We start from the raw sequence: 126,386 nt of genomic DNA on the forward strand, positions 1-126,386 counted from the left end.
AATGCTAACCACTTAGCTCCTTTAAACACAATACCAGAGAAATTGGTCGTGGTTTGCAGGTCATTGGCCTCCAGTCTTGTTTTCTGAAGCACTTACTATTTTGGCCATGTTGGAGCCCATGTGCGTGCCTCTGAAAACCAGCTGCTGGAAGTCACAGGAGGGGAGGGGAGTGCTGCTCTTGCACCCAGGCTCATCTTAGAGGCTTCTCACAGGCATCTGGTTGGCGACTGGGGGGGGGGGGCAGGATGTTGGACTAGAAGGGGCACTGGCCTGATCCAGCAGGTTTTTTTTTCTGATGTTCTTATGGGGAATATAGGATTCCCTTAGAGGAGTGAAATAGGAGGATAGAATGTTTAAAAAATGGGACAGAGAATATTATTCTGTCAGCAGCAGAGAGAAAGGAGAGGCAAAGATGGAAAGACTTTGGGGTACTGGCCATCATTTTCAACCATTCTGATGTAGCAGGAAATGAGGTCCCTGTGGCTCCGCCTCTTCCCCCCTCCATCCCTTCAATGTTCCTAGCATCCCTTCTTCCGACTCCCAAACAAAGGCACATTTTGGAGCAGGTGAAGGAATTCACATTAATCCATTAAAGAAGAATAGTCCCCAAAATATAATTAAATCTAGAACTGAAGTTTTCCTTTGTGGTTCTGTGAAGATGCCAGGGGTCACGCCCAGTTGGCGTGCTTATATCTCCCATGATGGTGCCCACAAACGGTCTCAGTAAATATCACCTTAAAAATCCACAATATCTGAGAGACAGTTTGTTCTTGCTGCTGCTCAGCTCCTGTTTGCAGACGCTCAGCCTCTTCTGCACTGAACACATCCACAATCTGCTGGAAGACAGGACGGAGAAGAGGTGCTGAGAACGTCTCTCTGTGTGAAAGTGCTTTGGTGGCTAATGTCGGTGCTTCCCCTCCCCCTCCCCCCTCCCCCCGATGTGGAGGCATGCCTGCAACATTTTGTGGTCCTCTCCTTCTGCCCTTTTAGATGTGGCAGACATGCCCCCCCAGCAGCCATTTTGGGGCTGAAATGTTGGTGACCCCTGTTCTAGTCTGCCCACTGTGTTCCATCCCAGCACTCTATTCTGAAGCAAGGAATCCTCCTTTGAAATAAGCATTAATTCTTCAAAATAAGGGATGCTGATAACAAATTACATTAAACCAAGGGATACTAGTATACAGGTGGATGCTTTTCAAAATGCTGCGTTCTTTTACACACACACACACACACACTATAGATATAGATATATAGATATATCGTACGTATAAAAATTATGAACAGTTGTATAGAAGTGGGGTTTTGTTTGTCTTTTATTGTAACTAATATAGTTTATAGTGTTTCCCTGGTTAGCCTTGTAACTCTTGAGAAATTCGAATGAATGAATGAATGAATGGACATAAGGTATCTATTTTCTCCTAGTAGCCAGCCTGTGTAAACAATGAAATAAGGCTTGGAATCCTAGTTGTGCCTGAGGACCATATTTCCTGAGGCTTGCCTGTGCTCAGCGGAAAAGCTGGTGCCTGCTTATCCTAAGCAAATACCATTTTCTTAGTAGGGAGCTACCTTGAGTATATGCTGTGAAGTGACTGTAAAAGTGATGATATTTATAGTAATCAGTAGTGCCACATTTGTGGCACCATAAAACTAAAGATCCAGAACTTAAAGGATATCTCCACCAGGCCTTCCATGCTGTAACTAATTATCTCCCCTCTTTTTCCTGTCTCTTTCTCTGTCTCCCACATGTTGTTGTGTCTTTCTTTCTCCAAAGGGGCTGATAAGAAGCACAACTCCCAGCAGCAATTGCTTCTGTTTGGCTATATTTGGACATCACAATATAATTGTTTATTCACCTAAGGCTGAAGATTCCTCGCGGCAGGATGGCCATTGGACGCTGCTGTTGAATTAAAGGTGTTTCAGAGACACAACTGCCCACAACCAATGGTAGGCCATCTGACACCTTTGCTCTGACCAGGGGGGTCTCCTTGTGGCTTGGAAAGGTGCTTGCTGCCCTCTTCAGGCAGTGCAATGGCATCCTCTGCCACCCTATGGATTCTGCTGGTCTATCCTGTTGTGTGCCACACCAGCATTCATAGCCAGAGCCCTGGATACAGTGTGGCAGCCAAGAAGGAGATCAGCTTGGAAGGCGACCTGGTTATTGGGGGCCTGTTCCCAGTCCACGAGAAAGGAAATCCTACAGAGGAGTGTGGCAAGATCAATGAACATCGTGGCATCCAGCGCCTTGAAGCTATGCTCTTTGCCCTAGATGAGATCAACAAGAACCAGCAGCTTCTGCCAGGCATCACCCTGGGAGCTCACATCCTAGACACCTGTTCCAAGGACACCTATGCCCTAGAACAATCGCTGGATTTTGTGCGTGCCTCCCTCACCCGAGTGGATGGCTCTGAGCACATCTGCCCTGATGGGTCCTATGCCATCCATGATGATGTACCTACAGCTATCACAGGGGTTATCGGAGGTTCCTACAGTGACGTCTCCATTCAGGTACCATTTGCAAACAGGAGAGAGCTGGTGGGAATGCGGAGTGTGGTGCTTAGAATCGGGGTGATGTGTCTGGGGCCTTAAATTAGGGGTAAAAAGAATGAGTGCAGATGGAAGAAGCCACTTCTAGGAATTTGCTCATGGGATAAAAGGGCTTGGAAAATGGATGGTTACTTGAGAAGTCTATGGTTGTGGCTATAGAATACAACTGTGAAACTAGGAATCAAGTCATTAAGTGGCTTCCTTTCAGTGAATTAAGGTAGCATAGTGGTTTCCATGAGCTTAATAAGTGGCCCTAAGGCAAGCCAATATTGTTCTGCCAGTTCCAAGCCAAGCCTCGACACCTGGTATTCTTGGGCAGCTGCTGAGGCCCCTGTAGGGCTTCTCTTGGTGCTTGCTTTCGGCCTGCCACACTGAGTAGCTGGGTTTGGGAAGCTGCTGCTTAAATATTTCTGCAATGCCCTGGCATTCTGGGTCATTCTGGGAAATTTTTAAAGCTTTCCTGGGTTGGAGAAGGCATTACTGTAGAAAATGGTTCACTAGTTAGTTTGATGTAAGGATGATGAGACAATGTTTGTAAAGTGCTTCGGTCATTATCAATTTAGCTATCGCTATCTGGTTTTAATTCAGAATCAGTAGTCAGAAAATAAAAAGCAATACCATGTTGGCATCACGAGATCCCCCTTTCTACAGTGTTCTGTAATGAATGTCCTAAGAAGTGAAGGGGCTCTGCGTTCAGCAGACTAAGGGTACTACACACTTATTTGGAAGCCCCATGGAACTCAGTGTGTCAGATTGTTCTGTAGATCATGCAGTAGATACAGCAAGAGAATAAGGTGGCATCAGAAGAATTTGTTCCCATGCTGCTAAGCACAGGACAGAGCAGAAGCTTCCCATGATTACATAGGGAAGACATAGTAAGCATAGCCATGCGTTTAAGGACTTTATCTTATGTTGAAAGACTGTTGCATATTCAAGTGGATCATAGCTCTGCAAAACCAAATTGCTCTCCACATGTCAGAGTCTTCTGCTACAAAATGCCTCATATTTTGGAATGATAATAATAACAATAACAATAACAATAACAATAACAATAACAATAATAATAATAATAATAATACATTTTTATTTATACCCCGCCCTCCCCAGCCAAGGCCAGGCTCAGAGCGGCTAACACCAAATATAAAACAACTAGTTAAAATACAATTCAACAACAAGACTAAATACATTAAAATTTAAAATGCAGCCTCATACAAAAGGGGAAAAGAAAGGGGAAATGGGGGAGGGGATCAGGTTGGCTCCAGGCCAAATGCCAAGCGGAACAACTCTGTCTTACAGGCCCTGTGGAAAGAAATCAGGTCCCGCAGGGCCCTGGTCTCAGGAGACAGAGCATTCCACCAGGTCGGGGCCAGTGTTGAGAAGGCCCTGGTTCTAGTTGAGGCTAATCTGATGCTTCTCTATAAACTATCACCAGAACTGCAACTCTAGGCAATGCATTCTTACAATGGGAATCTATTGGGGCCCTATAGATTTCAAAGGCCCTCCATACTATTGTACAGAACCAAGGAAAGATGAGAAGTGGGATGAGGCTCCTGGGATGAGATGATAGGAGGTCACGTTATTCTAATATCCGATATATGCTCACCTTGGAAGTGAGAACAGAGAACAGGCGGGGTATATTTGCGAAAACATAGCTGATGGCCATTGGGGATAGTATTTTGCATACATTTTGCAGCAGGCTCAGTTATCTGAGCGAGCCTTTGTGTGCCCAGGATTTGTGGGTGTTTCCAAACACCCTGCCATTGCTTTATTGTGATGCTTCCTGAGGTGCAGTGAACGTGGTAATCACAGCCTGACTCACACACCTGTACGAGAGACAGAGCGACCTTTTTATAGCCCACCCTGACCACCACCTCTGCCTTCGGGTTCATCCCTCCCGACAAAAGCTCTGCCTGATTCTAGGCTTCCTAACGCAGGGACCGTATCCCAGAGCATCCGTGTGACAGAATAATTAGCTGCTGCTCTTGAGAAGCCCTAAGGATGTATTAATGCTATAATTAATGTAAATTAATATATCATTATCACGTACAGAGCCCATTGCCAGGAGAGAAAGAGGGAGAGAGCTAGCTATCTCATTTGCAGAGAGAGGACGAGCCTGTTGCCAGGGCTTTGCTCATAGATTTCTCTGGCCCAATTCCCCAAAAGCAGAGCAGGAAGGAAGGAATAGATGCCACTCCAAGCCAGGCTTGCAGCCTTCCGAGGGAGACTTGCCTTGCATTCAGCAAACTAGCAGTTTGAAGAGGGTCTTGCCTTGGCGATGCCAGTGCAAATTAGTTCTGTCCTTTCTCCTGTAGCTTGCAGCTCCTGCTGCTGTGCTCTGCTGCCTCATGCTATGTTTGCCTCAGTCACAGATTTGACCCCAATTCCTGTGGGTAGGAAGACCACAGGATCCCTCTGAAGACACCTGAGACCATGGCCATCTGTCACTTAATTTCAGGAGCTTCCCTACAGATATGCCAGGCCAAACTCCTCCTCCCTCCTTCCCTAGTCAAATGCCACTAAGAATGCATTGCTGGAGCTGGGCTTTTGGTGGATGGAGCCGAAGAAACACTTGCAAGAAGAGGGTTTCTATTTAGCAGGGTCAGTGGCAGCACTCTGCAACTGCCAGGGCTCCCAGAACCTTGGCACTGCTGAATCATCATCATCATCATCATCATCATCATCATATATTTATACCCCAGCCACTCTGGCATCTCGCAACAGAATATTAAAAACACGATAAAACATCAAACATTAAAAACTTCCCTAAACAGGGCTGCCTTCAGATGTCTTCTAAAAGTCAGATAATTGTTTATTTCCTTGACATGTGATGGGAGGGCATTCCCCAGGGTAGGCGCCACTTCTCACAGTGAGGGAACTGCCAGAAGGCCCTCGGAGCTGGACCTAAGTGTCCGGGCAGAACGATGGGGGTGGACACGCTCCTTCAGGTATACTGGGCCAAGGCCGTTTAGGGCTTTAAAGGTCAGCACCAACACCTTAGCTGCCAAGTATCCCGTTTTTCGCGGAAAACCCCCAGATTTTAATCCGTTTCCCGCTGTTCTCCCGAATGGAGAAAAATTCCGAAAATCCCCCGGATTTCCTACCTGCCAGGGAGCCTCCATTTTGGGTGCTGCTCTTCTCATGTGTGGGCACCGGAAATCTGGCAGAGCGGCACCGGAAGTCGCTTTTACGCATGCCCGGCAGCTGCTGATCCCGCATTTTTCAGCGGGAGACTTGGCAGGTATGACCAACACTGAAGACTGGTCTGGGCACCCCTTAATTCCCCCTCCTCTGGCCTGGCACTCTAAGCACTGCCCATTGGCTAGATCAGAGGACACTTTCCCCAGGACCCACTGACATCAGGTGTCCTGATATTTTGAGGAGGTAGCAAGTGAATTCAAAGCAAATTCTCACAGTGTTTTTTGGGGAAGTGGTTGTGCACTGGCATTCCACCATATAACTGCCCTGAAAGTCACAGAAGATCCTATGACTTGACTGCTGCTCCGGGCTATGAAGCTGGGTTGGTTTCTGAAGCTGCTGAGCTGTGGTTTGTGAACAGCGTCCGTTTAGTGTCCTTTTATGCTACATCTGCCTCCCTCCTTCCCCCTATTTTCAAGCAGAGTATCACATGACTCCTCTGCCTTCCTGCTACTTATAAGTGCCAACAGTGAGAGTTGAAGAGTGGGAGACTCAGACATGCTTCTTCCCATCCACCCCTACTCCCCATACAGTTTATTGCTCCATGCCAAATGTATTTGGCAGACTCTCTGGATCACACCCACACATGCCCATACCACCATTTCTTTTCCTTTCAAGGGAAGTCCCTTTGAACCAGGCACTTGCCAAACTGCAAAAAAAAGAGGGACAGAAATCACACACACCTTTTAAAGGAGGAGAAGGTATAACTGGAAAAAGAAAGATGTATGGGTGGGAAACAAAGAAGAGGGGTGATAAACAGTGGGGGAAATAGTATCCGCACCATACGTTTAAAGCACATTTAATGGCACACACATTTAGCACACACGGCTTCCCCCAAAGAATCATGGGAACTGTAGTTTACCCGTCAGAGGGCAACCATTCCCAACACCCTTAACAAACCACAGTTCCTAGAATTCTTTGAAAAAAGCCATGTGCGCTAAATGGACTTTAAATGTACAGTGTGTGGATGTTGCTTAAAATAAAGGAATGAAGCAAGAAAACCAGTAGGAAGTAAAAAGAAAAGAAAAAGAACGAACAATGAAAGACAGAAGAGGCTGAGCCGAGAAGCTGCAGAGAGCGGCAGTTAGATCTGATTAAGTGGAGCAGGGCATGAAGGAAATAAAAGGGGGGCATCTTTTTTTCCCTTCCTCATGGTCTGATGGTGTCGCGCTGGCCATGGGCAGACAAAGAAAGCAGGATGCAACATTCAGAAAGATAACCAGCTAAGCCGGCTAGATGGCTGTGTTTTTATTAAAGAAATCATTAGCTAAACTGACAGCCCAAAAGGTGGGTAAACAGCAAAGCAGGGCAAGGAGTTATACAAAGTGAGCGAGGGACAGTTGGTGAGATAATTAGGGAGCTTATTAAAAAGATCCACAGATAATTTGGCTACAGAACCCTCTCCACAGAGTTCTGCACTGGCGACAAGAACACAAAGATGTTTTATTAATAATTCTGGGTTCTTCTCACTGGCTGCTGTCCCCTGTGGTTTGTGTCCCCTCCAGGCTGGAGGAGACCGGAGTGCTCTCTCTGCCTCTGATTCTCTCCCTGAATCCCCCAGGACTGGCACAGAAAGCTACAGATTTGATCCAGCTGAGACACTGTGTGTCTAAAGCAGGCAGTGGATTAACACCTTCCCTGCTTCTCTCCAGCCCTCTTTGCTTCCCAAGGGTGGTTTGGGCAAAGGCTGTATGAAAGGGAAAGGCTCGCTTACGGCTGTGGAGCGCAGGCCCTCTCAGGGGTTCAAAGAGGCCTGGACCCCATCCAGCTTTTGAGACCTCAGAATAAAAATTAAAAATGGTGAGTCTGTATGCAAACAGAGTAACACACACAACTACTCAACAACCAAAAGCCGCTTCCTTCCTTGTTTCAAACCCAGTGCAAGAAATAAAATTGACCTGCAAGAGAGCACATCTGAGAACTAAATATGCAAGTTGAATGGGAGAAATTTGTACAGTGAAACCCCTCAGATTCTCCAGTATTTAGGCTGCAATCCTAACTCCACTTATTTGGGATCAAGCCCCACTGAATTGAGTGGAACTTATTTCAGAGTAGACATGGTTAAGATTGCACTAGCCATGTTGTGGGAATTGCATTTTTTTAAACATGGTTTGTGGGGTGGGACCTTTTAAAGGGAAAATTTAGGACTGCCCAGCAGTATTTAATTGATTATCATTTGCCTGCAAAGCATGCACCACTGTAACACACATTTTCCCCATGTCTGTATACATGCTTTCTTGTTCAGAGTCACATTTTATGACATTTAGAAGCCTGCATGGAGTGGGAGAAATCCTCAGGACTGGGACTTTGGCAGCACTAATGCAAAGGAGTTTATAGAAAAGCTTCACATAAGAGACGTCTTGAAACAGGGCAACAAAGCTTTATTTGGAGTGAGGGATATAAAAAACAAGAAGTTGTCCCAGAGCCACACAGTACAACAGGCCTACAAGCCTCAGCTCACAGTCTTCTTCATACACAGACTACATAAGATTCTAGAACAACCACTTTTAATGCTATTTAAAGAAATACAGTGGTACCTCGGTTTACAAACTTAATCCGTTCTGGAAGTCTGTTCTTAAACCGAAACCGTTCTTAAACCGAGGCACGCTTTCCCTAATGAGGCCTCCCGCTGCCAGTGCACCTTCAGATTCCATTCTTAGACCAAGGTAAAGTTCTCAAACCAAGACACTATTTCCAGTTTTGCGGAGTTTGCAAACCGAATCGTTCTTAAACCGGACTGTTCCTAAACCGAGGTACCACTGTAGTGGCCTAACACAAAATGACTGAACCTCTGAAAGAGCAGAAAAAGAAGAGAGAGAGGAATATAAAATTGTACAAATAATCATGTTTTCCCCCATATTATCTTTAGTAATAATAAATGATACTAATAATGATGACTATGCTTCTGCACTGTGCTTCCCTCACCCCGCAACAACTTGGGAGCAATTCCTGTACCCTGCTGTGGGGCAGACAGCAGGAAAAAGATGCCTCTGTACTTGGCTTCCACCCCAAAAGAACAACAACTTTGGAACAATTCCTGCTTTGGGGTATGCAGCAGGAACAGGGAAGAGTTGCCATATCCTCCCTTACCCTCACCCCAACATTCAGCTGAGGCCCATCTCAAGCAGTTGCTTTTCTCCCTCCCACACTCCTCTATATATATATATATATATATATATATATATATATATATATATATATATATATATATATATATAGCTGGTAGGCAGCAAAGCAAGCACAGTATTCCCCATGCTTCTTCCTCCACTCCAACTCTCTCTCTCTATCTCTCTCTCTCTCTCTCTCTCTCTCTCTCTCTCTCTCTCTCTCTCTCTCAAGCTTCATACTTGTTTGATGTAGCTGGCAGGTAGCAAAAGAAACACAATAAACACAACAACACACCTGTCAATCCCCTTGTTTTTCCCACTCTCTGTCCTGTTTTCCAGTCACTCCTCAGTGGGGAGATTAGGTGCCTATTGTTTGCTCCGCAAGACCAGCAAAGCAAATAGGAGGTGAATAAGTCCCAATACTTCTTCTCTCCCACTCACCTCCCATTATGAAAAAGCCCACCCATAGGCAGTAAACTGTTTCTGCCCTCTTTTTTCAAGGAGCCCATCCATGGACAAAGCCCTCTCAGCTCTTTTCTATCCTTCACAATCCATTTCTGTCCCTTCTTCATATTTTTTTTTAAAAAGTTTGTTGCCTCTCCTGTGTCTTAGATACTTACACTATTAGTCTACAGTTAGAATAGTTGCTTAAACAGTATCACTCTTCTCTGCTTCCAGTTTTGGCTAGAGTGGTAAGTTTTGCATTTTATCTACAGCTGTATTCTCGTTCAATCCATCCTATCCATTTATCCTTCAGAGTCTTGACTATTATAATTCCTTCACTAATTACCTAGGCAATTATACTTCCACCATTGCCGCAAGTGTGCCCAGGCGACATTATTCACTCATTGGCTTTTTACAAAAATGTTATGGTCATTTTGAACCTTAAAACAGGAAAAAACTTGGATCTACCTATCCAAAATTTGGTAGGGTTAATCGCTTGGCTGGCTATATGTACCTGGGGGAGGGGGCTCAGAATTTTACAGCTGTTCTGTTTTTCCTAATATTGTGAAGGTCTCCCAAACCAATCTGAGGTGAATGTAGCCCCAGTAAAAAGCACCAGAACGGGTTCTGAAGTCAAGTGAGGGGAGAGTTCATGTAGCTCTAGTGCTTCTCCTTGTCTGCATCCCCAAAAAGGTCTGTGCAATGAGGGAAGGGGGAAAGGAGAGCTTCCCATTCTCTTCCTCTTCAAAAGGCCTTCCAGGCAACAAAATGTGGTGAACACCATCAGTTCTTCACTGTGGTTTGTTGTTGTTGTTGTTGTTTTTGTTGTTGTTGTTGTCCCAAAAAAAGGAAAGCAAATGGCAGAAGGGCCTGCCCCTGACTCCAAGCTACCACTTTGGCTCACAGAATGATCCAGCACAAACTTCCTGCCACAGAGGAAGGTGGGATATTACTTCACAATCATAATATTAGGGGAGTAGGCCTTCTGCTGAGTCATTACCATTTAAAATTCTTTAATATAACTATATCTGTATCAGTTAAACAAAATTTTAAAAGCAATTTGCCAAATCACGTTTCTTACTTCCTTAAATGTTCTAAATTGTGAATGTTGCATTTCGGTCCATTGTGCATAAAACAAGTTGCAGAACTTAACAAATGCCGAATCTGAGGCCTCCTTTGAGCTTGATGCCCTCCTGGCCCTGCCCTGATAGTCCCTGGTGTGGTGTGCATATGTTTAAGCACACACACACACACACACACACACACACACACACACACACACACAGAGAGAGAGAGAGAGAGAGAGAGAGAGAGAGAGAGAGAGAGAGAGAGAGAGAGACTTGTGGTATCTTCTTTTGCTTGCCTCATGTCATGATAGAACTAATTAAACTAACAAACTGACCCCCAAACTACCCTTCCAGTGGGCAGCAGTTCTTCCTTTCGCATTGTCATGGTGATCCAAGTGACAGTAGTCAGCACAGCAAAAGGATTGCAATTTGGGGTCAGAGGAGGACAAGCAGCCAGCATTGTAGTAAAGTGTTGCCTCTGCGGCACAGCTTCTACCGGTATATGATTCCTAATATGGCTGCCGTGAGGAACGTCAAGCCCCCAAGATGTTGCTGGATGCCAACTCCCAACAGCTCTGGTCAACATGACCAAAGGCCAGGGATGATGGGATATGTAGTTCAATAACAGCAGGTTAGAGGGTGGGGGCACAGAGGTTCATCATCCGTGCTGTCAAAGGATGTTAGCTTGGTGGAGGGTCCATAGCTTCGTGGCAGAGCACATGTTTTCATGCAGGCTAGCCCAAATTTCAGTTCTCAGTACCTCCAGTTAAAAAGGATTGAGTAGGATGTGATGTGAGAGTCTAGAAAGCCAGTTCCCGTCTTCTGGATGAGCAAACTGGGCAATTTTTCTGACCTGGTATAAGATAGCTTCCAATGTTCCTAGATGTTTGCACGTGAAAATATAATGTCAGAATGGTTCATCCATGCAGTATTCTGAGTGACGACTACACAATGAACATCATAACGTCTCAATTCATAGATTGCCATGGGGTATGCTGCATGTGAACGACCCATTTAAACTCTTTTACACATTTTTGCCCAGAAGAAACATCCCAAAAGCTGTCCAGTGGAAGCCAAACATTACATTGGAAATGACTCCACGTACTGTATGTGAGAAGCTATTTATGCATTGTAAACTATTTTTTATTATTCTTGTAACTATGAAGTTGCAATAAAAAGAGATTCTGACTAAACATCAGGAAGAACTTTGTTGTGACAGCAAGAGCCGTTCAACACATGGGCGTAGGCAGGGGGGGGCAGGAGGGGGCAGCTGCCCCCCCTAGAAGCAAAAAAAATAATGTATTTTACAGACCATAACCAGCACTTTTCCCCTCCAAAAACTGAAGTGGAAAAGGCTTTGCTTTAGCAAGAGCAGCTAAGTCTCCGCTTGCTGGGGGGGGGGGGGCACAGCAGTAACAAAAACACATCAAATAAATAAAGCAAAGTGGCTACCAGTAGTTAAGCAGTTAAGACAATGGAGCATATATCCCCAGGCAAGATTTGATAGCTGACCATTTCACCCTATTGTTCTTAAGTGGGACTTGTTAATGAGCATTCAGGAGCATTAAGAGTTCTATTGGCGATTTAATGAGGGTGCAGACTCAGAGGATTCAATTTGACTAAGGTGGCTCTGCAAGGCTAAAAGGAAGTGAATAAGAAAGGGGGGGCTGTAGCTTTGACAGACACAGTGATGTTTATAAAAAGCATTGGTGTTCCAGTCTGCCCCTCCTCCTGCATCTGTATACTGTAAATCAGGGGTGGCCACCTCCCAAGAGACTCTGATCTACTCAGAGTTTAAAACTGGGGGTGATCTACCCCCTTTTGGGGGGTTCAGGTCAAAGCTGTTGAGTTTTTTTTAAAGGAAGGGAAGCCCTGTTTTTTGGGGTTTAGGTCAAACTTGTTGAGCTTCTTTTAGGAGGGAGGGAGGCCCATTTTTGTTTAGGGCTTCAGGTCATAGTTCAATTTTTTTGAGGGAGGAGGAAAATTTTGGGTGAGCTTTTTTTAGGGGTGCCAGTGACCTACCAGTGATCTACCACAGACATCCAGTGATCTACTGGTAGATCACAATCTACCTGTTGGACGTGCCTGCTGTAAATCAAGCAGAGAGAAAGCTGCTTACAAGGCTCCTGTACATGCAGAGTTCCAGCATCAAAGTGTCACCCAGAGGCACCCACAAATATGAGTTATCCCTCTCTCTATTTCTTCCTTCCTTCCCTCCCTCCCTCTTCCATCCTTAATAAAATACGGGGGGGGGGCAGATAAGCCCCACATAGAAAGCCCATCAACATGGGGGGATGACTCTTTCAAATACGGTATTTACCAGTAATTGGGGGGGGGAGAGGCACCTAGGCCTCTAGGAGTTGGCTGCTATGCCTAGGAGTAGGACAATTCAAGAAAGCAGAACGATGCATATGGTATGGTAATATATCAATAGAATCGTAGAATTGTAGTCGGAAGGGACCACAAGGGTCATCTAGTCCAACCCGCTGCAATGCAGGATTTTTTTCCTAAGGTGGGGCTTGAACCATGGTTGAAATATTATGCTGATATGCAGCAATGCCTCGGAGCTGTCGTAGCTGCGGCCATGCCTTGCCCCGCCCTCGCCCGCCCTTCCACCCCCTCTCGCCTGCCCGACCCTCCTGTCCTCTTGCTGCAGAGTTCCAGCATCACAGCGTCATCCAGAGACACCCACAAATATGAGTTATCTCTCTATTTCTTCCTTCCTTCCCTCCCTCTTCCATCCTTAATAAAATACAGGGGGGCAGATAAGCCCCACATAGAAAGCCCATCAACATGGGGGGATGACTCTTTCAAATACGGTATTTACCAGTAATTGGGGGGGGGGCACCTAGGCCTCTAGGAGTTGGATGCTATGCCTAGGAGTAGGACAATTCAAGAAAGCAGAATGATGCATATGTATGGTAATATATCAATAGAATCATAGAATTGTAGTCGGAAGGGACCACAAGGGTCATCTAGTCCAACCCCCTGCAATGCAGGATTTTTTTCCTAAGGTGGGGCTTGAACCATGGTTGAAATATTATGCTGATATGCAGCAACGCCTCGGAGCCGTCGTGGCTGCGGCCGTGCCTTGCCTTGCCCTCGCCCGCCCTGCCACCCCCTCTCGCCTGCCCGACCCTCCCGTCCTCTCCAGCCAAGCAGGGTAGCCGCCAACGCTACCAGCCCCAGAAGCACAAGGTGGCCGCTGCTGCCACCGCCACGATGTCATCAGGCCCGTTGGCCCTTTAGCCCCGCCCACTTTGTGGCCCCTCCCCTTCTGTGCCTTGGCCCCGCCCCTGAACGACCATGGCTTGCCCCCCCCTAGTTTTGATCCTGGCTACGCCCCTGGTTCAACAGTGGAACGGATTCCCTCAGGAGGTGGTGAACTCTCCTTCTGTGAAGGTTTTTAAGCAGAGGTTGGATGGTCATCTGTCATTGATGCTTTAGTTGAGATTCCTGCAGTGCAGAGGGGTTGGATTACATTGCCCTCAAGGTCCCTTCCAATTCTACAATTCTTTGATTCTAGGATTATTTATTAATTTCTTATACCACCCTTCGGCCAAGGATCACAAGGTTGGTTTACAATATAAAAACACAAAAATGTACACCATAGTACCATGCCCTCATGCTACCTGACGCCAGATCTCTAGAAAGAAGCACCGTGCTTCCAAGATGCTTCCAGCCTTTTAGCTCATGGCTCACTCTGTGTAGCTATCTGCTGTGCCTGTCTGTGTTTACCTGCCTCGGACTACAAACCCTGGTGATTTACTCATTCCAGAGACTCTAATAATTAATCATTTAACAATTAGGTCACATCGAGAGACACTCCTTGCCCATCCTGGACTAATAAGGAACATCAACATTCATTTTGTCAAATCCTAGAGTGTGATCAGCCTTTGCTTTCAGTCAAATCCATGGCAATCGTCCACCCACAGTAAACAGACAGCAGTCCTACAACTGTATGACAAAGCATGCGTTTATTTCACTCCCTGGGGTCTGAGTTTGAGAGCAGTCTCTTCTACCTTCTCTTTACTCAACAACAATCTCAATGTTCAAATCTATGCCATCCTGATTCAGCTTGTTAAGAGAATAGGCGTCGGAGGTTTTCCGGAAGCTGTGAAGCCGCCAGTTACTTTGGATGATCTGGGCCGCCCTTTGATACTTCTTGTACCGTGTTCTCATAAGCCACATCTTAAACATTGATTGCAAGAGGACGGAAGCCTTCTCAGACCAAATGTACGTCGATAATGCCATTAACCTTTTCTCTTCTTGTCTCTGGAAGGAAACCTTGCGCCACCATTTCTGGACCAACCATGCACAGATGATGGCGTGTTGCAGGCTACGGCGGACTAGAGTACCACGCCACCATTTCTGGATGGTAATAGCAGCCTGAAAATAGGAAACGATGATTCAGGTGTCACTACAACATAAGCAGAAAGGGGGCGAGGCACAAATCCCTTTCCCTGTTAGTTTTCTCTCACATACAAGAATCAGTCATATTGTGTCAGGCATTTAATAGTTTCCATCAGCCAAACAAGACACAAAACTGAAAAGAGGCAAGCTGGATGTTGAAAATGGCCTTTTCCCACCTGTGCCTAACAGCTAAGCCACAACCTTATAGTTCTCACTAAAAAAAAAACCTACCTAGAAGCAGGCATGATGGCAGTGCAGGAAAAGTGCTTAAGAATATAAAAAGAGCTCTGCTGGATCAAGCCAATGGCCCATTTAGTCCAGCTTCTTGTTCTCACAGTGCCCCCCCCCCCAAGATGCCTCTAGGAAGGCAAAATTTCCTGTATAGAAAGTCTGGCATGTACCTTAACTTCCTTTTTCGAAGTTTCCGGCTTCAAAGGTAGTGGTGACATTGGCGGTGGCGACGTTGATTCTTTGCGTGCCTTATGAAAAGATGGCCAGAATAAATAAAGAAATATAAGCATAGAGAAGGGTCAAAAGAGTCTGTAGGACTGTTGAGCCTTATGCTATAAGAGCATTCCATTTATGTAATTTTGCATTTCTTGGGTGCAAAAGGCCAGTGCGCTTGATTCATGAGCAAGAGGGCGGTGCAGCAACTGACTACACTACATCTTGCTTTTTAAGAAAACCAGTGCTTACTTCCTAAAAATAGATGTGCAGTTCAGGCATGTTCCAGAAGCTAACCGTTCCGTTGTTTTATCCTAATTCCAGAGATTGTGTGGGTTACTGGTGTATCTGAATGTGCCTACTTCACAGTGTGCAAAGCTCATCCTTGCCCAGGCTCCCCGCCCTCACCAGCAGAAAAGCGTCATTCGACACTGGCGTTGTTGCCGGTGCTTTGTGGGCGCTACCGCACAAAGCACATAAGGAAGGCAGGTGTGGCGTGGCACCAGCAGGGTGGTGGGGCAGCGAGTTCTGTTTCACCTCAAGTGGTTAAATGGGACAGGCCACCCCTGGTTTAACCCTCCCCTCCTCATGACTAAAACTCGGCCAACTGCCCCAGCTATTGTTTGGCTTGGGGAGGAAAGCTCCCGCAGATATAATTGGAGACATGAGGATGGCAGTGCAACAAAGGACTCAGTTTCCGATCATATTATTTTGCATAGCGTAGGACACTTTGCAAAGGAAGATTGGCACGCGGCACTCAACTTACGCAACATTTTTTGCAGAAAGCAATCATTTCTTTTAGGGAAAGCCCATGTCTCGAGGGGAAATGATGATCTGCTTCTAGCAACTGAAGCTCTCTTAGAATCGCAGCATCGAGCTGGGTTGTAAACTCTGATGTCATAATGAACACGCCGACACTCCCCTGCTCTAATTCTCACTAGTTAAGAATGAGTCTGTCAGATATGATTTGTCATTGCTTAACTGGCTGGGCTAGAGAAATGTCACTTCTGTGTGTGCATGCACCATGGAAACAGGAGGAAGTTATCCTTCTGGAGCCAGTTTTTTTTTTTTAATTGGCAGTGAAGGCAGAGCTTGGGCGAGGGATGTTCACACAAGCAAGGAACTGCACCTGCCAACTGATGGCACAACAACCATCCTTTTTCCCCTTCCTATACGGCTATGGGCGCACATGGCTCAGTTTTGTTTTCTCTTTCACACCCATGGCCAGACGCAGTTGCACTGTTAGGGTCAGAATTTGTGGCGGGCATCTGGGGTGCTGCAGTCTGGGTGGGCCCACAAACGATGCCAGTGAATGAATGTCAGCTTCTGGGGGGGGGGTGGCTGTGGTGAGCCATGGTGTGTAATGGAACAAGGCAGGGCACCCTCCAAAGCTCTGCCCACCAGGCATTTTCATTCCCTCACCATCTTTCTGGGTCCAGAGGCATTCTGGGGTAATAAATATTTTCGGCAGCTGGTTTAACACAGCACTTGGTGGGCTGACCAACTCCAGGACCAGGCAGTGAAACGACAATGCAACCGAGCGGCACCTTGGCCAGCCTGGCTTACAATGTCTTCTGGCCAGCCTGGCCAACCCTGAGGTTCTGCAAGGTGGCTAGAACCTGTCCTTCCTCTCAAGCCAACCCCATCCACACCACTGAGATATTGTGGGAAACTCCATGAAATCTCATCTCTGGCCATCCAAAACTTTTAGCAAAAAGGAAAGGAAAGGAAAGCAAAAAGGAGACTTCTGGTTGAGCGTGTGGCCGAGAGCAGTCGGAGGTCCATTCAGCGGAGCAGACCGCAGCATGTCAAAGGTGGGGGAGCCGCTCCAGTGCAGCAGACCCTCAGAAGAACCTCAAATCGAGCTTTTTGGGGGGCATAGCCATCCGGCGGGTGGCAGAAGCAAGCTCCTCCCTCCGTGGTTAGGCTCTGTTTTGAGCCCCTGACAGCGAGGGAGTGGAAGCGGCAGGCACATCGGATTAAGATCGTTCCCTTTGACTATGCGAAGCTGTGGGACTGCCTAGCTAGCGCTCAATTCTTCCAAGGAAATTACTTTTAAAAAGACTGCACCGTGAGTACTATTTTTTTGATAAATTTGAACAAAAATTTGGCCACGGGAGAGGGACCTAAAGTCACGGAAGCCGGTCTCTTCCCACTGAGTGACTGAGAAAGCAAAGACTGATATCTGAAGCCAGAAAAAAAGACATTTAAGAGTTGTTAAACATCCAAAAGAAGGTTGCTAACTTCTCCCCATATGCAGGGGAAGGAGGGGGGAATTTAATTACATTGTAAATCCCTGCGGAATATGAGGATTTGAAAGTGAAAGTGACACCCCAGGTCAGTGCTGCAGGAAATTACTGTGACATTAAAATGGAGGATACTTTTTACTTTCTCTTTTCATCTGGACACAAAGAGTGCACCCCCCCCCATTTCCTGTTAGCACCCCGCTGTGACCTTCAAGGGGAGATGGAAGTCACAACAATGGATCTTTTCTATGAGAACGTGTCAAAGTTAATTTTGGAGAGCAGACAGGAACTGAAAACTTGTATTCAAGAGGTGAGAAAATGTAGGGGCTGCTTTGAAGACTTTAAAGAACATACTGGGGGGAAATCTGGGAAAAGAGGGAAAAGAAGAACTGGAGGAGGGAAAGGAGGAACATGAACAGAAAGAAGCAGTGAAAGAACAGTGAAAGAACAAATTGGATTTGTTCTCCAGAAAGAAGAAATTCTGCAAGGGAACTGTGGAACTAGAAAGTTTCTAAGTGGATGTGACTTCCAGTGGAGTTGGGAACAAGAGGGGTGGTTGGGGAGGTGGAAGGGGGATAATTTGGGATGTGTGGTGGTGAAACATTGGAGAATGGGTGTGGGGTAAATAAACAAAGGTTTATTAGATGAAGGATAACTAAGTTAGGATGAGAAGCAAGGGTAAGATTTTAATGTTGAAAATTGGTGAAATCTGCAGCAAGGAAGGGGGTGGAAGAGAATTATGATAATTAAATATAAGGTATTGTGGATTACGATTAAATGTTGAAGTTTTTGGAGAAATTTGGAAGGGACTTATAGGTGGAAGAATAATTATAATCAAATACTGTGAAATTGAGATAGATAAATAAGTTGTAAATTAGAACAGTAAATTTTGATATTTTAGGATAATCGGGCGGCCCTACGCCCCTATGTGCTCTCCCTGTTCTGTCCCTCCTGGTGGCACGGGGTGTGTGATGGGATGAGGGGGAGTGGGGGTGGGGTGGGGCCGATTGTAAAAGGATTGTTTGTTGTCCTACCTTATTCTGGCGTCTCCTTGTGGCAGGAGGAGGTCTGGGAGGGGTAGGATTTTAAAGCAAGGAAATTAAAATGAAAGGGATTAATAAAATTGGGAGAAAGATAAATTGCTAAAGAGGAGAGTAAATTGGAAATCAGAAAGGGGGAAAGGGGGAAGTCCATAAAATAATGATTCAGAAAATTAATGGTAAAAATATAAGTGCAGTGTTTGTTGTGGTATTCTATTTTTCTTTTATGTTCTGTCTTTTATGTCTGTGTTTTATGAAAATCCAATAAAAATAAAAATAAAAATTTAGCAAAAAGGAAAGGTACCAGGGCCATCTTCATCCGGGGGTGCAAGGAGCGTGGGGCACCTGGGCACTAAATTCTGGGGGGGTGCCGCTGAAGCCACCTAAGCTCTTAACTATCTACCTGTTATGAAATAATAAATAATTTTGATCAAGCTAGAAAAACAAAATACATATATACCTAGGTATTATCGAAATGTATACCTACTGTTTCATGAAAGGACTTTCGACTTTGTGCACTCATTTACCAAAGACACGCTACGCCAGAGGCGGAGCTTGTCATTCACAATGGCACCATACACGCGAAATAAACACTTACAAAATATTGTGTTATGTATTGCATTCAGCAGCTATGGGTCAGCGGCACCTTTGACACGACTGATTTCACGTGATTCCATCACTTACAGTTCAAATTCGTTTAGAGAAATCATTTTTTAAAAATGTTTATTTTCGCTAATTGTCGGCATTTTCTTTGACTAACTGCTTAGTACTTAGGGCTCTACTACACATGCGTTTCAGCACGCGATTTTAGTTTTCCATTTCCACAAAAACGCACCTAGAGCACGCACACACTATGAATTCCGCGAGATGCATTTTTTTTCCATTTTACTTCAAATGCTAAAGTTAATTTGGGGGCTAAACTAAATTTGGGGGCACTGGGCGGATCTTCGCACCCCAGCGGCCCATATGCTAAAGAAGGCCCTGCCTTGCACTACCACCCTAGCAAGCACAAAGCTGATCACCAGCAACACAACCACTTCTGCTTGCCTGATGGAAGTGATCTGCCTTCTCCTCCCCCTGGGGGCTGTCTCCTGACCCTCCAAAGCAGATCTGAAGGGGGGCATATTGGGATGGGGGGGGGGAAGCCCCATTGTATGAGTGAAAGTCCTTGTGTGAATTTCCACTTGTGGGACTAGTTCCTTAAATCTGTCCTTACCTAAGGGAGTCCCCCCAGTATGTAGAAACCACTCCCTTATATGTTGGGTAGCTTTGTTTTGCTTCCAAATTTGTAGATACTCAAACGCCTATTGGAACTTGTGGGGATAATTATAGCCTAATGCAGTATGGAAGTGGATTTACCTGATCTGTGCTTTCCCTTGGATAATCATGGAATCCTAGAACTGTGGAGCTGGAAGGGAACACAAGGATCATCTAGTCCAACACCCTGCAATGCAGGAATCTTTTACCCAACATGGGGCACAAACTCCTGACCCTGAGATTAAGAGTCTCATGCTATGGCTCTAAGGACAAGTTGGTGATGAGAGATAAATAGTTCTCACTAAAGTCTAACTGGTAACTAGCATTACTTTTACAGATCTTTTTTTACATTTGAAGAAAAGAGCTACTTAGTCCAACCCCCCAGCTGTTACAGAGGCAATCTACCATAATTACGATCATAGCTGTTAAATAAACAACAGTCCATTAGCAAGAGAGAAATGGCTGTGTTATTGTAGAGGTCTTAAATGGCCTGGAGTTTTGCACTGAGTCTTGCAAAAGCCCCATTCTGCAAGGGGTTATGAAATTATAACATCATGCTAATAATTCTAAAATCAAGCCTGGCAGGTGTGAAAGATTGTTCCCATTCCCCACAGCGTATACAGTTAAACACGAGGCTTTAGGTCAAATGCCCTTGACACTGCCGGTGGGGAGTCCTTGAAGGGCAATTTGCCATCTCGGGTGCCTTCTTGTCGCTATGGAATGTAATTTTCTGCTTAAAATTTATTTGTGCATGTTAATTATGCAGCAAGGTTTTGACACATCCAGAGCTGTGAAGTGTGTTCTGGTTCTCAACTTCGAATAGCCTATCAGATGGCAAGGCTTTTTCCTCTAGCCTGCCTCTTTTGTAGTCTGTATTTTTAACAACCTCATTAGTGAGGATTTCTCCCCTTTGAAGATAACGAGCATTACTGCAGAGCATCTGGACCAAGTGGAGAGTTTGAGCTGCAGACTGCAGTAGCACCATCCGCAGCTCTGGGTGCACATTTTCACTGCTGGTAGATTATTTGACTTGCTCTTCAGTTTTTCCTCTTTCGGAAGGGCTCTTAGGCCAGGCACAAAGGCAGCAGATTAGCTTTCTCCCTGCACAACATCTGCTTGTACATCACTGTGATCTACATCAGTCGTAGAATTGTGTAGCCTGCCTTGCAGCTCTTACAGGAACGGATCTGCAACAACCTTATTAGCAAAGCCTCCCTTCTGCTGCTTTTACACGAGCTGCGTTATAGCATCCATAGTAACCGTAAATGTACTGCTTTGTCTGCTCTAGTTTGGCTTCAGACTGTAATAGGTGCTTGTCATTCTCCCTCCTAATAATATACTGGAAGGTTTTACCCCACGCGCAACCACTTCTGCTTAAATTCTGTGATCTTCCACACTAACATTAGACATTTCTGCAAAATTCCTTCCGGCTGTTACATTTTGCCGTTCGTATGTTAACATCATCTCACAAATTCCCTACTAATTACCTGAGTTTATTACATAACTTCACATCATGCCTGATATCTGAGTTGTGGTATATCAGGTCTAGCCTTGGTCACCCCCTTTCTCTGGTAGCCTCCTGGTGAGACGACTGCAATATTTTACATGGGGCTGTCTCTCAGGAAGTGCAGTTCAGAAACTGCAGTTAAGTTAGAACAATGGCAGGGAACTGGTTCCAGCCCGTAAGCTAGATCCTTACCTCCCTCATCTTCTATGGGCCAACTTAGACTGATGGACAGCGCCACCCACCTATCAATCACCCAACATCACAATGATCTCAGGTTTCCTTTGCCTGCATGGTTTGAGATCAAATTGCATGGCCAAAGGCACAGCACATTTCAGGCACTGATGACCAGCTAATTGTCAGTGCTTGTATTGATAGTGATTATCTGGTTGTCAGTGCTACAAACCCTTGCCCTCCACCTGACACCCTATATGACATTTGGTGTAGGCCAGGTGGGTGTGGCTTGGCAGAAACAGCCTCATGGGGGAAATGGGGAGGCGTGCCAGGTCTAACTATGTCTACAGGTTCTCCACCACTGGTTTAGACTATGGCTGCTAGACAAGAAGCTGTGCTGGGAATTAAAATATATATACAGTATACTTCACCACTGCTTTGCCGACGCCACTGGCTCTTGGTGTGGTTCTGGGCCCATTTGAAAATGCTGATCTTGACCTTTAAGGCTTGCTGACGGGGACCTGGAGGAGAGCCTGTCTCCACATGTGCCTGGCCATCGATTCTCACCAGAGATGCTTCTTCAAATTCCTCCATGGCTGTTGGGGAGAAGAGAGGCCTTTCACTGAAGGTGCCCTGGCTCTGACACGGCCCACATCCACCCCCTCACTGAGTGGTGAGGCAAGAGCGGGGCATTACAAGCATGAAGAGTTGCGGGTCATCTTCCACAGCCACGGGGCAGAGAAGACAAGTGCCAGGGCCTTGTGGAATGCCCCCTCTCCCCCCAAATTTGGCAAGAGTGGGGGTGTTCCACCTCACGGCAGAAGTGGTAATGGCGCCATATTCCTGTTTCACCTCAGGTGGAGAAAGGGGATGGGGTGGGCTGCCCCGGCTTCCTTGATTTCATTCTTCATCAAAATCTCCACGAGTATTTTAAAGAGGGGGACGATAGCATGTCCTCAGTACTGGATTCATTTTGGTGCCCAGGATCACCAGCCACAATGATTATTGGGGTTTCTAGCTTGCTGGACTCAATGTCCTCTTTGACATCCAAAGTGGCACAGCCTCCGGTACATGCAACCCTGTGACACATGTTTTGACATATTTTGCAGGTGGGCCTCTTCTCTGTGGAGAATGTATCGGCTCAACTGCTGTCCACTGTCCACTAGCATATGACCCCTTTGGCCAACATAGCCCAAGTGGTTTGCATGGTACTCACAGCAGAGTGTTTGCCTTCTCTAAATCAAGAGCAGCCAACCTTTCAGCTGAGGTCATTGAAAAGATCTTGGACACAGTAAAGAAGGTGCAGAAGCTTGATCCTGAAAATCCAAGCCACTCTCTCATAGCTTTGAAGCTTCTCCTTTTGCAGGACCTGAATTCCAACTGTTTTTCATGACAGCGCAGTGACCTACGGCTCTGCTTTGCTGCACAGGGAGCGCTTCGTACTGTGTCGTGTTTTTGCAGAGCCAGAAGCCGCTCTCCTCCCCTCAGTGCAGCAGAGAAGGACAAGTGTCATCGCACAGCATTCCTGTGAGGCAGGGGTTGGTTTGTTTGGAGGTGGTTTCTGAAGAATAAAGGCACACCATTAATCTGTAAGATATAGTTCCATAATGGCTTGGAGAACGGCTTCAGACCACAAGGGAAATCATGACAGTGTAAAATAATGACTTAGAGTAAACTATTCCAGCCGTTGGTCATGAATGCTCTGGAGAGACTCAGGCCTCGGTCATAACAGCTTGTTTTCAGCAACCTTTCCTGCATTAGAGCTAACAGCTTTGGATTTCTTTGCACCACGTCATCAAGGAAATATAAGAAATGTCCTCAGAATTTGCAAGCTCAACAGGTGAAGATATCCATTTCTTTGAAGCTCCATGCATCACCTGTTGAGTTTCTGCCTGCCACATGCCTGAAAGATACACACACACACACACACACACACACACACACACACACGTTGCAAACTGCCTTGGGTATTTTTGGTCAAAAAGCAGAAAAAAATATTTCAAATAACTAAAGAGACAATTTAGATTTGGTGCAATTCCTTGTTATGGAATATATAGCTCTGTGTTATGTGCATAAATGCTGGGGTGTTGATTAATAATAATAATAATAATAATAAACAACCTACTACTTTACATATAAAGGAAAATTATTCCTAGGGTTTCCAGATTTTTTATAGTCCTTTTTACAGGAGCTTGATCAACAGATACTACTTTAGTAGGTGATAATGGCCCACCTGCTGATGCCTTCATATATATGCTGCTAATGCAAAAGAGTAGACCAGACATCTTCTTCTGAGTTAGTAGGCAATTCTAGTCCTTCCTTTCTGTTCAGACTCCTTAGATATGCTCATAAATTGGTCTTTGAACAACTCTTTGCTAAGATTGCCTTAGAGAGGAGGGTTCCCCCTCCCCTTTTCTTTGACCATATCCCCTAGGTACTCAACAAATCCATGCATACTATGTTACTTTCTTATACTGAGTTGCATTTTAAATATATATATATGAATTGCATATTCATATATTAGGGAACCAGGCAGAGGGCCTTCTCAGTAGAGGCACCTGCCCTGTGGAACGCCCTCTCACCAGATGTCAAAGAGAAAAACAACTACCAGACTTTTAGAAGACATCTGAAGGCAGCCCTGTTTAGGGAAGCTTTTAATGTTTAATAGATTATTGTATTTTGGTGTTATGTTGAAAGCCGCCCAGAGTGGCTGGGAAACCCAGCCAGATGGGTGGGGTATAAAAAAATTGTTGTTGTTGTTGTTGTTGCATATGGTCTGGGGAGGGGGCATTAATTTTTGTGTCTGTTTAATACTGTCCCATAGACCAGATGCAGCATTTTTGGTTCCACGAGGGTGGTAGAGGAATAAGATACTCAGAAATGTTCAAAGGCCTCTTCCTGGATGTATTGCAAAAAGTAGTGTATTTTGAGAGTGCTTGATGTGGGTTGTTTCATAGTAATCAGATAGATATGTGGTATTGAATATAGGGGAAGCAGGCTGCCCCTCCACATCGTAAATTGCAACACTTCCATAGTAAAAATTCAAAATGATTTCAGAATTGGCATTCCAAGTTGGTCATCCTTGAGCAAGCTCTCATATTAAGAGGCAGGCTTCTATTAGCGTTTATCTTCTTGCAAAGTACTGTCTTTGAGCAATATCCTGCAAATGTGATGGACATTTGTACCAATTACGCATGCAGAGAGCTAGGGAGGCTGTCAATAGGATGCCTTATGCATACATTTGTTATGGCTGCATGTGCAGTCATGGTTAGAAGTGCTCCTGCGTGTGTGACAATCAATGCCATGCCTCTTCCACATGCCAGGAAAGAAGGATTTTACAAACCAAAACAAGATGCTGACAATCTAGAGAGGCTTGTTATTTTGCTGTCTCCAATTATAAAGAGTCTGTAACTTGAAACTAATGGGAAGAGCGGCTCATTGAGTACGGCACATAACAGAACCTGCTTTATTTTTCTACTGTGGTAGCTCGGTGTGATTTAGCCTAGTTCCTTATAAAGGGCTAACCATGCAGCTACCGGTAGTCATATGTAGGTCAGAACATATGGTAGGAAACATGTATCAGATTTTTTTTATGAAGCTGCTACCTAATTCACCATCATCTTATCTTGCCACTTGCAATCCACCTCCCACTGAGGCCAGTGGCAAATGGCTATTGATTTGATCGAGATTAAACCCCAGGGTTTTAGCTATTGCAGCTCCAGAGAAAATGTGCCCAAAATGCCATCCATGTATTTATGAGTTCACATCTGTCTGTAAGAAGCTGCAAGAAGCTCGCAATGAAAGTCCCCATCAAATGCCCCATTCATCTCAGCGAGGGGTTAATTTCAATGGTCCAGGAAGATGATTTAGGCCATTTCAACACCGCAAGACATCACAATTGTTGTATTCTGTGTGGCTCAGACATAAGGTGCCCACCAAACATGTGTCACTCTGTGTCATTTTTTCTTTGTGCGCTCCAACATCCTGTAGACGTTTGTACAAAGATTTTCACTGCATACGAAACAGTTCAAATGCATAGTAAAGAAACATCAGCATAGCATTGATGTGTCCTAAACGATTAGCTCAGACAAGGCAAATAAGGTCAGCAATGTTAACCGCTGTTAACCTAATGCCTTGGAAGAAATGGGTTGCAATATTAAGGATATGCTTTCAACAGCAAATATGTTTTAATCTGTGGTGGCTGGTGCAACTAGTAGAGTGGGAGGCAGGGAGCCCAGAAGTAGGTGGAGCCAGCCAGAGTCAATGGCAGGCAGAACCAGCTAATTCTAGTTGTGCTCCTATTCTCCTTCCTTCTGAGTTTTACAAGGGGAAACACAAAGACTGAAGAAAAGGAAGATGACAGGGAGTGCTCTGAGCTGGATGTAAGCAAGAAGGCAGGCAGGCAGGTGAGGGCTGGCTGAGGGCAGGTTGAAGCCGGTGCGGCAGCATCCCAATTGCCCTAATGGACCAACCTTCACTGGTTTAAATATTAGACCAGTGTTTCTCAACCAGTGTGCCTCCAGATGTTTTGGGACTACAACTCCCATCATTCCTGACCACTGGTCTTGCTAGCTAGGGATGATGGGAGTTGTAGTCCCAAAACATCTGGAGGCACACTGGTTGAGAAACACTGTATTAGACCATCAGTATGTCCCTCTATTTGCACAGATACATCTCGGTGTGGTACAGAGCATATCGTTTATTCTGAACGTGAGCTCTGATTTTTAGAGAACAATTTCCTAGTCCTCATATTCATACCAAAAACTTTGGAAGTGTGTATGCATTGCCTGCTGAAGATTCAGGTGCCAGCTTATGCAATGCCATCTGGGTACCTGTGCCTTGTAGTTCTTCCATTCTCTTCCTCATCTCATTAAACCAGATATACTGACAGACTATGACCAATTTTGTTCTAAACACCAAACCATGGTTTGCATTGACTACAGTTTAGAATTTGAACCACGGTATGAGAATCATATAGAAGGCAAACCATGCTTTAATTTAGAGCTTCTCTGGACTCAGCTTCTTAAGTGCATGTTGCTCATTTCCTTCACATGGTGAAGCAGCACCTGAAGGCAGAGGGATGTCTATAGCTATTGCTATGGCATGTTAAGTCAGATATCATGCCAAACCACTGGGAGCAGAAACCATAGTTTCTTCTTCAAGCAGTGGTTTCCGGTTTGTTGGTTGACTGCAAATGCTTGTTTTGTCCGTTCAGGCCCCAAACTAAACCATGGTTAAATTTCCTTAACCATGGTTTGGTCTGATGTCTAAATTGAATTTTCAGGGTAGAGTTTCTCAAATTAGGATCTGAGGAACATGAGGTTTATGAACTGCCTCCTTTTTCAAAGGCCAACAAGAGAGTCTTCTATTTAAATTATCACATTTTCATCTACAGAGCAGGTAGAGTATTCTTCGTCACCACTGCTGCTTCATAACTATGCCATTTCTCCTGTTGCCACTTATGTGTTGCTCATCAAATTGTTTCCTTCCTTCCTCTCTTCCCCTTCAGGTGGCTAACCTACTGCGACTATTCCAGATTCCCCAGATCAGCTATGCCTCCACCAGTGCCAAGCTCAGTGACAAGACTCGCTACGATTACTTCGCTCGCACTGTCCCACCAGACTTCTACCAGGCGAAGGCTATGTCTGAGATCCTGCGTTTCTTCAACTGGACCTACGTCTCCACGGTGGCCTCAGAAGGCGACTATGGAGAAACAGGCATCGAAGCCTTTGAGCAACAAGCCCGGGCTCGTAACATCTGCATTGCCACCTCTGAGAAAGTGGGCCGTTCCATGAACAAGAAGACCTTTGACGGGGTGATCAAGGCCCTGCTGCAGAAGCCCAGCGCAAGGGTGGTGGTGCTATTCACCCGGAGCGAAGATGCCCGAGAGCTTTTGGCAGCCGCTCAGAGGATCAATGTGTCCTTCACGTGGGTGGCCAGTGATGGCTGGGGTGCTCTCGAGAGTGTGGTGTCTGGCAGTGAGCCAATAGCTGAGGGAGCTATCACCATTGAATTGGCTTCCTACCCGGTGCAGGAATTCGCAGTGTACTTCCGGAACCTTGACCCCTACAACAACAGCCGAAACCCTTGGTTCCGGGAGTTCTGGGAACACAAGTTCCAGTGCAGCTTCCACAGCCAGAACTGTAGCCGCTTCTCCCTGAAGACAGGCAAGTTTGAGCAGGAATCCAAGATCATGTTTGTAATCAATGCGGTCTACGCAATGGCGCACGCCCTGCACAACATGTACCAAGCGCTGTGCCCCAACGCCACCAAGCTCTGCGACCCCATGAAGCCTGTGAACGGCAAGCGGTTCTACAAGGAATTCATGCTCAATGTGACATTTGATGGTAAGCGAGGCTGTGCTTTGGGGTGTGGGAAAATAAAGGCTTGGGGTGTGATGGGAGAAGAAGGGTGCAGCTTCAGCCTAAGGTGGTCAGTCTCCCGTTTTTCACGGGAAACCCCCATATTTTAAACCATTTCCCGCTGGCAGCCCAGATTGCAAAAAATCCCATAAATCCCCTGGATTTCCTACCTGCCAGGGAGGCTCCATTTTGGGTCCTGGCGCCGCCCGATTTCCGGTGCCCATAGATGGGTAGCACAGCACCGGAAGTCGCTTCTACGCATGTCTGGACATGCGTAGAAGTGACATCCGGTGCCGCTCCGCCCATGCCTGGGCACCGGAAATTGGGCAGAACGGCACAGGAAGTTGCTTATACGCATGTCCAGACATGCGTAGAAGCGACTTCCGGTGCTGCGCCACTGCTGATCCCACATTTTTCAGCGGGAGACTTGGCAGCTATGATTTCTGCTCCATCTTTTGACCAGCAAGCACTCATGGTTATGAGAAGCCTTATAGCACACGACCTGATAAGGAGGAGGAGGAAATGGGGAAAGTCCTCACAACATTGCATCTTGCCTAGACACGATATTAGTCATCTAACTAGCCCTTTCTTGCCTGTTTTCTCTCTCTAAAGAACAGCCCTGAAGAGCCCTAATCTAGATTGAGATAGCAAAGTTGGTGGAGGAAGGCTTTAACCCTTTGGCTCCTCTGAGGCCCTTGTCTAGATCAGGGGGCTTGTGGCTGCTGTTTAATAAAGGAAAAACAAGCACGTGAAACCAGTCTTGTGACTACAGTGGTACCTTGGTTTACGAACTTAATCCGTTCCAGAAGTCCGTTCTTAAACCAAAGCGTTCTTAAACCAAGGCCTGCTTTCCCATAGCAGCGGGGGACTCTATTTACAACTGGAACACACTCAACAGGGAGCGGGACATGTTCTGCTTCCAAGGCAAAGTTCACAAACCAAAACACCTACTTCCGGGTTTGCAGCATTCTTAATCCAAGTTGTTCATAAACTAAGCTGTTTTTAAACCAAAGTACCGCTGTACTGTCACGCCTAGGTTGGTCCTTAGGGCTATTCCACCCACAGGTTTGCTGAGCCTATACAAACAAGTACAGTAGGGCCAACAGACATATGTCTCTAGCATCCCTCCACAATGCCTGGGAACATGAACTTATGGGTTGAAATAACAAAAATGAAAAGAAAAACAGCAGAACAGAAAATGTGAGCACATTTAGCATGCTCAGACACATGATCATGGCACTTGCAACTGAAACTGTGAGGTCAAAAAGGACAACGCACCCTATTAGGCTTTGGTTCATTTCTAACATGTTGTCCTGAATATCCATTTTGATTTTTGTAATTAAAAATAACCAAAAACAGGTGTCTATACATTGCATTCTAATGAATAGGATTTTCTGCACAAATGTGTTTTTTTATTATTTTCTTAGTGAAACATTTTCCTGTCAATCCCATTAGCCAGAAGTAGATTTATTTCAAAGTATGATAACACTTTGTAGTTAATCCTCTGTAGACATGCCCTGGAAAGGCAAGTGACAGGTACGTGTGGAGCTAGATTCAATTATATGTGGACATTTGATTTTCTAATCATTTAGCTTTCCCATCATTTAAATGAGTCTTTGCTCTTCTGCTCCACAGCTCCCTTTCGACCATCATTAGACACCAAAAGCACAGTTCGATTTGACCACTGTGGGGATGGGATTGGCCGCTATAATATATTCAACTACCACAGAGCCAACGGGAGGTATCGCTATCAGAAAGTGGGCTTTTGGGCAGAAGGACTCATCCTGAACACAAGCCTCATCCCCTGGGTGAAGACCTCCATCCCTGTTTCCCAGTGCAGTGATCCCTGCAAGAAGAATGAAATGAAGAGCATGCAGCCAGGAGACATGTGCTGTTGGATATGCATCCCGTGCCAGCCTTACGAATATCTGCTGGATGAATTCACTTGCAGCGATTGTGGACTTGGCTACTGGCCCAACGCGATGCTGAACGCATGCTATGAGCTACCCCAAGAGTACATTCGCTGGAAGGACGTCTGGGCTATTGGACCAGTCAGCATTTCCTGCCTTGGTTTCATCTCCACCCTGTTTGTTTTTGGCGTCTTCGTGAAGAACAACGACACTCCCATCGTCAAGGCCTCCGGACGCGAACTGTGCTACATCCTGCTCACCGGGGTTTTGATGTGCTACAGCATGACGTTCATATTCATCGCCAAGCCCTCTACGGCGGTCTGCACCCTGCGGCGGCTGGGGCTGGGGACCTCCTTCGCCGTCTGCTACTCGGCCCTCTTGACCAAGACCAACCGCATCGCTCGGATCTTCAGCGGGGTGAAGGAGGGCGTGCAGCGCCCAAGGTTCATTAGCCCCACCTCCCAAGTGGTCATCTGCATGGCTCTGATTTCTTGCCAGCTCATTATCATCGTCATCTGGCTCCTGGTGGAGACTCCTGGCACGCGGAAGGAGACTGAGCCCGACAAAAGGTACATTGTCATTCTCAAGTGCAACAACCAAGACTCCAGTATGCTCATTTCACTCACCTACAATGTGCTCTTGATAGTCTTGTGTACAGTCTATGCCTTCAAGACCAGGAAATGCCCTGAGAATTTCAATGAGGCCAAGTTCATTGGGTTCACCATGTATACCACGTGCATCATCTGGCTGGCCTTCCTGCCCATCTTCTACGTCACCTCTAGCGATTACAGGGTAAGTCATCTCTTGCTGCGAATGAGGGTGGAAAGTAGCCTATCCTTATTCTGTTGGATGGGGAGAAAATAAGGGGGAGGGGTTGAGCAGATTCACGCCGGCTGCATTCACATGGCAGTTTGTTCCATTTTCACGACATTTTGCTAAGTTCCACATTGCATTTGAGCTTTCACATGACATAAAAGCCACTTCCAGAACTATAGTGGACTATTTGACTTCCTGTCAGCTTGCCCTTTCAGTCTCCACACTATTAGCAGAAGCATACCTGAGGGATGGCGGAACCGTCCACTGTCCCTCAGACCTTGTGGGGGGCCGAACTATATTTTTTTTTGGGGGGGGGAATATGAATGAATTCCTATGCCCCACAAATAACCCAGAAATGCATTTTAAATAAAAGGACACAATGACTTGTTGGGTGAATCTCAATCCCAGAACCCTCTGAAGCAGAATTTTGTGGAGCAACAGGGAGAAGGAGGAATCTGTGAAAATTGCTACCCCTGCTTCATTTTTGGGGAAAGTCCCTTGGACAGATCAAGAGCCAAAACAGAAGCAAAACCCTGAAGGAAGATATTTTGATAAGGCACAACAAATGAGCATTTCTTCATTTCTTAGGTTGTAGACTGATAAACTGGAAAGCACTTTAGAGAGAATCAGTTCACATAATAATTCTTCAGTGAGGGATAGCTGACATTTTCAGTGATCTGGTTGCGCTGAATTTCTGAGTATTCCATTTCATATCCTGATCCCAGCTCATAGCTCTGAAAAAAACTTGATCAGAAAAGATTGGAGGCAATTGCAATCTGGACACACGTTGGAGAATTGCCAGAGATTTGGCCAATGCACTTAGAGGTGACTTGTGTTGAAAATTATTGAATGTTTGTAAGCATGCTACTGTTGTAAAGAAGACACAGCAATTCAGCTATTTTGTGGGACTGTGGGGCCCTTTCCACCCCCGCAAATGTAAAGTTGCTTAAAGAAAACCCGACAGATTGTGTCAAAAATAGCAAGTTGCATAATTTTTCAAGAATCGTAGAAGAATGTGCATTGCTAGCAATGAACATCAATGGTTATCTGCAACTGGGTAATTAGGGACGGGGAAATAATTACTTTCTGGACCTTAAGGTAATTTTTAAAATGAGTACAATATTTCCAACCCTCCATTCCTGCTGCATCAGTCTCTCTGGGCCTTACTGCTACCCTGCCTTTGGTGTTTGTTTTGCTAGAGAAACAGCAGCCCCCAGTGGCTATCAATGTGCTATGCAGAGGTCCATTTTCAATATCTGTGAGTTCCAAAGCAGAAAACAGTTTTAATTGTTAATAATGCAATAATCGTTAATCGTAATAATAATAATAATAATAATAATAATAATTTATTATTTATACCCCGCCCATCTGGCCGGGTTCCCCCAGCCACTCTGGGCGGCTTTTTAGTTGGATAACTAATTTAATCAAACCAACATACAACTTACAGGTTTACATTTGAGCTTGAGTAAAAATGCAGCCTTTTACCATATACAAAGGCAGTGGTTTTCATAGAAACCTCAGATACATTAAAAAAATGTGAAACAAATTTGCTTTAGCTGGAACCTAGACTTAAGATATGAAAAGGAACAGAAAAGGGGTTCTCTGCCAAAATTCAAATGAATTGTTTTCAATGGTTACATACCTACAGTATTTCTGTTCAAGACAAATTTGTTCTTGAGGAGCAATACTTCTTGGACAAGCTTAATGTTCGTACTACCTTGGTTTACAGTTTAAGGTGCTTTTGCATTATAATATGGTTCTGGGTTTTTTTAATCTTCTGGATATGAAAGCTAAGCAGTCTCTGTTGTGGCCTTGGGAGACGTTATCCTTCATAAAATAGGGATTGTGGTGTTTGATCTACCTGTTGGGCAGGGAGTTAGGTTTATGCTTTCTTGCAGCTTCCCCCAACTGGATTTTTGTTAGGGCAATTTAACTGGAAAAGATGAGGTATCTGAAAAAGAGGTGCAGGAATTTGTCACTCCTTTGGACTATTGCTAATGTCATGGGTCTTGCTAGTCTGCTTGGCAGGTGGGTATTAGGAACACTAGATTAATACACCCAACATTCAAACCTCCATCATTGAAGCCCCTTCAAAGGTGTTGACCAGGCATCCCCAAACTTTGGCCCTCCAGATGTTTTGGACTACAGTTCCCATCTTCCCCGACCACTGGTCCTGTTAGCTAGGGATCATGGGAGTTGTAGGCCAAAACATCTGGAGGGCTGCAGTTTGGGGATGCTTGGTGTTGGCAGTTTAACCCAGGGATGGGCAGGCAGGCTTCTGGGATCTACTTTATTCTTTGCCTGGAGCTTCAAGGTTCACCAGCTGGAGTTGCATGCAAAATAGGGGTGCATGGTGGTGGAATTAAGTTAATTAATTCTGATCATTAAGGAACAGGATGCTCTGAGCACATGGCTCAGACCATGAATTTGTTTCCACTTTCAGTATCAGAACTGAGCTAACCCACAGATCCACCACTAGCTTGAAATGTACCTATTGCCCACTTCTGGTTTAATCCATCCTGTGGCAACATCTCAATTTAGGCTGGCTTCCATCTTCTGTAGAGATGGGTCACTGGTATAGGGATAGATACTAAGATCTGGTACTGCTAGCAGACACCTGTTCCATAAGGTCTTCGGTTAAATGCACTTGGCATTTCTGAGAGGCTTGCAGAGTCTTCAGGGAGCTTGTTAATATGATGCTGTGAGAAACTTTGGAACGATGCCTGTAAGAAACTTGGCCCAAAAGGCACCTTATTAGAGCTTTCTGATTTCTGTAAGAAGTACCTGTGTGCTATTAATGGGTCCTGAATAGCACAGCTCCATTGAAGTCACCCGGGAGCAGGGACCTTGCCTGCATGAAATGTGGGAACTTGAGTTTGTAATTTGATTAGGCTAATGGTAAAATCCTGCTATGCAGCTACCTTCTGAAGTGCTGAGTGACAGGGTCCTCTGTGCCCTCAGCTCCCAGAATTACTTTAAAAAGTACTACAAAACTATAAAAGCTGTTATAAAACATTGCTGCCATCCTCCACCTCCCCGTGCATCTCTCCCCAACTGCTTGTTAGAGCCCAGCGTAGCACCCAAGCATGCTCATGGCTGGTTCAAGACATTTTGCTGCCTGAGGCAAAGCAGCAAATGCCTCCACCCCATCAAAGTCAATGGAAGAAAGCCCAAGGCTGGCAAGTTCCTGTGGTGCCCAAGGCAGAACATCCCTGAGGCAAAAGTGCCTCCTCCCAATCCATGGCATTAAGAATGCAACAATAAATTAAATAACCATCTTCTGTGCTTTCATGACACCTCAAATCTGCCTGAGGTTGCATCTCACTCAGCCTAATGGTAGGGCTGGCCCAGTAAAAGCTTGGATGTGTATCTAAGACTGCCATTAGCTGTCCCACTTTGGACACCTCTCTTGTGCTGCACATTTGACCATCTCTAAATAATGTAGGACCCCTGTTTCATCAACACTTTGCACAATATGACATGTATGTTGTCCCAATATCCATCCCAAATTCTGAAACTAGAATAACTCAAGGAGAAGTTTCTAAACACAAAGGTGTTTAATATGGCAAGGCAGCAATTAAAAAAAAACAATTTACAGTATGTTCACCCCATCTTTTCTCCAAAGAACTCACTGCATAGTTCTCATCCTCACAACAACCTTGTGAGGTAGACTCATCTGGGAGAAAGACATGGGTCATTCAGTGCATATAATTGCAAGTCAAAAGGCAAATTGGGGTGGAGGGGTAAGAGACTTCTGTATCACATACTCATCAACAAATAAGCTCACAGGAGAAATTAGGTGTGCAACAACTGTTTGCAAGGTTTGAGCCTGAACTTGAATGTTGTACTTTTGCAGCCCAGGAAGCTTGTTGTAAAGTTTTAACCCTACTAGTCCAGCAAACTGCTAAAACCTAGTAGTGGCAAGAGACCCACTGTCTTGATACTACATTGCAGGGTCTCCACTTCCTGAGCTTGGGGTGGTGATAGAGGAAAACAGCATTTCTCTCATCTTCCCATGTGGGATCAGACTAAAGGACTTCCCTAGGCAGGAAATTAGAATGACATTTTCACTAAGCCTGCCAAATACCTGGTCTCAGAAGGCTCCAAAGCAAGAGGAAATGTTTCATCAGAGTTTTGCTAGAGGGTCAGATCAATGACATTTCAAGCCTTCTTTCATAGAAACTTGTAAGAGTGGTTTAATAGCAACTGTACAATTAAAACTACCCCTGGACTTGTGGAGGGATTAAGGGCTGCTTCTTACTTTGCATCTTGTATTAAGTTACCAGATAGTCAAATGCATAGAAGTATTTGCTTTGCACAAGTTGGGAATGGCAAATATGCATTTAAATTAGTACAATGCTGTTTTCCTAAACCAGAATTAATGATTTTTAAGAAAAGCAGTAATATTTATTAACTTGTAAAGCTAACATGTGCTGTGCTCTGGGGAGCTATCACTAAGAAGTATGTTTCTACTCCTTTGCCAGATAACTGAGCCAGTCTCAGCTAAGTCTTCTTCTTCTTCTTCTTCTTCTTCTTCTTCTTCTTCTTCTTCTTCTTCTTCTTCTTCTTCTTCTTCTTCTTCTTCTTCTTCTTCTTCTTCTTCTTCTTCTTCTTCTTCTTCCCCACCCATCTGGCTGGGTTGCCCCAGCCACTCTATCAATCATTTATACTCAGCAAATCTTAAAGAAACAATGTACTTACCCCGTAGCTATTTTTCTGGGGGAAACAGGGGGTACACAGAATATATGGTATGATGCTTTCTCGGTTGGCACATCCATTTGTTTTGTTAGGGAAAGGGTTCCTTTGTCTTCACTGTTCTCATTGTGGGAAACTGTAGTCAAACATAACTATGCATGAGTGCTAGTTAGTGCATGAAGGGGTTAAGATCACAGAGTTAGATTCATAGACTCAGCTAGGTTATGCCACCTTTCCTCCAATGAGGGAGGAAGTGAAGTCTTCTCTTTCTGTTTCCTCTCTCTTATTGTCTTTTTTTAAAGAATGTTATTACATTTTCAAATAAACCACATTCAACAACAACAAAACAAGTACAAGAATACTTGGCTAGTTTAGATGTATTCAAGTCTCCAGGGCCAGATGAACTACATCCAAGAATATTAAAAGAACTGGCAGAGGTGATTTCAGAACAACTGGCAATAATCTTTGAAAATTCCTGGAGAACAGGCGAAGTTCCAGCAGACTGGAAGAGGGCAAATGTTGTCCCTATTTTCAAAAAGGGGAAAAGAGAGGACCCAAACAATTACCGCCCAGTCAGCCTGACATCAATACCAGGAAAGATTCTAGAGCAGATCATTAAGCAGTCTGTGAGCACCTAGAAAGAAACTCTGTGATCACTAAAAGTCAGCATGGGTTTCTGAAAAATAGGTCATGTCAGACTAATCTGATCTCATTTTTTGACAGAATTACAAGCCTGGTAGATGAAGGGAATGCTGTGGATGTAGCCTATCTTGATTTCAGCAAGGCCTTTGACAAGGTGCCCCATGATATTCTTGTAAAGAAGCTGGTTAAATGCGGGCTAGACAATGCTACCATTCAGTGGATTTGTAACTGGCTTACTGACCGAACCCAAAGGCTGCTCATCAATGGCTCCTCCTCATCCTGGAGAGTAGTGACTAGTGGGGTGCCACAGGGTTCTGTCTTGGGCCCAGTCTTATTCAACATCTTTATCAATGACTTGGATGATGGGCTTGAGGGCATCCTGAGCAAGTTTGCAGACGACACCAAATTGGGAGCGGTGGCTAACACCCCCAGAGGACAGGAACACACTTCAAAATGACCTTAACAGATTAGACAACTGGGCCAAAGCAAACAAGATGTATTTTAACAAGGAGAAATGTAAGGTGCTACACTTGGGCAGAAAAAATGAAAGGCACAAATACAGGATGGGTGACACCTGGCTTGAGAGCAGTACATGTGAAAAGGATCTAGGAGTCTTGGTAGACCACAAACTTGACATGAGTTAGCAGTGTGATGCAGCAGCTAAAAAAGCCAATGCAATTCTGGGCTGCATCAATAGGAGTATAGCATCTAGATCAAGGGAAGTAATAATACCACTGTATTCTGCTCTGGTCAGACCTCACCTGGAGTACTGTGTCCAGTTCTGGGCACCACAGTTCAAGAAGGATACTGAAAAACTGGAACGTGTCCAGAGGAGGGCAACCAAAATGGTCAAAGGCCTGGAAACTATGCCTTATGAGGAACGGCTTAGGGAGCTGGGTATGTTTAGCCTGGAGAAGAGAAGGTTAAGGGGTGATATGATAGCCATGTTCAAATATATGAAAGGATGTCATATGGAGGAGGGAGAAAGATTGTTTTCTGCTGCTCCAGAGAAGCGGACACGGAGCAATGGATTCAAGCTACAAGAAAGAAGATTCCACCTAAACATTAGGAAGAACTTCCTGACAGTAAGAGCTGTTCGGCAGTGGAATTTGCTACCAAGGAGTGTGGTGGAGTCTCCTTCTTTGGAGGTCTTTAAACAGAGGCTTGACAGGCATATGTCAAGAATGCTTTGATGGTGTTTCCTGCTTGGCAGGGGGTTGGACTGGATGGCCCTTGTGGTCTCTTCCAACTCTATGATTCTATGATAAATAATTTTTGATCTCCTTTTACAATCTCATCTCCTATGAGTCCTAATAAAAAAGCTTCCAATTTTTTGGGAAAGGTGTATCTAAAAATCTTTTTCAGTTCATTATATATCATTTCCCAAAATCTTTTAACTTTTTCGCATGTCCACCACATATGATAAAATTCACCCTCTTTATCCTTACATTTCCAGCATACTTTACTACTCATTCTATACATCTTAGCTAATTTTACTGGTGTTAAGTACCATCTGTACATCATCTTCATTACATTTTCTTTCAAGGCAGTGCATGCAGTAAACTTCAATGTTTGATTCCATAATTTCAACCACGCAACATATTCAATATTATGCCCAAAATCCTTTGCCCATTTTATCATCACATCTTTTGTTAATTCATCTTTCGTATACCATTCTAACAACAAATCATACATTTTTGACAACAATTTCACTCTGCCTTCCAACAAATATATTTGAAATTTGGACCTTTTATCTTCAAAACCTTTTTTTTAAATCACTTGTTAAAACATCATTAACTTGGTGATATTGCAACCATCCAGTCAAAACATCTTTTATCTCATCATATGGTTTCAACTTCCATCCCTTGTCTGATTTCATCAAAATCTCCTCGTACGTGGCCCTCCTCCTCTCCATATTTATTTTTTAACCGTCAATACCGCCACTGGTGAAATCCACCATGGGGGTCTTTGTTTCTAACAGCAGTTTATTTCTTTCCCACACCTCATATAAAGACCTTCTTATCACATGATTTGTGAAACCTTTGTGAACTCTTTTTTTTTATCATACCAGAGATATCCATGCCAACCAAATCTGTTGTCATAACCTTCTAAATCTAGTAAATCCGTATTTCCCAGTGTTATCTATTCCCAATGTTATCCATTCTTTTATCCAACAGAGACAGGACGCTTCACAGTATATCCTCAAGTCTGGCATAGAGAATCCACCTCTTTCTTTTCTATCAACCAAAATTTTATATTTTATTCTTGGCTTCTTCCCCTGCCAGACAAATCTTGACAAAATTTTCTGCCATTCTTTGAATTGTCCTGTCCCTTTGATTATAGGTATCATTTGAAATAGGAATAACATCTTGGGTAATACATTAATCTTGACTGCTGCTATTCTTCCGAGGAACAACAACTTCATTCTATTCCATGTTTCTAGATCTTTCTTTATCTCCTTCCAAACTGGTTCATAATTATCATTAAATAGATAAACCAGGGTCTGCTGGTTTCTCTTTAAGGTTTCCAGACTCAAAAGAGAGCAGGGCAATTAAAGGCACAGAGGTCCTGTCCACTATTGAGTCTGGCAACCCTAGTGTTGATGTGTCTCACGAGAGGAACATAGCTGCCAAGTTTTCTCGCGAGGAAGCCTATTCAGCATAAGGGAAAATCCCTTTAAAAAAGGGATAACTTGGCAGCTATGGAGAGGAACCAACTGGTAGTTGAGATCATTAGCTTTTTTTCATTAAGACTAGCTTTCTCTTTCTACACACTCATCTTGGTAATTCCTTAATCTGTTGAAGGATTCATTTTGTTTAAGAAATATATATGTATATGTTCACGAAATCAGCTGAATCTCTTGACAGTTCCTGAGTCTTTGTGATAATAACTTTCAATTCATATTTCTCATTTGTTATATTAAATCCATTTATATGCCATGGGAGTTGTCTTCCATCAGTATGGGGAATGTACTGAGTGCAAAAACTGCAGAGGTACCAGTATATTAATTTTATCAGAAGACAGCATGCTTGTTTCTTAGCAATCCAAAGGCAGAATTTCAACTTCTTCCGCACCTTATGGAAGCCAATGAGTTAGTGTACGTAGAACTAGATTGCAACAAGGGAGATAAAGTAAAACATTTTAAAGTTGATTTAAAAAAATAAAATAAAAAAATATCCATGTAATCCAAATAACAAAATAGAACTTCATGACACAAACATAAAAATTAAATTGAGCCAAACCAAGGGCAGCATGTGAATCCTACATTCACAGGAAGAAATGATAAATCTGGTTGTCCAGATATTTGTGATAATACAGACAGATAAGAGAACAACAATAAGAAATGAGAGAGCAAAAGGTGAGGCACACATGACTTAAAATATATGCAGGGACATAAGCCTATAGCTGAAACCATCAAATATATACTAATACATGACTTCCACTTAATTAAATGAGGCTTAATTCTGAGTAGGGATCTATGGGATTGCATTCCTGAAGGATATGTTTCAGGATTTCATGGGCTACACTCCTATTACTTCAGGCTACACTGACAACTAACTAACTTGTTTAGTGTGACATAACCTTATATGGACAAGTGTGGTTTTATAACTGTACACTCCTACACATGTCTACTCAGAAGTAAGCCCCACTGAATTTCATGGGGTTTGTTCCATCATCTGGCAAGCACCTATAAGATAGCAGCTTAAATCGGTTAGTCTTAGTTAGACTGCTGACAAGGGACCCAATACATGTCCAGCCCTAGGCGGAAACAACTTTTTTCATTTGTTTTATTTTCAAGAATGTGATTGGGTTGCCCTTTTAATTTTCCCCGTGTCCTTTTTTAAAGTTAAGCGACCAGCACTGTAAATACATTGGGTTAGTAAGGTATGACTTTTGCCCACATGCCAAAGAAGCCAAACCTTGAAAGAAACCTTCAGAAATGCACATACCCTTAGGAAAACAAGAGAATGATGGTTGGTAGGAGAGACTGAAGAACTCCTCAGAGTGCATTGCATAGGTTTATACAATTTGGGAAGATTTACTGAGTGAAGATTATGCTTCTTCTAGTTTAGAATCAAATGGTACTTGCCTAATTCTCTGCCAGTTGGAAGCGTGTACAGTCATACCTTGGTTTAAGTACGCTTCGGTTTGAGTACTTTCAGTTTAAGTACTCCGCGGACCCGCCTGGAACGGGTTAATTCACTTTCCATTACTTTCAATGGGAAAGTTTGCTTCTGGTTAAGTACACTTCAGGTTAAGTACAGACTTCCGGAACCAATTGTGTACTTAAACCGAGGTACCACTGTACTTGGGTAGTTCCTATGTGCGGGGGTACATAAGTATGGACACATGTAAACACCACACTTTCTTTTTCTTTCTTTCTTTCTTTACCTTACAGATTGATGCACTGTTTTTCTCTCTTTGCCTCTGCACAGGTCCAGACCACCACCATGTGTATCTCTGTTAGCCTCAGTGGCACAGTGGTCCTTGGTTGCCTCTTTACTCCCAAGTTACATATCATCCTCTTCCAGCCCCAGAAGAATGTCGCCAGCCATCGTGTTTCCACCAACCGTTTTAGTGTGACCGCTGCAAGCTCCAGCCACTCACATGGTGAGTAACATAGGATTTCCCCCTAGGTGCTGTTCTCTGCATTCTGAATGGCTCATTGGGGCCTAATAAAATAAAATAAATCCTTCCAGTAGCACCTTAGAGACCAACTAAGTTTGTCGTTGGTATGAGCTTTTGTGTGCATCCACATTTCTTCAGATACACTGAAAGAGAAGTCACCAGACCCTTATATATAGGGGCCTAATAGCGATTGATGGATTCATGAATTTATTCAATCCTTATTTACAACATCTAAGCTACTTCCCATCACCACACAGTGGTGATGAACTTTATAAGCTATTAAAAAAATTCCTTCAGTAGCACCTTAAAGACCAACTAAGTTTTTATTTTGGTATGAGCTTTCGTGTGCATGCACACTTCTTCAGATACAGTGAAATGGAAGTTTCCAGGCACTTATGTAGAGAAGGGGTGGGGAGGGGTGGGGATGGGGAGGGGGGATCACTCAGAAGGGTGGTGGAAATGGGTGATTGACTGACTGATAGCTGTTGATTACCGCAAACGACTGCAAATGGTTTTGCATGAAAAAGCAAGGGTTGAGATGGCTGAAGATCGCTTATCATGTATAATGAGATAAAAATCCGATATCTCTGTTCAAACCAGGTCCCTCCATGGTTTTGAGCTTGGTGATAAGTTGCAATTCAGCAACTTCTCTTTCCAGTCTATTTCTGAAATTCTTTTGTAGTAAGACAGCTACTTTGAGGTCTTGTATAGAATGTCCTGGGAGATTGAAGTGTTCTCCTACTGGTTTTTCTGTCTTCTGGTTCCTGATGTCAGATTTATGTCCATTTATCCTTTGGCGTAGGGTTTGGCCTGTTTGTCCAATATAGAGAGCTGAAGGGCACTGTTGGCATTTGATGGCATACACAATGTTAGAAGATGAGCAATTAAATAGTCCTGAGATGGTATGTTGGATGTTGTTGGGGCCAGTAATGGTGTTGTCTGGGTGTATGTGGCAGCAAAGTTGGCATCTGGGTTTATTGCAGGCTCTGGTACCAGTGTCCATGTTAAGTCTGGTGGTTGTATTATTGTGGGTGAGGAGTTGTTTAAGATTGGGTGGCTGTCTGTAGGCAATGAAAGGTCTTCCTCCCAGAGCTTGAGAAAGGGAGCTGTCATTGTCCAGGAGAGGCTGTAGATCTCTGATGATGCGTTGTACTGTTTTAGCTTGGGAGCTGTATGTGATGACTAGTGGTGTTCTGTTATTTTCTTTTTTGGGTCTGTCTTGCAGCAGGTTCTCTCTAGGTATCTGTCTGGCTCTGTTGATCTGTTGTTTAACTTCATCAGGTGGATATTTTAGTTCTAAAAAGGTTTGCTGTAGATCTCTTAGGTGAGATTCTCTGTCTGTAGAGTTGGAACAGATGCGGTTGTAACGTAAGGCCTGGCTGTATACGATGGATTGTTTGGTATGTTTGGGATGGTAGCTAGAAGCATGTAGATATGTTTGTCGGTCAGTTGGTTTTCTGTATAAGGTGGTGTCTATATGTCCATCCTGTATTTTTATAGTAGTGTCCAAAAAATGTATTTCTTGCATAGATTGGTTCATTGTTAGGTTGATGGTGGGGTGAAAGTCATTGAATGTCTGGTGGAAGGTTTCCAGGGTCTGTTGTCCATGTGTCCAGATAATAAAAATATCGTCAATGTATCGCAGGTACAGGAGAGGTTTGAGTGGGTAGGAGTTAAGGAAACGTTGTTCTAAATCTGCCATGAAGATGTTGGCATACTGTGGGGCCATGCGGGTGCCCATGGCTGTGCCGCTGATCTGGAGGAACAGGTCATCACCAAATTTGAAGTGGTTGTGGGTAAGGACAAAGTGGCAGAGTTTGGTAGCAAAGTCCGCTGTGGTTATATCTGAAATGGTGTTCCTTATGGCTTGTAAACCATCATTGTGTGGGATGTTGGTATATAGAGATTCCACATCCATAGTGGCTAGTATAGTATTGTTAGGAAGATTGTTCAAATATTGTATTTTCCTCAGAAAATCTGTGGTGTCACGTACGTAGCTGGGAGCACTGATAGCATATGGTTTCAGAACAGAGTCCATATAGCCGGAAACACCCACTGTAATGGTGCCAATACCTGAGATGATGGGGCGTCCTGGGTTTCCTGGTTTGTGTATTTTGGGTAGAAGATAGAAAGTTCCTGGCCGAGGTTCCGAGGTTTTTTTATTTTTTTATTTTATTTTATTTTATTTTACTTCGATCCAGACCAACACGGCTACCTACCTGTAACCAGAACTTTATAAGCTATTATTTATTTATTTTGTTTTATTAAATTTATACACCGCCTTTCATCCAAATATCACAGGGTAGTTTACAACATAAAAACATAAAATACATAGCATAAGAATAAAAGTGAATAACACCCCCAGTTGTGTTTTGTGATGAAATACTTCATCTTGTCTGTTCCAAGTCTACCATGTTCTGCAGCTGATCCACTGTTCCTATGCAAATGCACCATTTCCCATGAGATTCTAACACAGTTATTCACCCATGAAGGTGGGTGCTTCGAGATGGGTCTTTATTGTAGGATTGGAGCTCCTCCTATGCATGCTAGTTTGTTGAATTGCCCACATGCCCGCCCCCACCCCACCCCACCATTTAATCTGGACCCACCCTTTCCAGGGATAATCTGATAAGCAAATGAACAAACCTATTCCCAACTATCCATTTGCAAATTAAGCTTCTCCCACCGTAATCTGGAAACACCTGGTGACAAACAAAATAATTTGAGGGAGTGAAACATCCAAATCTAAGGCTACTGATTTTGGCACAGGTATAAACTTGTGTGTTTATGGTAAAGTACATGGCTACAAAGACAGCTTGGTTTTGCTAATCAGCATTGTGCATGTTATACTTTGCAGTATGCAAACAGTATAGATAAGCCAAGAACGCATTTCTATTAATGACACAGAGCATTTATTCCCTGTTCCCCTGTGAAGGTACACTTGGGTAGAAATGCCATGGGGCCTGCAGTTCAGCCATTACAACTCGGTTTCAAAAGCAGGAAACCAGTTTGGCTTGGGCTTGTTTTCCTGGTTCAGATGTCATGAGGAACTCCAATTTAAAACAAGCCAAAACCTCCACACCAAGGTTGGCATGCGAGAGGGGAAGAGGACTTGATCCTGGCACCCATTGTTGGCTTCCTAAGGCAATGGTTTCCAGAGGCCTAGAATGATAGTCCAAAACAGGCCATGGAGTGTGGCGAATCTTCTACTCTCCTAATAATACCGTAATTTTTCTTAGCTGTGTCCAAGTTCTAACAAAAGGGTGTGTTATTGCTAGATCTGCTACTTCTCAGTGGCAATATATGCTACAAGAAAATGTGGTGACAAACAGCATATTGCATTCCCTTGCTACTTGTGTCCATTTGCACAGAGACAACATGTGATCAGGATTTTCATATAAGCAGCGCTTTGCTGTATCAGATCTGAGGGAAACTCCCATTATCCCTGACCATTGGACGACTCCCTCACTCCAACCAATCAGTGCCCCGAGAAGCCCACAGGCAGTGTGTGCGCTCTGGCTTACATCACGGTGTTCTATTGCACCAGAAGTGGTTTAGTCATGCTGGTCACATAACCCAGAAAGCTGTCTGCGGACGAATGCCAGCTCCCTTGGCCTGAAAAGTGAGATGAGCGCCGCACCCCTTAGTCGCCTTTGATTGGGCTTAACCATGCAGGGGTCCTTTACCTATCTTATGATGAAGACAGAGCTGTGCATATTGCATGGTATATAAATAAAAGCTCTGAACAAGTCAACTCAGTGTTGACTTGTTCATCAGTGATGAACCTCAATGAAATGTATTGATGCAGTATGATTGTGTTAGAGCTGATGTGCTAGAATTTGAGATGGCTGAAAATAGGGGGTGATTGGCAGCTCAGCTATGATGCATGGGGACTCAGCATCACCAGGTGAGATGGAGTGGTGGTTTGCAGATCGTAGTGTTTGGGTAAGTGCAGGATTGTTAAAAACTGCTATGCATTGAAACCTCCTTCTGTTCTCTGCTCCACAGGGTCATCTTCTCAATTTGTGCCAACAGTGTGTAATGGCCGTGAAGTGGTGGACTCCACAACATCATCCTTGTGAATGCCTCTGTGTTCTCTGTTAGTTACCGTATGTTGCCTCTGTGCTCACTCCCTATGAACACATGCCTTCTTCTTTCCCACTGGGCCTCGTTTGCTAAAAAGAGAGAGAAAAACCCTGTTCCCCATGCCTATTCATCGAACAAGTTTTTCCAAGGAAAAAGCAAGAGAACAGAGATTGCCCCCAAAGTCCAGCACCAGTCTAGAGATGCAAGGAAACTTTGGCACAGCTGAGAATGTATCTGTGAAGAGGCCCATGATGTTGCTCATATGATATGGATACAAGACTGATTCCCTATCAGATTACTGGGGTGAAAATGAAGAATCCACATATATTCCTTTCTCTTGTCTACACTTGAAAAGGAACGGTGAAGCTGCTGGTGGTTGTTGTGGTTGTTGTTTATAACAAACTGCATTCCCTCAAACTTTTCCTCAATGTATACAATACTTTGCTGTTAAGAGGGAGGATCAATATTACAACTCTGAAAAAATACCAAGGAATCCATGGTGCTATGGATTGAAAAGATGGGATAGAATCTCCTCACGTTTTAAAAACCTAGTGGCACACACTGATACTTGCAATGACTCCAAACAAACATATATTTGTAACATGTCTACCAGCTGTTTGCAAGCATAATCTCTGTGAGAAGCTTCCTGAAATGAATTGACAAAATGCTCCTGTGATGATATCTGAGAAGAGAAATAGAACCACACACCTGGTTTTTAACAAAATAGTGAGTTATATCTTATATGCCGCTCTGCAGAACAAAACAAGATGAGGCAAAGAAAACACACATCCCAGATGAGTCCAGTATTATTCCTCGGTTGGCATCCATCTGCCTCAGGAGACAATGGAGGAATGCACCTTTGTGGGTGAAGTCACGGTTAGAAGGTTACAGCAGCTGCTGTGGCTGTAGAGACCAATATGGGAGAGACATGTTTTGTTGCAGCTGGGGCAGGTGAAGGTGTCTGGCTGTGCTGCTACAGGTGCAACATGGAATTTCTTTTCTCTGCTCTCCTCCCAGCAGTCATTCCTCCTCTGGTCACTGCTATGGATACACATCCCAACTGTCTCCAGACACTGCGGTCGTCTGCAAGGGATTCCCATATGGTGGGTTTAATGTTGCCAGCCTTTATGTCACATTTGCAGAGATTTTTGTAAAGCAGAGTTGGTCTGCCAACAGGCCTGGTGCCTAGAGCCACCTTCCATTCTGCAGACATGGCTAAGCCAGCAGAGATGTCATGAAAGACAGGAGTGCAAACCTACTGGGAATGTGGGCTTGGAAGGGCACATCTTTGTTTGATGCCCCAAATCTTCCTGATACAGCACATGTGGAAGGCATTGAGGAGCTGCTCCTGGCGGTTGTAAGTTGCCCATGACTCCCTTGCAATGAGAATTCATGAAAAAACAGCAAGTGATAAGACCATGGAAAGTGTAGGAAGGTGATTTATTTATATCAGGGATGGCCAACTCCCAATAGACTGTGATCTACTCACAGTATTAAAAAAAACTGGCAGTGATCTACCCCTTGTCGTAAAAAGACTGGCAGTGATCTACCCAGAGCTGTGGAGCTTTTTTTTTTAGAAAGCCAAAGTTGTGGAGCTTTTTTTAGGAAGCCAAAGTTGGTGGGGTTTTTTTGGCTTTTTTGTAAGGAGATTGCTGAGGTTGCCAGAGGTCAACCAGGATCTACCAGGAACACCCCACGATCTACCAGTAGATCACCTGTTGCACAAGCCTGATTTAGAGACCATTTTGCCAGCATGTCTCCAGAGTCAAGTTTCTCCATATTTTTTCCAGGTTACTTGGAGAATATTAGGGCCTTGGTTGAGAGCAGCCTTTCTGAACCGAGTACCTTTCAGATGTTCTGGACTCCAATGTTCATCATTCACAACCACCTGGCAAATGACCAGGAAAGTCCAAAACTTGGAGGGTACCAAGTTGGTTGGAGGGTACCAAGGCTGCTCTTGACCTAGAAAGAGAAATGCCTCTGAATACCTGTTGATGAGAGTTGCAGGTGGGCAGAGGAATGTGGCATTCATGTGCTGCTTGTGGGCTTTACATAGGCATCTGGTTGACTATTATGAGAGCAGGATGCTGGGCTATATGGGCCATCGGCCTCATCTAGCAGGCTCTTCTTATCATCTTAGTTATATCCTTCAAGCCTAGACCACTCGAGTAGCAAAACTGCTCAGTGTTATAAGGAGTATGATGGACAGATTGCTAGCACTCTTGAATAGACTGGAAGGAAGATTCCCTTTGTCAATACCAGTCATACAGCTCTTGAAAGTAGCTCATAATTACCTAGACTCTTGCTTTATATAAATAGCACTGGAGGATTCCAATGGAAAACACTTCAGGCCAAAGTATATATGGTGCTGAATATTTTGGTGCAAACTCACATTGTCAGTTATTAGCTACGCTAACAGTAACCTGTTATAAGCAGTCATAGTAAATTGTACAGTTGATATACAGATTTCACAGTATAACCAGGGCACCAGACTATTTAGTGTGGTTCCAGAAACCTTTCCGAACCTCATTGCCATCAACAGAGAGATCTTCTACTTATTCTAAACGATGCTGTTTTGAAGTGAAAATCCCCTAGCAGACTATCACAGGGGAAACAGCAAGTTGTTGGCAAAAATGTGACCTTGAGTCAAAAACGAAGACAGACATATCTTAGATGATTTCCTACAAGAAGCACATCCCCACAGTGAAAAGGGGGAAAATTGACTGTCCCCTGCAAATATGGACTTCTTTTTTCTATGTACGGTACTCTGTAGTTGCAGTGTAAACTCTCCTCTCCTCTAAAATGTTAGCATGAAGAAAGTGCTACATGCATGACCAAAAGGAAAGGAAAGGGAGAGGGGAGATTCACCTGAAGGCTGACTCCAGCTTTTGAAGGACCTTTGACCTAGGAGGACTCCCTAAGGCTGTCAGGATGAAACTAGAGGCACGGTGAACAAGGGGGGCATGATGTAAGAATCCTTTGCACCACTGCCAAAGGGGCCTGCCAGCCCTCTTTTGTTTGTGAAAGGAGACAGCTTGCCATCTCTGAGCTAGCCAGGGCTTCTTCTCAATGAAAACCAAGATAGTAGCACTGAATCCTAAGCTTCTGGTGGTGGTCCATAAAGGGTCAGAGACCCCCACATCTGGCAGCAACTTTGGCACTCATCTTTCACTTCTTTACAACAAACATGCCTGGTTTTGAGTACCCCGGGGTTTACTCTACGTTAAAACATTGAGTCCTGAGTCCCATCCATTTTTGTTAGCAAATAAGGCAAATGATACTTCCGTTTTGCTATTAGGTTTCTCAAGTTTTTCAGAATATAACAAACAGTAACCCTCCCTCCATTTCTTGAATGTCAATTCACACAGTGGACCTGGTTTGTAGATTGACATCGATTGAGACATACATGAGGAGTCTTAATGAAGGACCACTAAAATGGAAAATAGCAATTTACAAAAAGGTTCCCAACTCTGCACTGAACTCATCAACGCAACATTAATTACTTCGACTCCTTTACATTTAATTCCGTACACAAATCCAGAAACGCCTACTATATACTGCGGAATGTAACCTCTTCCTGGAAGCATAAAAAACACCCCATATGTATGCTTAGGACCAGTAGGTCTCATATCCAAAGCTCAATACTGGTCTAAGCCTTCCAGCTTTGCAAAATGATGCGCTTAGCCACTAGCCGAGCTCTGCCAAACCGTCGCCTCTCCTCACCTGCCAGTTCTCACTTATGGGTAAAGTTGTCTATCAAGCAGTACCAAACTTTGTGAAGTCTTTCTTATACACCTCTGTTTATCTATGATGCTCGACAATCACTTGGGCTGAAGTTTCTCTTTGTGAGCCGATTGAATTCCTAGCAGCTGAGGAAAATGAAATCACCCATGTAATTCTCTCTTAAGATGAGATACAATGCATTTGCTATGGCAGATCTTTGCTTCCCCCTCCCCTGGACAAATTTTATAGCTTAGGAAATGGATGGCATAAGGGGAACACTTCAAGGCCTTAGTTGTTCATAATAAAGGGAAGCTAAAATAAAACAAGTCAGAAGCACAATTTTACTTCTCTAAAGCAATTCCGTTCGTAACAAAACTATACAGAATCATTCTATACAGTTTCAAGAAGCTTGGAGGACAATGTCGTCGCCGTCCCCCGTCCCCGTCCCCGCCGTACAGGCTGCAGGCCTCTCTTGCCTCTGGAATGAACAATTATCCCTACAGCATTGGGGGAAGGTGGAGCTACCTCACAATCCCAGGAAGATCAACATTTCAAATGATAGTATTCTTTTTTTAAAAAATATACTGTTTGGAGTCCCAGTTCATACCGGTAGTTGCGAAACGGACTCAAAGGCAGTGCTAAAAATCGCTCTATTACTTTACCATTGTGAACTCATGCTGGAAACCATCAGTAGAATGGCACCTACATTATTCAAACTTGTGAAGACGCTGAAAACAGGGAATTGGGTGTTTATGAGGTTTTTGCCAATTGCAGTATTTCCTATATATTAATGTAAATGTTTGAACCAGGCAATGTATTCTAATGAGTCGCAGTAGAAGTGTTTTGTTTTTTTATAGGCAAGACGTAATTAATAGAATACCATTTAAAATGTTGTGTCAGTGCCACTATTTTTTTTTAAAAAAAATAAAGCAGTAGACCTATGGCATGTCTATACTAGATTTCTTCCGCAAGTGATGATTTGAGGCACCTACACTATACCGTGGACCTGCCTCGCCTGTGCCATCCATATTGACAACAGGTGTGAAATGGTGTAAGGTGCCACATGTCATAGCCCTGTTTGTTGCAGCAAGATGAAGAAAGATATTTCCTCATCCCCTCCTAAAAAAAAAAGGATTTTGCATGAATATATCTTTAATCGATCAGGTCTGCTTTTTAACATCTCATTGTAGTAACTTTCTGGGGCTGAATCTGTGTGCAAAATTCTGAACCAGAAAATGAACAGGCTAGATATTATTCTAAACCAGGCATCCCCAAACTTCGGCCCTCCAGATGTTTTGGACTACAATTCCCATCATCCCTGACCACTGGTCCTCTTAGCTAGGGATCATGGGAGTTGTAGGCCATAACATCTGGAGGGCCGCAGTTTGGGGATGCCTGTTCTAAACCAATAGGAACATAGGAAGTTGCCCTATACTAAATCAGACCATTGGTTCAGCTAGCTCAGCATTGCCTATGTTGAGTGGTAGTGGTTTTTAGTGTTGTTCCCAGTCCCTACCTAGAACCTGAGACCTACAGCAAATGCTGAGTGGATATTCTACCGATTAGTATGCAAGGAAAATCTTTCCCTGCATTTTTGGACATGAGACTGCGGTTTATGAGACTCAATAGAGGCCTATAAAAAGAAACACCTCGCCACTAAAGAATGTGTAAGCCCCTGCTCAAATACTTGAAACTACCCTTCCAAATGTTGCTGGACTCATCAGCACCCATCAGGCCCAACCAGAATGGCCAATGTTCAGGGGGTGATAGGAGGTGGAGTCCAACATCATCTGGGGGAGCACATTGTGAAACACTGCTCTATACTTGTACTTGGCAGAGGCAATCTGGCCTTAGCAGGGAACATTTGTCTCAAGTACCAAAGTATAAATGCCCAACCGCAGGTGGGAGGAACAACTGTGGCTGCTAACACCCCTTAGCAGACCAGCGCCATCCAGTTAAATGGGATCACAAGAAAAAGCATGCAGCTCCTATCCCATTTAGTCTGCTGCTTTAACAAAGAAAACAGCTGTAATTGTGTATAGAAGTTCCTACATTGCTTGAAGATTCCAGAATATACCCATAGGGTTCTTCTATTGATTCCTCTCTTCTAATGCTTTCTGCTGTTGTTATTTAAGCAGCGAGTCTTACATCTGAAATTCACAGAAGTCTATTGCTGGAAGCCACTTTGGATAAAGGGGGAAGACATGCCAAAATCGGATCTGGTCTACTCTCCACAGTGGTCTGTGCGTTGTAAGATTTTCAAACTGTATTATTAATGTATATGTAAGAATGCACTTTGTGGCAAAGAACAATAGAAGAAGAAAGGAAGGGTCGTGCAGAAAGCATTCCTGGAGAACCACAAGCTGTTTTCAGGCAGACTGCTACACTTGCTTCTTTATTGTATTATTATCCCATTTCCCCCCCTAAGCATTGCTAGGAGGTACACATGGACTTCCTTCTCCCCAATTTTTATCCTTGCAATCGGCCTGTGAGGTAGAAGTTAGGTAAAAAAACATTGGCTGGTCCAGGATCGCCTAGAGAGCTCCATGGCTGAGTGAGGATATGAACCTGGTTCTCCCTGCTATTTGTTTCAGTACTATCCAGAAAGCAAGCAAAAGGAGAGTACAAGCAGGTGGCAATCAAATTCCCAGATAGACTAAGCTCTTTAACTGCCCACATTATCGTTCTTCCTGTAATAATTACAGCCACCATTCGGAACTACTTCTCTTATTTGTTGCATACTATTTTGACACCTCAGGAAGAAAACATTAGATGAAAGGGAAACATTTTCACCAAAATGATAGAAAGGTTCATCTTTTAGGGTTATCATTTTATTTTTTACCACAGGAATCGCCAGCATGATGAAGCTTTCCCCAGCACACAAAGGGTCCGCTTCCTTTGTTGAAATTAAGCTTGTAAGTAGCAGTCTGTGAAGAGATTACTGTGTATACTGTGCTCAGTAGTTTCTATCAGTTTGCAAACAGGCCCATAAGAGGCTGGGGATCCCTTTCGTGTCGGAAACTGTGAAAGGTGAAGGCTCTTAGGGGAGGAAGACAGGGCTGTTGCAACAACAAAATGTTTGATGTGGGATGGGGTAAGGAGAATGTGAATTTTATCTAAAGATGCAAGTGTTATTGTGATACATACCGTTTAAAAAAATGGAAAAGTTTAAAGTAGTTTTTTTGTGTGGGAAAGTTTGTGACCTTTTGTAATTTATGTAAATAAAGTGCTTTTTTTATTACTGAAGCCTTGTGTGACAAGAGCACCTTGTTTGTAGTTGGGATAGCAGAGGTTGCTAAAACAAGTAGGCAAGCTTTGACTGAGCCCACCATAGAAGCTTCAACTACTTACTTGCCCTCAGATTCAAGCTAAGTGACTGCATCACGTCAGTGGCAAGTCAGTCTTGTCATCTGCAAATGTTGGACTTGATTGGAATTATGAGCACGGTGTAATTTCACTCTGTCCAGACAGGTGGGCTCTGCTCACCCACACACAAAACTGCTAGCTTGTGAATGCCTAACCCAGGGGTCAGCAACCTAAGGCCCATGGGCCACAAGCGGCCCACAGAGGTCATTTCACGAGCTGCCCCCAAACTGAGCCACCTGCTTGGCGAGACCCCCCCCCCGCACTGCAGTACCGGCGCAGCACAGCATGGGGATTCACTTCCGCTGCACCAGAAATTGCGTCTGCGCATATGCTGAAAATCACATCTACACAGATGCCGAAAATTGCATCTGCGCAGACGCAGATGTCGGAAATCATGTCTACGTAGACACAGATAATCACACACACACAAAATCCAGCCCACGGAGGGATCTCTGCTGGAGTGAATCAGCTCAGGCAAGGTAAACTTTGCAGACCCCTGGCCTAACCCAACACAGAAAGAAGCATACTTGCAGCACAAAAGCAGCCAATTCACCCTGATTAGGCTCTCACAACTGAAGCTCCAGGGGCAGAATGGAGCAAAAGGTTTGTGAAGCTGCTAGTGTTGGGCAACTTATCTGCCTCAAAGCAGCATGCTGTCTAATCCGCTTTCACTCAGGCAACCCTTATCACAACTTCAAGGACCTTTGCAAATGCATCTCTCTCCCATTGCCTCCCCTGCCAGAGAGAAAACATGCTTAAGGGCCATTATTCATAACAAAAGAACTAATTAGCACTCAAGATTCTGAATGAGAACTTTACAGAAGTCATGCAATGCCAAAATCTGAAATTAGACAAAATTCTTAGCTAGAAGCGCAGAAGCTTCTTGAAGCAGAATGAAAGAACAAGAAAACACATACCCTTCGCAAATGTAAGTTGCTAGGTTTAGGCTGCAATTGTATTTCCAGGGAGGGGTGTGTGTGTAACACTCAGTTGGGCTTCCTTCTGAGCAAACATGCATTGGATTGCACTGTCAATCTCTGATTAAAAAGCTGTGGGCAGGTCTTGCTACCTAATATCTTGGGAGAGTTGTTTCCAGTCTAAATGGACAGTAGTCGACTATATAATCTGACTCCTGGTTTCCTGAATAAAGGCCAGAGTAAAATATCCAAAATTAGGGAAGAATTCAACAGTGTGTTGTGGCAAGCATTATGTCACAAAAACACCATCCTGGATTATCTCTGCAGTATGGGAACTGAAGAGAGGCAATGGAGGGCAAAGTGAGGTTACTACAGCACCTGCTATGATGGTTTTTTTTTTCTTAACCACTGTTAAAAAAAGGGGGGGATTGCATTATGTTGCCTCTTTTATGCTGGTGCCTCCTCTCCCAAAAGATAACTATATTAGTAGGAAAAACATGTTGCCCCACGGCACCTTTAACAGCAGCAAATGGATGGCTCTTAAGACAAGAGAATAGACAACCATGACATCAGAAGTGGCAGCATTCAGAAACCAGAGAACTTCAGTAAACTTACACACACTACTGTCAATTGCAAAGTCATCACATTTCAAAGGGATGCTCCAGAAATGAAATTACTAGAGTCATCTGCATTCAGTTGAAACTGAGAGTGGGACTTGCATTTGTGGAAAAGGTTACCAGTTGACTTTTTACAGCAGGAAAAAGCATGCCTGGTGTTGGGAATGGGTCACTCCAGTCTGTACCCATGCTGGCTCCCAAACAAATTATCTCCCTTCACTGAACCAAAGGTTGCAGTCCTGTGCATGCTCACCTGGGTGAAAGCCACACTTGAACTGAGATTTACTTCCAAGTAAAGATGAATTAGGCCGCACTGCTAATTCCCAAGTAGACATGAATGAGGAAATACAAGGCAGCGTGTCCCAAGTTTACCCACGATTCAAATATTGCACACAGACATCTTACCAGAGCTATTCAAGGTTGAGAAATCAAGCTCTATACTGCAGCCTTTCCCAACCAGGTGCGCTCCAGATCCTCTTCGACTACAACTCCAAAATCCTTGCTAGTGGCCATGCTGGCTAGATCTCATGTGAGTTGGAGTCCATAACATCTGGAAGACAACGGGTTGGGAAGGGAACAGCTGGCTCTTGGGCTTTTCCCTGGTTGGGATGTAGGAGACAATAGGTTTAATTCTCCTCTCCCAACAGACACCCCAAGGAATGGCAGAGACGCATGACTCAAGAGTAAAAAAGCCAGCTTCTCACGCCCTTCCCTGCCTTACCTAGAACAGGGCATGCCTTCAGCCTTCTATGTTCTCAGTTCCGAAGTTATGTACCGTATGATTAATGGAGATTACTATGTTTTGCTGCAGAATAGAATTATTGCCCCCGATTTCGCCCAAATAGTGGCCTTAAGCTATTCAGCTATTTTTGAAGATCTGGGTCTGGCTAGTACCAGCCTCGGAATGTCACATACTTTCCAGATTCTTCAAGAAAAAGGTAGAACACAATTGTTTTAAAGAGGCCTGCAGACCACAACAGATGATTGCTCTTTTATTTCAGAAACAACCCCCTTGCTTCTGAAAACCTCTTCCACAATTCCTGTGAGGAAAATAGCGAAACTATAATTAAAAAGGTAAAGGACCCCTGACAGTTAAGTCCAGTCACAGACAACTCTGGGGTTGTGGCACTCATCTCACTTTACAGGCCGAAGAAGCCAGCGTTTGTCTGCAGACAGTTTTTTCCAGGTCATGTGGCCAGCATGACTAAGCAGCTTATGGCACAATGGAACACTGAAATCAGAGCAGCACACAGAAATGCCGTTTACTTTCCCGCCGGAGTGGTACCTATTTATCTACTTGCACTTTTTGGGTGCTTTCGAACTGCTAGGTTGGCAGGAGCTGGGAACAAGCAATAGGAGCTCACCCTGTCGTGGGGATTCGAACCGCCAACCTTCTGATCAGCAAGTCCAAGAGGCTGAGTGGTTTAGATCACAGCACCACCCGCGTCCCTGAAACTATAATTAAAAGATGGCCATTACCATTTTACAAACACAAAATATGGCTTTAATAAACAGGTTATATAATATTAGGAGCCTTCATCTGGTATCTGTGAGTTTCCTGCTGTAGTCTTCTTGAGCGGAATAATGCAGATGCTGTTCTTGGCCTCTTTGATCCTCCACCAGCGACCCAATCTGCAATAAAACCCAGGTAAAATAAATTTATCTGCTACTAATACACTCATTTTAGGTGCTGTGATACAGTATATCTGAATTTAAACAATCAAGTAAACATTACACAACCCATATATGGTGCAAGAAGCCATCATCAGAAAAAGAAAAAGACAGACATATATTGATTTGCAACAGGATACATCAGGAGATGCTGCCAAGGTTAGAACTGGTCCACTAGGACTTGGGACCGTCTTCTTGTTCACAAGCAATCCCCAGCATGCTTTCTGTCTTACACAAACAGAAGACTGAACACTCAGCCTCAAACCTTCATGCTTATTCTTAAAGAGGGTGTTCCCTTTCACATTCCTGGCCTTAAAAACAGATGAACCTAGATTTAACTAAAGTTTACACTAAAACAATAATAATTGCAAAGACACTAAGAGACATCTCCCATGAGAGTGCTAAGCAAGGCATATTTTTTCATGGAAAATGAAACAAATCTCTTTAGGGGCACCGAAGTGCTAAAAAGTTATGACTGTTAAATTTTCAGGAATTCTACCAAACTCCATGAGAGATTTTAGAATTCTGCAAGGCAGTTCTAATCTCATCTTGAAACTGAGATCCTCAAGATAGCTTGTATGTGACAGTTTAAAGCTACAGTCGTACCTCGGGTTACGAACACCTCGGTTTGCGAACAGTTCGGGTTACGAACTGCGCAAACCCGGAAGTGGCGCTTCGGGTTGCGTTCCGGATCGCAGTTCGTAACCCGAGGTATTACTGTATTTACATCTATTTTAAAGATGATGGAGAATGCAATTCAGAATCATGCACACATTGTAATAAAACAGGAATGGAGTATGGGATACCTGTGTTCTTGTCCAATTCCGGCAACTAGGAAGTTTCCAGAATTTGAGAACTTCAAGCTATTAACAAAACCAACCTAAGAGAGAAACACACCCAGAGATATAAACTTCAGATTCCAGGCTACATGAATCTTATTTACTGATATAACAAAGTGATATGATTGGTCTAGAAGCCTCCCTTTGATATGCTGACATGGCAGACAGTTTCCATTTCACCTCCATCGAAAGTGTGCAAATGAGCCACCAGCACACCAGAATTATGGAAAGTCTGAGATGTTTTGAAAGTGCTCTGTATATTCCGAGCTGGCATAGGGTCATGATCATTCTATCACAGTCCTACTGCCATTTTATTTTATTTTTCACTCATGATTTCCTGGACGTCCCAACCTTCTTGCCCCCTTTCTGTAGTTTAAGCCAGTATTTTACTATTCCTTATGGCCAAACAAGTTTCCCATACAGTAGCAAACATGGCAACTGCTTCAAAGGTTTCCTTAACTCTTAAGTTCTGAGCTAGCAGCTCTCCTTCTGAAGCCTCTGTGCCAGAACATTATCAGCAGAAATGGAATACTGTTTTGGAAACTTTGAAGAGGTCATTCTGCTATACACAGTGCTGTTCAGAGGTGCTGGAAACTTACAAGTAGGCGTGTTTTCTCTATCAAAGTAAGCTCACATGACTACTCAGCAGGATATACTGCAGCCTACTGAACACAATGGTTAGTTTATCTACCACACAACTGCCCACAATTAATAAGCATTTATTAGCTTGTAGCCTTCAAAGCGTTTAATACACATGGTCTTCATCATCCCTGCAGCAACAGGTCCAGGGACATTAGAATAGTTATCTGCATATTGCAAGGGGAGGAGCTAAGAGAAAGGCTGGGGCCATGATCAGAATTCATGGTCAAGGTGAGCTCTGTGCAAAGAAGTCCCCTGGTTCACTTTCAGCCTATCATCAGCACTGTGTGCTGTGATTTACAATGGAACGCTACTGATGAAAAGAACACCATCCTCCTTCCTGCCCCCAATTTCCTCACCAGGGGAATCTCAAAGAGTGGCTCCAGCCTCCGGAATCCCTCTCCACACTTCCACAACTTCACACTGGCGCTGTGCGAACCTGCCAAAAACAAAAGCGTGTCAGGGCTTGTTGTCACATTCAGGGACTAGAATGAAGTTTTCCACACACACGCGGCCATGTCTTCCAACATCACAGGCCAGAGTATTGACATCCTTGCTAAATGGAACCCAGAAGATATGTGTAAATTAAAATCTCACCCCAACACCAAAAAACCCCAAACAGATTGTTTATTGCCTTTAGGACACTCGCACGGCAGCAGACAGAAGATGAGGGAGGTTTATTAACATGTAGTTCTTCTGAATAATAAATAGTAATACAGTCATACCTCGGTTTAAGTATGCTTCGGTTTGAGTACTTTCAGTTTAAGTACTCCGCGGACCCGCCTGGAATGGATTAATCCACTTTCCATTACTTTCAATGGGAAAGTTCGCTTCAGGTTAAGTACGCTTCAGGTTAAGTATGGACTTCCAGAACCAATTACACTCATACTTAGGATTAAGTACGCTTCAGGTCGAGAACTCCGCGGACCCATCTGGAACGGATTAATCCACTTTCCATTACGGTACTTTCAATGGGAAAGTTCGCTTCAGGTTAAGTACGCTTCAGGTTAAGTACAGACTTCCAGAACCAATTGTGTACTTAAACAGAGGTACCACTGTAGTAATTTTATTATTTATACCCCGCCCATCTGACTGGGTCTCCCCAGCCACTCTGGGCCATTTACACCTGACAAGGATCTGGAAATGCATCATGAAATAGTATCTGAGCCCACACCTGTTAGGCAGGTTTTGACCAAAGCAGAAGATGGCTTTATTCAATGTTCGAAATAGAGGCAGGCTTCCCATTGAGCAGAGTATACAAGTGCAACCAAAAATCTACTCAGCATTGAATCCCGCTGAGTTCAATAAGCCCTGCTTCTAAGTACAGAAATGCAGCCTAAAACACAGTTAGCTTTTAATACAGCAGGCCTTAAAAAAAAATCACCTCCCTCCTTTTAGCTACAGCACAATAGAAAAAGCAAGGCAAGGGTTTCAGATGTTGGGTTCACACATCACTTTGAACCACTGTTCTTCAACTAGTGGGTGGCGACCCACTAGCGGGTCTCTGCCTGAAGCAATGTGGGTCACAACAAGAGCTCTAACACCATACAAGTATATGGTAAAAGATTAAGAAATGGGTGCCCAAATGTTTGGGTTAAAAGTGGTCCTGCATCTGAAACAATTGAAGATATCTGCTTTAAAGGATACCTTGGTTTAAAGATGGATGCACAGCATGGTGATTCATGGAATAAAATTTGCAGGCAATTTACTCCTGGGTTCAGATGTAACTGTAGACCAAACCATGGGCTTGGCTCCAGAAACACAGCAGGAGCGAGGCAGAAACAAAGCACCTTCCATTTTAACTTTCCGCACCAGCACACTGCACCTTCACTTTTAAAGCACAGTGAAGCTTAACTACGGTTTACAGTAATGTGCAAATGAAACCAAAGTATGAAGTACCTGTGGCTACAAGGTCACTGTTCAGCAAAGCAGCAACTGAAGAGATCCAGTATGGTTGTTCCAGGCCCTCTGTGCCATGGAGACTGTGGGCTTTCTTCACTGTGGTTAGTGGTTTCTTTTTCGAGAGACCCCAGAGGCACACTGACCTTCAGGAAATATCAAACAATTATATGACATGTGTGCAAGAAGAGGCTATGGGGTGAAAGTGCTAATTCACAACAATGTTAAGGCTTGAGGAAGTACTCACCCATCGTCTGCACCAGACACCATATGCTCCTCATTGATCAGCTGAATACAGTCAATGGAGCCCCTAATCCAAAACAGGAAGCCATTATTCTTTTTAAGATGGCATGCTGCAGTATTTATAAAACCACATTTTAGGACCAAGCCCTCCCAAGATGTGTGTCCACAGCCATCCTTTACACATAATGAATGAATGAATGAATGAATGAATGACAGCAAGGAACAACAACCATTAACCCACAGATCCTATTTCTTGAAAAAAACAAAAATGTAGAACAGCATCGCAGATTCAACAGCCCAATTAAAAGCCTTAGCATGAGAATGCCACAGCATACAGATCTGTTTTGAGGACCCACTTAAAGGTCTGCGTTGATAGAGACCAATGAACTGCCATTTCTACAGGTGTGGGGCCACTGTCAAAAAAGGGGTGGGGATGCTCATTTTGATGTAGGAAAGAATCTCTGCTATCTTCTCCTGCAGTAGCAGTTTCATGTATGTTGGGTGCCTCAAACAATGTCCATATTAAAAACCTTCGCTTTAACAGCCCCCTTTTTAAATAGTCCTGCATTTAGGCCCATAACCACTGTGAAGGAACCAGCACATACAACACGGTTTTCCAGCCTTTAGCGTTCCTGTCCCATTTTTATATACATTGGGCACTGGGGAAGGACCATAGCTCAGTGGTAGAATAGCTGCTTTGCATGCAGAAGGTCCCACACTCAATGCCTAGCATCTCTAGGAAGGGTTGGGCTAAGTATCCCACCTGAAATCCAGGAGAACTACTGTCAGCTAGTGTCGACACTGACCAATAGTCTGACTCAGTGTAGGTCAGCTTACAACAAAAATCACAGGGTGGCTTGTTGGATGTGTGACACGCTGCATGTAGTCCACCAACCCGTCTTCCCCCCACCAATTTTATTTAAGTACTTACTGGTGCCCATAAAACACCAGCTGGGCTTCATCAGGGATCTTCCAGATTCTGACAGTGCCGTCCCTCCCTCCTGACGTCACACAGCACTCCCGGCTCAAGCTGTCCAGCCCTGTGATCATGTCTTGATGGCCAAACCTGAGAGGAAAGCAGGTGTGGGAATAGCAAAGCAGATGAGATTCAGCTGTGGGGCGTGCATTTATTTCTGTAATCCCATAAGCACACCAAGAAGAATGGGGGAAAGGCAAGCTCCTTACAGAGTTTCCACGTAAGCATTTTCAGCCACGTTCCACACTTTGACTGAACGATCATGCGAAGCGCTGTACAGCTGGTGGGTCCCCTTCCGGAAAGACAGGCCCTGCATTTGGAGAACAGGGAGAGTAAGGAGAAGGGGGGCAGTGGTGCAGAAGAGGAGGCAAGATTGGCAGGGATTTTTATTTTATTTATCCGGTCTAGTCGAAGTCATCGCAAAAGAAAAAATACATAAAAACATAAAAAATGAAAATAGGCAGGGATTGGATTGGTGGTCACAATCATGGCAGAGTTGAATCTCACTGCCAGACCTAATTTGCGTCATCTCCAGAGCAGATTTCAAACTATGGAACAAGCAACTGGCACAAGCTACAGGGGGGATAAGAGCTTAAACTCAAGTGACATGGCACTTGACCCAAAAAATAAAGGAGGGCTGAGATATATTTTCTGCTGCACAATGTAGGACACCACCTATTTTGCAACATGCCCTCAGGGAAAAAGTCTCAAATTCCTTTTAAAAGGCACATCCTTGCATTTATCTATATCTACCAGTAATTTCTTTGTATTTAAAATATTTCCCCCCACCTTTCCTATAAGATATAGCTGAACATAGACCACATTTTAAAAAAACAAATCCAGAAAAGCCCACACCCAAATCCTGTGCCTGCCTAAGCTATAGCATCACTACAACCAAGGTAATGAACTTACTCACCGAAACGGCGTCACGGTGACCTGTGAACTTATACAGGTGGCTGCAGGTTGCAGCTTCCCAGATCAAAACAAGTTTGTTCCTATCTCCTGTAGCCTAAGAGAGAAAAGGCAAGGCAAGATGCTTATCAGTACCCACAACCCTTTACTGTTTACTGGTATTAGCAGTAGTAAGACAACCTTTAGATCAAGCTTCTAGAGAAGCCCGGGGCATACTATAATCCAAGCCAATAGCTTCTCCACTTGGTGTTAAGTGCTCTGCATGCAAAAGGTACTGCGTTCAGTCCCTAGGATCTCCAAATAGAGCTGGGAAAGACTTCCAGCCAAAAGCCCAGACACTGCCCATCAGTGTAGATCACGGGTGTCAAACACAAGGCCCGGGGGCCAAATCCAGCCCGCCAGACCTCGTCATGTGGCCCACCGAGCGCCCCAGCCAGCGGGACCCAGCAGTGGGACCTTGCTGCTGAAGCACCGCGCCAACAAAGCGCCGACAAACAGCTGGGGCCGGGGAAATGCTTTTTGCCCCTGGGTCCCTTCGCGCTCTTTTCTGGCGCTGAATCAAGGCGGCGACCCCCCCTCCCTTTCTTTCTTCCTCTCTCTCTCGTTCTTATTCTTTCTTTCCCTCTCCTTCCTTCCTTCTTTATCTCTGTCTTCTCTCCCTCTTTCTTTTTCTTTCCTTCTTTATTCCTTCTTTCCTACTCTTCTTTCTCTCACCTCTTTCCTTCCTCTCTCCCTCCTGCTCCCTCTTTTCTTTCTTTCTTCCTTCCTTCCCAACTTTCTTCCTCTCCCTCATTCTTATTCTTTCTTTTCCTCTACTTCCTTCCTTCTTTCTCCCTTTCCGTCTTCTCTCCCTCTTTCTTTTTCTTTCCTTCTTTATTCTCTTCCTTATTTCCTACTATTCTTTCTCTCCCCTCTTTCCTTCCTTCCTTCCTCTCTCCCTCCCACTCCCTCCTTCCTTCCTTCCTTCCTTCCTCACTCCCTCCCCTCCCTCTCCTCAGAAACATAGGATTCTGCTTTATACTTCTGGCCCTTAAACCCTGGAACCAGGAGAGCAGCTCCAGTGAGTCAACCTCAGCCAGTCCCTTTGGTGAAGGGTGGTGGCTCACTGGCAGAACATCTGTCCTGCATGCAGAAGGACCCCAGCATCTCCAGGTACTAGTAGCTCTGCAAAGGTCCTGCATGAAACCCTAGCGAGCCTCCACCACCCAGTGCAGTTACTAAAAATCATTTTTCAATAAATTGTACAATAATTGTACATTTGAATATCTACTTGCTATTATTCTGACTATGTTTCTGCTTTCAGAGCTAGTTATTACTTACATTATTACAAAAAACAGTAATAATTGAATGCAGTGACAATAATTTATGATAATAAAGAGTGGACACATAGTCCTACAGATACAACCGGCCCTTTGAGGGTGACCAAACTGCTGATGCGGCCCCCGATGAATTTGAGTTTGACAATATTGATATTCCTGAGCTGGATGGATCAAGGGTCTGGGCTTGGTATAAGGCAGGCTTTTACCATCCTATTAGCAGCTGGCAACAGAAGTACCTAACTTTATCCATTCCTGTGAAAGAACAGATATACAGTGCAGGGATGCCTGAGCACCACATGTCCACCCACTTGCTGGCATGACCAATAACACAAGAATTCGATTAGCAACCACCTGCCAAAGGGACATCATGCTAGCCAAAAGCCCATCCAAGTGGATTAAGAGGACCAACAAGAACAATTGGAGGAGGGGTTGTCTGGGTTTCCCTCTTCAAAGCGAAATCTGAGCTGCAAAGATTGAGAACTCAAATAGTCCTCCATCTCTGGAGGGAAAGGTGTCAGTTTCTCTTACCAGGTATTTACCATCCGATGAGATAGCCATGGAGAGGATGTGTGCTGTGTGGCCAACGTGATTGTCCTTTGTCCCCTTCTTTCCTTTGCGGATCACATGCACCTTCTTCCCACTCTCAACATCCCCTAAGATACAACAAGGGCTAAAATGAGTTGGACAAAGAAGGCAAATACCACACAGTCATTTTCAAGGACTTGAATCGTCCACTGAGAATCTTTCTCCACCTTAGTTGTCTGGAGCATTGCAAAGTTGAGTTACTGCAGTAGAATCCATGGTTGAGGAGGCAAAAACTTGGCAGATTTCCTTTTGAAATAAGATGCCTTCTAACAGTAATTAAGGAGGAATAAGCAGTGATCACACAGGGAGGAGATGGTGAAATTTAAAACAACAGCACAGGGCTGTATACTGCTAAGTTCAACTCAACACTCAGTCTTAACACTATGTCATTTTGTACAGAATAAGACTCACATTTGATGATTGAACAGTCTTTCGCTGCAGAGAAGATGTATTTATCATCTGGTGTGATGACCAAACAGGTGATGGGGAGCTGGTGACCTCGCAGTACCCTGATTTCAGATGCGTCTGGAGGCTGCAACTGTTCAAAGAGTACCAGTAGGAGCAATATTTGAGGCTGCATCACTATTTCATGCCCTGTGATAAAACCTTAACTGCTTTGCAGTACGCAAAGGAAACATTCCATTCCACTGACTCTGCAAACTGAGGCACTTTATGTCTCCTATTTCCATACTAGATAAATAGAATAGTAGCACTAAATGCTTTTATCCAATACCAAGCCAGATTTGTTAAATAAAACTAGAGCATCGAGCCACCAAAATAACCAACTTCTTTGAAAACTAACTTGAAACGATCAGAATTTGGCAACTGCAGTTTCTGGTAGAACTATTCCGTGAACATTACAATGGCCAAGGAGAAGAGAACAATTTTCATTTAAAAATCAATGACTAAATCTCCAAGTAATCTCAAGTAGAAGAAAGAGTGTCATGTGTAATCTGGCAAATTAATACGCCACCTCTCCTTCCAGTAACAGAGCTACAGCTGCTCTGAAATCCTGCAGCAAAAAGGCTCAAGGGATACTGTATCTACTTACGATTTTGGCAATTTGTCGCTGCAATTTTCCTTTCTGTTCGAGCTATGGGAGAAGAGGAAAATAAAATTAGATGGAATAGAATCCTCTCTCCCCCTTCCCAAAACCCAAGTAGTTTTAACAACATGCAAGCAACACTGCTCAAAATTAACAGAACTGATAGGTCTTATCTTTTATTTTAAAAAAATCTTGTGTTTCCAGCTCTCATGAGTGTGGAGATAAGTATTAGAGGACTGTAGTTACAAATATGCTTTAAGATAGGGGTGGGAAAGTGCATGTGTATGTGTGTAAACACACACACGCCAAGAACAGTCCTTGCTGTCCATTTTCACTTGCTGTTTGAAAGGCAGGCATGGGTAGGCAGAGATGGACTGCCGATTTTCCTCCTTACCAACCAGTTTCTTGCTACTATGTGGAAGAGGGCCTGTTGAAAGGGCCACGCCAGTCAGCTGCTACAACATGGAAGGATTTTTTTTTTACTCTCTAATGAAAATACCCCATTAAAGCTTTTTCATTAGGTGGGAAAATCTGCCTCTCCTCTGCCCTTCTGAAGGCCAGCACCATTTTACCAAGTATCCTACTCACCACATCTTCCTTCAGCCGGCCAGCAACCAGATCCTTCTCAAAGGCCTCTTCTTCAGCTTTTTCCTCTTCTGCTCAGGGCAAAACATACAAACAGGCCATAAGACCCAAGGCTTCAAAGAGTGAATGTCATTTAACATGTACATGTGTGTTTCTGTTCCTCACCGATTCACCCATGAAAACTATGGGAAAGAACTGCCGTGGCTGGAACACCATGCTAAATTTCATCACATAATGTGCAACAGTGGGGAATTTACAACACAACACAAAACTATTTTTTTTTCTGGAAGCAATTAGCATGGAAATGAGCACGAAACTTCCACTACATTCTGCTAGATTTCCAGATCATATAACACACAGCAATTACAAGGTAAAGAAACGTTGGGAAAATGTAATCACGTGCTGCCTGAATACAATCCACAACTCCTACCATCGGCAACCATTGACTAAACTAATTGGGGATGACAGGAGTTCAATCCAGCAACATCTAGAGACCCAAGGATTGAAGAATACTGTCCTAGAACAGCCATTTGTCAAGGTACTAGGGGTCAATTTGTACATATACCACAAATGCATGGCTGCCACTTGAAATTGCAAAAGCTGGCTTATCAGATAAAGTGGCTGTGGCAAAGAGAATCAGAGTTAGTTGTTTGCATAACCACAGGAATTGACCCCAAACACAGGCCATTCCAGACACTTTGAGGAGAACAAGTACCCCAAACCAATCTCCCTTCCCAACACACTTTTTAAAAAAATGCTTCTCTTAAGCAGATTCTAAAAGTCAAAGAGTTGAGATATGTCAACAACCTAATCTAATCTGTCTCAGTAAATTTCTGCAATCGTTTCCTCTACATCATCAATAATAATAAAAAGACCATGAGCTTCTCATAGCTTTCACTCTTAATTCCAGATTCTTTCTAAAACTATCTTGGTTGATGTTTTGCAATATTTCACAGAGTTTGCAACCGTGTTATATCACAACATATCCAACATCTCACCTTGCTGTCGAAGCTGCTCTAGATATAACTTTGCTAATCTTAGTTTCTTTTCTTGTGCTGTCTCTTCAATTTCATCTGCTGCTTCACTGTTCTTTTTCCTTGCTGGGCTACAGGTGGGAAAGATACAATCCATAAGGCTTTCTCTCTTACAATCATCCATTACCTAGAAATAACATTCTCACAATCTCTGAGGAGACTTCTGTTCTCCCACACTTCTCCCACAGAAAGGGTTGTGTTCTAAGAATCCCTGGGAGCTGCACTGCAAAGTATTACACAAATGTCTACACCTATGCAAGAACATAACATCCTGCTTTGTGGCAAGGAGAACACAATTTTCTCGCCCAACTCTTTTATTACCTTACCCCCCTTAGGGAGGGGATTCATACCAAGTCTGGCTCTGAATTCATTTTTCTAAGAACTTGCATCTTTATTCAAGATCATGCCTCTTTCCTTCTAAGCTACAGAGGGAGACCAATGCATATCCTTACGTGTCTGGTTCAGAATCACTGGAAATCTCCTCATTCAGCTTAGAGCCAGCTTTCTGCCACGCTTTCTCCTCGGCAACAGGGAGCTAGGAAGTAAAACAATCATTTCAGAAAACAACTGCAAGACTACCGGTACTAGGATAAAGCATTGCTATATTAAGGAACAGGCGTTTTAAGTGGTAACTGTGGCCAATCACTAGTAACTGGAGAACTAATTGTGCAACCAAAACCCATTCTACATGCAAAATTGTCTCTCTGGATGAGAGAATAACTACCAAAGTACGGGTATGACGTATACAAAACTAATGGCAAGTTCTCAAACGTCAGAATTATGACCCCCCTTCTGCTTATTTAACAAGCAATTTAAGCCTGCGAGGCACCCTCAAGTACCGCTTAAGGCCGCTAGCGAAAAGAGCAACATGCGCGACTGAAACCGGTGGACTTCCTCGCGAGTAAACTTGCTAAGGCTCACTGCACAGTTGCCGGTGCTCATCCCACCCTATTCCTTACTGTTTTGGAAACGAGCACGTGGCGCTACCCCCCCCCCTACTACCCTCCTCACCCTTGGTCTCTGCCCCAGTGAGAATAACTTGCTTAGGGCAGTGGAGGGGGCCCCCTTAAACTAGCCCGATGACCGGAAGGGGAGCGCGTGTCGCCAAGCAATTCAGCCACGCGGCGCCCCGCTGTGGGGGGGGGCTCGGCCGCTCTCCCTCCACCCCCCCCCAATTACCGCACTCCCCACTGACCTTGCGCTTCTTGCGCGCTGCGCCCCCCGCCGTTGAGCCCGAACCAGAAGCTCCGCGCTGCCTCTGCTGCTTTCTCTTCATCCCCGCCGCCATGCCGCTTTCCCGGAGCTACTGCTGCTTCACCGCAGAGCACTTCCTGCACGCGGCTCGCCGAACCAACCCCCTCGGCGCTTTCCTATTGGGCGGAAACGCCTCCAGCCCTTTCTCATTGGCTGAGATTTCTCCCGAGACCCCGGAGGGAGCGAAGCTGAGACTGGTGGGTTGGCAGCGTCACGCCTCCTTCTGCCGGGTTCGCTTTCATTGGTCCGTAGAGTCAGCTACCTACCTTCTTTAATGGTCCGCTAAGCCGCTCGTCTTGCTGTAGAAGCGGGTGACTGGGCAAGCGCGGTGCGCTCCCTTTGCTCGGTAGGCGGGGAACGCACAGGCAGGGCGCGCGCAGCTTCTGCATTGTGCTTCGCGCACCAGTTGGGGGCGGGCTTGGAGTGGCAGCAGCGGCGTCGCGGGGGAGCAATTCCCGCGGGGAACGGTGTGCTTGCACCTTTGCATACCCGGACTTTTGGGAGGCTTATGGCAGAAGAGGGGAGGCGAGGGGTGGGAAGGCGGCGGCGGTGCTGGGAGGCACAAGAGGCCAGCTGGCGAAGTGGGTGGGGACGTGGGTTAGCCCGCGAAATGAGCAGGGCGGGTGAACCACAGAGCTATGCAAAGCCGGGGGCGCGAAGAGGCCGCAGATTTCTCGTGCAGCTTTCTAATTTGCACGAGATGACGTGAATCAAAAGTTTCCCCTTCTGGATGCCCTTGTTTTCAGGGACATGCCCAACCCTCAATCCCTGGTGCTCTCATCTCTGTTCATTCATGCATGGGAGATGGGGTTTTTTTAAAAAAAAATAAAACATAATTTTAATTTAGTGCCCAAACAGTGAGTGGATGCAGAAGAAATTGCTTGGTCTCTGCGCCCCCTCTGCTGGTCCGGCTTTTCTAGCACGCGCTTGACGGTCTGCTCGGCGTGCAACCGGGCGCTGCTGCTCAGCCCCTTCCTTGCCTCTGAGCTGGGCTGGCTCCTTCCCCGGGAGGCGTGTTGCTGCAGCCGCTGATCGAAGGCTGAGGTCACCAGGCGGGAGGAGGGGACGGCAAGCGAGGAAGAGGGAAAGCCCAAGCGGCAGATCTCGCCCTCCGACTTGCCCAAACTTGCCCTGCCACTTTGCCTGGCTTCTTTTTGCCGGCCTCTTGACCCTCCGCGTCTAGGAGGACCACCGAGCTACGAAGAGCCGTTGCACCCACCCACACCGCGGTGAGTTCTGCTACTCTGGGCAGGCGGGAGGTGGGGTTGGGAGTAAATAAATACAGGTAGCTGGATGGCGGTGACTGGCCTTTTATCTTGATTGTCTCTGGTTCGTTCCCAAAGCGACAGTCGGGGAACGTGGACAGAATCCGTAGCTGCCTATACCGGATCTGTTTTCTTCAAATTAGAGAAAGGTGCAGGAGACGTCCTCAAGCAACGTACAGCCTCTGTATCTTGATAACGGGATACTGCGGGTTCCTTTTAATCCGGGCTGGAACCTCTGGGGTAGTTGCGCCCTCGCTGGCGCTGATCCTAAGCGAGTACTTGACAGGGCTGTGCGCTTTTTGCTTTGACCCTCCTCCGCAAGTTAATGGGTCGCTGCCCACTTTTTAAAGGGCAAATCCCCACACAGCATTCTTTGAGTGCAAACGCCTATCTGCCACCTTAGTCTTCAGAAAGAAGAGCAGGATAGAAATACAGTAAATAAATTATTTCCCCTTACTCCCCCACACACATTATGTTCCACAATATTAATACATCTGTATTGGTGGGCAGGTGGGCCAGCAAAAATTCTTCATAGCTTGAAACCTTTGGCGAAATTATTTGCAATTCTTCCAAAAGTTGTGCAGTTCAGAGACTACCTGTGAAAGCAGCCAGTGGGCTGCCCATCCGTAGGTAGTATGATGCCAATACTGTATTGGCTCTTAATTGCCCCACCCCATGCCCACCAAAAGACCATTTGCGCTTTTCATTTGTGCATCAAGAGTGCATACTTGCCATCATCAGGGTATGTACGCTATACATTTTGCATACAGCAGGCTATGGATGATTGCTGACATGACTCAGGTTTTTTTTCTTTCTGATAAGATTTGATTGCTTTTTGTTTTTTAAATCTTTGCTTTGTGTGGTTTGGCTTGCTTGTTTGAGTATGCTGTTTATTCAGCAAGCTCCTTTCTGGACCAAATCTGTTGAGCTTGCTGTATACTGTCACCAGAGTGGGGTACCCCAGCCAGATGGGTGGGGTATAAATAATAAAAATTATTATTATTGCGCAGACTGGTTTTTACGGAGTCGGGAGGTGCAGATAACAAAACAACCCTTTTATGAGGCAGCTATTTCTCTCAATTTTAAGATGTTAAATAATACTAAAGAACAGGATTTTCTACTAGATTTGCACTAAATTCCTCAATTCAAGGTGCAAATCACTTTCTTAATTTGAGCAGGAGGATACAGTACTAGCATGAAGGCAAAGGAAGTTGCTTCTGCCTCTTCATTAATATAGGTAGCAAAGCATAGAGGCAAGTCCAGTGATCCTGAAAGATAAGAACATTTGCATAATATTGATCTGTCTACTTCTGTTATTTGATATCTATATTGGTTTTGTAGTGAAACTAGTGAATGTACACATGGTTGAGTCCTAGCATACCGTCTCCCAGAACACGGTATGTAGATAGGGTGGACCCAGGAGCACTGGCAGACTTTGAGCAGTTTATTACTCAAATAATTTTGTTCTGAGTTCAAAGAGCACTGGTGCATCTCGAGGACTGCTTGCTGGATACCATACATTCATCTGTTGTTAGCTGGTCTTACATTTCTGCCTCCAACCCTGCTACATAGCAATGATGTTACATTTCAAAACCTTGCATCACTGTACCTGGCTTTGAGAAAACTTGTTTGTTTATTCCTCATCTTGTGGCTAAGCTCCCCACACACCAATTGATGAGGGTCTGGGCAGACCATTCATGTTTTTCCTAACTGTTGTAGCAATTGTGATGCGCTGTGTTAGACGCTGTATGGCTGTTTTTATTAATATTGCATTTTATTGTATTACAATTAGAATTCAAATTGTACCACAATAAAACATAAGAAATAAAAAGCTGCCAAAACACAGTTAAAAATCAATGTGAATATTTAGTGAGGTAGATGTGTTGTTTCTCATCATTAGCCACCAATTCATAGATGCTCCATGGACCACCAGACTGAAGCTCATGGACCATAGTTTGGGAATTGCTCGCCTGGTCCCTGTGCATGCTTTCTTGATGCCATCTGATCCCATCCACCATCTCACCTGCTATTCTCTCTCACCTCCACCAGATAATCAGTCTCTGTTTCTCTGACTCCTTCCTCTACTGTGTTCAAGCATGCAATTATCTCACCTGTTCTCAAACAGCATCCGTTGGTTCACCTTTCCTCTCCAAGTCTTACCTTCTGGCTATAATGCTTGTAAAATCCGTTATATTATATGCAAGTATACTGTTTCTAAAGCCTAGAAAAGACTGTTCCCTCTTGTGCAATAAAGCTGTGACTTGTTAGTGAAAGCTGTGCACTGTTACTGAAATAGCATGAACATAACCGTGCACTTACAGTTGTGACTCATTAGGAAAATATTCTGCTGCCATTGACTGTCAGTCAGCTTTATGCAAGTTAAAAGTTGGTTCCTTGCCTGTTCCTGGCATTGGATTAGCAAATCAGAATGTAAAACGCTTGGAGTAGCTGACAAACCTACAGGTGATGAGAAGCATAATAAGGTCCAGCCGAAGGTTCCAAATTTCCCGAGGCTGATTTGTTAACAGATTGATACAGTTAAAACCCAAAAAGGAAGATCTGCTGTCCAAGTAATAAAGGTCTGAACTAACGGGGTGATTAGGAAGGAGAGGGCTTGTGCTGTTTGTGACATGGCAGCAGAACTGTGAGTCATCTATGAAACCGGCATTTGGCTCTGATAGTTGTCGTATGGCTGTTTGCCTAGGGTGTGGGCTTTGGGGCCTAGGACTAAAGACAACATGTTCATCTCTGTGGCACAAAGGTGTGCACTTCCCTCCACTGTGTTAGATTAGAGTGCTGCTGTTGTTTCATACATAATCAATTTGCTTGTTGAGCTTGTACATTTACATAATATTCTATGGCTGCGCACACACCATACATTTGAAGCACGCACACACCCCGCACAGGGAATCCTGGGAACTGTAGTTTATCCCTCACAGAGCTACAATTCCCAGAGCTATGGTTCCCAGGATTTTTTAGGCAAAGGTATGTGCTTTAAATATGCTTTCCCTGTATGGTATGTACACAGCCGCCCTATAGCTATATGCAGCATTTGCTAGATCTGAGCAGAGTGCACAGCCACACTCAGAATTCTCATATGTGGGAATGTCATCCAAATCGGAGCTACATTATGCAAATCGGAGCTACATTATGCTAGCAGGAGCACACACCTTGGGGTCTTGGCTGTTGTAATACCCAGCAGTGTACTGTTGCCGCTAAGTCAGTCTTTCTGAAACTCTGTGTTTTGCCAGAGTTTTATTGAAGAGTCTGATCAGTAGGCAAAAAGGAAGTACTCCAGTATTCCTTTAAAATTTAAAATTCCTTTAAAATTTATTTAATGGTAACGCTTGAAGTAGACAAGTCCTCTCCCTGTTCTCACTTAAACAAAATCACAGAGAAGGTCAGTTTGGGCTATTTAGGGACTGGTACTTCTAGTACGTTCTAGTGGGACGCAGGTGGCGCTGTGGGTTAAACCACAGAGCCTAGGGCTTGCCAATCAGAAGGTTGGCGGTTCGAATCCCCGCGATGGGGTGAGCTCCCGTTGCTTGGTCCCAGCTCCTGCCAACCTAGCAGTTCGAAGCACGTCAGTGTGCAAGTAGATAAATAGGTACCACGCCAAGCGGGAAGATAAACTGCGTTTCCGTGTGCTGCTCTGGTTCACCAGAAGCGGCTTTGTCATGCTGGCCACATGACCTGGAAGCTGTACGCCGGCTCCCTCAGCCAATAACGCAAGATGAGCGCCGCAACCCCAGAGTCGGTCATGACTGGACCTAATTGTCAGGGGTCCCTTTACCTTTACTTCTAGTGACCTCCTGAGTCCCTTAAGTCTGTCTGTGCAAAGAATTAACTTGCCTCCATTTATTTATCTTTGCAGTTGAATAAGAGCAGCAGCCTGACTCCTTTGGGAAACAGGGTAAGGCTCTGGAGGGAACGATGCCGCCAAAGCGCAAGGCCCCTGCCCAAACCAGGGCAGCAGTCAAGGGCAAGAAAGTGAAACAGGAGCCGGAGCTAAAGGCTGAACCTGAAGAAGACAGTTTCCGCTCCACCGTGGAGGCACTGAAGGCAGCTCCCAAAGAGAAGCTCAAGGCCAAAATTGACTCTGCCTGTCAGCTGAGCGACGTTAATAGCGCCAAGGTGAGAGCAAAGCTCTGGCTGAAGTGTTCCCTGAGCCCAGCATCCATTGGGGGTGGGGAATGGGTCATAGTGTAGCATAATGGGAGTCCTCCTGTCTCTTGTGGGCACCTGTGGTGGGGCAGTGAAGGTCAAAGTACACACTGAATCTTGAAGCTTCTCTCTTTTCCTGAAGCTTTTCTTTGCCTTCCTTTAGCAGGGCAGCCAGGGCTGCATGTCCCAAGTCAGGCATAGGCAAACTTGGCCCTCCAGATGTTTTGGGACTTCAATTCCCATCATCCCTGACCATTGGTCCTGCTAGCTAGGGATTATGGGAGTTGAAGGCCAAAAACATCTGGAGGGCTGAGTTTGCCTATGCCTGTCCCAACTAGAGGCGGGGGGGAATTAATGGAACCAAAAATTGTCCCGTCCCCCCACCAGAGCCTTATTAGAATTAGACAGTGTTCAGGACCCTTTCTGCCCATTTGTCTTCTGCATAGATCTTTTAGCAAAAGCTACTAATCAAGGCTTTTTTACTAATTAGGGATGCGGGTGGCGCTGTGGCTTAAACCACAGAGCCTAGAGCTTGCCGATCAGAAGGTCGGCAGTTCGAATCCCCGCGACAGGGTGATCTCCCATTGCTCGGTCCCAGCTCCTGCCAACCTAGCAGTTTGAAAGCACCTCAGAGTGCAAGTAGATAAATAGGTACCGCTACAGCGGGAAGGTAAACGGCGTTTCTGTGTGCTGCTCTGGTTCGCCAGAAGTGGCTTTGTCATGCTGGCCACATGACCTGGAAGCTGTACGCCGGCTCCCTCGGCCAATAACATGAGATGAGCGCCGCAACCCCAGAGTTGGTCATGACTGGACCTAATGGTCAGGGGTCCCTTTACCTTTACTGATCAAGGTGGGGATGCCATTGGGAGACTCCAGCCAGACTAGGAATTTATCCTCTTGGATTCCGGCCTAGACTATTATAGCACTTGGTATTGTACTCTTTAAGTGCTGGGTTCTGGTTGTACTCCCGTTTTGCCAGATGTCAATCACAGGCTGGAATTTAGCCATGCAGAGGTTGCTGTGGGTGTCTTAGGGGCGTTCATGTTGCCTGTTACAATTTTAGATTCACGAGGACTACGATTGCATGCTGAACCAGACCAACATTGGCCACAATAACAACAAGTTCTACATCATCCAACTCATAGAACAGAACGGGAAGTACAGCTGTTGGAACCGCTGGGGCCGTGTGGTGAGTAGCTTGCCCTCAGGATGGGCCACTGCAGTTGTTCTTTTCTCAAAAATCTGTGTGGGTGGGTGGTCTTCATCTCTCTAAGACGGACACAATTATATACAGCTGTGGCTAGTGATGCCTAGCACTGGAATAAAGGGGGAAGGATAGCCCAAACCTTAGCCAATTTAAAGTAAAGCTTTAACTCTTCCAGCAATGTTTCCTGAATGACAGTTTGCAGAGCCATAACACGTCCAGACCCTGTGCTTGCTATTAGTGTTCCTAGCCATATTTATTGCTTAATATTCCCCAGGTTGGTTAAAAGATGCGAGATGCGGGAGAGAGTGAGTCGAGAAAGTCGAATGAGCAGGAGTTGGAACTAAGGAAAGGAATGGTTTCACATACGTGACACCTAAGTGTTAGGGCCTCTGGGCTCCATTTAAGTGGTACAAGATTCCCTGGGGTTAAGTGGCTATGGAGCTGAGATCATCCAGTTCTTATGCTGAAGCAAGCTGACTACTGCTGCTGCCATAAAACTATTTACAAGGTTGTAAACACCTTTAGCCTGGTAATGTGAATTCTCGCTTCGCTTAGCCTAGAGCTGTTGGTGTATCAGGCACAGTGTTTCAGCGGACTTGCCACAGATAATGGTTTCACAAAATAATGGTCTAATTCAGGTATGCTCTTGTAAAATGACTCCCTGTTAACTCTTGAGCCTGGAGTAGCCAAACAGGCTGCCCTCCAGGTGCTGTTAGACTACAACTCCCATCAGCCCCAGCAAGTGTGGCCCAAAGGTCAGAGATCATGGAAGAAGTAGTGTAGCAGCATCTTGAGGACACCATGCTTTGGGCACTGCCACACATTTCTCCCTTTTATTTGCCCTGCTTTCTTAATATTGCAAAAGCCTGGTTTATGTTTGGGGGGGCGGCAGAACTGAGCTACCTGCATTGTGATTGGTCAGTGAAGTGTTAGATTAGAGTGCTGCTGCTGTTTCATACATAATCAGTTTGCATGCTGAGCTTGTACATTTACATAATATTCTATGGCTGCACACACACCATACATTTGAAGCAAGCACACACCCCACACAGAGAACCCTGGGAACTGTAGTTTATCCCTACAGAGCTGCAATTTCCAGAGCTATGGCTCCCACTCTACACTGACTGCCACATAGAGACACACACACACCGCATCACTTCTTTGGAGACCAAGGTAAGGAGCTGAAGTTATTAGCTAGCTTTCTCTTATTCCAGAGGCTAATGGCTCTGATAGGCCCGTTGCAGTTCTTCAGAGAACGCAAATACATGTTTATGTATTCCAGAGTGGCCCCTCTATGTGCTAGCTGGAAAATAATGGGAAAAGATGTTAGGTAAAATCTCTATAAGTTATTGTGAGAGGTTTAATGTGAAATCAAGCTAGTTTAAGCTTCTTGGTGTCTCTGGTATCTTCTCTTACATCGTGGATGTGGGCTTATATTATGGATGCACATTCTGTACTATTTTATTAATACTTTTGCTACAAGTTTGTCATGGTCTTTGGTGAAAACAATAAACATACAAACTAGAATGCCTGTGGATGGAGCGAGTTTCATTGCCAATTTCTTCTCTTTTTGCCTCTCATTCAGCACCCCTCCCAAGCTGGATTTGGTCCAGGTACCTCCAGTTTCTGACCCCTTCTTTATACACTCAGAAAGACTGATGTGGGAATTGTCTGAGCAACCCAAGGGATGGTTACAGTTCATCAGGAGTGTGGGCGCACCTTTACATTTGTATTATACAATGCCCAGTGCAGTTGTCCCTAGCCCACTGTTCTATCCACATGAGATGCTCCTTTAAAACAAAAACCATCACCCAACCCTAAGCTGACACACGGCTAGGTTTGGACCTGCCAATATATCCTGGTTATATTTTGTGCAATTTCATATACGTGCCACGGTTGCCCTTTCCTATATTTCTATAGCTCATACATAATACCCCTCCCACCTTCCCGTATCAGCTCAGCATGAGTGGCAGCTTATTCTGGGCTATCCTCAAGTGGGAAGTGCTTGTCTGTCACCTTCCTAAATCGGCTTTTCACAGCAATAACCCCAAAAAGCTCTCTTACTTGATTTGACATGTCATCTTTTACTAGAGCAGCTGCAAATCTGTGCAGCAGCATTTCTGGAAACACTTTAAAAAAAACACCATTCATCATGGATGAAGCTTACTTGGCTAAATGCCTCCCCGCTTTTGAACCAGGCAAACTGAGGGTGAAAAACAGCAGAAGGGCTGGATGTGAGGACAAGGCTGAGTCTACCTGCATATGACAAACTGGAGTTAATCCAAGGTTTCAATCTACATTCATTTAATTAGGTGGTTAAAACAGGTATTAGATAGTGTAATTGACACAGGTTACTGGTGGGATTGGGCTTTCTGCATCATGAGAGTTGAAAGTCTAACCATAGGCCAGACTAATCTCAAGAAATGGGCTTGTTTGCCCTCCAAATTGGTCTTGGATTAAAGGACTTTAATCTCAATTGGAAGGCTGGGAGAGGATTGCAGCATCCATATTGGCAATAGAAGGGGAACCTATGGTCACAGCCACAAAGCACATTTAAAGCAGTCAAGGTGGTGGGAATTGTAGCTCTGTGACATGTGAACTACAGTTCCCAGGAGTCTTTGGGAGAAGCCAAAGTGGTATAAATATGCTTTAAATATATGGTGTGGATGTGACCTAAATAAGCAGCTCTTATCTGATGAGTATACATACAGCCTCTGAAACCATGACCAAGCAGGATGGACCTCTGAGCTAAAAGGAGGCCCCTTTTAAATTGATGCTAGGAAGAAATCTCATGGCTGCTGTCAAGGAGCATCTAAGCCAAAATAAACCCCTTCTGAATAATTTGGCATAAATAGAGATTGCAAACAGAAACTAACCATAGCTTTAACTTTCCGTACTCGCTGTAGCTGGCGTTATAGTAGCATGGCTGCAACCGTCTCCTTGAGGAGCAGATGAACAAACCAGCTAATTTAGCCGCTCCTGTGGTTTTAGCGGTTGCCGATAAGAGCAATTAGATGCATTTTCTCCCCATGCTATTTTTATAGTCTACCTACGTAAGTCTTATACAAACTGCTTCCCTGCTTTAGCTTAAGGCCAAAGCAATAAAGGAATTCCTTTTGCTCCACCCATTCATTGGCAGTGCCCCAGTCCACCTCAGTGCTTTCAGCTCTACGTCTTTTGTCCCTGGAATCTGGATTCTCTACAACTGTGACTTTTTCTGTTTCCTAGCTCTCCCGTCTCTCTCTGCTTGTTGTATGATTCATCATTCCAGCCTCCTAGCCAATCAGAAGGACAGTAGAAGCTAACTCCAGACACAGGCACACTGTAAATTTAGGTTTGCGCAATGAAAGTGGATTCAAGTGCTCAAGTGCAACAAAACCACTTTTAAAACAATATAGATACAGATATATAGATGTCTTTTGCAGTTAGGAAAGTGACAGGGAAATGCACTATAAAGTATTGGATAACAACAGATGGACAGGCAGGCACATGACTTCCCCACAAACAGATAAGGATGAATGTTCATTGTCATATAATCTTCCTGCAAACAAATGAGAAGGATTTGTTTGCAAGCAAATTGGGATGAATGCTCAATAAACAGGTTGTCTGGAGGAGTCCACAGTTTTGCTAAGTTACTTTCCCCCCCCCCCCCGCTCTCACACATGGACATGGTAACTAAGCTTCATTCCACCCCCAGGTTAGTTTCCTGGGCTGACCTATTACACCTTCTACGACCTTTTGAGTCCCCTGGCCAGAACTGCCTCCATAAACAGATGACAAACATTCTATAAAAACTAATACAAAATTTCCTTTACAGTAGGGGGGGAAATGCATATAAAATATTTAAAGAGGAACAATATGTACAGCTGTTTACATACCCATGCTAAAAACCTGAAAGCCAAGTTGATTTAGAGGACCTGGTGCAAGAAAAATATACAGTATGGCTCTAGGACAGGGGTAGGCAACCTAAGGCCCGGGGGCCAAATGCAGCCCAATCGCCTTCTCAATCCGGCCTGTGGACTTTCCGGGAATCAGAATGTTTTTTTACATGAGTAGAATGTGTCCTTTTATTTAAAATGCATCTCTGGGTTATTTGTGGGGCCTGCCTGGTGTTTTTACATGAGTCGAATGTGTGCTTTTATTAAAAACATATCTCTGGGTTATTTGTGGGGCATAGGAATTCCTTCATTTTTTTTTTCAAAATACAATATAGTCCGGCCACCACATGGTCTGAGGGACGATGGACTGGCCCATGGCTGGAAAAGGTTGCTGACCCATGCTCTAGGAGGTTCATCCCAAACCTTGTTTTTGTTGTTTAGTCGTTTAGTCATGTCCGACTCTTCATCACCCATGGACCAGAGCACGCCGGGTACTCCTGTCTTCCACTGCCTCCCGCAGTTTGGTCAGACTCATGTTGGTAGCTTCGAGAACACTGTCCAACCATCTCATCCTCTGTCGTCCCCTTCTCCTTGTGCCCTCCATCTTTCCCAACATCAGGATCTTTTCCAGGGAGTCTTCTCTTCTCATGAGGTGGCCAAAGTATTGGAGCCTCAGCTTCAGGATCTGTCCTTCCAGTGAGCACTCAGGGCTGATTTCCTTCAGAATGGATAGGTTTGATCTTCTTGCAGTCCATGGGACTCTCAAGAGTCTCATCCAGCACCATAATTCAAAAGCATCAATTCTTCGGCGATCAGCCTTCTTTATGGTCCAGCTCTCACTTCCATACATCACTACTGGGAAACCCATAGCTTTAACTATACGGACCTTTGTCAGCAAGGTGATGTCTCTGCTTTTTAAGATGCTGTCTAGGTTTGTCATTGCTTTTCTCCCAAGAAGCAGGCGTCTTTTAATTTTGTGACTGCTGTCACCATCTGCAGTGATCAAGGAGCCCAAGAAAGTAAAATCTCTCACTGCCTCCATTTCTTCCCCTTTTATTTGCCAGGAGATGATGGGACCAGTGGCCATGATCTTGGTTTTTTTGATGTTGAGCTTCAGACCATATTTTGCTCTCCCCTCTTTCTCTCTCATAAAGATGTTATTTAATTCCTCCTCATTTTCTGCCATAATTTTATCTTCATATGCCTTTGCTTTTGTTGGAGAGAGATTCCAATATTTAAGAACCTTAAAACAAATGCTGATCTGAGAAGATTCCAGGCAAAATGAAAAAGGGAGACGGAGTGGGGAGAGAAAAAAGAAATATAGAATTAGGCACATGTTATTAGCTACTTCACTAAAACTTTTATGAGAATCTTGAGGTGCTGTAAGAAATAGAGGTAACAGCAAAAATAGAGAATGATTTCATCTATCCTGCAAGTCTCTTGCAGTGCACCAGGGTAATCATAAACGACGTCTACTCAGGAATAAGTCCCAATGAGTTCAATAGGGCTTGCACCTAGAAGATGGCAGCCTCAAATGCTAAAATGGCTCTTGGGCAGTATTTTTCTCTCTTTCTTTTTGCAAAAGCATCTCTGAGACACCCAGGTGATAAATCTGTGTGCCTCCAGACTCCAGCTGCTAATGACCTAAATTGAGTTTCCACTCTGGAGGCACTTTATATTTATTACAATTCATCGTTGCTCAGACATCGAGAGAAGTCACTCCTGGGTTATTTTCACCTTTCTAAAATATGCTGCGCTTGCAGAAGGTGGGGGAGGGGGAGGATTAAACACGCTAAGACTGGGAGCAAAGAATGCAAATGGGACTAAGTGGGCAGGGAAATCTACCTCCGCTTCAAAGTGGAGATTAAGGACTTCAGGGAACTGTTGCGTACAACAGAGAAGCCTGTACCAGAGACTCACTGTGTGTGCAATTGGCAGGCTAACTGTTTCCTCTGGGAAGGGCTGTAGCTTGGTGGAAGAACATGGATCAAAGACTGGATTGGTGGGTTGTGCTTTCTACAAAGAGGTTGTGGTCCCTTCAGAACCTACATACGCCAGCAGACAAGATGATGCAGGATGCCCTTCTAAAGCAGGCATCCCCAAACTGCGGCCCTCCAGATGTTTTGGCCTACAACTCCCATGGTCCCTAGCTAACAGGACCAGCGGTCGGGGAAGATGGGAATTGTAGTACAAAACACCTGGAGGGCCGAAGTTTGGGGGTGCCTGTTCTAAAGTGTACAATTGCATGCAAGGACATGTCCCCCTCTATAGGTTACCCTGCTTTGTGGAAGGTATGAGTGTTTCTGCCTGTGAGGATGGCTGTGTCCTTGCTCATCCTTTCCTGCCCTTCTTTCATTGCAGGACTAGGAAAGGAAGCACAAGATGCATGGGAGAAGACGCAGGAGTTTCTGTCTCTTGCTGATGTGCATTCCCTTTCCTCTTGTTGCTTGCAGGGAGAGGTAGGGCAGTCAAAACTCAACGCCTTTCCATCATTGGAGGAGGCCAAGAAGGATTTTGAGAAGAAATTTCGGGATAAGACCAAGAACAGCTGGGCTGACCGGGAGAACTTTGTGGCTCACAATGGCAAGTACACCTTGATTGAGGTGCAACATGCAGATGATGAAGAGGAGCAGGAGGTGACGGTGAAGGTACTGAGCCAAGGAATCCACCGGGAGCAGGCTGGCACACTAGGGAGAGGCATCATAAGTCAGTGCAAAACAGCAGAAACAAACAAAGCCTAATTGCAAACAGTCTAGACTAATACATTTACAATTAGGTTAGTTGATTTGCTGGCAGTGCAATCTGACTTGAAAGTGAGTCCTATTGAATTGACTTTCTCCTCTGTAAGCATGCCTAAGATTGCACGGTAAATCACTATGGTAAAATAAGTAACAGATTAATCAAACTAAAAAATAGTGGTCCAGTGCTTATCGGTCGTCCCAATACTTTGGCACACAGTGTCTAGAACACTCTAAGCCCAGGAGTGGGTTTACTTCTTATTTATTACTGTCCATATGGTTTTTTGGTGGTTTCAGAACATACGGGGTTGTGGACTTTTTGAAATGAAAGCACAAAGTTCAGGGAAGAGACCTGGGATGTGTCTGGGAGAATCTGGTCCCTGTCCTTGCATACCCATACACACACCATAGCTTTGGCCCAGGGACCAGTGGCAGGCCTCATTTGGAGAGCCAGATGGCTGATCCCTGGGCATTATAGCATCAGGCACCTCCTGTGGGCCGACCAGTGACCAAGGGAGTTCAGCATAGCATTAAGCTTCTCTGCTTGCCTGATTGAATTATCTGCCCTTTCCTCTCTCACCCACTGTTCCAGGGGTTCTCCTGATGCCCACCAGACCCAAGGGGTGAAGGGGGAGGGAAGGAGGGGGAAAGCCCCAATGCGCTAGCGGAAGTACTTGGGTGGGCTTCAACTGGCGGGACTATTTAGCTGAATCTGGCGCTGAGAGTGCCAGGTGAGTTCTGCTGGTGTGCCTGCACACCCCCAACCGAGTCGCCATTCTGCCTCTGCCCCACACCATTAGTAAGAGGCAGCAATACTGTCAGGAGAGGGGCAGAGCAGCAGCACCTGGTTAAGGCTCCTGGTTGAGGCTGTGTGTGATCTTCGATCACCCATCCAGTCCTCAAAAAGTTATCCTAGCAGCCTAATCACAGTCTGTCTCTCCCAGTTATTAATGATTTAGAGGACTCCTGCAGGTTTTCAAGGTCTGTGTGAGTTAAAGAACATGGATAAGCTCTTATAGTGAACTGTGTCAGGGTTGGTGGAGTTAATGGAAGTTAGTTAGCGTTTCCGTGCACAGGTCCATGTGCTCAAGGGTGCTTGCATAAGTCCTGTTGTTTTGAAAGGTGTTCACTGCCAGGTAAAAGCTTGTGTGTCCTGCTGTGAATCTAAGGATGAAGTCCAGCCCCACTAGAAGGAGCTGAATTGTGTGTACATCCAGACCCAGGTTGGTTCTTTCCTGTTTCCAAGGTGGACAGTGTAGATGGAGTGAAGCTGTCCAAGCAAAGGATACGGCCCTGCACCTTGGACAAGCCTACTCAGGAGCTGGTCTCGCTCATCTTCAGCAACGACATGTTTAACGACGCCATGCAGACCATGAATTTAGGTAAAGGGTCAAGGGATCTTTTGGTGGTGGGTTGGTTTGTTGTTGTTGTTGTTTGCTTTGCAGCAGGTTGCTGTTTGCTTTTCTGCTGCTCCAGAGAAGCGGACACGGAGCAATGGATTCAAACTACAAGAAAGAAGATTCCACCTAAACATTAGGAAGAACTTCCTGACAGTAAAAGCTGTTTGACAGTGGAATTTGCTGCCAAGGAGTATGGTGGAGTCTCCTTCTTTGGAGGTGTTTAAGCAGAGGCTTGACAGGCATATGTCAAGAATGCTTTGATGGTGTTTCCTGCTTGGCAGGGGGTTGGACTGGATGGCCCTTGTGGTCTCTTCCAACTCTATGATTCTATTATTCTAGGTGGGAGAAGCACCCAATGGCTTCAAGTTACAAGAAAGGAAAGTCCGACTAAACATTTGAAAAACTTTCTGACAGTAAGAGCTGTTCGGCAGTGGAACAGACTCCCATGAGAGGTGGTGGACTCTCCTTCCTTGGAGGTTTTTAAACAGAGGTTGGATACTTTAGCGGAGATTCCTGCATTGCAGGGTCTAGATGACCCTGGAGTCTATAATAATAATAATAATAATAATAATAATAATAATAATAATAATAATAATAATAATACCCCGCCCATCTGGCTGAGTTTCCCCAGCCACTCTGGGCGGCTTCCAACAGAACAGAACATTAAAATGCAATAATCTATTAAACATTAAAGCTTCCCTAAACAGCTTCCCCAGCTCTATGATATCTCCATCTTGCATGCGCTTGGCATCAAACATACATTATCTGATTACTGTGGTTTGGCTAATAGAGAAAGCTGGTATATATAGTTGTAACAGCATCAAGCTAAACCAATTAGTGAGAGAAAACTCTGTTATGGGGAGGAGGGAGAGGGAGAGAAGCTCAGGTCACCTGGACTGGTGAGATTTGATTCTATGGTCCTTGGCCACAAATGAAGACCAACCTGGGAAGAGCAGAAAATGGTTCAGTTACAGAGTGAAAAGGGGCATGAATAGAACTAAGTCGTGACGTTCTGATCCGGGTGGTTTCAGCTACTGATTTGTAGGATTCTTGGAAGTCCACAGAGTTGTTACACTGATCTCTGCCAAACTTCCTCGTGTCACCCTTTTTAATCCCCTTTCCCAGATGTGAAGAAGATGCCCCTGGGGAAGCTGAGCAAGCAGCAAATTGCCAAAGGCTTTGAAGCTCTGGAGGCCATTGAGGGAGCCCTGCAGAAGCAGCCGCCTTCGCAGAAGCAGCTGGAGGAGCTCTCCTCTCGCTTCTACACCATCATCCCCCACAACTTTGGGCGGGCTCGGCCTCCATCCATCAGCACTCAGGAGGTTGTCCAAGCCAAGAAGGACATGCTGCTGGTAAGGAGCTCTGAGAACTGGGGCAATCCCACCATCAGAGCAAGAGACATCTCTGTGCTGTGGAAGGCTCCGTCAAGAGTCTTGCATGCTCAATCTGCGAGACCAAGGCCTTGCCTACGCAGCAATGAAGTATCCTCGCTGCCTCAAGAATTCTGTACTGCTACGCTTCATTATCTGCTCTGACAGCCACAGGTTCTGTCTGGGGCCCAAAGCTGCCCAATGACCCTGTCAAACGAGGAAAATGGTGTGTTGGTAATTGGCCAGAAATGTGTTTTAAATGTTTGAGAGGGAATTCCAGTGGCCATAGGTTCTGCTATGCTGTGTCTACTGCACAGTCGTTTTCTACCTGTGCTAAAAGATAGCAGACTAAACATTTTAATATTAAACATAATAATGGAAGCCTTTGTAGCAGTTCAATTTACAGTGTTTAGTAAAGGTAAAACGGTAAAGCACCCCTGTTGCTCTGCCCCAGCTTCTGCAGTGTTTAGTACTATAGGAATGGGAGATGATACCACTACAAAAAGAAAGGAACATAGGATTCTGCCTTATACTGAGTCAGACCATGAGTCCATCTAGTAGCTGAGTACTGCTGACTCCCCAGGGTTTCAGATGGGAACATTCCCAACCCTACCTGGAGATCGAACCAGGGACCTTCTGCATGGAAAGCAGATGTTCCACCACTAAGCCGTAGCCTTGCCTGCAAACAATGGAAACACAGAAGCTGCCTTAGGCCAAGTCAGACCTTTTTTCCATGTAGCTCCATGTTGTCTACACTGATTGGCAGCAGCTCCCTGTGATGGACCATCTGCATGCAGCTGTTCTGCCAACAAGCTGCAGCCTTTCAAGGCTGAAGGGTATAATCTTGACAACCATGCCATTACTCAGACTAACAAAACAAAAAGGCCAATAACTCTGGTCCAGTTATGATTTTGCACTATAAGCCCTCAGTACCTAAAATGGCTGCTTAGTGTGTGCAGCCCTCAGGGTTAATAATCCCTTCTGCTATTGAGTTCAAGAGTCTCTCTTTCTTCATTTCATTTCATTTTGCTTGTTACATTTCTATGTGGCTTTTCACTCGCACAAATGACAAAGCAGCTCACAAGCTATAAACAGCAATAACATAATAGAACATCGCAATTAAAACATAAATCATATAAAATAAATAACAAATCATCAGTAAAGCAATTAGAAAATCATCTGTAAAACAGCCACCTTCTATAAAACACTGTTAACAAAGCAACTCAAACAAAGCCAAACAGCACAACCACAAGTCGTATGATAAGATTCACAAAGCACTACAGCGGTCATAATCTACAAAACAATATTAGCATTAGCAAACTAACAACCAAAAACAAAGACACACTGTTCAATTCACACACACCACCCCCAATAGCAATATTGAAAACATACGAAAAACCTTAACCTCCCCCCTTTTGCTTTCAAGCTAGAGCACCAATGAGATTTCCCTAGCTAAAAGGGCTACCAATACACAGCCCTAGGCATGTTTACTTGAAAGTGAGGTTCACATAGGATGGCAGTGTAAGTGTCAAATGGTTCCCCACCACCACCAGTGTTCGTGAAGATTGGTTCCCTTTCCTGATAGGTACTGGCAGATATTGAACTGGCCCAGAGTATGCAGGCCCAGAAGAAGAAGGAAGAGGAAGAAGAGGAGGAAATGAAGGTGGAAGAGGTCCCACACCCAGTGGACAAGGACTATGGGCTCTTAAAGTGCGAACTCACCCTGGTAGACCCATCATCGGAGGATTATAAGGTAGGGTGGCCCTGCAGGAAGCTTCCCAGTCTGGTTGCTGTGGTACTGTCAGGTACTATGCACACCCCTGTGTTAGACGCACAGGACCTCTGAAAAGTGGGGGCAGCATGCAGGGGGGAAATGTTGATTCTCTGCACTTTCCATTTTCCTCTGTCTGCCTCAGTGCTTTAATGATCACTTTCTTCCTCTGCTTCTCTCCTGCTCCCTGCAATTAGCTGATTGTAAACTACGTAGAGAAGACAGGCTGCACTTATCGGAAGCTTCAAGTCCTGAACATCTGGAAGGTGAACAGAGAGGGTGAGGTAAGGTCAACCGGCAGGGCCCCTTCCCTTCTGTTAACTGACTGTGTACTTCTGCCAGTTGCCTGAAATTGGCTTCTGTCTTTGAGCAAAGCCACCCAGAGCATCTCACTTTGCAGCTGCCTCTGGCACCAGACAGAATAGACCTAGGAGCATAGCAACAAGGAAAGGCCCTGAATGGCAGTTCCTGGCTTATTCCCCTTTGGTTCCAGCAGTGCCAGGATCCCTTGTGGAACATAGGGAGCTGTCTGAAATGGAGCCCTTCAAGCTCAGAATTCCAGCACTGGCTGGCAGTGTCTCTCCCGGGGTTTTAGGCAGGGGTCTCTATGGGACCTTTTACATGCAAAGCATGGCCTCTCCTGCTGAGCCTCAGCCCTTCCCCCATTGTGCTGGTCAACAGCCCTTGGGCATCTGTCAGTCTGTATAGCAGCAGGGCCCATAATGAACCTAGCAGGTGCTTTTGTGTAAAGAGCTACGACCCTCTGTTAGTGGCTAGGTATCGCCCACAGCACTGCGGGTGCCAGCCAAAGCAGACCGATGCTGTCTAGAGAACTTGTATGTTGTGGGGCAGTGCCCAAATGTCAGTGGTGCTGGAAGTGCTCTTTGGATGTAGTTGAGAAAAGGCAGCTTTAGATTCCCAAGACCCAGAGTGGCTATATGGGGGCAGAAGAGACCAGAGGTCCTCTAGTCCAGCTACAACCCCAAAGGAGGACTCTTTGCCTCTTAACACACCGTTGTCACTGTGGATCAGGGATGGGGGAACTCAGGTCAGGGAGAAGCAGGGGGATGTGGCGCTCCATGCCTCTCTATCTGACCCCAATTTATGCGAGTGAAAATACAATCAGCATCTGAAGGAGAAAGCTTCTTCCCCACTTCCTTTTTCGGTAAAGGTGTCTCTGGTAGGCGGTAGGTTGGTGTTGGGAGGGAGTGGAGAAGAGGACATGTTCTCACCAGTTCATGTTCCATAGGCACCCTGCTACATGTGGCTGACTTCAGCTTTGCGGTGTGTGCAAGCCATGCTCAGTGCAACAGAAGGCTTGTCTTGCTGCCCAGGAGCATAAAATTGCACCCTTCACATGGAGGGAGAGCTCTGCTTGCTGAACCTTTCTCTATTCCCACCCCGTTCTGCTAACAGGGCAACCGTTTCAAGGCTCACGGCCACCTGGAGAACAGGCGACTGCTTTGGCACGGCACCAACGTGGCTGTCATTGCGGCCATCCTGAAGAGTGGTCTGCGCATCATGCCACACTCCGGCGGGCGGGTGGGCAAGGGCCTCTACTTTGCATCGGAGAACAGTAAATCGGCAGGATACGGTGAGGCAACCAACACTCTGTGCTCCCTTTGGGTTGCAAGGGCTGTCTCCCCTCTTGTTCTTTCCACCGTTTTCTCAGTGGTTTGCTGCCTTGCTCTGCTGCTGCTTCTCTGGTCTTAATAGTGGCAGGACAGAAGGCAGATCCATACAGATACCCCTGGTCCATGTTGACCTGCTTTTAAAAGCTGCCACTGCTACTTTTCGCATATATAGATATAGATAAGAGAAAGGGAGGTAAAACTGAAAAGTGTGTATTTATATATCTGTATTTAACTGTTTCCATCAAGTGATCCTGGCTGTGTCCCTTCTGGCGCTTTCCACAAGCACTTAGGTCTTTTGTAACCTTGTAAACTGGAAATGAACCTTAGAGGCTTCTAGCACCAATTGGGTGACAACCTCTTCCAGATTGGAGAATGTACACCATGGTGGTATTTGGCTTTGCTCTAGCGGAAAGCACATCCTCTTCCAGAAGAAGAAGAGTTTGGATTTGATATCCCGCTTTATCACTACCCGAAGGAGTCCCAAAGCGGCTAACATTCTCCTTTCCCTTCCTCCCCCACAACAAACACTCTGCAAGGTGGGTAGGGCTGAGAGACTTCAGAGAAGTGTGACTAGGCCAAGGTCACCCAGCAGCTGCATGTGGAGGAGCGGAGACGCGAACCCGGTCCCCCAGATTACGAGTTTACCGCTCTTAACCACTACACCACACTGGCATCCCATTTTTTTGCCAATCCATTCTACTTTGATAAGACCACCCCAACCCCACTGAAAAAAAGGGCTTCTGGCAGTTATGAGGCAGTCCAGAACATTACAGGATGTGGCGCAGCAGGCTGCTAGCAACTTTTAGCCTGCTGAAGATCTAGGACGTGTGCATGTCTGTTTGGACCAATACAGAGTATTAGTGCACTAGCCATTCCTTCCTCATAGAAGCTGGAAGTTGGAGACGTCCAAATTAGCAGCCCCAGTTTGGAAGAGCAACTTCTTTGCTTTCATCCTATGCCATTCAGGAGGATGCAACCTGTGGTTGCATTTTTGAAGAGGATATTGTCAGCGCCATCTGAAAATAATACTATCCATGATGTCTGTCCTGTTAAGCAGAGATTATTACTATTTTTTGAAAGCTGGAATATGTTCATGATATATTCATCCTCCTACTTTCCTAATCCCACTGGATTTGTGTGCCTATGTGAAGCAGAGCACAGGGAAGGATACGGTACGGTGTATGTGACTTGAGCAGGCTACCTGCTGTCCGTCACTTTAACCACTGGGACCTCTTTTTCCTTCCTCTCCCCCAGTTGGCACCACCTCCAATAGAGTGGGGATTATGTTCCTGAATGAGGTGGCCCTTGGCAAAGAGCATCACATCACACAGGATGATTGTTCGCTCTGCAAGCCCCCAGATGGTTATGACAGTGTCGTGGCCCGTGGCGTGACTGAGCCAGGTAAGCCTGAAGGTTGGAAAGAAACAGTTGTGATGGTTTGCAGCCAATTATTATTATTGTTGTTATTGTTATTGTTGTTATTATTATTAATAATAATAATTTGTACCCCACCCATCTGGCTGGGTTTCCCCACTCTGGGCGGCTTCCAACAAAAATTTAAAATACATTAAAATGTCACACATTAAAAACTTCCCTGAACAGGGCTGCCTTCAGATGTCTTCTAAATGTCAGGTAGTTATTTATCTCTTTGACATCTGATGGGAGGGCGTTCCACAGGGTGGGTGCCACTACCGAGAAGGCCCTCTGCCTGGTTCCCTGTAGCTTTGTTTCTCGCAGTATGTATGTTAACCTCCCTCTCACTTTCTTTGTTTCTGGCTTGCCCCAGACCCTGCGCAGGATAAAGAGATAATCTTGGATGGGAAAAAAGTGCTGGTATCCCAAGGAAAGCCTGTTCCCATGGCTAAGTACAAGAGCTCCCACTTCGCCCAGAGCGAGTACCTGATCTACCAGGAGAGCCAGTGCCGCATTCGCTACCTTATTCAGCTCCGCTTCTGAGGTGTTTCTCGAGCGGCTCGCCTGCTGGGCCCTGCCTATTCAGCAAGGAGGTCCTCGTCTGCCTAGCACTGAACAGGCATGTGACTGTGATATGGCAGTCCGCTGTCGGACTGCCTTGGCTTAGCCAGCCATGTTTGTCAGCTCTTAGTGGTTCACTCAGGAATTCTGGGGTCCCAGCTGGGCTGAGGAAAGCAGAACCACTCTCCAGGTTCATTTTAGGACTGTGTTAGGCTCCATAATGCTGTACAGATGAAAGTCTGACAAGGTGAAGGCAACCAAATGTTGACAAGTGGCATCTCCTCCTCTCAGAGCACTTTAAGGCCTGTAAATAAAAGAATGTATGTTAAGCCCACCTAATGTCTTTTCTTCCCTGTTACTGTCTACCTGGGCACATAGCTAATATCCCCGTATACGGCCCACCCACTGTAGAAGTCAAGGTACACAGGGAAGCTAAATAAAGAAAAGGAATCTCTGAAGGCTGTGACTGGGTTCAAACGTGGCATGCTCAGACACGAACACAGTTACACACCCTAAGTGTCCTAAACCCACTATAGTCGCATCTTCCACTAAGTAATCCAGCAGAATTTGTATGATATGCTGCTGAGTCATACTGAAACGTCGTATTCCTTTGTGCATGCCCTGAGGTAAATGGGTTGTCGCACATCTGGCAAAGTGTGAATGGGCGGGGGCAATATGGGGTGGCATTTTGTTCTTCTTTCCTCCGTGCGGTCAAGGAACTGTTACTGCATTTACTTTATTTAAAATATTTAAACCCGCCTGTCGTCACAATGCAGTGCCGCACCGAGAAGCGATAATGAAAAATGTGAACAGGAAAATTAAAGGAGAGGATAAAACCCGCCACAGGAGCAGCAACAGCAACAATCGTCAAAATCCAGCCAGGCAATCAATCCCCTGTAAAAGGCCTGTTCGAATAGGTGGGTTTTCACTGTGCGCAAGGGCAATAAAAGAGAATGTTTGCACCAGAGACTCTGCACTTTCTGTTTCCATTTGTCTTCAGGCAAACTTAAGGAAGATCTTCTCCAGCTTGAATCTCTGTTGATTGAACTGAGGTGTGGTTTACTTTTTTTTTTTTAGCCTCATACATGGCATTGCTTGAGAATTCTAAGAAACAAACAAAAAATAAATCAGTTCACACATTCATCTTGATCCAAAATTTTGTCCAATGGTATATTTTCCTTACTTTGGGGTTTTTGTTTTTAATTTAAATGCAATACATTAAAAAGTGAGCTTTTTGAAATAAAAACAAAGGGTATAGGGTTTCACTATGTTAATTGTTAACAATTACAGTTTTCAAACTACTGTATTTTGTATAAATGAGATCTAAATTTCATTTTACTTGTCCATGGGAAGTCTACATGTTTCAGCAAGCAATACTTATATAGAGCCATACATTTATCTTTCTAATGCAGCAATATCAGTCTTTTAGCCATAGTAAAGGCATTTACGTTGTCCAGTTGTCAAATTCCATATAGTATGTATGTTCAAAATAGTATTGTCTTGGCAATTTTAGCTTCTTTCACCATCATATTTATATGATTCACTACTTAGCCCAGACTTAGTAAGTATAGGACATTATAAAAACGTGTTTAAAAGAAGCATCATCTTTATTACATCACCAACAAAATGCTGTCTTATACAACAGAAAATAATAATATTCGTATAGAAAAGGATTGTAATATTGGTCGTAATATAAGGTCCCCTGACACATTTGTTACACAGTAGAAGTTAAAAAATTATCCCATTGTTGAGGCAATATAGGAACCTCTCTTTATTCCATTCATTTCTTAACATCAAATTGACTTATATATAATAAATATCTATAAAAAGTAACCATAGTTTTTTTAAAATTTTAAATAATTTAACCAGTTCTAGTATTTCGGGTGTCTCAGAAGCTGAAAATGCTGCTGGTCCAAACAAAGAAGTTAACAAATGTAGCAGTAGATATTGCCATTGGGTTACATCCAATAGCTGATGTTTATTTCATAACATGGCGTATGTTAAAAATTCATCTTCATTATATATCAGTTGATCCAAAGTCAATATGCCCGCTTCAATCCAATTGTATCTGAACACAGATGAAAACCTGGTCTTTGATCTTGGGAACCATCATGAAAAAATTGGTTACAGTATTGTAAGAGGTGTGCAAATGTATACTGAACCAACATAATAAATAGTTCTATTTATATTCTTGGAGGATATGGGGATACTTACACAAATGGGTTTGGCTGTCACACAGTCCTTGAATATTTTGTACGCACAAAATGGTACACACAACAGGCATGCTAACGCTTTGTAGAAAAAGCTTGAACTTTCCTGGCAATCTCTTCTGATTTGGGAGAATTGCCATCGTATTCCTGCATACACTTTTCTCGGGGAGGAGAAAACACACTATTGGAATGGAATGCCATCATGAGGCTTTTTCTAGTAACTGTCTTATGCAGGGGAAATGGATGGCCATAGACTCCTGACCTTAGATTGAGGAGAGGAATTTGTGCCCCTCCAATCATTCCTGACAAGTGATTGGGGCTGGTGGAAGTTGGAGTCTGGCCACATCTGAAAGGTCACAGGTTCCTCGTCTCTGCCTTTAGAGGGAATGCTAGGGAAAGTATATGGCTTACTCTGAGCTCGGAAAAGTTAAGCAAGTTGTCAGGGATTCTTTAGCTGTGACTCCTGCATTTCAGGGGGTTGGACTAGATGACCCTCCGGGTCCCTTCCAACTCTACAATTGTAGAAGCTGGTGTAAGCCAAGATGAGGCTCACTGTATGCTTCTCCCAATTCTTTTTTTTTAATAAAAGGGTGAATGGTTTTTATTTTTTGCAAATGTCTGGGAGTCATAATCTCTCCTTATATATTTGTAGCTTCCATCACCATAGCATCACTGTGCCTCTCATGTATTTACAGAGGGAAATAACAATTATGGCTCTGTCTTTTTTACCCTCTGCATGCTTGAAGCCTGAAGCAGGAAAAGCTAGATTACATTATAGGGCTGCTTTTAATTTGTGTGAGTGAATTTGTCCAAGATTGCTGAATGAAATCTCAGGCTCCATTCCAATCATGCATTTAAAGGACTCTTGATACCACCTTAAGTAGTCATGGCTTCCCCCCCAAAGAATCCTGAGGGCTGTAGTTTCTTAAGGGTGATGATAGTTGTTAAGAGAACCCTAGTCCCTACCCAGAGATAACATTTTCGAGATGTTTACCAATCCCTCTTCACAGGGAACTCTGGAAAACTGTAGCTCTCTGAGGCAAATAAGGTTTCCCAACAGCTCTCAGTAGCCTTAATGAACTACGGATGCCAGGTTTCTTTGGGGGACGCCATGGCTGTTTAAAGTGGTGTCATCGTGCTTTGAATGTACCATGTGAAAGTAGCCTCAGTCTTTAAGCTGGGCTCTTAACTTCGGTTCACAAAGTCTAGTCAAAGCTCATTGGATGGAGCAGTCTGTGAACCTCTGAAGCTGCCCCATTAGGAGTCAGTCCTTTGGTCCATATAACTCAGTATTTTCTTCTTTGACTTGGCAGCTGCTCTCTAAGGTCTCGGCAAAATTTATTTCCAAGCATCAGTCAGCTGGGAACATTTTTATCTGGAGCTGCTGAAGGACTAAATCAGGCACCTTGTGCCATACCCCACAAGTGTCCCAGGAAAACTGGGACACCCTGTTTCTTCCTGCGAGAGTACAACATCAGTTTTGGGCGTCGGGATAATGTGCGATTTGGGCCCCACTCCCCAAAAAAGCACTTTTTCAGGGCCGCGATCTCACACGATGTCCCCAAACATGTTTTGGGGTGCCGTGGGAGCACACCCCTGAAAAAAACCTGCGTCTTTTGGGCTCTGTGATCTCACGCAGGAGCACACATGGGGAGGCGTGTATCCCAGTCCATCTACATTTTGTGTCTTTTATCTGTTCTTTTCAATGGGGCAGCCATTTTGTTTCCTGCCACACACCTCATGGGAGCCATTTTGCCCACAGCACATCCTCAAAAATCCAAATGCGCGCATTGACCCAAAGATATTGGCAACCTCTGCTTTGAAAGCTAAGGCTTGTAGTCAATGTAAGTCCTACTCAGAGTTGACATGGCTAACTTGGGGCATTGAATTTCGATGGGCCTACTGACTAAAGCCTAGTTGAATGCAACCCTCAACTAGCCTTAAAACCTCCAGCTTGGCCTCCTGTGCCTTCAACAACCATGCAACATGCAGAAATAAGCCACGGAGAGTGCAGGGCATGGGAACCCACATGATCCCATGCTGCTGCCACTCAGTGAACCAACTGTGGCAGGCAGAGAAGAAGAAGCCACTGAAGTTGTATCTTTTAAGAGCACAGGCCTTAGCATGTTAAACAGCATGCTAAACTGAAAGGGGTTTGGTGGTGGTGTTTTTTACTTGAATATGCACCATAGCTGGATCTGTAGAAAGGAAGGATTGCAGTCATAATCCATTGTTGTTATATAACCAAGCAGAACAAAACTCAGGATGATGCCTTGACATGGGCTAAGCACTTCAAAATGACCTTAACAGATTACACTTCAAAATGACTTTAACAGATTAGACAACTGGGCCAAAGCAAACAATATGAATTTTAACAAGGAGAAATGTAAGGTACTACACTTGGGCAGAAAAAATGAAAGGCACAAATACAGGATGGGTGACACCTGGCTTGGGAGCAGTACATGTGAAAAGGATCTAGGAGTCTTGGTAGACCACAAACATAACATGAGTCAACAGTGTGATGCAGCAGCTAAAGAAGCCAATGCAATTATGGGCTGCATCAATAGGAGTATAGCATCTAGATCAAGGGAAGTAATAGTACCACTGTATTCTGCTCTGGTCAGACCTCACCTGGAGTACTGTGTCCAGTTCTGGGCACCACAGTTCAAGAAGGATACTGACAAGCTGGAACGTGTCCAGAAGAGGGCAACCAAAATGGTCAAAGGCCTGGAAACGATGCCTTATGAGGAACGGCTTAGGGAGCTGGGTATGTTTAGCCTGGAGAAGAGAGGGTTAAGGGGTGATATGATAGCCATGTTCAAATATATAAAAGGATGTCATATAGAGGAGGGAGAAAGGTTGTTTTCTGCTGCTCCAGAGAAGTGGACACGGAGCAATGGATTCAAACTACAAGAAAGAAGATTCCACCTAAACATTGTGAAGAACTTCCTGACAGTAAGAGCTGTTCGGCAGTGGAATTTGCTACCAAGGAGTGTGGTGGAGTCTCCTTCTTTGGAGGTCTTTAAGCAGAGGCTTGACAGGCATATGTCAAGAATGCTTTGATGGTGTTTCCTGCTTGGCAGGGGGTTGGACTGGATGACCCTTATGGTCTCTTCCAACTCTGTGATTCTATTATTAAGCAGGTGACTTCCCTGAATATTGCAGTAGCTCTGTGCTTCCTTAGTTTAGAAGGCATTACAGTTTGACCAGACATAGATGTCGCAGAAGTCAGAGCTAAAACGACAGCGGAACTTCACTGAGCGTGTGTTCTACAATCCACATCAATACCATGACATAACAAAGCTGCTCTTTGTCCCTTTGCAACAACAAGTAGTGTCTGACAACAGCAAGTAGTCGCTTGCCATTAATTGTTCTGTTCCCTCAGAAACATGTCATCACTGATCAGTCAAAGCAACATTAGTGTACCAGAACAAACCCGCAGCACTCCATTAGGCCAATCTGATATATGCACCTGTCTTCTGCTACCCAATAAAATTAGGATGTACGGTTCCCAGGATAGACTGAAGGGCCGAGAGATTAAACTGTCTAATTGCAAACAACCGTTTTAAGGCAAACATGCTCCAGGAATCAAAGTTTGGGCATCAAACAAGCAGTTCTGTGTTCATATTCTAAAGCCTCACATTCACTGTGCAAAGCAATAACAATGCACCGTGGTCCTTCAATGCAAATGTTTGTTTTTGTTTTTTCAGAATTTTAAAATGCTTTGCAACAAGAGACATGAGAGTATATTCTCCAGGAAGTGTGGGTTAAGAACACACGCAGTATGCTGTGGCCCCTAGAGCATAGCTGCCAAGTCTTCAATTTTTTGCAGGAAACCCCCGTATTTAAACCTGTTTCCCGCTGTTATCCCAAATAGAGAAAAATCCCGTAAATCCCCCGGATTTCCTACCTGCCAGGGAGGCTCCTTCTGCGCATGTCTGGACATGCGCAGAACTGATTGCGGGTGCCGCTCTGCCCATGTCTGGGCACCGGAAATCGGGCAGAGCGGCACTGGAAGTCGCTTCTACGCATGCTGGACATGCGTTGAAGTGACTTCTGGTGCCACGCCGCTGCTGATCCCAGATTTTTCTTACCGGGAGTTACTCTAGAGACTAGTTTAGCTTTTGTGACAGTCCACTTTAGCAAATATATGCAGTAGATTGAGAAGGGGCGTATACACTGTTGCCTTCTCCCAGGGATTCCCAAATGGTGGGGTTGATGTTGCCAGCCTTTGTGCCTCATTTGCAGGCATCTTTGCAATGCAGAATTGGTCTGCCAATGGGCCTGATGCCTGAAGCAGTGTAGAGCAGGCATCCCCAAACTGTGGCCCTCCAGATGTTTTGGCCTACAACTCCCATGATCCCTAGCTAACAGGACCAGTGGTCGGGGAAGATGGGAATTGTAGTCCAAAACATCTGGAGGGCCAAAGTTTGGGGATGTCTGGTATAGAGCATGGCCTTGGGGATCCTGCCATCTTCCATTCTGTGGACACGACCAAATTTAATTTATATTTATGTTTACATTTAACCACATAATAAAGTTCTGAGTGGTTTGCAATATTGATAAAAAATCAAAATACAGTTATCAGGCATAAAATGTATCCCTCCTACAGTGGCAACTGCTTCAGCAAAACAGCAAACAAAATCATAGGTGAAGACTTTCTTCTTCTAACTACCTTATTTTCCCTTTTGTCGGTGGTAATAGCTACTGCAGGTTGCCATCATCTGTGGAATAACAGTAGCAATTTGAACTTTGGGTTGCATCAATGCTTTCTGAAAGAGTTGGGAGATGAGTGGTGGCTCCTGTTTCCTTGGAACATTGAAGCAGTGCTGCTCCAGAGACAGCCTGACATTTTACAGGCCCATTATGACAGCCATTGTTGTTGCTCTGCCAAGTTCTATGTTGTTGTTGTTTAGTCGTTTAGTCGTGTCCGACTCTTCGTGACCCCATGGACCATAGCACGCCAGGCACTCCTGTCTTGCACTGCCTCCCGCAGTTTGCTCAAACTCATGTCCGTAGCTTCGAGAACACTGTCCAACCATCTCGTCCTCTGTCGTCCCCTTCTCCTAGTGCCCTCCATCTTTCCCAACATCAGGGTCTTTTCCAGGGAGTCTTCTCTTCTCATGAGGTGGCCAAAGTATTGGAGCCTCAGCTTCACGATCTGTCCTTCCAGTGAGCCAAGTTCTGTAATTCATATATATTTAGAAGGGAGCCTATAAACTTTCTGGTCCAATCTGCTCCCCAGATACCTTGTACCTAAAAGCATCCAGGGCAGATGTTTATCTGGTTTTTTCTATGGTACTGTACCCATGTCAGAGAGGATGGAAACCAGTATGCAGTTGTGCAATGAGCATGCTCTAGAGTTACTGACACCTTTGACTGCACTTTTCCAATACAGTGGTACGTCGGTTTATGAACACTATTGGTTCCGGAAGTCTGTTCATAAAAGCGAACTTTCCCATTGAAAGTAATGGAAAGTGGATTAATCTGTTCTAGACGGTCCGCGGAGTACTCAACGTGAAGCGTACTTAACCCGAAGCATGGGTGTAATTGGTTCCGGAAATCTGTTCATAAACTGAAGCGTTCATAAACTGAAGCAAACTTTCCCATGGAAAGTAATGGAAAGTGAATTAATCCGTTCCAGATGGGTCCGCGGTGTTCGTAAACCGAAAATTCGTAAACCAAGGTGTTCATAAACCGAGGTTCCACTGTACACAGACCACTTTACTGAACTTAATTGTAACCATCCTCAGAGCAACTCTATGCAGACCATGAATTAATATTTCTGTTTTACTATTTGGGCATAGTCGGTATCATAGCTGTCAACTTTTTCCTTTTCTCGCGAGGAATCCTATTCGGAATAAGCGAATTTCCCTTAAAAAGGGGGGGGGGAGATGACAGCTATGGTCAGTATGTGCAACAGAGAAAGAGGCAGCTACCCAGGCAGGACAGAGCTGATCAGGCTCTAACTCATTTCTCCATATTCCAATGCCCAAAATTATCTACAAAGTCCTGATACTTAGAAATAAGACTGGCCCATCCCTTTTTTTAAAAAAATATATTTTTTATTGTTTTATATATAGAAAAAGCAAGAAAATCCAACAATCAAACAATCAGCATCATACACCGATAAAAGGAAAAAAAAGAAAAAAAGAAAAAAAGAGATATAAATCAAATTCTTAATCGTTTCTAACTTCATTTCCCTCATAGACTTCCCCGTGTCCCCTATTTGGCGGTTCATTGCATATCGACCTTACATGCAGGTTCTATTCATATTTCATATCTATAATTACTATTTCTCGACTTTCACTAAACTTTCCCTTAATCTCAACCTGCAACATACATAATTGCTTATATTTCTCTTCATAAGTCAATTTTACAATATTTTTTGTAATATATTCTAAATTTATTCCATTCTTCTTTCGTTTTCTCTTCTCCCTGGTCGCGTAGTCTTCCGGTCAGGTCAGCGAGTTCCATATAGTCCAATATTTTCATTTGCCACTCCTCTAATGTAGGAATCTTTGGTGTCTTCCAGTATTTTGCTAATAGTATCCTGGCTGCCGTTGTGGCATATAAAAACAAGTTAGTGTCTTTGGTCGGTAATTCTCTTCCCACCATGCCCAATAGAAAGGATTCTGGTTTCTTAATAAACGTGTTTTTCAACATCCTTTTCAATTCGTTATAAATCATTTCCCAAAAATCCTTTACTAACGGGCAGGTCCACCACATGTGGAAAAATGTTCCTTCCGCTTTTTTACATTTCCAGCACTTATTATCATGATTATGGTATATCTTAGCAAGTTTTACTGGTGTCAAATACCATCTATAAAACATTTTCATCATATTCTCTCTTAAAACCGTACATGCAGTAAATTTCATGTTCTTCTTCCATAATCTTTCCCAGTCATCCATCATAATATTGTGCCCCACATCTTTCGCCCAGTCTATCATAACTTTCTTTGTTGACTCATCTTTCAACTGCCACTGAAGCAGCAAATTATACATTCTTGAAAGATTCTTTGTCTTTGGTTCTAATAACTCTGTCTGCAACTTGGACTTTTCTAAAGAAAAACCATTTTTCTTATCTACTTTATACAATTCATTTATCTGGTGGTATTGGAGCCAATCATCTAAATTACTTTTTAATTGTTCATACGTCTTCAATTTTAATTGGTCTCCTTCCTCCACCAGAATATCTCTGTACTTTGGCCATCTGGTCTCCATGTTTACCCTCTTCCGGGCCTTCGCTTCTAATGGCGAAATCCACAGGGGGGTTTTCTTTTCTAATAAATCTTTATATTTATTCCATACATTTATCAATGATTTCCTAATTACATGATTTTTGAATCCCTTATGGTTCTTTGTCTTGTCATACCATAAATAAGCATGCCATCCATATACATTATTAAAGCCTTCCAAATCTAATATCTCTGTTTTCTCTAACAAACACCATTCTTTCAGCCAGCAGAAGGTAGCTGCTTCATAATAAATCCTTAAATCTGGTAGGGAAAAGCCTCCTCTTTCTTTACTATCTGTCAGAAGTTTATATTTTATCCTAGGCTTTTTCCCTTGCCAAATAAACTTTGAGAGTGTCTTCTGCCATTCTTTAAAGCATTGCGTCTTATCAATAATAGGCAATGTTTGAAACAAAAATAACATTTTTGGCAATACATTCATTTTCACAACAGAAATACGGCCTGACATAGACAATTTCAAATTCGACCATCTATCTAAATCTCTTTTGATTTCATTCCAAACTTTATCATAATTATCTTTGTACAAATTCAAATTTTTTGAAGTCAGATTAACCCCCAGGTATTTCACCTTCTTTACAAACGATAAGCCAGTGGCCTCTTCCAACCTCTTTTTCTCTTCTAATAACAAATTCTTATCCAACGCCTTGGTTTTTGTCTTATTTAATTTAAAACCGGCGACACTGCCGTAGTCCTGAATCAAGTTCAGTGCATTAACTGCACTGATTTCTGGGTCTTGCAAAGTTAAAACAAGGTCATCCGCAAAGGCTTTTAACTTATATTGGTTCCGTCCCACTCTCACACCTTCAATTTTGTCATCCTTCCTTATCATTGATAATAGTACTTCCAGCACCGATATAAACAATAAAGGTGAGAGAGGGCACCCCTGTCTCGTTCCCTTTTCAATTCTTATCTCTTCTGACACCACATTATTTACAATAATCTTAGCTTTCTGATCAGTATAAATTGCATTAATCCCATTCAGAAAACCTTGACCCACCCCCATCTTCTCCAAATTTTTCTTCATAAAATTCCAAGAAATATTGTCAAAAGCTTTTTCCGCATCGATAAAAATTAACATAGCTTTTGTATTAATTTTCTCTTGTAGCAATTCCAGGATATCAATTATATTCCTAATATTATCTTTCATATGCCTGCCGGGTAAAAAACCGGCCTGATCATGATGAATCTGTTTATCCAAAACTTTTTTTAATCTGGAAGCCAAAATGTTTGCAAAAATTTTATAATCCACATTAAGCAAGGAGATGGGCCGGTAATTCTTCAATTGCGTTCTGTCCATTTCCGGTTTGGGTATCAGGGTGATGTAAGCTTCCTTCCAGGAGTCCGGTGCTCTCCCTCCTCTTAAGATTTCATTGCACAACTCAGTCAAAGGCTGTATCATCCATTCTTTTAAAGTCTTATAATATTTGGCTGTAAGCCCGTCTGGTCCTGGTGCCTTCCCCATTTGCATTTGGTTAATTGCATTTTCTACTTCTTGCGTTGAAATTTGGTGGTTAAGTAGGTTAGTTTGGTCTTCCGGAATTTTCTGCAATCCGTTTTTATCCAAAAACTGCTCAATCTTTTCCATATTCTCTTTTTCGCTTTTATAAAGCTGTTTAAAGTATTTCTGAAAGCATTTTCTAATCTCAGCTGGGTTCTCTATATTTCTTCCTTCTTGGACCAGATTTGTTATTGTGTTCTGTTTCTGTCGCTTTCTTAATTGCCAAGCAAGTAATTTTCCACATTTATTTGCTGATTCAAAAGTCCTCTGTCTCATCCATTTTATTTTCCATTCAATTTCCTGATTAATCAATGATGCATATTGGGCCTGCAATGCTTTAATTTCTTTCTGAATTTGTATACTATTCGGTTTGGCCCTCAATTTCTTCTCTTTTTCTTTTAATTGGATCAATATTTTGTCCTTTTTATCGTTTTGGATTTTTTTCCTCATTGTATTCTGTTGAATCAGAAAACCTCTCATCACCGCCTTGCTTGCATCCCACACTATTCTCTTATCTGTTGTAGAATTCAAATTTATCTCAAAATAGTCCTTCAATGTCTTCTGTGCCTTAGTAATTATTTGTTCATTTCTCAGCAATACATCATTCATCCTCCATCTAAAAGAACCCTGCTCCGATATTTTTAAGTCCAAAAAAACAGCATTGTGATCTGAACACGTTTTTGGCCATATTTCTGCTTTATGGATTCTTGGTGTTAATTCTCTTGTTATCCATATGTAATCTAGTCTGCTCCAAGAATAATTTGATTGGGAGAAAAAAGTTTGTTCCTTTTCCATTGGATTTTTCAGCCTCCAGGTATCCATTAAGTCCAACTCGTCAATCATCTCAAAGAATGTTTTAGGTAATCTTCCCTCATTTGTAATTTTGTCTCTTTGTGATCTATCCATCAATGTGGAGACTGCTCCATTGAAATCTCCCATCAAAAACATCTTGTAATCCATATAGTCAAGAAGAACCTCATGCAATTTCTTGTAAAAATCCGCTTTTCCTTCATTTGGTGCATAAATTCCTAATATCAACAATTTCTCGCCTTGCGTTGTTATTTCCACTGCAACATATCTTCCTTCCTCGTCCTTGAACAGTCTTTTTGCCTTGTATTTCTCTTTAAGACTGGCCCATCCCACAGGGCTGTAGTAGATGTGTTGTTTCATATTCTGTAAATTGCTACGTACGTCGATAGCACTATATCTTCCTATGGACATAAAATTGTAATGCTGTCATCATGCTGCAGATCACATAGCTGCCTATTGGCGGCCACACCAACTGCAGCATGACAAATGGCAGGTGGGTGAGAAAGGAAGCAGTGTGAGTGGCAGACAGCCTTTGTGAATGGTTTAACAGCTTGAACACGCCTGCAGCAAGGTTTAGTGGAGGCAGGGAGGCATTCCATGTGCCTCTTTGGCAAGCTTCTCTGTGAAGCAGCTCCCCCTCTTTTAAAAGGGCTTGGCACTTGGGGTGAGCTGTGAGGGGAGAGGTAGATATAAAGGTAAGAGGCTTTGGTCATGGCGGTTGGCAATGCGGTAAGTAGGGTTGGTTTAGTATGCCCTATCAGACAGCAATGTAGGTGAAGCAGTGTGAGGGTGCAGGTGGTGCTGTGGTCTAAACCACTGAGCCTCTTGGGCTTGCTGATCAGAAGGTCGGCGGTTTGAATCCCTGTGACCGAGTGAGCTCCTGTTGCTCTGTCCCAGCTCCTGCCAACCTAGCAGTTCGAAAGCATACCAGTGCAAGTAGATAAATGGGTACTGCTGCGGCGGGAAGGTGTTTCCGTGCGCTCTGGTTTCCGTCACAGTGTCCCATTGCGCCAGAAGCGGTTTAATCATGCTGGCCACATGACCCGGAAAGCTGTCTGCGGACAAACTGTCTCCCTTGGCCTGAAAGTGAGATGAGCACCCCAAAGTCGCCTTTGACTGGACTTAACCATCCAGTTTTTATTTCTTAGGTGAAGCAGTATATAAACTGCTAAGTATTATTAGGCAAGTATGAAGAGCTGTTGGCTGTGGGTTGCCTGTTCATGCGACCTACAGGCCTCCCTTTCTTCTCAGGGCATGCAAGCCTCTCTTTCTTCACTGGTTCTTATCAGTGCTGTTGAGAAGGAAGCAAGGCAGGGACTGCTACCTGCTTTCTTTGAATCTTCTTTACTGAGGGCTTTGCAAACATTTAATTAATTGGACAAACAGAAAGGTCTGAGGAAACACTTTCTTACATGCAAATCAGTGATAATGGAAAACAAAAGGAAGTGAGCCACAGTAGACCAGTGACAGTTCTTATCTCTGACCCTTCTGGTAGAGAAATTGGAAGCTTTAAAAATTAACCAGAGTTCAATCAATATATGAGCAAGAATATTGCTAGCGTTTGTTACAAATGCATGCTTTTTAAGTTCATTTATTGGTTGGGGTTTTTAACCCCAGAACTGGAACCAATAATAGATGTCACTTAGCTGAGCTCTAAGTATATATACACACACACATGGAAATATTCTGTTTGTAGCTATCTGCCTGTCGATAGAAATTTCAAGTGAGTGGTCCCACCCATGTGTCAAAGCTGGCTAGTAGCCTCAAACACTTAAACACTTAACAACTCAATGATTAACGATTCATTTAAAAGATCTCATATTTAAGTGAGCATAAATTTTACTAATAGGCCATTTAACAGCTTCCAATGCTATCACATCCCAAAGTAGCTCAGAAGCAAATGACAGTACTACCTAGCAATCCTCCACACCATTTATGGGTTCCCGTTGCTCTGTCCCAGCTCCTGCCAACCTAGCAGCTCGAAAGCACGCCGGTACAAGTAGATAAATAGGTAAACGGTGTTTTCCGTGCACTCTGGCTTCTGTCATGGTATTCCGTTGTGCCAGAAGTGGTTTCGTCATGCTGGCAATGTGACCTGGAAAGCTGTCTGAGGACAAACGCCGGCTCCCTCGGCCTGAAAGCAAGATGAGCGCTGCAACCACATAGTTGCCTTTGACTGGACTTAACCGTCCAGGGGTCCTTTACCTTTACCTTTAACCTAGAACCTCAAGGCCAGAAAGCCCTCTCACAGTTTCTGATATGAAACCATTGTGTGGGTTTTTTTTTATTACAATCAAGTAGTGTATACATTTTATGAAATAAATAAAATTAAGTTTCATTTCTCCCCTCTTTTAAAAGGGCTGATCACTAATGAAGAGTAAATGCTTTCCCCTCAAACTTGGAGCCAGCAGTGCCCATCATAATCTCTTCATGAGCTGTGTACTATTTGCCCTACAGGAGTAAAGGCATCACCCCAGATACAAAAGCAAGTGTTCTTGTTGGGGTGTTGTTATATGCTAGGAGGGGGTATTGGATATTATTCTGACTTCCTCATGTGTGTGAGTTCAGCAGAGTGCCATCTCTTTTGCAGCTTAAAAGGGAAGCTTAGATTGGCTAGTTTTAGCCTTTTAGTTTAAGTAATCCAGGGTGCTTTGAGGTAGACAGGATTTCCCTTTTCTCCCCCATAAATCAATAATCACACAAACAGGGTTGTAAAAGGTAAAAATAACATTTGCAAACTCAGAATACTTCTTGAAGAGTAACAGATACAGAAGCTTTATTCAGGCAGGCTTAAAATTTTAATTTGGTTACAAAGACATGCAGGCATCTCCCCCTATCCCTTCCACACGTATGACCCTGTACACACGCGGAGCCAGGAAATCATTAAATAAATCAATTCAAACCCAGAAATGGGGAGAGAGAGAGCTGGAGAATTATCTTGGCTTGGGAGGAGACCTTCCCCAGAGCCCAAAGAAGACATCAGTGAGGGCATAGGAAGCCCCGAAGAGACTAGAAGCACAGTGAGGCTTTGTTTAGGCTGCTCAGCCTCCTCGCCTAACAGCTGATATTTTGGGGTAGCAAAGCAGAAGTCACCGTTTGCCCACACGTCCTCCAGACTCATGCCAGCAGCCCCAGAGCTTCAATTCAAGTTTCACAAGGTGCTCAAGTGGGGACCTGCACTTAAGTAGCTTTAAAATGGAGTCGGAATGGATTGCCGGAAGAAATATCAACAACCTCAGATATGCAGATGACACAACCTTGATGGCAGAAAGTGAGGAGGAATTAAAGAACCTTTTAATGAGGGTGAAAGAGGAGAGCGCAAAATATGGTCTGAAGCTCAACATCAAAAAAACCAAGATCATGGCCACTGGTCCCATCACCTCCTGGCAAATAGAAGGGGAAGAAATGGAGGCAGTGAGAGATTTTACTTTCTTGGGCTCCTTGATCACTGCAGATGGTGACAGCTGATCACTGCAGATGGTGACAGCAGTTACGAAATTAAAAGACGCCTGCATCTTGGGAGAAAAGCAATGACAAACCTAAACAGCATCTTAAAAAGCAGAGACATCACCTTGCCGACAAAGGTCCGTATAGTTAAAGCTATGGTTTTCCCAGTAGCGATGTATGGAAGTGAGAGCTGGACCATAAAGAAGGCTGATCGCCGAAGAATTGATGCTTTTGAATTATGGTGCTGGAGGAGACTCTTGAGAGTCCCATGGACTGCAAGAAGATCAAACCTATCCATTCTGAAGGAAATCAGCCCTGAGTGCTCCCTGGAAGGACAGATCGTGAAGCTGAGGCTCCAATACTTTGGCCACCTCATGAGAAGAGAAGAATCCTTGGGAAAGACCCTGATGTTGGGAAAGATTGAGGGCACTAGGAGAAGGGGACGACAGAGGACAAGATGGTTGGACAGTGTTCTCGAAGCTACGAACATGAGTTTGACCAAAATGCGGGAGGCAGTGTAAGACAGGAGTGCCTGGCGTGCTATGGTCCATGGGGTCACGAAGAGTCGGACACGACTAAACAACAAACAACAAAATGGAGTCTGAACTCAGACTTCAGGTGTTCTCACATTGAGAGTGTGTGAGAGTGGAAAAAGCAGAAAGAGGGGCAAGGAGGATATATAGCTACGCCCTCTTCCTGTCAGGCCACAATGGGAGTGTGTCTCAGAGTTCTCTCTAGCAAATTTATAGGAAAAACTCTGTGACCTTTAGCTCCTATCATGTGCCTATCTAGGAAAACAAGAATAGCTGTTTTGACTGCATTTAAATATCCCCCAGTTCTGGCCCCAGGTAGCCTGGTTAGGTGACAGCAATGGCTGTACATCACTTGAAAACATCACTGGATGATTCTCAGCTGAATGCAGAAACTGTTTGAAGGAATCTGAAGTGTTGCGGAAATTCTCTCTTTGATGACTGGGCTATGATGATGGTTTGTGTTGTTGCAGCTGTTGTGTGGGGACGGTCCATGCATGGACTCTTCCCAACTCCTTATCCCTACAGCCTTTGCTGTCCCTCTACCTGATCAGGGGGATCTAGTGAAGAGGTGCACCAGGGATTCCTTACTCTTGCAAATAGAGCTCCACACTTCCACCACTACAAGGGTGGTGTTTTTTTGGATGAAAATCCCCTTATGACAGCTGGCTATTAATCTATGAGCCAATCATGAGAATAATGTTGTCACATAGATCAAATGAAACAAAGAGCCACTGCTCATTTGCTATGGTAATTCATGGAAATGTACGCACATTTAACATTTGCCTGTCACCTGGCTCTGAGTCCGAGATAAAATGTACATGACAAGCTATACATATTGTAAAACTGGCAAGTATTATTTTAAGTAGGCTGGGAAGAAACTAGGGGTGCTTGAGGATTTTGACTTCTTTGAATTTTGAAGTGAAGTAAATGGACTAATGTGTGGATCAGGCTTCACCATTCCCAGAATTTTGCGATACAGCTCTCTACTGAAAAGTAGAGGAATAGTGGAAGGAGTTGGGTATGTTTAGCCTGGAAAAGAGGAAACTGAGAAGAGATATGAATGCCACCTTCAAATATCTAAAGGGCTTTCACATGGAAGATGGTACGGGCTTGTATACTCCTGCTCCAGAAGCTAGGAACCGAATCAATAGATTCAAATCACAAGAAAGGAGATTACGACTAAACACCAGGAAGAACTTTCCGATGGTTAGAGCTGTTTGACAGTGGGATGGATTCCCTCGGAAGGTGGTGGACTCTCCTTCCTTGGAGGTTTTAAAGCAGAGGTTGGATGGTCATCTGTTTGGGATGCTTTGAGATTCTTGCATTGCAGAGGGTTGGACTAGATGAGGGGTCAGCAACCTTTTTCAGCCGTGGGCCAGTCCACCGTCCCTCAGACCTTGTGGGGGGCTGGACTATATTTTGGAAAAAATAATAATGAATGAATTCCTATGCCCCACAAATAACCCAGAAATGCATTTTAAATAAAAGCACACATTCTACTCATGTAAAAACACCAGGCAGGTCCCACAAATAACCCAGAGATGCATTTTAAATAAAAGGACACATTCTACATGTAAAAACACGCTGGTTCCCAGACCGTCCGCGGGCCGGATTGAGAAGGCGAATGGGCCAGATCCGGCCCCCAGGCCTTAGTTTGCCTACCCATGGACTAGATAGCCAACTCTCCAGTTATATGATTCTAAGATTCAAAAAACATTCTGAAACACATTAAAAAACCAGTATTTTAGGATAAAATACATTTATGAATGCTTACATACACTGAGATTAAGTGCAATCATAAATGTGTATATTTTGTGATGAAATTCATGTAGAAGTACTTAAATATGAATTTCCTTGCATGTTTTTTTTTAAAAAAAATCATATTAATGTGGAAATGGGACAGGATGAATGAGCATGTGCAAAATCTACAGATTGGAAAGAGACTGCTTCATCTTTTCCTAGTAAAACCAAACCAAACCCTGCGCTTGGTAACACAGGCCTCAGTGAACTAGCAGGGAGCTGTCTTTGCTCTGCTTTCACTGCAGGGAACAAAACCACACACACCTCTTCATCCTGCTTCTCTTTTTACCCCTTAGGTACTGTTTGTACGATCTGAATGGAATGGAATGGCCCAATTATCCTCCTTGCAGAGCTGAGAATTCCAGAGGTTCAGCAGCCTCGGAACACCCATTTCCTACAACAGGGTGTCCTGGGTCATTCAAGCCTATGTATCTCTGTGGGGGAAGGTGCTTAGGACCCAGTAGAATTCTCTCTGAATGACAGACAGTGCTTTAAAAGGCCAGGCAAAGCCCAGATGTGACAGCCTGTGCCATCCACAGCGAAACAGCAGTCACTACTGCAGCAGCCTCCCAGCCCCATTACAGGTACAGAGAATTCAACAGCAGCAACCCCTTCCTAGGGATTTTGTGCATCTCCTCTTCCTAGTCTTGGGCTACCTCCAGGGTGCAATAATTGCCTTGCTTAAGCTGTCTTCTCCCTGCAGCAGGAAAGGACTTTGATTCCACAAACAAAGCAGATCATTGTAAACAGGACAATAGTCCTTGTCCCCCCCCCCCCCCCGTTCATGGAGCTGGTACGAAAACCAGCGGAGCATCACCGGTTTGCTGTCTAGGAAAATGGCCATCACAGCAGAGCATGGAAAACTGATAAGCCTGTCAGCTCCTGAGAAGGAGGGGTTAGATGTAAAGCCGCTACTCCTGCCCTTGCTGGGAAGTTATGAAGAACTCGCTGCTCTGGAGGAGACAGTAGTCAGAGATGCTGCTGGCCAGTGAAGGACTGTCAGCCTCACTCGACTTAGGTGAGTCACTTCTTTGTGGGTCCTTCTGGGGAGGATGTAGGTCTGAGACAGTATTGGGACAAAGGCACATACTTTGTCTGGTAAGGAGAAGTGCAATGGCAGATCATCTGCTCTGCATGCAGAAGGTCACCTGTTCAATTCCCAGTATGCCTGAAACCCTGGAGAGCTGCTGCCAGTTAGTGCAGGCAAAATTGAACCAGTTGGACCAGAGGTCTGACTCGGTATAAGGCAGCTTCTTATGTTCCTCAGCAATACAAGCCCCTTTCACTGAACGGGCTCCCTGGACCTTTTGAGGGGAAAAGCTTCCTTTATCGTTTCATATCTGCAGTGTATTGGGTGTGACATTCCAGAAGGGGCAGGGAAATCTAGAAATACCCTGGTAATAAGGCACAAGCAAAGCCTTTGGTTGAAATGCTAGGTCAAAATTGGCTCACCTGCATTCAAGGAGAGAGAGAAGAAACTGAAATGAGGGCAAAGAAGAGCAAAGAAAAGGAAGGTTGTAACAGAAAAGCTGCTCAAGGGGAGAAATGGAAAGAACTGCCTTACCTTGGTGAAAAGGAGTTTGCAGCCTAAAATGACAATTCAGTAGTTGATACAGCAATGAGCAATAAAGGGTATAAATGATATATGCTTGTATAAGCCCTATAAACTGCCAAGTGGTAGTAAAATGAAGGTTTCTGATAGAAGCACCTGCCTGCTTTCAAAACTGGCGAAATCAATTATGGATGTGATTTTTCAAATTAGTTTGTTGGCTTCCTTCAATTTTCGGGGGGTTTATCCCCCCCCAACTTTCCTACATTTTTTCCCTGCAAAGCTGTTTCATCCCCTCTTCCTTGCAACCTGTTTTACCATTTATTTTATTGTAGGTCACTATTTGCACTTGCTTGATCTTTGTGGATCACCCCATTGTCTTATCTTACGGACACCATGTGGGAGGTTGCTTCAGAGGCTTTCAGATTATAATGCAATATATGCAGACAATGAGGAGAACTCTGAGGACAGCCACCGAGAGTCTCCAAAGCAGTTGTTTTTTCAGCTTAAACATTGGAGCGTGCCCTCTTGAAGATTCAAGACCATTCCATTCCTCCACCCATCCAGTCCCCACAACAGCCAGGCACTATTCCATTGTTACTGAACGTAGCACTCATTGGGTTGTTTTTGGGGTTCCCATCATTAGAGTGTTTGCCCTAAAAATGTTTTTGTACTTTTGTTAGCCTTGGGGGCCCTCTCAAGCCTCTTGGTGCTTCCCTCTTGTGTGTGTAGACGGTGCCATTTTGGCAACACAAGCAGCAGCGCTCAGAGCCTGAACATCAGAAATGGAGGGAACAGTTTTAAAATCAAACCTGAACATTGATCCCATTTCATCTTATGTGGGCATGTCAAAGAACGCTCTAACACTTCAGCATTTGCCTCTTCAACATTTGAGTGAGAGCACTATCTGAAAGTGCACCGAGAACTGCTGATGGTCCCAAGCCACAGTTTAACCCAGTGTTTCCCAACCTTGGGTCTCCAGCTGTTTTTGGACTACGATTCCCATCATCCCATACCACTGGTCTTGCCAGCTAGGGATGATGGGAGTTGTAGTCCAAAAACAGCTGGAAACACTGGTTTAACCAACCCTGCTCTAAGGCCCCCTTCACACCTGCAGCTTAAGCACCACCCTCACATGATGCAATCTGGTGTCTTAGCAGAGCATGTTATGGGAATAATGCAAGTGCATGGGTTGGGGCAATTGGGCGAGTCCCTCAATGTGTTTGCATTATTCACACATCTCCCCCTGCCCCACTGCAGTTTGGGATTGCTTCATGCAGAAGTGGCTTCCAAACTGCTGGACTTGTAGCATTGTAAGGGACCCCAAAAGCCGTCTAGTAAAGGAGGTCTAAAGCATCAGAGACAAGTACACATAGAATGAGATACTGGAAGAATGGCCCTCGACCACTGGCTCCAAACACTTTTTCTGCTAGAGTCATTCACTTGACGGGTGCTGTGGAGGTGGCCCTCAACAGAAGAGGAAAAACTCACATCCGAGTGACTCGGCAGCACTGAAATTTATACCACAGGAGAACATAGTCCTTAGTAAACTTATCCCAAAGGCAGTATTCTGTGGGACAGATTGTGGAGTTTGGGACTCGCCTTACCAATGAAACAATGTGAGACACATGCATCAGGCCGTACAAATTCAAAAAATTGCCTTCTGACCTCCATCTTTCTGTATTGTTAGAAAGAGAAGGGTTGATAACAGCAACCAATGTGGTTTACATGGAACACATCCACCTGAAGGATTTGGTACAGGAGCTGTGTCCTTTCTGCAAGGGTGAATGTTGAGGGATGGGATGGCAGGCTTTGTAAGCCACTCTCCTTTAGGGAGGGTAAAACTGCCCCTGCAACATCTGAGATGGTCTCAAGCCAATCCTGTCTCACAGATCACACTCTCCCGCTCTGTGTGCTCTGTGCCAGGCACTGGCTGCTCTTGTGTTGTCACAGGATCAGCAGGGGCCAGAGGCAGATTTACAAGTATGCGCAGAATTAGGACCTAGTGTGGCTGAGTGCCCCCCAAAGTTACTAGTATACCTTGTTAACTGAGAGGCTACCTTTGAAATTTGACCTTGCTGAATTCCATGCCCTCTGATGAAAATAGGGGCATCCTATTCCATAATTATTACTCTGGGAAGCGACCAACATATATAAAAATATAATAAAACATTAAACATTAAGAAACTTTCCTATACAGGGCTTCCTTCTAAAGATGTCTTCTAAATGTTGTATAGTTACTTTTCCCCTTGGCTTGGGGGTTGCCTAATTCCATACCCTCCAACATTTCTTCAGTGAAAATAGGGACGTCCTAAGGAAAAGCAAGACACTCTGGGATCAAATCAGAAATCTGAGATTGTCCCTGGAAAATAGGGACACTTGGAGGGTCTGGAATTCCAGTCTTTTAGTTGTGTTATTTGCACTTTTGATTTCTCCTACTTCTTGTTTCAAGCCGGCAGGCACTGGTCCATTAGGGCAACCAGCGTCAAGTCCTACCAAGTGAAATGTCAACCAGTTTTTTTTAAAGAAGCCAGCCCCCCAATCTCAAAGCCACAGCCTTTCCTATCTCACACATCCTTCCACAATCCATCAGAATTTAAAGAGGTTCGGGGAGAAATTTCCATCAATCTCTCATTCTCTGACCAACCAGTTGCCTCCCTCCCAGCTTTGGGTTGAGCCAAGCATTTGTCACCACCAAAATTTAGTTTGTTCGTTTGTTAACTAGGAGTTTGTCCAAGGCTGATTCTGAGCAAAGGAGCAAGATGACGGCGATGGCAGCATGGCTACGAAAGTATAAGCAGAAGCTGCTGGCCTGCCTTGCAGAGAAGTTGCTGGGATGGTCTTGTCGCTGGGGTGGAGCCCAACATATCTTAGAGCCCTCTTCAGCAAGTGTTGAGTTGCCCAGGCAACTCAATCTAAAGAGGAATCTTCCGCCGCTCTTATTACTAGGCAGGGGAGAGAACTGTTTTGCTGGATCTGCAGACTATGCACCATTTCACACTAACCTTGCCGGCCTGGGAGATAGGAAGAGCGGTGTTTGCTCTCCTCCGGGCTCTGTGCATGTATGTGTGCACATGGATGGATGAGAGTGTAGCACTGGGCATGCCCGTGTATGAAAAAAATGCAGTTCTAGGTGTGCTAGAATACATACAGGTCAGTGGAGGGGGGGGTTGGATGGGGAGAGGAGGATGCATGTCACTTACAGAGTAAGCCAGTGTGCCTCTGTGACATATTGTTAAAGGCTATGCTGTGGCTATGATTTTGTAAGATAAGAGTATGGCGGCCAGGAGAGTGTTAATGAAGCTAGAAGATGCCTTACTAGACCCAGCAAAACTGCTAGGTGCAGTTGTATTTTTAGGGAGATTGGCTGAGTCCTCTCAAACGCTTGCCTTCTGAATGGCTAGCAAGATATGAAGGGGATATGAATATGACACTATTGATCGATATGAAATTGGCCATGTATTATTCAGGCAACATGGTCCTGTTTAATCCAAATGTGTCTATTCGTTCTTTTCAAGACAAGGGAAATCCCAGGTTGACTTTTAAGTACTATTTTTAGTAAAAAAACAGCAGTGAAGCTAGGGAGGGATTCCTCCCAGCCCACCCACCACCCAGTGTGATTTTCCCCCAATCAAAATCCCTCCTCTCCAATGGAAAGAAGCATATGGTATGTGACTCCACAATTTTTTAATTGAATGCAAACGTTCAGGACAAATTCATGGAGGATAAGGTTATAGAGGGCTGCATTCTGCATCTGCTGTTGGAGAGCGTATGCCTCTGAATACCAATTGCTAGGGATCACAAGTGTAGAGAGCACTGTTGCACTGAGATCCTGCTTGTGACTTGTGAGCTCTTCATAGGCATTTGATTGGTCACTATGATAATGAGATCCTGGACTAGATGGACCTTTGGCCTGGCTGAGCAGAGCTCCTCATATGTCCTTAGGTGGAGCCCAAATCTAGAACTGGGACCTGAACAAAATGCCATTGTTGCAGATTAAGCCTTGTTGTTGTTGTTTAATTGTTTAGTCGTGTCCGACTCTTCGTGACCCCATGGTCACTCCTGTCTTGCACTGCCTCCCAAAGTTTGGTCAAACTCATGTTCGTAGCTTCGAGAACACTATCCAACCATCTCGTCCTCTGTCGTCCCCTTCTCCTAGTGCCCTCAATCTTTCCCAACATCAGGGTCTTTTCCAAGGATTCTTCTCTTCTCATGAGGTGGCCAAAGTATTGGAGCCTCAACTTCACGATATGTCCTTCCAGTGAGTACTCAGGGCTGATTTCCTTCAGAATGGATAGGTTTGATCTTCTTGCAGTCCATGGGACTCTCAAGAGTCTCCTCCACCACCAATTAAGCCTTGGGCCTTCCCAAACCATGTTTCCATGCCACAGGGAAGATGTGTCTTAGAAGTGTCCTAGCAACATTTCTGTCTTTTTGCCGTGCTTTCAGGCATGGTGTCCCATTATTACTTTCCACTGGAGACAAAGAAAGAGCCTGAATTAGTATAGCTCTGTACCACAAAATAAGCTTTGGGTCATCCCGTATCAATCATATGACCATAGCTCTGGGAGACTCACCTCCACACAAATAGAGGGCAAGAGAAATTAATGGGGCCATCTGTAAAGGCAGTGGTGGGCTTTGGGCTCTCAAATTTCAGTTATGCCCTGTTGAATGCTGAAATTTGGTGCCCCCCTTCCTCTTGTGCTCCATTTTACAGCATTGTTTCAGCACTCCCCGCAGCACGGCACCCAGTACAACTGCACTGATGGCTCTACCCTAAATCCACCTCTGTTAATGGCTAAAGCTTTCATTGTTATTGTTTACTACAGCAGACTTGACAGCTAATTTATACATTACCAGAACAGTTGGAGGTTCCTTCCTCACGGGTGGAATTATCCATGCTGCTCTGGTAATGTGGGTCAGGTGAATAATGATACAGTTCTTTCCTCTGCCAGCATTGATCTGCTCCTGGGGGTTGACAATGCTGGCTTAGAAAGAAAGCATGTCATTTTCCCCAAACTGTCCTTGCTTCCTTCTTCCAGATGATTCGAGAGCAGCATAGAATTCAACATGCAGAAGCAGGGCTGGCCTGACAAATTTTGCTGCCTGAAAAACGTCAAGATGGCGCCCCCTCAGATTCTATATACAAAAGTGAACCAGGCTGGTGATTGAATCTGACTTTAGCACTGGTGGTGGGACAGTGTCTTTCACTGCACCTGAGGGCAGCAGAATAGCTTAGGGGTGCAGGGTATGTGTCACACACCACTCTCTCCTCCAAGCTCCGCCACCTGAGGCAACTGCCTCACTCTGCTTAATGGTAGGGCTGGACTTGTGTGAAAGGTACCCCCATGCTCCCCTAGAACTGGCCCGATCTTGAATGCTAACATTGTGTTTAGCCCTCAGCTTGGATTTCAAACATGGTACCTCATCACAGGGCGGCTGGGGGGGGGGACTGAATGAGAGAATATCTGTAAAAGGATTACACCCTCCCCCAAAAGTTATGGAAACAATAGAAGAGAGCGCCAATGGCAGGGAGATCGACCTGACTTTCAGAGGTTTAGCTTGGCATCAGCCAAGTAGTCTAGCATAAATGAGGTTAAACTGTAAAATTATTGCAAGCCTCTTCCTTAATGAGGTAGACCAGGCATGTCCAACAGGTAGATCGTGATCTACTGGTAGATCACTGGACATCTGTGGTTGATCACTGGCTTTCCTCCTCCCTAAACAAAAGCTACTCAATTTAGACCTGAACCCCTAAAAAATGGGCCTTCCTTTTCCCTAAAAAAGCTCAACAACTTTGACCTGGAGCCCCCAAAAGTTTTTAACACTGAGAGTAGATCACAGTCTCTTGGGAGTTGACCACCCCTGAGGTAGACACTGCAACTTTCAATATGTTGTTTCTTATGCTAGTTTGATAGGGTTTTGGGGTTGCTGTTTTTTGCTGACTTTACTGGATTAAAGAGTGGCGCGCACACACACACACTGCTTATTCTACCAGAAAGTGCCAGAGTCCAGGAAGATAGAGTTCATAGCAACCAATGAGGAACTTATTCCACCTGCTAAGATGATGTCACTGTGTGCAGAAGAACCACCACTGCCTGTTCCCAAGAATGATCCTGATAAGGTGTCTCCTGGGAGCATTTCCTTTCTTTCCTGAGGGGGAAATCAGCCCAGCGTGACTTAATACCTCCCAGATCAATTTCTGCTCCTGTGTAAGCAGTGATTTCATAATGCAGGCTTGTTAGGTTTCATTTTCTTTGCCCTGGATATAAAGGGGCTGGCTTTGCCCCTGTGGAAGTCAATGGCAAACTCTTCCTGACGTCACATTCTCAGAATAAGAGGCTCTTGACTGGACCAAAATGTGAAGGGGTAGGGATTTTTCATTGGCTCTGTTAGATTAGCTGCAGGATCCAGCAGTTATCTGTATTCAGTTGAGGAAAGTTTTCCCAGGTTGCCATGGCTCTTCAGTTTCTTGGGATCTCACCTGAGGAGATTCCACCCTCCACTTCAAAAATCTGCTAGCCTGTTAATCTGAAATTTGATTTCTGGATACACTCTTGGGTTTTGTTGGGTTTTGTCAACTGCAAGAAGAAAATTGCTCAAGTAAACAGAATTAGAAATATACTGAGGCTATGACCTTTTTCATAACCCTTCCTGTGCCAGCCCAAATTGCAGGGAAAAAGTTAGAAGCTAGCTCAACCACCTGAATACCACCTTGCATCTTATTTACTGATGCCCCTCAAAGCCTTAACCTAAGGCTCATTGGAGAATGTGGTTATAATTGTGCCGCCATATTTTGAAAGTACCACACATACCAACCAGAGCAAGAACTTCCTGGTGGGGCAAACTGTTCAACAGTGAAACATACAGTCTCAGAAGATAGTGGGCTCTCCTTTATTAGAGGTTTATAAGCTGAGGCCACATACATTGCAGGAGTAGACTTCCTACTTTGGCAGAAGGTTGAAGTAGGCAGTAGTGTCCCATGAGCTCTCCTGACATCAGCACCACTGCCACTCAGAGGCATAGCATGGGTGGGGCTGGGGGAGCTGCTGCCCTGGGCATATTTTTTTCAGGGGGCACAAGCAGGTGCCCCCATGACAGGCCCCCTCATCAGGGCAAGAGCTGCAGGGAAGGAAGCCACACCCGAGCTGGGCCTTCAGGGCGGGGGTGGTGGCAGCACCTTCTACTCATGGCCAATGACGAGGTGCCCATTGGACCAGCCAAGAGGGGGAGGGTGAGGGTGGGTGTTACTACTGCTGCCCCATCATGCTTCTCCTCTCCTCTGCGTGGCTCCTCATGTGACGTCCCAGCACTGACATGCCAGAGTTCCACTCTCGGATCAGGCCTGACCCAGGGCAGGAGAGGAGAGGCAGCAGCAGCATCACTATGTTTTTCCTCTGCTGGGCTCCAGTGTGTGAGAGAGCTGCACTGCAGCCTAGCACCGCCAGATTGTCCAGTCCACCAGCAAACTATGCTACACCACTGAGGAGCCTCTGCAGTCACCTCAATTACCTTTTAACAGGCTGGATAAAGTCACAGTTGATTATTATAGCAATGAGCACCCCAGGGCTCCAATAATGGGGGGGAGTTAGGGGGCCTTTAACATCTGCATGCCCAACACCATCTACCTAAAATTATGCCCCCTATAGTCTTCCAAAACAGCAACTGATGGGGCTTCCCCCTCTGACCTAGTATTTAAACCACTGGGACACCCTCACCTAGTTCATTGTGTGTCCTACTGAATTGTGTCTCATCCCTATCCCATTATAGTCCATGTGTTCATTCTGTGTTCCAGTATTGCATGTGCAATGGTTAGTTCCCTCAAGCTACTTTGTCTCCCATTCGATTCTAGTAGCACATTCTGTTCCAGTCATTCCTATGTCGCTAAGATCTGTTGTTCTCCACAGGGATCAAGAACTACCAGGAAGGAAGATGGTGGCAGTGACATATACTCTGAACATCCACTGGTACCTTTTGCTGCTAAGGCACAGGTCACTTTGAACTAGACCATGGGGACAATGGTAAACAGGACTAGGATCAACTCTACCCAGGGTTTCGATGCCTTCTCTTCACTTGGAGTGTCCCAGTTTCAGGAGGCCATTGGCATTTTCTTCATGGTCATGCTGAGTGTCATTGCTTTGGTTGCCAACACAGCAGTCATGGTAGTCATCCTCAAGACGCCTCTGCTGAGGAAGTTCATCTTTGTCTGCCACCTCTGCCTAGTAGATCTGCTGTCTGCCATTTTTGTCATGCCGCTGGGGATCATATCCAGCTCCACCTGCTTCAACAGGGTATTGTACAGCATCGCCGAATGCCAGACTCTGATCTTCCTGAATGTTTGCTTCATCAGTGCCTCCATCTTCACCATCTCGGTCATCAGCATCGAGCGCTACTACTACATTGTCCACCCCATGAGGTATGAAGTCAAGATGACTACCGGGCTCGCGGTTACCGTTGTGGTTTTCATCTGGGTTAAGTCCATCCTCGTAGCTGCTTTGGCACTCGTGGGTTGGCCCCAAGACAATGGGGCCAGCAGTGCCAGCAAGTGTACTGTGTACTGGAGCCCAGGTGCCCACAAGAAGATCTTTGTGATCATCTTCAGCACTCTCTGCTTCATACTGCCCACCTTAATCATCTTTGCAGTCTATGGCAGCATCTACAAAGTGGCCCGGATCGCATCCTTGCAGCATGCTCCTGTCCCATCCTGGACTGCCACACCCAGGCCGAGATCAGACTCCATTCACAGCCAAGTCACTATAATCACAACCAGGAATGCACCTCCCAGGCTGTCACCAGAACGCTTGTTTGGTGGGAATAAAGCTGCCCTCACCTTGGTCCTGATTGTAGGCCAGTTCCTCTGCTGCTGGCTTCCATTCTTCTCCTTCCACCTCCACTGCTCCATCAACTCTGCCTTGACCATCCCCAGTTATGGTGAGATTATCGTGACCTGGCTTGCCTATTCCTCCTTTGCTATCAACCCTTTTTTCTATGGGCTGCTGAACCGTCAAATCAGGGAAGAGCTGTCCAAGCTGGGGCGACACTGCCTCAGCAAGCCCCTGAGCCAAGAGCTGTGCATCTCCAGTCCAGAAGGGTCCATCCATGAGAATTTCCTCCAGTTCCTGCAGAGGACCAGTTGCACAACAGAGACCCGTTCTACGTATGTGAATTCCAGCCCTAGGAACACTTTGGACCAGACTACAATGGGGTTCCGGATCCCAGGACAGATCCCAGAAGAAACCAACTGACGAAATACCAGTGCTTTCGAGTCACTTCAGCCGTCTCTTTCCACCTGCCTTTTAAGTTAAGAGGGGAAGAACAGAAGGTTCAGTGCACTGAAAGACCTGACCTAGCCTCCTTTATGGAGGAATCTGAAATTGAACAATTGATTTTCTCTCTGAGAATAAATGTGATTAAACGGGTTGTTTGCTCATGGTTGCAACTGGTGGGATCAGAGCCAGGTGTACCATTAGGCTACTGTTGGCATTCACCTGAGGGAAGGGGGGGCCACTGTGAAGGAGAGCACTCTCAACTATATTTGCAGACAGTAAGAGATAATATTGGAAGCGGAGGCCTTTCCACACTACCCCTCTCCAAAAGTGCTTGTTGATGTAAGTGTTAAAGTACTGGCTGGGCCAATAGTGCTGTTTCTCCCCAACCATTGGAAAGGGGCAGGTTTAGTTTTTGTCATGGATAGATAGTGAAGGCAGTGGTAATTTATTTATTTTTAAAAAATGTGAACTCCAATGCTGGAGAGCATTCCTGCACAACCTCCAAAAGTAACTGGAAATTGTGGGGGTGCTTTTAAACCCGCCAAAATAGTGTGGATAGGGAAGGAGGGATGTAGCATTTATCCTACACCATTGATACTAGAGCAGCATGCTTGGGCTATGGCTGATGGGAGTTGTAGTCCTTACCAGCTGGAAGGCACCAAGTTAAGGAGAGCTGTTAACAACCACAATCTGCACTGGATTCATAACTACAATGCTTTGGTTGAGGTGAAGAAACAGCATTTTCCCAACAACTCAGCGCTGTGGCATGGAAGCAGGGAACACAACTGCTAGGTGGGGAAATGTTCACTGGATCATACTCAACAAATGGACAACCACTGCATATGCCCCAGGCAAGAATAACTCTAGAATTCTGGGCACTTTGGTTTGTTAATAGTTATTGGGAATTGTTAATAGTTATTGGGAAAAGTGACTGTGTGAATCATGAACTACAGGGCCCAGAATTCTTGGGGGAGGGGGAATGAATGTGCTTTGAATGTGATTTAAAGGTATAGTGTATGTGCAGCTGTAGATACAGGGGGCAGAATACATTGCATTTGCAAACAGATGCTTGAAAGGTTTGTGTATTAAGAGGGCTCTTAGGATGGTTTTCTGCTGTTTTGCCATAAAATTATTCAAACTCAGATAATATAATCCAAGCCTTCAAAGCCACTTGCCCCTGACTTTGTTTTGTGGCATAGGGAGAATGCGCCAGCTGCCAATTAATCGTGGTCTTCCTAAAAAATGGCAGGTGGGTTGAGAAAAGGCTGTAAGACCCTTCATTTTTTTATTCAAGTGTAGGACAGCTATCAATCCCCCGGGGGACTTTAGAAAGTGAAGCTCTGTGAGGGAAATAGGGGCCTCCCAAGAATTATCAGCATCCTTAGCAAACCACAACTCCCAGAATCCTTTGGGGGAAGCCATGATTGTTAAAGTGGTATAATAGTGCTTTAAATGTATGATGTGGATGTGAACGTCCATAGTGTAGCAACACCAAGTACAGATTTTCCTCTGCTTTAGGGTTAGGCATTTTCAAAAAGAGGCACCCATCTTCTCAGTGTTGAGTGAGTGATTGGTGCTCACAGAATTTCTCTGAAGAAGCATTTTTCAGTTTCCATGCTCTTTGTGAATAATCCTGGGTTGGTCAGAGATAGGACCATTAAGCAAAGAAAGGGAGGCGAACCTACACTGTAGGCCTTGTTCTCCCAATGAGGCCGAACGAGAGCCAATTCATTCCAGCTGAGCAGAGCCATTGGTTCTGTGTAGCTGAATCCCTTGGTGACCTTGAAGAAAGTTCCATTGAAGCAGACACTTAAAGCAGGGGTGGAGGAGGAGGCAGCTCACAGCAGCCGGCTGAGCGAGACAGTGCAGTACCTGCCTGCCTAAAGGCACTTCTAGCAAGCCAGCCATAATCTAAAGTGAAAACCTCCTCTTGATTGGCTCCATGTGACAAATTCAGTCTGTCACAGTAAGATGCCAAAGAGTTGTTTGTGTCAGGGCATGACTTAGTCCTTACTCATCAGTAGGAAGGCAATCCATTTGTTCCAGGGGCATGCTCATGGGGTGCTGTTTATACAAATAACAGGAGGTGGTGGTGGTGGTGGTGGTGGTGATGTGGCTTAGTTGGCTTGGGCTGACTTTCTCACCAGCAGTGAGTTTTGGGTTGTGTATCAAGGCTGCAAACTTAGGTACACAATCTCTCTCAGAGGAAGCCTCAGGTAGGAGATGCTTTTGAGGAACCTTGCACAGGACTGGGCTTGTGGGCTGATGGTTCTGGTACAAGGATTATGAATATGACATGCCTTCAACCTCCCAACAGAGGAAGCATTTGTGGAAGGAAGGAAGGAAGGAAGGAAGGAAGGAAGGAAGGAAGGAAGGAAGGAAGGAAGGAAGGAAGGAAGGAAGGAAGGAAGGAAGGAAGGAAGGAAGGAAGGAAGGCTAAGTCCTCGGGCACTGTTGACTCTATATCAGCCATCATCGCTGACCATTGGCCATGCTGGCTGAGCTTCTGGGAGCTGGAGTTCAACAACAAATGGAGGGTCCTAGGGTCCCCATCTCTGCCATAGTTACTATCCACACTTATATTAACTACCATAACTTTTGTTCTTGGAAGCAAAACTTCAGGTTATTTCTGGTTTTGCATTGTATGCTTGATTAAGGAGCCCAGTTGCCTTTGATCCAACAAGGGAGCTCTATGTGCCAAAGCAGCATCCCCACCGAGGACCACCAGCAGTTGTGAGGTACCTTGCCTGAGCCTGGAGCTGGATGCATGCCAATGCTCCTACTTGATAGTTCCACCTGGTAGCTGATCATTTCTAAAGGGAGATGGCAGAATTAAATCTGGAATCATATGCATGCAAGGCAAGTACCCAAGAGCTGTGGTTGTTTCCTTCCTGAGTTCTTGGAGCCCTGCTTCAGTTTCAGCTGCAGGATGGGGAAAACAGTCATCCATGGCTGGAGAGACAGGGCTGTGGCTGAATTTGAGAAATGATCTCCACCAGCTCTCAGGAGACTAGAAAGGGGTGCGAGTGGGCATACTAATAACATTAGTGAAAGAAGGTAACCTACTTAGGTTCTTCAGCATTAGGACACACATGATTTTTCTCCCGTGTCCCCGTGCCCCGAGTTGAGGGAAGATGGGCAGCTAGAAAACAGGCCCAACTTTCCCTTGCAAGACTGCTTTGGGCCTATCCCAGGCTGAAGTCCTTTCTCTCAGGGGGTGAAAAAGACTGAATCCACTGATTTGTGCAGGGATGGGGTGCTTGGAAGAGTTGTTTCCTTGTTTCACCAGGGTGCTGTTTCACTCCGATGCGGCTGTTGACTATTGTTTCCAAGGCGCCTGCGCCAATTGGAAGCCACGTCTTGGTTTTCAAACGTTTCATAAGTCAAACGGACTTCTGGAACGGATTAAGTTCGAGAACCAAGGTTCCACTGTACAGACACCAGGGTGGAATTCTCAGTGAGGATGTGCATGTTGCCTCTTGGCTAGGCTGGCTGGGACCCTGCTGTGAGGAGAAAGGAGACCCAACCACAGGGTAGCTGCTGTGCCCTGTTCACTGCTTATTTGCTAAAACCAGAGCATAGAATGCAATCCTTTGTGGGGTGGGTGGGAACAGACTCTCTCTTCCTTGCAGCTTCATAGCATGACTTCGGTCAAACCAGCTGCACATTCCCTCCCCACACACACACACGAGTTGTGTTATTTCTTCTGCCTGGGATGGATGTGGACTAGTATGGAGAGGCAGGGAACCAAAGCAGGTTACAGCTGCAGGCAAATGAATGGTATAGCCCAAATCACCTTTAGGAACGGTTATGTGGTTATGCCAGTAGGGCCCATGTTCAAGAAACATTAAAGTGATCGACTCCCATCATTTTTAATGCCTCCCTAGGATACTTTCCACCACATGCAATATGTCATAACTATGTGGGGGGGGGAGCTAGAAGGCCCCTTAATTAGGCCCACAAACTCCTCCCCATTTCAGTCAAAGAATGCCCCCAAACCCATACAGAAACACTTGCTAATGGGGCCAACTCCCTGTAAATTCAAACATGGCATGTAGAAGAAGCCTATGTAGGGGAAATGTTTGAAGATGCTGTGACTTTGCTCAGGAGTGGACTATGTTACTACACTGCAGTGCACCTACCAACCAACCAACCCACCTCACTTTGCTTCCTTGTGGAGATTTTCTCTTAATGTTGGTTTTTTTAAAAATGGAAATCTGATTTCTGTAATTTGTTGGATCCAGCAAGCAAAAAAATAAATAATTCCAAAACAGAACTCCAACTGTTGTAAAAACAAATAAAGCATTAAATGACAGGTGGTGGGTGATTTTTCAATGACACTTTACCTCACTCTCTTGTCTTACTTACATGATTTGGGGACATGTACCCAAATGGAAAGCCCTCTCTGGCACAGTTGAATCACTGCAACTCCACTGCTTCCATTAGTATTTGGTTAAGGAGAGATTAGGCTAACAAAGCATGGCTTATCTTTGGACAGCTAAATCTGTCCAAAGTCAGATCTGTGCGGTGACTGGGGAAAAAAAAGCAAGCTACAGTAGTTTATGGTTCTTTCATTTAAAGCAGGCATGGGGCCCTCCAGATGTTGCTGGATTACAATTCCCATCAACCCCGACCAATGGTCATGCTGGCTGAGGCTGATGGGAGATGGAGTCCAACAACATGTGGTGGCCCCAGGACTTCCACTCCCGTTTTAAAGCTCCTTCGCTGGAAATTACACAGCCTCTCAGCCAGAGAGAGGAGGGGGACGATCCAATGAGTGGCAGCTAGGAGAAACTCCCAGCAGAATATCAGAGCACACAAAGTTCTCCTATGTGTGAACTGCCAGAGCCCCATTGCAAAGAACATGGTGTCATGCTGTCTCATATTATGAGTGCCCAAACAAAATATGTATTTGTGGAAACAGTAAATCTAGATTAAAAGTGGGGACAGGAAGGGAGAATATGGGACAGTATTCTGATAAGGGTGTCATGTGGACACTGAGAAAAAATTGCCTACATGAGGTGCACCGAGTCCACCATTGACTGTCATGTGCAAGAGCCCTGGATCCCCAAATTCACTAACCAGGAACCTTCCAATACACAGGCCCACCTTTCACTCATCTGTCATAATCATGGGTATTTTGCCAAACTAGTTTCCTTTACAGGATCTATATTTTAACAATATTCTCTTCATTTCTCCCCTAACAGTCACCTTGGAACCAGAAGGTGTGCATTGTGTTATAATTGCAGCCCTTTGTAGAGATACAATTTCACCCATCAAGCTAATTCCAAAAGCCCTTTACAAGGTTGCACTGATCATATAGTAAGCCCCAGGTTCATAACCTTGGTCCTGTTTTGACCCCACGAAAGGGGTTATCTATTTATCCACTACTAGCAGCCTACGTAGCAAGATGCTTAATAATACAGCTGGAGAGAACATGGCCTTCGAAGGTGCCCTCTCACTTTACTTTATTATATAATGAGCCACAGAAATTCACTTGTCCATCAGTTCTATGGAGCAATATCTTGTAAAATTCTCGTGCCAAAGTTTTTGTGGCTTTTTTCATTTTTTTACTGCAATAGCCTACTGTCTTTTGTTGTTGTTGTTTAGTCGTTTAGTCGTGTCCGACTCTTCGTGACCCCATGGACCATAGCACGCCAGGCACTCCTGTCTTCCACTGCCTCCCGCAGTTTGGTCAAACTCATGTTCATAGGTTCGAGAGCACTGTCCAACCATCTCGTCCTCTGTCGTCCCCTTCTCCTAGTGCCCTCAATCTTTCCCAACATCAGGGTCTTTCCCAAGGATTCTTCTCTTCTCATGACGTAGCCAAAGTATTGGAGCCTCAGCTTCAGGAGCTGTCTTTCCAGTGAGCACCCAGGGTTGATTTCCTTCAGAATGGAGAGGTTTGATCTTCTTGCAGTCCATGGGACTCTCAAGAGTCTTCTCCAGCACCATTATTCAAAAGCATCAATTCTTCGGTGATCAGCCTTCTTTATGGTCCAGCTCTCACTTCCATACATCACTACTGGGAAAACCATAGCTTTAACTATACGGACCTTTGTAGGCAAGGTGATGTCTCTGCAGGCGTCTTTTAATTTCGTGACTGCTGTCACCACCTGCAGTGATCAAGGAGCCCAAGAAAGTAAAATCTCTCACTGCCTCCATTTATTCCCCTTCTATTTGCCAGGAGGTGATGGGACCAGTGGCCATGATCTTGGTTTTTTTGATGTTGAGCTTCAGACCATATTTTGCGCTCTCCTCTTTCACCCTCATTAAAAGGTTCTGAAAGGAGTCCTGAAAGACACCTTTGGCCAGTTTATTGTCCCAATACAGACTGCATATTGTATGGAAGTAATTTGTACTAATTTCAGATCCAACTCAGATCCTGAGTGGATAAACTATTCACATGGGGATGCATAGGAGCAAGTCCCAGACTTGTACCGATCCTTCTCAAATGACGTTGAATGTTCTCTGTGACTGGGTGTGTTCGTGCGTGCTACAATCTGCCCACCCTTTTTTGTTGTGGATATGCATATGGAGATGGAGAATCGTGCGCTCCATGTTCCAAATGCATAGGTAGGGGATGAGCTCACGGCTTACATCTGCTGCCTCCTGCTTTGCTTTCACAGAATGTGCTTTAGGTTTAGGGGTGTGAGGAAGATAAAAGGCAGTGGTTTTTCAGATCCATGCTATCTTGCAGATCCTGCCCCCTTGTCACCCCGGATAACTCTAGAGGAATGCAATGATGCCACATACCCTTTATAACCACTTTACTCCTTCCTATGATGTGCCGCCATTTGGAGATGTCGTGCTGGAGGCAGCAAGATGTTTCCCCTTCGCCTTTGACCCTGTAAATAACTGAAGCTACATTCTCGGTTCCTTGCCACTCAAAGGGTTTCAGCCAGTGCTAGTGGTTTGATCAAAGAGGTGCCTGGCTTTCATTGTCTCCGCCTCTGCTGGCACATTTATTAAAGCAGAAAGGCAGCACACGCGAATAAAAGCTGGGTAGATGAGCACGTCCCAAGGCAAACACTGCAGAAGGCCTCCGAGTTAATAATATACAGCGTTGAAGGAAGAATTCAATTTTCCATAGCACAGTTGCAATTCAACAGCTCTGCCCTCTTCTCACCTGGGAGAGATGTGGCTGAGCAAGCAGCATTTGGAGGACAAAAGCACATCCACAATATCTCGGGGCCAGCTCCCCACATTACATTTTTATACAAGCAGGCCCACCTGAGGACGCAGACGTTTTTGTCATGTTGGAAGTTTTTCTAGTTTGGAAGACCAGAAGTGTGATGTTGTGAGAGCCTTCTGGACTATTTTTGGAACAGAGGGGACAGCAACACCCTTGAGCAGCCATTCCCATTTATTATTATTCTTTCCACGGTAGCTACACTGTACAGCACATCCCTGTTACTATGACTGGCTGTTAGCAATGAGTGGTACAGCTATGGCACAGGGATCACAGTGGTTATTGAAAGCATTCCACAGCATGTTAATGGCAGCGAGCATATCTATACTGGCAGAACAGCTCCATTACCACAGGTGTTATTTCTCTTGTAGTTTGGTTCTTGCAGCATTATGTTGAATTTCATGTGCATGGTGCTTTCTGCTCGGTGAGGAAGTCTAGCCTGTGTGAGTCCCAATATCCACCCCCAGGATTTCCCTCAAGCAGAACCCACAATCAACACATCTGCCAGGAAAGCACATCAACAAATCTGTGAAAGACTTTGCAATCTTTTTGCTTTTTTCCTTTCCACCTCTACCCCGGTCTTGTATCCTTCCCTCCCATTCTATCTGTTTGTTTGTTTGCTTAAATTATTTTTAGCCCCGCTTTTCATTGTTCAACAATCCCAGAGAGAGGAAAAACATTAAAATAGGGGGGGGAACCAAATTTAATTTAGATTTAACTTAAAAAAACAAAACCAGACAGTATATTAACACCACCAGCCAGGTGATGGACAAAACTTTGGGCAAATGCAAGGGTGAATAGCCACTCATTTTTTCTTATTGCTGAAATGACTCCCTCAAGGTTGGTGCCATTCACACTTGAGAGGGGAGGGCATTCTAGACATACGGCAGGACTCAGCTACATTAGCAAAGAAAAAGAGTTTTATATGTGTTATAACCCTGTGACATCAGATGGCAATGTGGAGTTCCATCTTTCGCCAATGTGATTCCCAACTTTGAGGTTTACAACGCGTGTTCCTGAAAAAGCTTTTTTGATGTTTTTAGATCCAGCCTTAGGGTCCTTTTGCATGCCATTCTTTCCGTGATCTGATTATTCCTGTGTCTGTTTCAGGAAGCCTGTTGATCACTATTTGTTTAGTTGCTTTTAGCTGTTTTATTAGTGATAACTTTTAGTTTGCATTATGAGTGTAGTTACTAGGATAGACCATTCGGCAGCTGCATTCTAGTTTGAAAGGAATAAGCATTTCCTGCTTATTTCATCAAATAATGCACACGCCTACAGTGAGTGGATAATGGCAGGAAAAGATATATAATAATGAAGCAGGAATAGCTAACCTGTGGGCCCTCTACACATTGCTGGACTCCAGCCCCCATCATCCATGCTGGTTGGGTCTGAAAGGAGTTACAATCCAGCAACATCTGGCATGCTGCTGGTTCCCCATCACATTTCTCAGCCATCTCTACTCACCACTGACCTAGCAGAAAGGAAGGCCCTGAGATTTATGTCCAAGCGAGTACCAAATAGTTCCAGCAGGGGATGGTTGGTCCACACTGACACCTTCTTCTGGCAGTAGGCAGTTTTTGCAAGCTCTGATCCACCCATAAACACACAGCATTCCTCTATAGCAGCATGCGTTATCATTTCGCTCTGTCGGTTACACATGTCTGCAGCTGGCCCCGTGAGCCCAACATGCTGGCAAGTAAACACCCCTTCTGCGGTTGCTGTGGCAACAGAGAGCATAAGGCAAGGGAGGGTTCCCATGTCTCTCATCCACATAGCAACAGGCTGCCCTCACTGAAGATGGCCTGGCTTAGGGTGAACTAGACACTGGCCTGCTATGCCAAATGCTCTGCCAATAAGGCAACTGCCACCTCTCCTCTCCTCCTGCTCCCACATTTCCTTTGGCACATCCATCATGGGCCAAATTATTGAGATGGTCTAAGACAGGTGGTGTGATGCTGAAATGAGAGGAAGGTGGCACTGGAGTATGTTGGCAGAGGCTCCATAGGCCAGTGTTTCTCAACCGCTGTTCCGCGGCACACTAGTGTGCCGCGAGACGCTGGCTGGTGTGCCGCGACGTGCGGCGACGAGAAGGGCGATTTGCATTGTCACGTGCCTGGCGGCCGCCAATGTACAGCACCGACCCGCCGGAAAGCAATATTTCTCCTCCTCTTTCCCAAAGCTCAGTGCAAACGAGCCTGGCGGCCGCCAATACACGTCACTGACCCGCCAGAAAGCAATATTTGGCAAGTGTTTCTTACAGTCATAATTATAATATAGGGCGGCACAGAGTTAATTTTTTAAACTTTTTTAATGGTGGTGTGCCTCGTGATTTTTTTCACGGAACAAGTGTGCCGTGGCCCAAAAAAGGTTGAGAAACACTGCCATAGGCAGCCTTAGGAACATGGCAGCAACCTTGGAAATGGTGGCCCCAGCTCCCGCACCACTGCAGAATTGTTTCAAGGGGCCAGTGCAGCTTTGTGGTTAGAATGTCAGACTGAGAAGACGAGGCTCAAATCCCCATTCAGCTGCTGATATCGCTGGGTCACTCTGGGGCAGTCCACTGCCTAACTTAGTCTGCGGATCCTAAGCCTACTAAACAAGGGAGGAAATCCCATTGAACACAGTGGGACTCGCACCCAAGGGAACACATGGAGGATTGCAGTGAGAATAACATGCGGGAACCTCCATGCATGCTCCCACAAGGTTCTTTGAGGGAGGGATAGTAATATGATAAATAAACCAGGCCCTGTTCTTTAACCGTGGCATACTGGGGTTTGTGTCTAGAGTCCAGATACGTGGATGATCCTGCTATGCTTGACCCAGCACTATTTGTTCACAGTCGTAATGGTGAGAGCCACGAATGGGGCACGTCCCCACTAACACAACAGCCTGCCTTCAAGCAGCCCCAGGTGTCTGCCTTCTTAGAACCAGGCTGTGCACACAGCACACATTTAAAGCACACAACTTTCCCCAAAAGAATCCTGGGAAGCATAGTTTGCAACTCTCAAGAGCTACAGTCCCCAGCACCCTCACCCAACTACAGTTCCCAGGATACTTTGGGGAAAGGCATGCACTTTAAACGTACGATGTGCACACAGCATTAAGTCTCTGTGTTGCCCTTGTAGAATCCAGCAGGGAGGAGGAGGACAAAACGAGCATTAGTCGACTACAAGCTCGTTCAGACTTCTGTTTGTGCTGTGATTTCTAGGCACAGGTTTG

The 126,386-nt window shown here is 44.7% G+C and overlaps 5 protein-coding genes across 8 annotated transcripts; 3 read left to right on the plus strand and 2 right to left on the minus strand.

Moving 5' to 3' along the window:
- The first annotated feature begins 1,905 nt into the window (after positions 1 to 1,905).
- On the plus strand, positions 1,906 to 44,571 carry GRM2 (glutamate metabotropic receptor 2). Its single transcript, XM_035108061.3, has 5 exons — positions 1,906 to 2,505; positions 26,945 to 27,782; positions 29,433 to 30,499; positions 40,297 to 40,471; positions 44,498 to 44,571. The coding sequence occupies exons 1-5, from the start codon at positions 2,029 to 2,031 to the stop codon at positions 44,569 to 44,571; spliced, it is 2,631 nt and encodes an 876-aa protein (XP_034963952.2). The 5' UTR covers positions 1,906 to 2,028.
- IQCF6 (IQ motif containing F6) lies at positions 14,387 to 15,228 on the minus strand. The gene is made up of 2 exons (XM_088662197.1): positions 15,172 to 15,228; positions 14,387 to 14,746 (listed from the first exon to the last, which is right to left on the minus strand). Exons 1-2 carry the CDS (start codon positions 15,217 to 15,219, stop codon positions 14,387 to 14,389), a joined length of 408 nt encoding a protein of 135 aa, XP_088518323.1. The 5' UTR covers positions 15,220 to 15,228.
- Positions 44,572 to 54,679: 10,108 nt separating the features above from the next.
- Positions 54,680 to 66,266, minus strand: RRP9 (ribosomal RNA processing 9, U3 small nucleolar RNA binding protein). 2 transcript variants are annotated; one of them, XR_015948221.1, is made up of 15 exons: positions 66,141 to 66,266; positions 65,398 to 65,480; positions 64,910 to 65,016; positions 63,915 to 63,982; positions 63,333 to 63,374; positions 62,693 to 62,819; positions 62,225 to 62,349; positions 60,382 to 60,474; positions 59,675 to 59,775; positions 59,421 to 59,555; positions 58,494 to 58,556; positions 58,247 to 58,387; positions 56,707 to 56,786; positions 55,676 to 55,749; positions 54,680 to 54,830 (listed from the first exon to the last, which is right to left on the minus strand). XR_015948221.1 is itself a non-coding variant. In XM_035106080.3 (15 exons), exons 1-15 carry the CDS (start codon positions 66,231 to 66,233, stop codon positions 54,725 to 54,727), a joined length of 1,443 nt encoding a protein of 480 aa, XP_034961971.1. In that variant the 5' UTR covers positions 66,234 to 66,266; the 3' UTR covers positions 54,680 to 54,724. The 2 variants fall into 2 exon arrangements, 1 of the variants encoding a protein (XP_034961971.1); XM_035106080.3 differs by having other exon boundaries at positions 58,247 to 58,392.
- Positions 66,267 to 66,598: 332 nt separating this feature from the next.
- PARP3 (poly(ADP-ribose) polymerase family member 3) lies at positions 66,599 to 88,756 on the plus strand. 3 transcript variants are annotated; one of them, XR_015948220.1, is made up of 12 exons: positions 66,599 to 67,428; positions 71,339 to 71,598; positions 72,692 to 72,817; positions 79,167 to 79,361; positions 80,698 to 80,833; positions 81,977 to 82,203; positions 83,807 to 83,974; positions 84,190 to 84,276; positions 85,409 to 85,586; positions 86,881 to 87,027; positions 87,413 to 87,658; positions 88,377 to 88,756. XR_015948220.1 is itself a non-coding variant. In XM_035106081.3 (11 exons), exons 2-11 carry the CDS (start codon positions 71,398 to 71,400, stop codon positions 87,580 to 87,582), a joined length of 1,635 nt encoding a protein of 544 aa, XP_034961972.1. In that variant the 5' UTR covers positions 66,659 to 67,428; positions 71,339 to 71,397; the 3' UTR covers positions 87,583 to 88,756. The 3 variants fall into 3 exon arrangements, 2 of the variants coding, with proteins under 2 accessions (XP_034961972.1, XP_060127503.1); XM_035106081.3 differs by having other exon boundaries at positions 66,659 to 67,428; positions 87,413 to 88,756; XM_060271520.2 differs by lacking the exon at positions 87,413 to 87,658 and having other exon boundaries at positions 66,835 to 67,428.
- A 16,919-nt stretch (positions 88,757 to 105,675) lies between these two features.
- On the plus strand, positions 105,676 to 116,122 carry GPR62 (G protein-coupled receptor 62). The gene is made up of 2 exons (XM_035108062.3): positions 105,676 to 106,172; positions 114,611 to 116,122. The coding sequence occupies exon 2, from the start codon at positions 114,713 to 114,715 to the stop codon at positions 115,946 to 115,948; it is 1,236 nt and encodes a 411-aa protein (XP_034963953.1). The 5' UTR covers positions 105,676 to 106,172; positions 114,611 to 114,712; the 3' UTR covers positions 115,949 to 116,122.
- Positions 116,123 to 126,386: the final 10,264 nt, after the last annotated feature.

Source organism: Zootoca vivipara, chromosome 2 (assembly GCF_965207765.1).
Source record: "Zootoca vivipara chromosome 2, rZooViv2.hap1.1, whole genome shotgun sequence".
In the NCBI taxonomy this organism is placed as follows: domain Eukaryota; kingdom Metazoa; phylum Chordata; class Lepidosauria; order Squamata; family Lacertidae; genus Zootoca; species Zootoca vivipara.

Excerpts from the sequence above, each read along its gene's own strand:
- GRM2 (XM_035108061.3), top strand. The coding sequence starts at position 2,029 with ATGGCATCCTCTGCCACCCTATGGATTCTGCTGGTCTATCCTGTTGTG. Across the intron at positions 30,500-40,296 it reads TCACCTCTAGCGATTACAGG|GTCCAGACCACCACCATGTG; the intron begins GTAAGTCATCTC and ends GCCTCTGCACAG. Across the intron at positions 40,472-44,497 it reads AAGCTCCAGCCACTCACATG|GGTCATCTTCTCAATTTGTG; the intron begins GTGAGTAACATA and ends TCTGCTCCACAG.
- IQCF6 (XM_088662197.1), bottom strand. The coding sequence starts at position 15,219 with ATGTCACCACTACCTTTGAAGCCGGAAACTTCGAAAAAGGAAGTTAAG. Across the intron at positions 14,747-15,171 it reads CTTCGAAAAAGGAAGTTAAG|GCTGCTATTACCATCCAGAA; the intron begins GTACATGCCAGA and ends TCCTATTTTCAG.
- RRP9 (XM_035106080.3), bottom strand. The coding sequence starts at position 66,233 with ATGGCGGCGGGGATGAAGAGAAAGCAGCAGAGGCAGCGCGGAGCTTCT. Across the intron at positions 63,983-64,909 it reads AGAGCAGCTTCGACAGCAAG|AAGAGGAAAAAGCTGAAGAA; the intron begins GTGAGATGTTGG and ends TGCCCTGAGCAG. Across the intron at positions 58,393-58,493 it reads GTGTCTGGTGCAGACGATGG|GTCAGTGTGCCTCTGGGGTC; the intron begins GTGAGTACTTCC and ends TATTTCCTGAAG.
- PARP3 (XM_060271520.2), top strand. The coding sequence starts at position 71,398 with ATGCCGCCAAAGCGCAAGGCCCCTGCCCAAACCAGGGCAGCAGTCAAG. Across the intron at positions 80,834-81,976 it reads CATGCAGACCATGAATTTAG|ATGTGAAGAAGATGCCCCTG; the intron begins GTAAAGGGTCAA and ends CCCCTTTCCCAG. Across the intron at positions 85,587-86,880 it reads CAGTAAATCGGCAGGATACG|TTGGCACCACCTCCAATAGA; the intron begins GTGAGGCAACCA and ends CCTCTCCCCCAG.
- GPR62 (XM_035108062.3), top strand. The coding sequence starts at position 114,713 with ATGGGGACAATGGTAAACAGGACTAGGATCAACTCTACCCAGGGTTTC.